Source organism: Canis aureus, chromosome 13, assembly GCF_053574225.1.
Source record: "Canis aureus isolate CA01 chromosome 13, VMU_Caureus_v.1.0, whole genome shotgun sequence".
Lineage (NCBI taxonomy): Eukaryota > Metazoa > Chordata > Mammalia > Carnivora > Canidae > Canis > Canis aureus.
The window spans coordinates 24,799,298-24,924,093 of NC_135623.1; the positions used below are offsets into that span (position 1 = coordinate 24,799,298).

The 124,796-nt window shown below is 41.1% G+C and overlaps 1 protein-coding gene and 1 long non-coding RNA gene across 14 annotated transcripts; one reads left to right on the forward strand and one right to left on the reverse strand.

The window, feature by feature from the left end:
* Positions 1-39,857: 39,857 nt before the first annotated feature.
* On the reverse strand, positions 39,858-98,554 carry HNRNPC (heterogeneous nuclear ribonucleoprotein C). 13 transcript variants are annotated; one of them, XM_077845501.1, is made up of 11 exons: positions 98,397-98,551; positions 97,685-97,731; positions 93,547-93,710; positions 93,191-93,216; positions 68,437-68,713; positions 62,038-62,152; positions 61,384-61,431; positions 41,342-41,502; positions 40,732-40,845; positions 40,330-40,490; positions 39,858-40,230 (listed from the first exon to the last, which is right to left on the reverse strand). In XM_077845501.1, the coding sequence occupies exons 5-11, from the start codon at positions 68,675-68,677 to the stop codon at positions 40,147-40,149; spliced, it is 924 nt and encodes a 307-aa protein (XP_077701627.1). In that variant the 5' UTR covers positions 68,678-68,713; positions 93,191-93,216; positions 93,547-93,710; positions 97,685-97,731; positions 98,397-98,551; the 3' UTR covers positions 39,858-40,146. The 13 variants fall into 13 exon arrangements, with proteins under 13 accessions (XP_077701627.1, XP_077701628.1, XP_077701626.1 ...); XM_077845502.1 differs by lacking the exon at positions 97,685-97,731 and having other exon boundaries at positions 98,397-98,553; XM_077845500.1 differs by lacking the exon at positions 93,547-93,710.
* On the forward strand, positions 97,831-99,664 carry LOC144282186 (uncharacterized). Its single transcript, XR_013350519.1, has 2 exons — positions 97,831-98,968; positions 99,293-99,664. It is a non-coding gene; the product is annotated as an uncharacterized LOC144282186 (long non-coding RNA).
* Positions 99,665-124,796: the final 25,132 nt, after the last annotated feature.

Sequence of the window (124,796 nt, forward strand, 5' to 3'; positions counted from 1 at the left end):
AATGGAACAAAATAGAATAAAAAATAGAACTCAGGGAGGCATGTCTGGCTGGCTTGGTTGAGCGTGAGATTCTTGATCTTAGTCTTGAGTTCAAGCCCCATTTTGGGTGTAGAATTTATGCTAAAAAAAAAAGTTTTTTGTTCTTAGATTTTATTTATTCATGAGAGACACAGAGACACAGGCAGGGGGAGAAGCAGGCTTCCTGCGGGGAGCCCGATGCGGGACTCGATCCCGGGACCCCAGGATCACGCCCTGAGCCAAAGGCAGACACTCAACCTCTGAGCCACCGAGGCATCTCTAAATTTTTTTTTTTTTTTTTTTTTTGAAGATAGGGCACCTAGGCAACTCAGTTGGTTAAGCATCTGCCTTTGTCTCAGGTCATGATCTCAGGGTCCTGGGATGGAGCCCTGTGTCAGGCTCCAGGCTCAGAGGGGTCTGCTTCTCCCTCCTTTCCCCCAACCTCTCCCCTCCATGTGCACACTTACTCTTTCTCTCAAATAAATAAATACATTAAAAAGAAAACAAATGAAAAGTTAAAGGAGGATGACAGAAAGTGACATATTGCTCAAAGATTGTTAGTATTAATATTGAAAAGAATAAAACATCAATAAAGATAAAACAGCCAATTTACCAATAAAGAAATTGAACTGGCCGATAAATCTATGAAAGATGATTTATATTTACAGTAATTAAATCAATGAGATTTAAAACGATAAGATACCGTTTTGTACCAATCACATTATTAACATCATTAAGCGCATAAAACCCAGTGTTGATAAATATGCAAAGAAATAGGCACTTTCCAACGCCTGGTAGGGCTGTTGATTGGTACTACTGGAACAGAAGGCAATTTAACACGTTTTATCTATATATTAAGAATTGCCGGGCAGCCCTGGTGGTGCAGCAGTTTAGTGCCGCCTGCAGCCCGGGGCATGATCCTGGAGACCCTGGATCGAGTCCCACATCAGGCTCCCTGCATGGAGCCTGCTTCTCCCCCTGCCTGTGTCTCTGCCTCTCATTCTCTCTCTGTGTCTCTATGAATAAATAAATAAAAATCTTTAAAAAAAAAAAAAAAAAAAGAATTGCCTACCCTTGGCCAAGCAATTCTGCTTCAGAGGTTTTCTCAGCCACACTCTTGGACACATGTAGGGAATTACCTATTGAAATGTTCACTACAGGGGATCCCGGTGGCTCAGCGCTGCCTTCAGCCCGGGGCGTGATCCTGGAGACCCGGTATTGAGTCCCACGTCGGGCTCCCTGCAGGGAGCCTGCTTCTCCCTCTGCCTGTGTCTCTGCCTCTCTCTGTGTCTCTCATGAATAAATAAATAAAATCTTTAAAAAAAAAAAAAAAAAGTACGTTGCATCCAATTACAAAATAGGCAAAAGACTTGGATAGACTTTTCTCCAGAGGATTTACAAGTGGCCAGTAAGCACATGAAAAGGATGTTGAGCACCAGTCATTAGGAAAATGCAATTCAAGCCCACAGTAGGATGCCACTTCACCACTTCCCACCTACCTATAAAACAATACACGGAAAGCAGCAAGTGTTGGCAAGGATATGAGGGAATTGGAACTCTAGAGTACTGCTGGTACGGATGGAGGGTGCCGCTGTGGAAAACAGCTTGGTGGTTTCTCACTACATTAAACATAGAAAATACCATATGACCCAGCAATTCCATGCAAACAGGCGTTCAAACGAAAAATTGCACATGAATGTTCTTAGCAGTACTATTCACAGTAGCCAAAAGGGGGAAACAGCTCAAGTGTCCATCAACTGATAAATGGATAAACAAAATGTGGTATGTATCTATATAATGGCATATTTTTTCTAGTAGGCTACAACGTGGATGAACCCAGAACATTTTATGCTCAGTGAAAGAACCAACACAAAAAGCCACATGTTGTATGAATCCATTTATCTGAAATATGTAGTAATAAGTAATATGTCCACAGAAACAGAAAGCACATTAATGGTTGCCAGGAGCTGGGGGGAGGAGAGAATAGGACTGACCCCATAATAGCTGTGGGGTTTCCTTTTGTAATGGTGAAAATGTCCTGGAACTAGATGGTGAGGATGGTTGCACAGCCTTGTAAAAGTACTAAATGCCACTGAATCAAACACTTTAAAATAGATAAAGTGATGAATTGTATTTTTTTAAGATTTTATTTATTTATTCATGAGAGACACACAGAGAGAGAGGCAGAAACAGAGGAAGAAGAAAAAACAAAAGAAAGAAACAGGAAGAGAGAGGAGAAGCAGGCTCCATGCAGGGAGCCCAATGCAGGACTCCATCCTGGGACTCCAGGATCACACCCTGAACCAAAGGCAGATGCTCAACCGCTGAGCCACACAGGCATCCCAATAAATTGTATGTTATGTGAATTTTACCACAAGAGACACAAGTACGTTACAAAATAAAAGGTATAGTTGATTTTATTTTTCTGGAAGTACAAGTATAGAGAAAAAGTATAGAAGGATAAATATCAAATTACTCTGGTTGTCCATTGATGGTCATTTAGAACTAATGTTCTAATTTTTCTACAGCAATCCTGGATTACTTGAGTCCTTTAAAAACATATTGTAGAATAATACATAATGAACTAGACGAGTGTTCATATGCTATCAAACCAAAATAATATATTTGAATGGTTCTAATTATTGTAAAAATACACTTCTTTCATGGAAAAAAAACCTATTGGAAATGCATATGCCAACATATCAATGGTTATATTTCGGTAGAGTGATTATAGGAGAATTTTATTTACTTTTTAAAAATACATTTTCAGAATTCCTCCAGTGAATATACATTACCTTCATAATCTGGGTTTTAAACGTATTTTTCAAAGTTTTCTTAATATTGAGCCAAAACAGGGATCCCTGGGTGGCGCAGCGGTTTGGTGCCTGCCTTTGGCCCAGGGCGCGATCCTGGAGACCCTGGATCGAATCCCACATTGGGCTCCCGGTGCATGGAGCCTGCTTCTCCCTCTGCCTATGTCTCTGCCTCTCTCTCTCTGTGTGTGACTATCATAAAATAAAAAAAAACTTAAAAAAAATATTGAGCCAAAACCTCTCCTTGCTTGTTAAATAAAACCTGTAGTTGGGGAAAAATTGAAAGATCAAGTTTTAAAGGGAAATAACACCAAAGAATCTGGAAACTATTAAAACAAAAAAGGAAAAGAATATTCAGAGACAAACACGTACTTAAAAAGAAAAAAAAAACCCTCTTGCATAGCTAACTGACTCAAAAGTGTTATTGTTGTAAGGGGGAAGTACCTTTTTCTAAAAGGGAAATGCAAGCTAAGAGAATGAGGATGCAACCAAATCATACTAAGCGACGCAGACTAGAAACTGCTTTTGCAACAGTATGCGACAAACAGCACAAGGGAATTTTTTTAAAGATTTTATTTATTTATTTGACAAAGAGAAAGGGCACAAGCAGGGGAAGCAGCAGGGAGAAGGAGGGAGAAGCAGGCTCCCGCTGAGCAGGGAGCCCAAGGGGCCTCCATCCCCGGACTCGATTATGACCTGAGCCGAAGGCAGACGCTTCAGGGGCTGAGCATCTGCCCCAGCCCCCGGGATTTTAAAAAGAAGTCAGAGAAGGAGTTAGGAAACTGTAGTCCAAACCCGTGGCATCTGACTACAGCTGGCCCCTGGGTTGCAGGGCGGGTGGGCTGCAAATGGGATTTGTGTCCACGAGAGAAGGCCTTTGGAAGAGGCCTGAAAACACAGCAGTTATAAGTAATCGTGTGGCATTTATAATACGATAACTATGACTGCTAATGATACCTGCATTTCTTTCTTTTTTTTTTTCTAATTTTTATTTATTCATGAGAGACACAGAGAGAGACAGAGACAGAGACACAGGCAGAGGGAGAAACAGGCTCCCTGCAGGGAGCCCGATGTGGGACTCGATCCTGGGACCCCGGGTCACGCCCTGAGCCAGAGGCAGGGGCTCAACCACTGAGCCACCCGGGCATCCCCGGTACCTTCATTTCTAATAATAATATTTATGTGTAGCTTTGTCCTGCTTACTGTGTGCTTGTTGCTGTATTAAGCACTTACGGGGTTTTAACTCACATAATTCCTACAACATCCCTAAGAAGCAGGCCCTGTTATCCCTGTTTCACAGATAAGGAGAAGGAACCCAGGGAAAGTCAAAGAGTGTCACACATTAGGGATCCCTGGGTGGCACAGTGGTTTAGCGCCTGCCTTTGGCCCAGGCCGCGATCCTGGAGACCCGGGATCGAGTCCCACGTCGGGCTCCCGGTGCATGGAGCCTGCTTCTCCCTCTGCCTGTGTCTCTGCCTCTCTCTCTCTGTGACTATCATAAAAAAAAAAAGAGTGTCACACATTAATGTCACACAGCTAGTAAGTGAAAGGGCCAATTCACATCCAGTCGTCTTTATGCTAGAGTTCAGGCACTTAACTGTGATGTTTTACCAGCATCATGGCCAAAACATCCCCTCCAGCGGCGGTTCACTAAGGGTAGTCCTTTCAGGAAGTCCGAGAGGTCAAAACTATTTCCATAATAACACTAAGTTTTTTTTTTTTCCTCATTCTATTACAGTTTTCCAGACGCTATAGGAAGTGTGATGACATCAACTTTAATGGCTAGGAAAAAATGTGGCGGGGAGGGGCCCTGGGTGACTCAGTTAGTTAAGTGGCTGCCTTTGGCTCCGGCCATGATCTCGGGGTCCTGGATCAAGCACTGCATTAGGCTCCCAGCTCAGCAGGGAGTCTGCTTCTCCCTCTAGCTCTCCTCTTCTCCCTCTCCCTTGCTCATGCTCTCTCTCTCTCAAATAAATAAATAAATCTTTTTTAAAAAATGTGTTTGTATAGCCTTGCATTCTCTAGGATTTTCTCAGGGAAGCATTTTGGGATCCTGAATTCAAGATGTTTGAGAACCATCGCCTGACATAAGGTAAAGGGAACATGGTTTCTGAAGAAATAATCAAGGCTACTTGCCACGGTTTATTCATTTGTTCATTCATTCATTCAATCATGGTTGAGTATTGCTTTGCAGGTATTGTGTCAGGTGTGGAGATTACAGTGGTAAGCAAGAGTAGCTTGGTCCCTTGACTCATGGAACTTACTGCAATGGTCCTAAAACATCAGGGTGCATGGGAACTCTTTGATAAATTAATTAAAAGTCCAAATCCTGGGGCTTTACTCAAAGAGATACCAATTCAATTTATAGAGCATAGGACTCAGGAATTTTCTTTTCTTTTTTCTTTTCTTTTCTTTTCTTTTTTTTTTTCTTTTCTTTTTTTTAAGATGTAAGGTCGATTCTGAAGCAAAAGACCCACTAACACATTGAAAAACACTGGTTTAGCGGTTGTTTAGCTTGAAAAGAAAACTTGCAGAAATGAAAGTGATCATCATATATAAAGACCTTTGTAGAAAGTAGAGTTAGATACCAGGAGGCCAAGGCTAACTTGAAGGCAGGTTTCCATCTCATATCAGGTAGGAATGGTCAACCAGGTGAGGCGGAATTGCCAGTCAACTGCAAGCTTGAGTTGGCTAGAGTGCCCTACTACCAACGTTGTCATAAGGATTCCCACATTGGCATGACTTTTTTTTTTTTTTTTTTTTTTGAGAGAGAGAGAGAGCATGCACGAGGTAGGGAGAGACAGGCAGAGAGAAAGGAAGAATTTCAAGCAGACTCCCCGCTGAGCATGGAGCCCAACACGGGGCTCGATTCCACGACCCAGAGATCACGACCTGAGCTGAAATCAAGAGTTGGCCGCTTCACTGACTGAGACCCCAGGATGCCCCCAGGATGATATTTTCTATATGACCTCTAAGCATGAGAGAATTGCACAGGAGCCGAAAGGGAGGGCTCATGGAAGGCATAACTGATTTAGTGCACTATTTCAGTCACTTATTTTCTCCAACAAACTACGTCAACTCAGATGATAATACAAATTCCAAAGTGACCACGTAAGCTAGGACAGACTACAAGGGTTGGCCAAAGTTCAAGGACTTGGAGGATGGGAGAATGAGGACTTTGAGAACGAGGACAAAGTGGACGCAGCTTCCCAGCCCTTCCCTTGTTTCTCATGGGGCTGCACCCAAAGTTCAGGGACCTCAGCCATAAGGCCGAGAACAGCAGCCCTTTCTTCCACTTTGAACCTTGAGAGAGAAGGTCGGGCAGGCCTCATCATCCCAGCTACCACCTGGGCTCTAGGTTCCTGTACTCCTTCTGCACCGTAGAAGCCTAACCCAGTCATGAAATCTACAGGCAGCACATCACATAACTTAGCTATGTCCAAGTATCATTTCTTGCTGTGTGCAAGTAGGTCTCCCAGAGATCGCGGTGCCGCAAATGGAGCAGTGGCCTGCATGCTGTACGTGATCTGCAGGCCTCCAAGTTAAGCCTGGGGAGCAAACACTATTACCCCATTTTACAGATAAACTGTAGTTAATTAACATGTAGTTAATTTCATGACTCACTTTATATTTCATTGAGAAAAATAGAAGAATCAAGTTGAAGATGATTTCCTCTTCCTCAACTACATCAGCTACCAAGCTACCTGTCTACCTTCTCTTCTTGTGACGGATGGATTCTCGCTACCATCGAACGCCAATCCCCTCATCCGTGTACTGGATCCGATCCCTTTTCCTTCCTCACACGCTTTGCTCCTCTAATTACACTTTCTCTCTTCAGCATCATCAATTTCTTCCTCTATATGATTATTCCCATCAGCCTACAAATATGTTATAGTGTCTCCCATCTTTAAACAAAAAACAGGGACACCCGAGTGGCTCAGTGGTTGAGCGTCTACCTTCAGCCCAGGGTGTGACCCCAGGGTCCTGGGATCGAGTTCTGCACTGGGCTCCCTGCGGGGAGCCTGCTTCTCCCTCTGCCTCTCTCTGTGTGTCATGAATAAATAAATAATCTTTTTAAAAAATGAAAAAAAAAAAACCTGTTTCTATCAGGACACTGCCTCTTTTCTTTACTCTTCTATGTCAGTGTGAATTAGTTTTAGTCCCATAAAACAGGAAACTCGAATTAGAGTCATACATATAAGAGAGGGCTGGTTTTCTTTTATGTGAAGGAAGCTCAGAGGTAAATATTATGGTTCCACGCTGTCACGAGGGACCCAGGTGCCCTTTGGCTTCCTGCGTTGCCGTCTTTGGCACAAAACTTCCATTCTCAAAGTCACCTCGTGACCCGAGACGGGCCAGGCTGGCTTCGGCCGCTCTAAGTTCCAGGCGGGAGGAGAGAACATCAGGGAAGGAACGAGGACGCCGAGGCCAGGCTTGTCCCCACACCGCTCCGCGAAGGCGCTGCTGTCAAGGTCACCAGTTACTTCTTGCTTTTCACATCTCACAATAAATTTCCCGTTCTCGGCTTCCTGGACTCCCAGCAGCCGTTGACATACTGATCTCTCCCGCCTTGCATCTGGGTGGGAGGCTCCTTGTTCTAGCACTTTCTCTGTATTTCCCGGGCTGCTGCTACTTCGTTTCCTTTACTGGATCTGAACATCTAATTACCAGTTGCCTGGGGCCTCATTCGTGGCCATCTGCTCTGTATGCAGTATACTGTTCCCCTGATGACCTCACCCGGTCCTAGGACTTTATATATATATATATATATATATATATCTTCTAAAAATTTATCTGGGGGGGGAGAGAGAGAGAGAGAGCGTGTGAGGGCATGAGTGGGAGAGGGGCAGAGGGAGAGAGGCTCAAGCAGACTCTGCTGAGAACAGAGCCCGACGTAGAACCCGATCTCGTGACCCTGTGATCATGACCTGAGCCGAAACCAAGAGTCAGATGCTTACCCCTTGAGCCACCCAGGGGCACCAGTCCTATGACTTTAATAAGCTCTGTATCTGCTCCTGAGCCCATAAGTCTGTAGCTCCAGACATGACTGCGTGTGGAGGCCCAGACTCCTCCATCGTCTCTTGGATGTCTAGCAGGAGTCTGCAGTGGAGCATGACCAAAGCAGAACTTCTCATTTCCACCCTTAAAAAAGCGTTCTCCCTCGGTCTTTCCCATTTCAATTACTGGCACTACCGGTCACACAATTGTGCTGTCCAAAAACCTAGCCATCATCCGTGACTCCTTTGTTTCCTTCCCCTTCCTTATCCAATCCTTTAGGAAGTTCTGTCTCCTTTATATCCAAAATATATCCCAAATCCAACAGCCTCTAATGCCTCCAACATTCTTACTCACATCGTCATCACCTCCCTCACCTGGTTTATCATAATAACCTCTTGACCCTTTCCTTTACTCCAAGCTGATTTCCACTAATGGTCACGGTTAATAGTTACGAACAGCAGAAACTAACTGGCTGATTTAAACAGAAAGAGGGGGGGCGCCTGAGTGGCTCAGTCAGTTAAATGACCGAGTAGTGATCTCAGTTCAGGTCTTGATCTCAGGGGTCAGGAGTTCAAGCCTCATGTTGGGTTCCATGTTGAGTGTGGAGCCTATTTTAAAAACAAATAAACAAACAGAAAAAAGAAATAATTTGTAGGGCTAGAATCATGGCAGGGAATTTGGAGACAAACAGGTGAGCAGCTTTGGTAGAGTGAGAATAAGGGAATATCCAATGAAATCACGGAGTAGGGATGCCTGGGGGCTCAGTGGTTGAGTGCCTGCCTTCAGCCCAGGGCGTGACCCCGGGGTCCTGGGATCGAGTCCCGCATCGGGTTCCCCGCATGGAGCCTGCTTCTCCCTCTGCCTGTGTCTCTGCCTCTCTCTGTATCTCTCATGAATAAATAAATAAAATCTTAAAAAAAAATACCCACGGGGTACTGTGCAGTTGTTAGCTCTAACCCGCGTAGACACCATCCCCAAGAGTCTAGGACACTACCAGTCATTTTACGGTGAAGGGGAAGGAATGACTGACCATTTCAAAGCAATCTGCAGAAAGACAAGAGCAGAGCTTTTTTTTTTTTTTTAAGCAAACAACGATTTTAAAATTTATTATTGAAGCATGGCCAACATGCAATGTCATATTAGTTGCAGGTGTACGACGTCGTGATCGGCCAAGTCTAGACATCCCTCAGTATTCACCATAAAACACTATTGCCTTATTGACTATGCTCCCTGTGCCGTCCTTCTCCTCTCTGTGACTTGTTTTAGATAGCTGGAAGTTTGTACGTGAGAGCAGAACTGTAGGAAGCTTTTCTCCTCCTACTCTCCCGCCGGTCCCCTCTTCCCGGAGTGCAGCCTGCTGACTCTCAGTTACTCTCCAACCACCCCCTTCCATCTCTTCCCACACAAGCCAGTTTAAGACAGACTCTGGTTTTCACAGGAGTTTCTCACAGAGGGAGTGGTTATGGTGGTTCATTCCTGGATTCTCTGCTTTCCTCTTACTCTATATTTTCTCCATGATTGATTTTCAAGGAAGGTGCCAGCAATCTGAGCTAATTTCCCCTTTGAGTAGTTGCTGGCATATTCTGGTTCTTCACAAGTTCCTGCAGTTATTGGAGGAGGTTACTGCATTGTTACTGAGAGGAGGAGTTGGCCTAGAGATATTTTTAACCTCCCCATATTGCACAACTTCTAGAAGGCTGATTTACTTCATTGGTGTAATAATTAGCATCCTGGGAAGGGATCTGGAATGCATTGTTGAATAAGACTCATCCTAATTAACAAATACTTGCATGGTTATAAGCCACGCATGGTGTTATGTGCTGGAAAGAAAAATGAAAAGAAATTGTTCCTACCTTCTAGTGGAGAAGGAAAGAAATTATTCTATTCTAATTATGATATTGCAAATTGATATAATGATATCTCTTAATAAAGATATGCCCAAGGTTATTGGGAATATAGGATCCTCGGCAAAAGGAGACTTCACAGAAGGGAGACATTGGAGCAGAGAACTTGAAGAATGTGTAGGATTTTCCCAAGAAAGCAGATGGAAGGAAAATGTTACAGGCAGAGTACAAGGGTGAGGCCGAGAGAGAAAGCTTAAGGAAGTGTGGTTTACTCTGAGACAGACAAATAGGTCAGGATTTCTAGAGCGTAAGCTGTGGATGGGAACAGGCACTCTAACTCAGTGCTGATCGGGATGCAAGTTGGTTCTTCAGCTTTTTAGGAAGGTCATTTGGAAATAAATATCATGGAATCAGAAAAGACCCCGAATAGCCAGGGGAATTTTAAAAAAGAAAACCATATCTGGGGGCATCACAATGCCAGATTTCAGGTTGTACTACAAAGCTGTGGTCATCAAGACAGTGTGGTACTGGCACAAAAACAGACACATAGATCAGTGGAACAGAATAGAGAATCCAGAAGTGGACCCTGAACTTTATGGGCAACTAATATTCGATAAAGGAGGAAAGACTATCCATTGGAAGAAAGACAGTCTCTTCAATAAATGGTGCTGGGAAAATTGGACATCCACATGCAGAAGAATGAAACTAGACCACTCTCTTTCACCATACACAAAGATAAACTCAAAATGGATGAAAGATCTAAATGTGAGACAAGATTCCATCAAAATCCTAGAGAAGAACACAGGCAACACCCTTTTTGAACTCGGCCATAGTAACTTCTTGCAAGATACATCCACAAAGGCAAAAGAAACAAAAGCAAAAATGAACTATTGGGACTTCATCAAGATAAGAAGCTTTTGCACAGCAAAGGATACAGTCAACAAAACTCAAAGACAACCTACAGAATGGGAGAAGATATTTGCAAATGACATATCAGATAAAGGGCTAGTTTCCAAGATCTATAAAGAACTTATTAAACTCAACACCAAAGAAACAAACAATCCAATCATGAAATGGGCAAAAGACATGAACAGAAATCTCACAGAGGAAGACATAGACATGGCCAACATGCATATGAGAAAATGCTCTGCATCACTTGCCATCAGGGAAATACAAATCAAAACTACAATGAGATACCACCTCACACCAGTGAGAATGGGGAAAATTAACAAGGCAGGAAACAACAAATGTTGGAGAGGATGCGGAGAAAAGGGAACCCTCTTACACTGTTGGTGGGAATGTGAACTGGTGCAGCCACTCTGGAAAACTGTGTGGAGGTTCCTCAAACAGTTAAAAATAGACCTGCCCTACGACCCAGCAATTGCACTGTTGGGGATTTACCCCAAAGATACAAATGCAATGAAACGCCGGGACACCTGCACCCCGATGTTTCTAGCAGCAATGGCCACTATAGCCAAACTGTGGAAGGAGCCTCGGTGTCCAACGAAAGATGAATGGATAAAGAAGATGTGGTTTATGTATACAATGGAATATTACTCAGCTATTAGAAATGACAAATACCCACCATTTGCTTCAACGTGGATGGAACTGGAGGGTATTATGCTGAGTGAAGTAAGTCAGTCGGAGAAGGACAAACATTATATGTTCTCATTCATTTGGGGAATATAAATAATAGTGAAAGGGAAAATAAGGGAAGGGAGAAGAAATGTGTGGGAAATATCAGAAAGGGAGACAGAACGTAAAGACTGCTAACTCTGGGAAACGAACTAGGGGTGGTAGAAGGGGAGGAGGGCGGGGGGTGGGAGTGAATGGGTGTCGGGCACTGGGTGTTATTCTGTATGTTAGTAAATTGAACACCAATAAAAAAAAATAAAAAAAATAAAAAAAAAAAGGAAATAAATATCAGAACTTAAAATGTATGTACTATTTGGTCAGGAATCGCAGCCTGCCTCCCAGCATTGCTGTTAATAGCTAAAGATCTGCAACAGCCTAAATATCCATGAAAGAGGGAGCTGGGAAAATAAATGATGGGATAGCCAAACAATGCAAGAGTGTGCAACCGTGAAAGAGAACAAGAGATCTATAACTACTAATATGGACTAGTATGTATGTATGTATGTATGTATGTATTTCTTTATTTATTTTTAAAGATTTTATCTACTTATTTGACACAGAGAGAAAGGGCACAAGCAGGGGGAGCAGCAGGCAGAGGCACAGGGAGAAGCAGGCTCCCCACTGAGCAAAGAGCAAGACCCCAACTCGGGTCTCGATCCCAGGACTCTGGGATCATGACCTGAGCCACCCAGGTACCCCTGGACTAGTTTTTAAAACATACATACCGTTAAATGAAAAAAATCTGGGTGCTGAGCACTGTGTATACGATATTATAATTTTTGAATGTGTATTGGGGGTGTGATTTCCCATAGATGCATAGAATATTTCTGGATGGATTTGCAAGGAACAGCTCAGACGAGCTGCCTCCCCCACTGGAAATAGGAACTGGGGACCTGGAGTAGGAGGCAGTGACAGGCAGATTCTAAAATGCTTTCCAGTCATCCCTGCTTCCTGCCATTCACACCATGTGTACTCCATTCCCTTGGAGTATGAGCAGGGCCTGAGACTTGTTTCTAGAAAATAGAATACAGCAGAAGTGATGGCTATCCTTTCTGTGATTATGTTAAATACAGTTGTAACTTCCATCTTTGCACAGACTCTACTGACCCTCACTTTTGTGAGAAGGATACACCTCAGAGCTAACATCATTGTTGTCAAAAGTCAGTTCCTTGTGCTCATGCGCTGCCAGCCAGAGGCCATTCTCAGTTTCTGGGCATGTGGGCCTCTTTGCAGGGCAGCTTACTTCATGAAATCCAACAAATTTTTTTATAGAACTTAAAAGGCAAATAAATAAATAAATAAATAAATAAATAAACAAGCAACCATGCAAGGGGTGCCTGGGTGGCTTAGTCAGTTAAGCATCCGACTCTTGATTTCGGCTCAGGTCAGGATCTCAGGGTCATGAGATGGAGCCCTTAGTTGGGCTCCCACTCAGTATGGAGTCTGCTTCAGATTCTCTCTGTTCCTCTGCACCTCGTCCTACCCACACCCATTCTCTCTCTCTCTCAAAATAAATTAAATTGTTAAAAAAAAAAAAAAAAAAGCAAAAGGCCAAGAATTACCAAGATACACCTAAAGAGAAAGATCTAGGCTAAAGGGTAGAGGGTAAATATGCCCCCACAAGATACAGATTTATGGTGAAGAAACTGTAATTAAGACAGTGCACCATCAGGGCAAAGAAATACAAATGGGCAAATGGAACAGAATAGAGAACCCAGAAAAGGACACACACTACGAGGAAACTTTATAATAGGGCTCGTTCTGCAGGTCAGTGGGGTATCAAGTGCCTGTGCAAGAGACAGTTTTGGGACAACTGGGTATCCATTTGGAAAAAAATTTTTTCTTAATCCCAACCTAACATCAAAACAAATGTAAAGGTAAAAACTTTTTGGTTTAATTCGGAAGGACAATGTAGACTATCTTTATGATCTTATAATTGAGAAGGATTCTTAAGAGATATGCTTTAAAAATTCAAACCAGAAAGGAAAGGATTGGTACATCTGTTGATACTAAAATTAAGATTTTCTGTTAATGAAGACATCATAAAGAAACTAAATGTAAATTACATCTTCAAAAGACAGACTAGGTGAAGGTATCTTCCCACATACTTAACTCCCAAAAGATCAGTTTTCAGCACCCAAAAATACTACAAATCAAAAAGAAAAAGACATGAATCATCAACAAGTATCCCTGGAAGATAAAGCAAGCGTGGCTCCTAGTAAATTGGCAATATTGTCTCTTTAGGTGGATTTTAGATAATTGCATTTTACGATTAACCATTGCAGGATAGATAGATGATAGATAGATTAGATAGATAGATAGATAGATAGATAGATAGATAGATAGATGACAGATAGATGGGTGTTAAAAATATTCTTTGGTAGGGGAGCTTGTGTGGCTCAGTTGGTTAAGCATCTGACTCTTGGCTTCGGCTCAGGTCTTGGGTCCTGGGATCAAGCTCCACATCGGGCTCTGCACTCAGCCCAGAGTCTGTTTGTCCTTCTCCCTTTGCTCCCCCTTACTTGCAAGCACACACGCTCTGTCTCTGGAATAAATACATAAGATCTTTAAAATATATATATTCTTTTGTAGATTTTCAGTACTTAATAACAACTTGACAAAAGAAAAACAATAAATAAGAAGAAAGCAGAAAGAAATAATCAATAAAGAAAAACCTGAAATCAATAAAATGGGAAACTGATATGTTCTAGAAATAGGAAGAAGGGCCACAAAACAGAGTTACTACACGCCAGACACTGTTTTAGGTATTATATCATTTACTTTCCAATAACAGTTACATATACCTGAAGGAGGTTTTATTGCTATCCCTGTTTCTCAGATGGAAAAACCGTAGCCCAGAAAGGTCAAAGAACCTCCTTAAGGTTATGTGACTAGAGAGTGACAGGGCTGGGACCAGAATCTAGGCAGTCTGGCACCTCAGTGTACGTGCTTAATCACTCCTCAACGTGGCCTTTCTTCAAATGTTCATCTCACTGAATGTCAGAGTCCAGAAGACTCTTACAGGCCACTTACTCCATTTCTCTCATTTTATAGAAGAGGATTTTTTTTCTACGTTGTCCCAACAATGAACAAACTATCTGGAGAGACCTAGGGAAGTCAGTGCCAATGCTGTTGAACTAGAGAACGAGTTCAAAAATTATAAGAGAATTTGATGTGCAACTCATGGCAATAAACTTGAAAAACTAGAGGAAGGAAATAATTTTTGAACAAAATAAAAATGATTAAACTGATTTAATAAGTAGAGGGAAAGACTAAAATGAAACCAACAATCATTGAAGAAATAAGAAAGGTAATTAATGGTCTACCTTTTAAAAAGGCACCAGTCTCAAATTTTTTTAAAGATTTTATTTACTTATTCATGAGAGACGCAGAGAGAGAGAGAGAGAGAGGCAGAGACACAGGCAGAGGGAGAAGCAGGCTCCATGCAGGGAGCCCGATGCGGGACTCGATCCCGGAACCCCGGGGTCACGCCCTGAGCCTAAAGCAGATGCTTAACGGTCCTTGCGCCACCCAGTCATCCCTCAAATGGTTTTATAGCTAAGTATGCAGCACTTTTATTTAACTTTTTTTTTTTAAGGAGGCCCCATGCCCAGCGTGAAGCCCAACATGGGGCTTGAACTCACAACCATGAGATCGAGACTTGAGCTGAAACCGTGAGTCGGACACCTAACCGAACCACCCAGGCACCACAAAGTATGCAGTATTTTTAAAGAACAGATATTCCTATTTTATTTAAATAATTCCACATTACAGGCAAAGAAGAACTTCGATACATTTTACAAGCCGAGTTTACGCTTAATACTAAGACATAATAAAGACAATATAAAAAGACAAAGACCAACTTTATCTTTGAATCCCAAGAGTCTAAATAAAACCCTTGCAAATCAAACTCAACCATCTATTAAAAGAAAATCATTTCACCACCAGGTGGAATTTTAGGCAAATAAAACAGTTTCACACCAGGAGATATGTGTCTCCGGTTCAGCACAGGAAGGAAACGAAGGAGGAAGATCACACGGTTTCATCCAGAGTCACCGAAAAGCGTTTGCAGAACCCAGATGTCGGGATCCCTGGGTGGCTCAGCGGTTTAGTGCCTGCCTTCAGCCCAGGGCATGATCCTGGAGTCCGGGGATCGAGTCCCACATGGGGCTCCCTGCATAGAGCCTGCTTCTCCCTCTGCCTGTGTCTCTGCCTCTCTCTCTCTCTCTGTGTATCTCTGATGAATGAATAAATAAAATCTTAAAAAAAAAAAAAAGAACCCAGATGTCGCAGCCACTTTCAGTAGCAGGAGCCCGCGTGTGAGCACTCGGCCGGTGTGGGCGCTGGGCTAGGTGCTTGCCATTAACCCACTGAATTCTAGCAACAGCTGAATCGCTTCAATTATTATGTTTCCTCCTTCACAAAAAAGAAAACCGAAACTCAGAGAGGCGACGTGATGTCACACATCCCGGACATGCTGACGCTGGGGTGTGAGCCCACGCAGGGTGACTCTGGGTCCGTCCTCGGCTGTGCTGCGCCGCTCCCGACACCCCTCTGGGTGCCACTGAAAGGAAGTCACTGGACTCCAGTGTGATCCAGGATGATTATCATGAAAGACCAACAGTAAGCTTCGCAGATCCAAGGCAAAGCTGCCCCTGAAATTCGGGACTAAGTTCAGCATCGGGATCTTTGTGAGGATGTGGGCACCACCCTCCCCCCTAATTCTGAACCATTTAGACGATGTAGGAAAAGGATGAAGTGTAAGCTAGGGGACTGCCCAGGCTGGATCAGGGCTGGGGGCTGCAGCCGTGGGAAATGGCCTTCGAGAAGCTCAGCGCCGGAGTCGGGCGGACTTCGGGGCCCAGTCGGCACCAGACGGACGTGCGGGGTCCAGGATGCACCAGGCCGGGCAGGTGTCCCAGGTAAGGGGACTAGCCGAGCACGCCTGGTGTGTTTTTTTCAAATTATCAATGAGTACAGACAGCCCAGGAACGTCGTGTTCCATTGAGCTCCCACCGAGTGGTTCTTCTTATTTTAAAAGGTTTAATTTGGGGGCGCCTGGGTGGCCAAGTCGGTTCAGTGACTGACTCCCTTTCTGCTCAGGTCATGATCTCAGGGTCCGGGAGTCGGGCCCAGGGTCAGGCTCTGCACTGGGCTAGGCGCCTGCTTGTCCCTCCACCATCCCCACCCCCTCACCCCCCACTCCTGCCCCTGGTCCCCTCTCCCCTCTCTTTCAAGTAACTAATGAAAAAGAAAGAAAGCAAGCAGCTTAGTTTAATTCAGTCACGACTTACTTACAAGTCACCAGGAGCGGAAAGCCAGCGGAGAGGAGAGGCGAGCCTGTGAGAACTGCGGCCGGCGGGCGCCTCTTAGTCTTCGAGGGCCTGTGGCCCTGTGGCCTGCTCGGGTGGGGCGGGGGAAGGACAGGAAGCATCCAGATATCCAGATGAATCCAGATGCCCCCCCCCCCCACCGGCCACCTGCAATAGCTCACTGAATCCTTAATTCAAAGCTCGCACCAGGTAAAGGGGAAAGGCCTGTGACTCAGGAAAGTTAAGTAAGTGGCCCAAGTTTATCCCGCCTGGAAGTGACCCCAGTGGCTGTTGGCTGGGGGTGGGGGTGGGGGGGGACAGAAACAATAAGACATCATGTGAACTTCTGAAGCAGTCTGGGTCTCACTCCCATGGTCAGACGGGGGGGGGGGGCCGTTTCTACAAGAGAAGACTGTACAGAGGGGAGGGGGGAGGGTTCCCCCAGCAAAGTCCTCCACTCGTAACCAAAGAACCTCCGAGGAGGGTTTAATGTGGCCTCCCCGGGCTGTCAGCACCAGGTGACTGCTCACGGCAGGTGGGCGCAGGGCCGGAGAAGCCTGGTGCCCAGGAGGGGGACACGCGGCGGGGCAGGGGGCGGGGGGACACAGGGACGGAGCAGGATGCGCAGCCAGGGGTCCCCACAGGCCAGGGGGCGCCACGAGACTGAGGGGGCATGGGAGCTCCACAGGCCCTCGGGCCGGACTCAGCAGGGTCGAGGCGACGGGGACATCCCGCACCGCAGGGCCTGGGGACCAGACACGGGGACATCCCACACTGCAGGGCCCAGGGGACCAGACACGGGGACATCCCGCACCTCAGGGCCTGGGGACCAGACACAGGGAGACCCCACACACAGGGCCTGCGGTCCCAGGAGGACACCTCTGCGGGGGATGGAGATGCACTGTGTGGGTAGGTCAGGGGCTTCAGGGGAGAGCGAGGGGAGAGAAACGGAGAGGAGAGAGAGGGGGAGAAGGGGATGAGAGGGAGGGGAGAGCGCCCGCACGTGGTGGTCCGAGGCCAGGGCGCACTGACGGCGCTCACTGCGGGCGAACCTGCCTAGGAGGACATCCGGGCCACGCAGCCCAAGTAGGCGGTCACCTGCTCTCAGCCCAGAAGGTCGCCACGGTGTGCCGGCGACTGCGGAGCGGAAGCCGAGGTCCAGGCAGGACAGGCCCCTCGGGAGGGAGGCCGGGCTGTGTGCAGAGCAGCGCCCTCGCTGGGTCAGGTGAGTGTGACCTGGTTCCCACGGACTGAGGATGCGCGTGCCCGGGTGCACCGGGAGCACCAAGAGCACTGGGAGCACCAGGGGCATGTGGAGTATCAGGAGCGCCGGGAGTATCGAGAGCACCAGGAGCATCGAGACCATCAAGAGCACCGGGAGCACCAGAAGCACTGGGAAGCGCAGCTCAGGAGCTGGGGCTCAAGCCGCTGGGCTGGTTTGGTTGGTGTAGGCATCGCTGCGCTGCGCTGCGGGTGAACACCCGGAAGGAGGTCGATGCGGTGTGTCCGCAATTTAGGAAGCCCGCGGGATGGAAGAGCCACGGGGGAAACACCTGTTGCGCCTCCGAGGGCCGAGCTCCCCTGCGGAGATGCCCGGGGCGGCCTTAGGGCGCGGGCTCCCCGGGCCTAGTCGGTGTGAAGCCGTGGGCTGGGGGGCTGCCCGGCTCCCAGCGGGGACCTGGCCCTGACTTGCCCTGTGCCCTCGGGCGCTGCTTCCCCTCCAGTTCAGCGGTGTCAGAAGCCGGCCCCGTGGGCCTATGTGCACAGCAGGTTCAGAGCGCCGCTGAGGACCCTCGCTGGGGATAGAGACCTAGTGCAGAACCGAGTATGTCCAAGTGAAACCATGACAGACGTTGGCAGGCAACCCAGACAACACTGACAGAGGCCCGGATCCTGAGCCGGGGCATGTGAACAGCGCTGGGGGATCCTGGTGTTCCGGGGGTGCAGGCTGCTCCACGGGCTCCGCGGTAAAGCTCCCCGTGGGCCAGGCCGCGGCTAAGCGCTCGGGTGCTCGGGTCCGGGCTGTGGCCAGACGGTGACCGGTGGGACCGAGAGGAGCCGGGGAGCCCCTGCTCTTGGGAGCATCCTTCGCGAAGCCTCGAGGCCTTCCCAGGGAGCAGGACCACCCCGGACTCGAGGCCCCGGGGCCAGGGCCAGGCAGGGCTCCGCCGCGGGGCCCGGCATGTCCCCGGCGGGAGGGAACAAGGCTGGGGGCCGCCGCCGAGCACCACACTCCTTTCCACTCCGCTGGCTGCTCTGCGCCCGGGCCCCCAGGTCACCCCGGGCTCTGGGGTCACGGAGCCCCCAGGCCTCCTCCCCAGGGTGGGGGGCGCTGAGGGAGACAGCGGCCAAAGGAAGCAGCCGGCGCCTCTCTTTGAGCAGCAGTGACCCCAGCGACAGTCCTCAAGCATGAAGTTGCCCCCAAGGTGGGCCCCAGAGCTTCTCACCTGCGCCGCCCCAGGTCCCAACCTCAGAGGGTCCGGCCCAGTGGGCCTGGCCCCAGGCCCCCACATCAGTGACTCTGGAACAGGGGGGCCGCCCTTGGAGAACCAGCGAGCCGGGCTCCCTGCAGCTGCACCCGGGCCTCCCCCACCACGTACCAATACCGGTTTCTAACCTGGTACAACTCTCCGCTCCTGGGAGAGCAGCCGGGGAGCAGGCGGTGCTCCCGGCCCTGCTCTTCTTCCCCGAGTGTCTACCCGAGTGTCTCCCGCGAGCTGACAATTTCCAGAGATCTGGACCCTACGTGATGGCAGTCGAACCGGAGAGCCTCCTCCTTCAAAGGCTGCCAGGCCTGCGCTGGGGCACGTCATCAGGCCCCAGGGTCGCCTGCGACTGGCGCCAAAGCTCCTGCTCCAGGCCTCGGCCGGGCCCCCAGCAGGACAGCACTAGCGACCAAGCCGCTGCGTGGGGCCCAAGGACCAGAGACCGCACTGACCTTGACCTCTGCGTGGGACGCGGTGTGTCCTGGGGCAGAGGGCACTCCCCTGCGCGGCCGCGGCTCGAGGGCCACATGTTCACCGCTCAGGGCTGAGCGGCCAAGGAAAGAGAATAATCAGCCCCAGGGAGACCCTTTAACTGCTGCCAGCCGAGCATCTCCAAGGGCCTCTATCCCGAGGACCAATAAGGTGACCGGCAAGCTGGGAATGGGGAGAACGGGTCCACACGAGGTCCCAGTCATCACTGGCCCCAAAGAACTGCCCCCCCTTCAACCGAAACTTAACTCTTACCTAATGACTATCTGTATTTCTGCTCCGCTGAAAAGCCAGGTTCTCGTAGCTCTTCTTCCCTGTGTGCCAGATAGCCCGCGTGCACCTAGGACCTCCTGCCCCAGACCAGAGCAAGATTAAAGCCATATACTTGGTTTCCAAATACGTGGGGATTTTCTAGGAATCTTTCTGTTGTTGATTTCTAATTTAATAGCTTGTGGTCGAAGAACATCCTTCATATGACTTGAATGCTTGTGAATTTATCGAGACTTGTTTTATGACCCAGATATGTTCCATCTTGGTGAATGCTCCATGTTCACTTAAAAAGAATGTATATTCTGCTCTCCTTGGGTAGAGTGTTCCAGAATCACCAGTTAGGTCACGTTGCTTGAGAGTGTTGTTCTCGTCTACTGTATTCTTTCTGATTTTCCACCTACTTGTCCCATCAAGCATTGAAGGGGGAGTATAACGAGTCTGTAACTGTAATTGTGAGTTTGTTTATTTCTCCTTACAGACGTTTACTTTTTGCTTCAGGTATTTCGAAGGTCCTTGATTAAGCAAATAAACTGGTGAGATTGTTATGTTCTCTTGATAAATGTACCCACTTCTCATTATAAAATTACTTTCTTTTTTAAAAAAAGATTTTATTTATTTATTTGACAGAGAGAGCGCACACACAAGTAGAGGGAAAGGCAGCGGAAGAGGGAGAAGCAGGCTCCATGTGGGGAGCCCGATGCGGGGCTCGATCCCAAGACCCTGGGATCATGACCCGAGCAGAAGGCAGAAGCTTAACCAACTGAGCCAGCCAGGTGCGCCTAGAATCATTTTCCTTTTGCCTGCTGACATCTTTTGCTCTGAAATCTTTTTCTGATAGCAATACTGTTGCCCCGGTTTTATTGATTACCACTAGCATGCTAGAGCCTTCTCCACCCCTTTACTCTTAACCTTTTATTTTCAACTTTTCTGTGCCATTATGTGTACAGAATTTCCCCAAAGAGACCTGAAACCTGGGTTTCTCTAGGATGATGATATGGCCGGAAAACTGATTTCAGATGTACCTTGTCACACACTGTAACACAATGTAAGCATTCAGGGATGCTCTGAGGCTTTATTAGAAAGACTGGTTCGGACTAGGCAAAAATCAAACAAACCCCATGAAAGGCAACTTTGTGAAGAGTGGGACAAGAGCCTCACCCTCATCAGATGCTATCAGAGGCAGCCGAATACCTTAGTGGAGACCTGAAGGCCGGGGATAATTGTCCCATTGATAGTGTGCTGCTGTGTCTTCTCTATGCAGGTATCATTATTCAGGTAATTTCTCATCTCCTTTATTGATGGTGAAGGAATCTGCGTCCTTATTTGTGTCTGTTAGCTTGTTACTCACTAAAATCTCATTTTGAGGACAAACACTATAAGTGTTAGGTGTGGCTTTTTGTAAACATCATATATTTGGAATTTTCTCTTTTAGCCAATCAGAGTATCTCCATTTTATGTTGGTGAGATTTTGGTTTTGGGGGGACGCTTGGGTGGCTCAGCAGTTGGGCATCTGCCTTCAGCTCAGGTCGTGATCTGGAGGCCCAGAATCGAGCCCCACATCAAGCTTCCTGCGTGGAGCCTGCTTCTCCCTCTGCCTATGTCTCTGCTTCTCTCTCTCTGTGTCGCTCATAAATAAATAAATAAAACCTTTTAAAAAATGATTTTGGCTTTTGGTGCTTTTTTTTTTTTTCCAATTTGGGGAGCTTTTTTGATACATACTGAATTTATTTTTACATCTCACTTTCATTTTTTCCATTTATCATACTTTTCCCGATTTGCTTCCATCTCCCATTCTCTGACCTTATTTCTATTTCCCTTTGGATTATATTTCCTTTGTTTTTCAATGTGCTTTTTTTCCCCTTCTACTGATTCTTGTATTTCTATTAGTAGCTATCTTTAAATATTTAACAATGATTTTTAAGTCTTTCAAATGTGCTTAAACCCATGAGTTCATAATGATATATATATATATATTCTTTAAGATTTTATTTATTTATTCATGAGAGACACAGGGAGAGAGAGGCAGAGACCCATGCAGAGGGAGAAGCAGGCTCCATCCAGGGAGCCTGATGTGGGATTTGATCCCGGGACCCCAGAATCATGCCCTGGGCTGAAGGCAGGCGCTTAAACACTGAGCCACCAAGGGATCCCCGTAATGATGTATTTTTTAAAAGACTTGTTAATTATTTGAGAGAGAGAGAGAGAGAGCGTGTGAGAGAGCACAAGCAGGGGGCAGAGGGAGAAGGAGAGAGAGAGTCTTAAGCAGACTCCAAGCTCAGTGTGGAATCCGACACAGGGCTTGATTTCATAGCCCTGAGATCATGACCTGAGTGGAAACCAAGAGTCAGACGCTTAACCTACTGAGCCACCCAGGGGCCCCATGTTCATAATGATATTTAAATAATTAATTAGTCACTGGATTAGTTCTCTACTGCCATACAATAAATCCTCCTACAAATAAATTTTATTTATTTTTTCATGAGAGATACAGAGAGAGAGGCAGAGACACAGGCAGAGGAAGAAATAGGCTCCCTGCAAGGAGCCCGATGTGGGACTCAATCCTAGATCCTGGGATCACACCCTGAGCTAAAGGCAGACACTCAACCACTGAACCACCCAGGCATCCCCAATTTAGTAATTTAAATCAATAAACATTTATTATCTTATACTCTTTTGAAGAGACATACTATAATTTCCACAATATCCTATTGGTTACACAAGTCAGCCCTATTCACTGTGGGAGTGGACTACAATAATTGTATCAAAACCAGGAGGCGAAAATCTTGGGTGCCATCTTGAAGACTGGCTATCACAGCCTGCCCTCTGGCCCTCAGTGATTCATGTCTACCTTACATGCAAAATATGCTCACACCCTGCCAATGCCCTCCACAGTCACATCCTGTTAGTATCAGCTCAAGTCCATGATCACATCACCTAAATCAGGTACAGGTATGGATAAAAATCATTAGGGATAATTACATAGCATTTCTCCAGTACAATTCCACTCAATTATTAGACTGATGAGCTAAACACACAAGTTGCATCTGGCTTCTGTGCTCACAACATACAATGGCAGGATAGGTATGGGACAACCACTATAGAATAAAAATGGGTGGATGGGGAAGGTAGGCACACAAAAGTCATTGAGCCATAGAAATTCTGAAACTAGTCAGGCACTTGTTGGCAATTCCTTGATTAGGATTCAAGTCCTGGAAATAATTCTCTGTGGCTCTTGGCCCCACCTCTGTGATCATGGTCCTGCCCACTGATCTCTTTATTTTATATGAAAGCTATGTTGTGTTTGTAGCTGAGTAGTTTTCCCAGTTTGCTTCCTGTCTAGAGAAGTCTGGGGATCAAAACTCTTCCTTTTATTTCTTACTGGCTAATCGTTAAAGCTGGTAGTGTTTCTGCCACTATAATTCTCTTAGAAACTTGAGAGTCTTCTCTGAATTTTCTAGGATTTGTCTGCTAGAAAAAAATCACATTAATACATGTCTTTGAGATAACTCTGTATCTTGAGCCTCTGTTGGGACTGCTGAGGGACAACAATACCCTTAAGCTTTCTAGAAGCCCTGTTGTTTGGCTGGACCACTCTCTGAGGTAGCACCTTGGATCTTTCTTTCTTTCTTTCTTTTTTTTTTCACCTTGGATCTTTGTAAAGTCTTAACAAAATTTGCTGTCATCCTCAACTTCATCTTGAAATAATATTTTCCTGAGAATGCCTTAAGTTTTATTTTTCCCATTTGCCATTTGTTAGTGTTAGCTCTAAGTTCTAAATATGTATGCACCAAACAATAGAGGTTCAAATACATAAAGCAAAAACTGATAGAACTGAAAGAAGTAGGGATCCCTGGGTGGCTCAGCTGTTTAGCACCTGCCTTTGGCCCAGGGCGTGATCCTGGAGACCCAGGATCAAGTCCCACATCAGGCTCCCTGTGTGGAGCCTGCTTCTCCCTCTGCCTATGTCTCTGCCCCTCTCTCTCCCTGTGTCTCTCATGAATAAATAAATTTAAAAATCTTAAAAAAAAAAAGAACTGAAAGAAGTAGATAAATCCACGATCATAGTTGGAAACTTCAATATGCCTCTCTAAACAATGTATGTAACTACTAGATTATAAACAAAGATATTGAGGGGCACCTGGCTGGCTCAGCTGGTAGAGCATGTGACTCTTGATCTCAGGGTCATGAGTTTAAGACCCAAGTTGGACCTGAGGCTACTTAAAAAAAAAAAAAAGATATGGAATATCTGTACAACACTGTCAACTAACAGGATCTTTTGAAATTTATACAGGACTCCAGTAAACAACACAGCAGAATACAGATACTTTTTAAGCATCCATGGGACATTCACCAAAATGGACCATATCCTAGGTCACAAAACAACTTCAGCAACTTTAAAATAATCGAGGGGCACCTGGGTTGTTCACTCAGTTAAATGGCTGCCTTCGGCTCAGGTCATGATCTCAGGGTCCTGTGATTTAGCCTTGAGTTGGGCTCCCTGTTCAGTGAGTAGCCTGCTTCTCCCTCTGCCCCTTCCTTCTGCTTGTCTTCTCTTTCTCTCAAAAAATAAATAAAATCTTAAAAATATATATAATCGGGGGCGCCTGGGTGGCTCAGTGGTTGAGCGTCTGCCTTTGGCTCAGGGTGTGGTCCCGGGATCCAGGATCGAGTCCCACATCGGGCTCCCCACAGGGAGCCTGCTTCTCCCTCTGCCTGTGTGTGTCTCTCTCTCTTTTGGTGTCTCTCATGAATAAATAAATACAAATCTTAAATATACATATAAATATATATATAAATATATATATATATATATATATATATATATATATATATATATATATATATAATCAAAATAAGGGAATCTCTGGGTGGCGCAGCAGTTTGGCGCCTGCCTTTGGCCCAGGGAGCGATCCTAGAGACCTGGGATTGAATCCCACGTCGGGCTCCCGGTGCATGGAGCCTGCTTCTCCCTCTGCCTGTGTCTCTGCCTCTCTCTCTCTCTCTGTGTGACTATCATAAATAAATTTTTAAAATTTTTTTTAAAAAGTTAAAAAAAAAGAAATAATACAGATTATGTCCTCTGATCATAATGGCAACAAACTAGAAATCAAAAACAGAATAGGAAGTAGGAAAATATGCAAACACTTGAATATTAAGCAATACAAATCTAAATAACTTATGGGAGAACAAGCAAGTTCCAAGGGGAATCTAAATTACATTAAACTGAATAAAAAATAAATTAAATTACAACATATCAAAATTTGTGAGATACAGCTGAAGCAGAGCAGAAAAATAAATTTATAGCTCTAAATGCTTATATCTTAAGAAACCACAAGAGGAAAAAAAGAAAAAGAAAACTACAAAAAGAGCAAAGCAAACCCAAAGCAAGCAGAAAGAGAATAAAAAAGATAAGAGCAGGAAAAAAATTAAATTGAAATTAGAAAAATAGAAAAAACTGAACAAAATGTGGCTCTTTGAATGGATCAACAATCTTGATAAACCTCCAGCAAGACTGACAAAGAAAAAATAGAGAAGTTACTAATATCAAGAATGAAACAGTAGATATCACTACAGAGCCCACAGGCATTAAAAGAATAATAAGAACATAGAAAAAAAAAGGATAATAAGAGCATAGGTCAAACAATTCTACCCACATAAATTCAACAACTTTGATAAGATGGATTAATTCCTAAAAAATCAAAACTACTAAAATCATTCAATACAAAATAGATAATAGGAACTGAGGTCTTAGTCTTAAAAATAATCTCTAGGTATAGATGGTTTCAGTGGATAGTTGCACCAAATGTTTAAAAAAGAATTACACCACCAGTGGTTTAGCGCCACCTTCGGCCCGGGGTGTGATACTGGAGACCCGGGATCGAGTCCCACGTCGGACTCCCTGCATGGCGCCTGCTTCTCCCTCTGCCTGTGTCTCTGCATTTCTCTTTCTCTCTGTGTCTGTCATGAATAAATAAATAAAATCTTAAAAAAAAAGAATTACACTAATTCTACATAATCTCTTCAAGAAAAGAAAAGGAAACCTTTCCAAATTATTTAATGGTACCAGTATTACCATGAAAAATCAAACCAAACCAAAAACCAGAACAAGAGCACACTAAAATGAAAAGAAAAACAAACAAAAAACCCATTCATGATTTTTTTTTTAAGATTTATTTATTTATTTATTCATGATAGATGTAGAGAGAGAAAGAGAGAGGCAGAGAGGCAGAGACACAGGAGGACGGAGAAGCAGGCTCCACACCAGGACCCCGACGCGGGACTCGATCCTGGGACTCAAGGATCGCGCCCTGGGCCAAAGGCAGGCACCAAAGCACTGATCCACCCAGGGATCCCCCCCCATTCATGAATTTAGACACTGAAGTCTGCAACCAAATATTAGCATATAGAGTCTAACTATGTATATGAAAAGAATTATGTGCCACGACTAAACAGGGTTGACTCTAAGGATGCAAGATTTGTTCAACATTTGGAAAGCAGTCCATAGAATCCACCATATTAAGAGGCCAAAGAAGAAAGTCACACAATAATACCAATTGATAAAAGCACTTGACAAAATTCAACACTCATTCATGGGGGAAAAAAAAACAAACAAACCTCTCAGAAAGTTAGGAATAGAAGAGAATTACCCTGACCTGAGGAAACCTGCAGCTAACATCATACTTATGGTAAAAGACTGCATACTTTTCCCTTTAAAAATGGGGAAAAAGCAAGGGTATCTGCTCTTACCACCCTTATACATCATTTTACTGGAAATCCTAACCAGTGCAAGAATGCAAGAAAAGAAAACAAAAAGCATACATATTGGAAAGGAAGATATATAACTATCCCTCTTTGCAGGTGACATGACTGTCTAGGCAGATGGATCTACAAAACTCCTTTCTCAGCTGAGCTACCAGCCAACCAAGCAACAAAACTCTTAGAGTTCAGTGAGGTTGCAAGATACAAGATCAAGATACAAAAGTAAAAGAATAAAGTAGAAGAAATCATTCTATCCAACTTTAAGACTATATTGCTACAGTTAACAAAAATATGGTGTGGACAGGTGGATAAATACATTGATCAATGGAACAAAATAGAGAACCCAAAATTGAACTCACACAAGTATGGCCAATTGACTTTGACAAAGGTATAAAAGCCATTCACTGGTAGGATAGCCTTTTCAACAAATGGTGCTGGAGCAATTGAGCAGCCATAGGTAAAAATAAATTTTATTTTATTATTATTATTTTTTTAATTTTAAAAACCATTCTAAGGACGCCCGGGTGGCTCAGCGGTTGAGCATCTGCCCTCGGCTCAGGGCGTGATCCCAGGATCCAGGATCGAGTCCCATGTCGGGCTCCCTGCAAGGAGCCTTCTTCTCCCTCTGCCTGTGTCTCTGCCTCTTTCCGTGTGTCTCTCGTGAATAAGTAAATAAATCTTAAAAAAAAAATCTAACCCTACATCTTATACAAAAAATAACTTAAAATGGATCATAGATTCAAATGTAAAAGATAAAACTATAAAACTCAGAGAAAATATAGGAGAAAATCATCAGGTGATGATTTTGATGATCAGAAAATCATCACCTAGTTCTTGGTAACGAGTTATTAGAAATGACACTAAAAACATGATCCGTAAAAGACAAAAATGGAGAGGGGATCCCTGGGTGGCTCAGTGGTTTGGTGCCTGCTTTTGGCTCAAGGTGCAGTTCTGGGGTCCCGGGATCCAGTGCCAGGTGGGGCTCCCTGCATGGAGCCTGCTTCTCCCTCTGCCTGTGTCTCTGCCTCTCTCTTCTCTCTCTCTCTCTCTCTGTACCTATCATAAATAAATACATACATACATACATCTTTAAAAAAATTAAAAGACAAAAATGGATAAATTGGACTTCATGAAAATTAAAAACATTTGTTCTACAAAAGATCTGTCAAGATGAAAGGACAAGCTACAGAAAGAGAGGAAATATTTGTAAGCTATTTGACAACAGATCTGTATTTAGAATATATAAAGAACTTTCAAACCTCAGCAGTGTTTTGTTTCGTTTTGTTTTGTTTTGAAGTAAGCTCTACACCCAACAAAGTGGATCCCCTCAAGATCCAGCAGTTTTAAAAAAAATCCAATTATAGGGGCAGCTGTCTGGCTCACTCAGTAGAGTGTTTGACTCTTGGTCTTGAGAATCTTGAGGTCATGAGTTCAAGTCCCATGTTGGGCAAAGAGCTTACTTTAAAAAAAACCCAATCATAACATGGACAAAGGCATGGACAGTTCACCAAGTGGCGGAAAGACCACGTGAAAAGATGATTAGTGTCACTAGCCATTAGGGAAACGCAAATAACGCAAACAAAACCTACAAAAAGGGGATCCCGTGGCTCAGCGGTTTAGCGCCCGCCTTTGGCCTAGGGCGTGACCCTGGAGACCCGGGATCGAGTTCCACGTCGGGCTCCCTGCAGGATCCTACTTCTCCCTCTGCCTGGGTCTCTGCCTCTCTCTAAATAAATCTTAAACACATACACACACACACACACACACACACACACACACACACAAAAGAAACGGATCCCCACTTTCATCCCTATTAAAAAAGTGAAAATAAAAACTCGTCACAATCCGAGTGCACGTGGCTGGCTCAGTCAGTGGAGCAGGACTCGAACTCAGGGCTACGGGTCTGAGCCCCGCATCAGGTGTAGAGATCACATTTAAGAAAACACACAACAGGGCAGCCCCGGTGGCACAGCGGTTTAGCGCCGCCTGCAGCCCAGGGTGTGATCCTGGAGACCCTTGGATGAGTCCCACGTCGGGCTCCCTGCATGGAGCCTGCTTCTCCCTCTGCCTGCATCTCTCTCTCTCTCTCTCTCTGTCATAAATACATAAAAATAAATCTTAAAAAAAAAAAAAAGAAAACACACAACAACTAGGGACGATAGCAAAGCTTGCCAAGAGTACAGAGAAGCTGGACCGCTTGTTCGTGCTGATGGGAATGTACAGTAACACGGCAGCTCTGGGAAATAGTGTGACAATTCCTCATAAAATCAAGCGTATCTTCGCAGGCCCGTCCCCCGTGGCCGCGCCTTCCCGGGCCCTTACCCCAGGGAAGCGACAGCGTCTGTCCTGCTGGCGCCCACGGGTTCACAGCAGCTGTACGGTAACGGCCCCAAGGGAGAGACCTCCCAGGTGTCCTTCGACGAGGCAGTGGGTGAACCACGGGGGCACCCACGGCGGGGGAAGGAGCACAGCACGGTCACCGTGACGGCCTGGGGGGCTCAGGGCGCCGGCTTCTCCCTCTGCAGAGGCCACGCACTGCGAGATGCCACTTGCAGGACCTCCTGAAAGCGCCAGACCACGTGCCAACGAGGCCATCGGCGGTTTCCGCGCGTGGGGCCGGTGGCAGGCGCGGGGGCGGGGACCGTGGCGGCCGAGGCCCCGGTGTGGCAAGACGGTGCAGAAACGCACGCGCACAGGCGTGAACGTGGAAAGTGACGAAATCCCGAGAAGGCCTGCAGTTTTTTGTTTTTGATTTTTTCCCATTTTTCTTTCTCTCTTTGTCAGAGAGAGAGCAAGAGCGGGGCGCTGGGGGCGCGGGCGGCCGAGCGGGGCCACGACCCGGGCCTGACCTGGTCAAGACCTGGGCCGGAGCAGCTGCCCAGGCGCCGTCTGGGCTTCGTGTCTGAGCGGGAGGGAGCCCGTGCCAGGGCGGCAGGCGGCGAGGGGCGCGGGCCGGGCGGAGGGCCAAGCGGGGCTCTGGTGTCAGGACGCGGGGGCGGGGCTCAGGGCGGGGGTCAGGACCCGGCGGGGCCAGGTCCGGGGGCGGGGCCAGGACCGGGGGCGGGGCTCAGGACCCAGGGGTCAGGACCGGGGGTTGGGCTCAGGACGGGGGGCAGGGCTCAGGGTGGGGGGAGGGTCTGGACGGGGACAGGGCTCAAGACGCGGGGGCGGGGCCAGGACCCGGGGGTGGGGCTCAGGGCGGGGCTCAGGACCCGGAGGTGCGGGGGTCAGGGCCGGGGGCGGGGCTCAGGACCCAGGGGCGGGGTGGTCAGTGCCGGGAGCGGGGCTAAGGGCGGGGCTCAGGGCCCGGGGGCGGGGCTCAGGACCCCGGGGGCGGGGCTCAGGGCCGGGGGCGGGGCTCAGGGAGGTGGGGCTCGGTACCGGGGGCGGGGGCCGGAGTCTCCAACCATGGCTGCCTCCTTAATCTCAACTAATGGGCCGCAGAAGCAGGCAGAACGCAAGGACAAGCAGCTGTACTTTACGGTTTCTTTTTTTTTTAATGATGGGCTTTGCATTTTTATTTATTCATTTTTTACCTAAATTCTAGTTAGTTCAGTGAAACATTGGTTTCAGGAGTAGAACTCGGTGATTCATCACTTACATACTTTCTGTGCTGTCTTTGCAGTTTTGTGAAAATCTCATGTTACTCCAACATTACAAGCTTACTTTTTAAAAAAGTTTTATTTATTTAGGTAATCTCTACATCCAACATGGAGATCGAACTCACAATCCTGAGATCAAGAGTCTTATGCTCTTCTGACTGAGCCAGCCAGGCTCCCCTAGAGGCTGATTTTTTAAAAAGGAAAGAAAAAACATTTTTTAAAAATATTTTATTTATTTGAGAGAGGGGGAGTGGAGAGAGAGAGCCTGAGCTGAGGAGGGGCCGACTCCGCGCTGGGCAGACAGCCCGATGCAGGGCTCCATCCTGGGACTCCGAGATCATGACCTGAGACAAAGGCAGACGCGTAATTGACTGAGCTGCCCAGGCACTCGGGGGAGGGGGGGGGAACTTTAAGAAAAATACAAATTTTTTAAAGATTTTATTTATTCATGTCATGCAAGACACAGAGAGGAGGAGAGCGGTAGAGACACAGGCAGAGGGAGAAGCAGGCTCCATGTAGGGAGCCCAATGCAGGGACTCAATCCTGGATCTCCAGGATCACACCCTGAGCCAAAGGCGGATGTTCAACCTCTGAGCCACCCAGACGTCCCATTAAGAAACTAATTCTCTAAAAAATATTTTTAAAGATCTATTGCTTTTACAGGGTAGAGAAAGCACAAGTCGGGGAGGGGTAGAGGGAGAGAATCTCAAGCAGATACCGCACTGAGCATGTTGCGCGTCGTGGGGCATGATCCCATGACCCTGAAATCATGACTTGAGCCAAAATCCAGAGTTGGACTCAACCAATTGAGCCACCCAGGCGCCCCTTAAGAAATGTTTATATGATACCAGTAAGATACCTACCAAAATGGCTAAAATTGGAAAATAGCACGTACACAAGGGCATAATATTCTTTATTCCAGGGATTTCATTCTTAGATTTATACCCAGGAGTGGACACATTTGCTCAAAAAAAAAGACATGCTCTAGAATGTTCATAGCAGCTTTATTCATAATAGCCAAAACTGAAAACAATCTAAATGCCTATTCACAGAATGAATAAATTGCAGTATATCTGTATAATGTAATACTCTACAACCATATGAATGACCAAACTACAACATGCAACAGTATTGATGAGCTGGAAAAGACATAATGTTGAATCAAAGAAGCTAGACATAAAAAACTACATATTATTTCACTTATTTGAAGTTCAAAACCAGGCAAAAATAATTTGTGTCAGGATAATAGATGTCCTTGGGATGGTGGTGTAAGTGGCTGAAAAGGGCATGCATGCGTGGGACTGCTGCAGTGCTGGTGATTTTCCAATTCTTAATTTCTTGCTAATTTTTGTGAGCATGTTCAGTGTGCGAAAAGTAACAGCTGTACACTTGACTCATGCACTTTTCTGTATGCAAATCATACAATAAAAATTTAAGGAAGAGCAAAAAAAATGAGACACAAACACTCTATAAAAAAAACTCAAATTATAAGAACTGACAATAACAAGTGCAGACAAGGATGTGGAGCAACTAAAAAGTTCATTTACAGCTACTGAAAATACAAATCAGTACAATCACTTTGGAGAGGCGTTTGGCAATATCAAAGCCGAATATACACATATCCTATGCCCCAACGACTCCACACGATTATATACACACCCAACAGAAATGTGCACATTTGTTGTCCGAAGACACGTACAAGACTGTTCATGGCAATATTATCTTAAATCAGAAACAATCCAATGTCCTTCAGTGCTGCCAGAGCTGATTAAGATCAGTTAAAGCCTGAAGTTGCAGGGAAGTGGACCTCTCTGTGGCATCCCTCCACCAGTGGGGAGCAGGAGCCAGTGGGTAAATATTCCAGCCTCCTGTTCCCCCATCCTTCACAATCTCCATAGCACACCTTTCTATCGGCTTTTTCTTAACTGCCTCACTCTTCCACTTCCTCAGGAGTCCTGAATCCTGGAATCATTGCCCCAGTAAGCTACGTCCAAGTGTTCCTCCCAAGGGGAGCCCGAACACCAATAGTACTTACTATTCCATCTACATACAGTTCACAAGCAGAGGACACCTATCTGTGATAGAAGTCAGAGTAGTGGTTACTCAGAGCCCATGTGGGGCTCGATCCCAGGACCCGAAGATCATGACCCGAGCTGAAGGCAGATGCTTAACTGACTGAGCCTCCCAGGTGCCCCCAAAGAGGTGAATTTCAACGAGCACATCCATCTTTTTTGGTTAATACACCATCTCTGTCATCCCTGGCAGTCAGAAATGGATTAGGGACTTGTTGGAGGCACTGGGAATGGATCGTGAAACATTACAGTGAAAGCAGGGGCACCGAAATTCCTGTGCAGGAGCGCATCCCCTTGGGACAGGCCGGAGGCATATCAGCGTGGCGCCAGGTGTGCTGTGCAGCGGTTCCGACTGCCTCCCAGGGGCCAACCCTGCCCTACTCCTTCCTTTCCCTTTCCCGCCAGTTCCTTCGACACTTGGGATGTATGGGTGAACAGTAGCAGATGGGGCTGCTGCTCTCAGTTCACTCTGGTAAGGGACCCTGCGAGCTGCTGAGTGTGGCTGCAAGCAGGGCTGCCGAGGAGCCCGCAGATCCCGGGAAGAGGGGAGCCTCGAGGAAGCAACACGTGGGCTGAACTCTTATGGGTGGACCTTGGGTCCACGAGGGCACCGAGGGGGCCAGGGTGGAGGGGCGGCCGAGGGGAGGGAGAGGCACCAGAGAAAAGTCGGGAAAGGACAGGGACGGGCCTCGTGGTAGCCGCTGGACGGAGGCAAGGACCCGCGGGAGGCCCACGTGCCGCGAGGAGAGGTTTTCTTGGCCTTAAGGCGGGTGCAGCCACAAGGGCTTCCAGGCGGGAAGGGCCAGGGTCTGTGTTCGGGAGTTGGCGAAGGTCCGCCCTGGAGAGGGGGCTGCGCGGGGCAGGCCGAGGGGGGAGTGAGAAAGATAGGGCGCCCAGGAGGCCACGGGCCCCCCCGGGCCGCTCTGGGTCCTGTGGAGCCACAGAACCGCGCGGACGCGGCGCTAGCTGCGGGGGCAAGGGCCGGCCTAGGCCTGGCTGCTTCACGGCGCTGCTAGGAAACCTGCGCGGGGCCGGGCGAGGCTGAAGCGTGCCCGGGACCCCCGGGAGAGGGTGCGGGACAGGCTGGTGGGCGGCGGCAGGCCGCGGGGCCACGGACCCCCAGGGCACCACCAGGCGGGCATCCCGCGGCGGGGGCCAAGCTCCAGCTCCTTGGACGCCCCCAGCCGGAGACCCCTCCCGCCAGGGTCCGACACGGAGGGAAGAGCGGGCTGCACCCGCGTGAAGGCCGCGGCCCGCGGCGGGAGGAACCCCGAGGGCGGGGGAAGCCACCTGGCCGTGCCCGGGTGGGACGGGGCAAGTCGGGGTGCCGATGCACTCCCGGGGGCGGGGCGGGGGGGAGAGATGCCCGAAGGGCCGCTCCTCGTGCGCGGGACAGGACACCTAGCGGGAAGCCGGGGTGGTGGGTCCGGTGAGGGAGCTCCGTGCACCCGGGAGCGCCCGGCGGCTGCTGCGGGGCAGCTTCGGTGGAGCCCACACACCGCCTGGGAAAGGACAGGTTTCCCTGGAGGACAAACCGGAGCACCAGGCGCTCCCATCAGGGGCTCCCCCGGGGGCTGGACGGGCACCTGGCAGCCCCAGAGGCCTTCCAGATCCCATTCACACCTCCCCCAAGTATCCCTTAGGGCAGGGACAGAACAGGCAAAAAACAGATCAGCCCTCAACTTCATGGCCCATAGATTTCTAAGTCTGGATGGGAACTAGTAAAGCTGTTAACCAAGGAGGAAACAGGAGTTCTCGTCACTGAACTTAACACAACTAAGATTCTCAGGCTCAAACTTTTTTGGTCACTTCTGTCCCACATTCACACCAGAAACTCATTATTGCAGTTTGTGTAAGCCTGCCAAGGTGACCTGTGTCACTGAACCCCTTTCCCATCAGGTGCTTCTAACGGACCATTATCCTGACAAATGATCTTTGCGAGGAATCTGGAAAGCTGATGTTGTCCGAGATAGAAGCAGTTTGTAAAACTGGCCCTGGATTCCTCGAAAATGGGGAGAGGTTACATTCTGCATCCTTGCTTCACTTCCCAAGCCCAACTATGCTGCAGGATACAGCATTTCTGGTCTTAGACGTTTTACAAGATGAGGTTTACAGCCATTAGGTTAATGAACCACTGTAATATGCAGTGTACAGAATCAGAGAGATGCTAGGATCCCAGTGTTTTTGTGTGCTTTGGAAACAGTTGTCATTTTCTGGGATTTAGGATGTAAGCTCAAAGATACCATTTCCTCTCCTGAGGTCCAAAATCCAGGATGAATCCAGACTGCAATGTTGGCTCTACCATTGAAGAACTACGGGGCTTTCAACAAGGTACTCCGTCTCTTTGAGACTTAGAATTCCTTCCAAACGTATGTAATAGGACTGTGTGAAAATCAACTAAGAGTACCTCAGTTACATGCTTGCCCAGCATCACTCTTGGATGCATATGTAAAGTCCTAGATAGGTAGACTCAGGTATGCCTATAGTTGTAGATGTCCTCCTACTACTCAAGTCTTCAATGTTAGGGTCTATACTCTAAGGACCGTCCATGTCCTAAGAGTCTTTGATGCTGGAATCTAGGGCCCAGAATACATATTTTCAATGAACTCAGGACATGCCACACCTAGGGAAGTCACATTTGTTCATCTAAATTACAGCTAATAGATCAGTATCTGTACTTTAGTAACTGCTCAGCATTTTGTAGCACTACACTAACCAGTAAGACAGCCACACTATCTGGTTCGGCAACCACAGTGCTAACAAAATTAGTCAACGCTTTCATCACAAAGTCCTACTGGACACTGCAACAGTTTAGTAAGAGTGGTGGGTGGATGAGGTGGGGCTTACTTTTAACAGGTCTTTAACCACAGAGAACAAACATTGTCTGTTCTCCCGCAACAGTAGCTTTTCTCCCCTTTTCTCTCTACCGGGGCACCTTCCCTTCAGATCTGTTCTTTGGCCAGATTTCAAGGGAGGTACATTCTTGCCCTTTCACAAGATGCTTTCATTTTAAATGTGTCACCACCATGTTTTTTCTTACTGTAAGGACTGGTCTTAACCCACTTAACATATGACACGAGCTTTCTTTGACTAACTTGCTTACTAGCCAGTCCTAGCCACAGACACTGCCTCTGAAAGCCTTAATACCCCCTTCCAAGGTACTTTTTGCCTCTTGGTGCAGGGGGCTCCCTGTGTTGCTAGCAAACTAAAAAACTATTGTGGCTTGAAAATTATGGATGTTAAAAGTCCCAACAGAGATTTAATTGGTATAAAATGCACACACCTGGGTGTCAGGATTTTAAGCTTCCTCAGTAATTCTAATGCACAAAGTTGAGATCCACTGGACAACTAATTTAACATACAAATAATTATTTTTAATCATTACCTTAGGTTTATGAAAGATTTTTAAGAGTCATTTTGCAAAAGCCCATTTTTGTCAAATCTGTAGAACATTTTATTTCCCTCAACTTCTCCTTTGTGTGACACCTAAAAATCTTGGGCTTCTACCCCCAGTTAGCTGCTTTGTCTTTTTGGCATTCACCCCATTACACTACCCCTCTTTTCTATCGTAGTCTGACTTAAGTGGTGGAGGGAAGAGGCCTGCCCCAGCTCACACTAGGGCTTAACTCCAACTCTCTACATAAGTTCTGCTATTTGTAATTGGGATACTAAGATTTTGGATTTGAAAGTTACTAATGCAACTGCATATTGTTTGGAGGCCTCATTTACTTTTTTAGGATTAATCTGATGAAAATCCAAACATGGAATTTTCCAACATTCCTATAATAGTCTCCCCTTTAAACTTCTGGAATTGTCATCCCAGCCAGGTATGTAACTAAATTCCAGCTTTTTCTGTACAATTTAGCTGGTCCAATTACTACTTTATCCCACCATCTTTCCAAATGCTAAAAACTCTCCAATATAGTGCTCCTTTTTCATCAAATAAACACCATAATAGGGTGTTTGAGTAGCTCAGTGGTTGAGCTCAGGCTCAGGTCATGATCCTGGGGTCCTGGGCTGAATCCCATATTAGGCTTCCTCACAGGGAGGAGTCTGCTTCCCCCTCTGCCTCTGCCTGTCTCTCATAAACAAATAAAATCTTAAACACACAAACACCACAGTATAAATACATGCTCTCTATGAGCTGTAACACTGATAAAGCAAGTGAAGTTCTTTACAGTTACTTACCAGTCCGTTACATACATATATGTTGCTCATTTACTGGGTACTCTCATGTCATATCTTACTATTATTAATTGGCTTCAAGTTATCACAGTACTCTTTGTCTTTAATCCATGTAAAACTCAACTGAAATGCATCTCCTTGGTCAATCTGACCTGAACTAGGGACCAGAAGCTCAAACACCACTTGACAGTGGTGCAGGTGAATTTCCCTCACATTAAATAAAAAGGTCAACTTCTATGGCTAAATCCTTCATTCTCCCAGGCCACAATCAATGATGATGCCTTGTGGTTCTCCTAAAAATAAAATAGTCCATGAATGGTCAGTCGGTGCTGTCACAGGTCAGCCACATTCTCTCATAACAGAATAGGGCTTTCAACTGATCTCATTAAATATATAGCTATTTTCTATGTCCCAATTACCTTCACAACACACCCTACCATTTCACATCTAGGTTACCTAAAACCACCAGTATTTGTGAAGTGCACAGTCCCTATCAGTTCTGTTTCTTTACTTTGCATATTATATGTGAGCTTTGCTTCTCCTAGCTTATTCTTCTGAATCAACATACTGCTAAGTCATCAGTAGATGCCTTTACTGATATTTTAGTTACAGTATAGCTGGAATGAAGCTTATTTTTGTTCTAGACCTTCCTTTCCTTCCATTACATACTCAATACTCATGACTTCCAGTTATTCCCTTCCAATTTACCATAATCCTGTTGTTCTTTGTTTGCATTTTCCCATTCTGTTACAACTAGTTCCCTCTGCAAGAGGCTTTAAAAAATATGTACTATCACTACTAATCTTGCAGGTTTTAGAGGTTGGAGTGACATCTGAACTGAAATCTATTGAGAACCTCTCTACACATTCCGAATTTGACATTCATTCCAATCCAATAGCTTTAAGTTAGCTCCTTTCACTGGTGAAATAGCAAATTAGAAAAGTACTTTTTGCCAGGGAACTCCATATACTTTTCCCCATTACAAATCATGTAGCATCAGAAATGCTCCAAAGGCCTTAAGCCATCTACTTTCTTCATCCAATCCTAGCTGGAAACTATATTCCTAAAAACGTCCAGGCTATTTTCTTACATTTCTTGGTGTATGGGTAAACCATCATTCTAAATTTTAAAGTACCCAACAAAATACATCACTGTATTTTACGGTTTTTAAATCTTAGTTCCACTGAATAGCTTAAGACCTGGTCTTTGAGCTTGTTTAGAGGGAATTCTGGGTAACTTGACAATTAGCTGACCCAAACTGTCAAGCTTTTCAACCTCACCCTTCACTGCCAACTAAACCCACTGCTTACTCTGTCTCTATTTCTCTTGAGCCTACTTCAATCTCCTTTCCTGGGGCTAATAATCTAAGAGTGACAATAGGCCTTCATTATATCAATGTTAAGACAATGGCTTTAAAAAAAAAAAAAGCTTGTAGTATCTGCATTTGATCAGATTGCAAAATACAGAACTATATGCTATTTCAATGCATGTTTACTTTTCTATAGTTTTGGCCTAGCAGCCTGAATTTCTAGGACTATACAAATCTATAGTATTCTTCTTCGTTTCATGAGGAAATTTAATTCCTAATAACTTGAAAGCTAGAGTGTGAAAGGACTCATCCCCATCAAGACAAACTACGATCTCTTGGCATTTTACCAATAACCTTATGTATATGTTTATATACTTGTTCTAAGACTATAGGACCATTTTTGTAAGCTTTCTAGTTTCTTTCAATACTTGGTTTCATAAGAAATCATAAAGGACACCTTCATACCTGGCCTACCTGGTCGTGTAGCTTTTAAGTACTAATAGCTAACATAATAATAACCTTAAATGGGTTTCATTAACATCTTAGAACCTCAGGCTCTTTCTAGGCATTCTTTTCTTTTTGGGATTAATGCTGAAAGAGAGTTTGTGTAACATGGAATCATGTAAGATCAGAAAATAAGGCAGATGGAAAAGTATTTTTGACCAAATTAACCCACAAAACCCACTTTCTATGGGAGGTCCAAGGGGTAGGGTAGTCTATAGTTCAGCCTCTTCCTTCTATTCTGCTTTGTCACTTGTTACATAAAAATGATTTATGAGATCCTAATAAATAGGACAGTATTTCTGCTCATAATAGTTTGGGTATATATGCCTTTGCTGCATGTTATGAAACAGCAACTTTCTGGGGAATCCAAGCTTTGTGTGAATGATGATTGATAGTCTATAAACTAACCAAGTTCTTGTCCTGCTCTGCTGGAAACAAATATAAAACAAATAAACGAGACCTTTCAAAACTAGGCAAGCATAACAATCTAGAAGCTTTTTAAATAAATCTATCCTTAGACGTCTGGGTGCTGATTAGCATCATGGTTAAAAATCACTGCAAGTAATCACATGGAGGAAGGGAACAAAGATCATTTATATGGATTAAAGTAATTTAAAATAAGTGTTCTCAAGTCACATGGGAAAGGTAAAAACTATAGAAGAACAGGGATGACAGGGCTTTCCCATTTTTAGAACATGGAGGTATAGACTCAGAACCCAGAAAGTAAATGGGACACTAAATTGTACTTAAAATGATAAAAGAAAGAAAACAGGTTTCATTCTCCGGTGGTTTCAATTTTCCTAAAAATCTTGACATGTTTGAACATCTTCTATTTAAGGACAAAACAATTTAGCACACAACAAAAAAGTGTCAAGAAGAGTGCCAAATGGACCACAAAACATTAATGAAAAAGCTTAATGTAGTTGCCAAACCTTTTCATTAGGACAGAAAAGCCATTCTGCACAAGAATCTCCACTCTATATCCAAGTTACCGTCTCCTTAACGCAATACCCACCCCAATGACACATCATTTGAGTAGTGTATGTTGGTATGAGTAATGACTATGATTCAAAGAAAAATATATCTAGTACATTCTAGGGTTTTTGTGGAGGCCGCTGCGAAACAAAGAATTTGAAGTAAACAATTATAAAATACAAAAATAAAAAACCAGGGTTTTTTTTTTCTCCAAATTCCTGGTTTAATAAGGACTTGTTTATTTGAGAAAAAAGGGTCCCAAACATCAGGCTGTTCACAAAAATAACCCACAGTATCAACTTTAGAAAACAAATCTTAAGACTATTACACTAATTATTTTTCTAGAGGATGCATTTGACATGCCAACTCTCATTCACAAAAATACATTGTTACATTTGTGTTGAACAGCCCCACATAGCATTCTTATGTGGGGTATAACACACATACCTCTAACTCAAAGCTGCTCTCAGGTGCTACTCAACTAATGCGATTGCCTTTGCAGTTAGGGAAGCAACTACTGAGCTCATGTATGAATGGAAAAAACTGTACTCCCTGCATAACAAGAGATTATTTTGGAGACAGTTGGTAAAAACCACACATCCTTTTTATTGTTAAGTCATAAAGAGGTATCAAAATTAAAAGCAAAAATTACAGGGTAAGACTTAACATAACTACTAGGAGCGTCAAAGGAAGTGAAAATGGGACTAGGCGCAGGGCAATATGAATTAATGAACATGGGAAGGATAAGGATGGGGAGAACAGTGAGCATGTGCTGAAGAAGATACTAGGGGAGAGGATCTGGTGAAAATTTTGATCTTAGACAAGCGCCTAGGTAAAGAAATAATGGGACAAGATTTCTAAACCCCACTATGTGCTTAAGAGTCATCCTCGCCATTGGCGCTGTCTCTGTCATCCTCTCCTTCCTCAGCCTCTTTTTCATCATCCTTGATCAACTCCAGCTGTGAGAAACAGACACAAATAGGATGGAGTTAGAGGCACTCCATGTGTCCCTGTTCCCCCCTCCACCACCTCTTTCTTTCCTTTCCCGTGGTTTTCACCTGGTCATCCCCCCGATCTTCATTATCATCATCATCCAGTAGGTCCCCCTCCTCAGCAGAGTCATCTGCACCCCCCTCAGACTCCATCTTCACATTAGTCTCATCTTTCTTCAGGGAGCTGCTGCTCTGCTCCTCTTCTGACTTATCATTCTTCATCTCTACTGGGGATGAGAAGGACAAGTCTGTCTAGGGGCAAGTAATGTCCACAGGATGTAGACAATCCCCACTAATGATCACAGAACTGCAGCACAAATCTAAATCCTCCCGCACAAATGCCCTTCCCAATTCAAATTCCCCAAGTTTCATATTCAGTTGCTTTATATCCCACTATTCCAACATATACCTTCAACTATCTTAGTAACTAACCCAACTTTACACCCAACAAGTGGCAAGACCATTTACCTCCTTGTTTGCTCTGTTCTTTCTCAATTTTTTCCAGGCTTTCCAGTAGAGAATCCACTTTTTGTTTTATCTGGGTCAACTCCTTCTTAATGGTTTGAAGGTCATCTCCTTTCACTTTAATACAAACAAACCTCTAGATTAGAATCAACTCTAGCAGAATCTACCAGAAGCCAAACACATTTCCAACTAAACCATATGTCAATAGCCAGTAGGAGACTGCTGGGGAGAAATGGAGCCAGGACCATATTGTCCCAGTCATGGGGCTCCTCATTTTCTCACTCGGTAGCTGAAAACTAAATTTAACGTGGCTACTCCCTTAGCAGCAGTATTCTTACTTTTTTCTGTAGGCCCACCACAGACCTCAATTATATTTGAAAGCATTTTTTGTACTGTTTCACTGACTTATACATTTCATAAATTTACAAGTGCCTAGCTTCCTAAAGTCTAATACTATAACTGGCCCCTTAATCACTACTACCTTCTCCTCTTCCATTATTTTGATTACACTAGGCCATTTGTATAAAACCTGAATGTTATTAACTAACTGCATTAATTTCCCTATTTCAACACCTAAGAAATAGCAGAATCACAAAGCTGCAATAATACATACACTTTCCAGACTTGGAAGAAGATCCTCGCTGTCCACTCTTAGAATTGAAGCCACTTTTGCCCCTTCGTGAGGTGTTTCCTGATACACGCTGACGTTTCGAGGGAACCACAGCGCGAGCAATTGGAGGAGGAGGGGGTACACGTGCTGGGTAACTGTACATCCTGTTGGATAAAAGAAAAACAGAATTCCTTCACAACTAAAATTTAGTCAGCAAGATCCAAAAATGACCTTATAAAATAATAAATGTTCATTATCTCTCAATTTGTATCTTTTTGCTAATGTCACTCAAAAGGCCAGGATAAATCTTACTTCTTTGCAGTTTTAAATACATCAGCTGGTTCAAGAAAATAACGCACGCGCACACACACCCACACGCCCAATGATGGTTGGCCTTAAGGGATGGACATAAAAGGTTCCTCAGTACTTCGGCAGTACTAATAAAGTATTGTACTTTTTACAATAAATAGCGTGCACACATTTTACCTTACTCTTTTAATATACATGCTACATTAATTCATAAATAAAAGAGAAAATATCCCAAATAAAGTACTCACAAAAAGGGATTGCAATTCAGAGTCTGCAACAGTGGTATTTATTGTGAGCTAAGTTCCTGATCATCTCATCCACAGAAAAATATAATAAATCATTACTACCAGTGATGTTCAATGCCACATAAAACTGCCAATATTAACCAGTTTTGGCCCATAAAACAAAGAGCCAGGGATGCCTGGGTGGCTCAGCGGCTGAGTGACTGCCCTCAGCTCAAGGTGTGATCCTGGAGTCTTGGGATTGAGTCCCGCGTAAGGCTCCATGTGTGTAGCCTGATTCTCCCTCCGTCTGTCTGCCCCGCCCCCGTCATGAATAAATAAAATCTTTAAAAATAATAATAAAATAAAACAAAGAGCCATTCACACGAGTTAGCTGTACATAAAAAGCCATGATCAATTCTAAGTATATTCAAGCAGAGGATACACTTATAGTTCCAATTCTACCAAGATGGAGAATATTGTCTGTTAAGTTTGCTATTCACTAGTGCCTAAATCCACTACCCAGCACACACTCAGCTCTCTGTCAAAACAAACAAACAAAACCACTGGTTACTCAATGCTGCTTCCACTGGAGAAGTATCCTAGTGAGTATGTTTAGTAAAACATACACTGGGTTTCTTCACTGTGTGAAGCGAAAACTTGGAGTTTACTCTCATGTTTGTAAAGAGAAAATTCAAAGTACAACAGAAACACTTTGACATACTACTAGGAAAAAAAGAACCTCGTAATTCCGTACTTTTTTAGTAACTAATTTAATTCCAAGCCCCAGGTTATTGTTCTATACAAACTACCCATAAATTGCTGCTCTGCAATAGTAAGTTTTAAGGAGCAAAAGTAATGCATGAAAAAGCCTTAAAATTTTCTAATTCATATATATGACTAGTCTCCCTTTAATACATCTTGTCAATGGCTAATCTCCTATGAATTTCTAAGTCTCCAATCCTCAAGGTAGTTGTAATTATCTTCTTCTCAACCCCATTTAATCTAAAACGTTTTCATACTATAACATAGTAGTATTTCTTTTTAATACTATACTTAGGAATAGCTATGACAGGAACATTTTCCTAGATTAAGAAAGAGCACACTTACACAGGCCAAACAAGAGGGTAAAATCTTCACTTAAGCACTTTTTAGCCAAGATCATGCAGTATGTTTTCTCTTGAAGCACAGTTTTTGTCAAGTACTAAAGAATCAACGATGTGGTAAAATTACTAAAACACTCGTGATTCTTGTTTTAAGCTCTATTAAGGAAAAGGAACACTTAAATTTGAGCCCCAGGAAGTAGGAGACTGTAGGACTCAAAAAGTAGGAAGGTATTAATTAGTATTAGTGCTTGTATAAAGGTTTCTTCTCAGTAGACAAATTTTAAATAAATGAGTAATTAAATTATCAGTTTTGGTTGATTATGGGAATTAATACAAACAAAAAAGATACTGAGTATAGTAACATTTTATTATCATCACCCCTTTCATACATAAAGCTTTTCTTCTTTTGGCCCAATAATTTCCCACAGTATAATTCAACAACTGTAAAATAGAAAAACTCAGAAACCACTATCCTTTGTGCAATATGATATTTTAAAAGCAATTTCTGGAGGTAAACGAAGGTGACTTATCTTTATCTCTGGACATGAAACATCTCATTCCCCAATCTTGGCAGATTTAAAGATCTAAATTACCCCTTCCCAACCAAGCCACTCCCTGGCACCACTCTGGAAACCAATGATCTTGTCATTCCAGATTTCCTATACTTGATGGCACTAGAATTTCCTTTTGAACCATATAATTTCACCTGTGGTAGGTAAAATTACCACAATGAAAATGAGGCAAAAGATGCAGTTTCTTTTGAATATATGTAATGGTCTCACAAATACAAATGAAAGTCAAATGCTCTAGTTTTCAGAAAAAAATTTTTCGAAGATTAACTGGTAATGCTCAAGGGCTATTAGTGCCATGAACTTAATTCCTGCTTAAGCAAAAAATGGGACTATTGAAAAACAAAGATTCCTCTAAGGAAGTTTAAGTAGACCTTCCTTGTAAAATGTCAAAGTGCATGATTATGGAAACATAAAGAGAAAATCATACCTACACTTCAATAACCCTCAAGGTCAAAGAGAGAGAAAATACAAAGCTCAGTACCACAGATTCAAGCAGTAGCTACAAATTAACCATTTTCCACCACAAGAAAGCCCTGCTAATCAAGACTAATACAATCCAAGTAATTAAAAAATCTTCATGAAAGCTTCACTATTATCAAAGGAATAAGAACGTAACTCTAATTTTAACTGCACCCTAATCAGAAATCTGGACATTATGTGTTGCCCAAATAAATAATACCATTTTAAAGAAATTAAAGCACTTTTGGACACACATTAGCTAGCTAATTATCTGAACAGATAAGACAAACTCTCTTAATCGCTAAGCAAAACCATAAGCATTTCAAGTCATTTATTAAAAATTAAAGTTTACAGAGGTGTCAGGCTAGCTCACTTAGTAGAGCATGACTCTTGATCTTGGGATTTTAAGTTCAAGCCCTATGTTGGATGTACAGATGAGAAAGGTAGGTTTACAAGGGAAGCTTAAGTGACTAGCTTTGGATCTCAAAAACCTTGATTCATGCTATTAAATTTTGATCGTTACCAAAATAGAAACAACTAGAACATATTTTCAAGAATCTGTATTCTCCTGAATTTATCTAGCATACCATACCTACTCTGGTCTTAAAAAATTTAGATTAAAAACTATAGGATTTGTCCTGATGTCTTCATTTGGGAAGCTATTTTAACACAAAATCAGACGTTTCCAGGAAAGACAACCTGAAAATCCACCTGAAAATTTTCTAAACAAAAAATAATCTGGGCAGCGCCACCTTCAGCCCATGGTGTGATCCTGGAAACCAGGGATTGAGTCCTGAGTCGGGCTCCCTGCATGGAGCCTGCTTCTCCCTCTGCCTGTGTATCTCTGCCTCTGTGTCTCTCATGAATAAATAAAATAATTAAAAAAAAAAAATCTTTGAGATTTAAAGAAATATGGACTTAAAATTACATAAAATGAACTTACAAAAATGTTGGGTTTTATTTAAGTATTTTCCACATGTTAAAAGGAAGTTTATACCATAATCTTTAATTATACATTTAAGGTAGTATCATGCTACCTTTACCACATGAAAACAAATGACAGGATTTTAAACTCTTGAGGGGTTTGTACTATCTATAGTCTAGTGAAGAAAGTTTTAGTAGTTTTAAAAGATAGTGGAAAATAACCCAATGTGTGGCATAGAATTTACTTAAAATGAAAAAAAAAAAAATGGGGTGGAGTGGGTGCCTGACTGGCTCAATCTATTAAATTCATGATCCTGAGGTCCTGGGATTGAGCACCACCATTGGGCTCCCGGCTGATCATGGAGTTCACATCTCCCTTTCTTTCCCTCTGCCTGCCACTCCCCTGCTTGCTCTCTCAAATAAAATCTTTAAAAAAAAATTTTTTTTAAATCACAAGTAAGCATTCTGTCTAGATTTGGTTTTGTTCTTGCATCAGTGATTTTTAACTTTATTGTGAATAGGTAGATTTATAGAATTTTAGCAGTTTCAAAGATTATCACTCACCGCCCACCCTAAAGTCCAAACAACATGGTATTCTATAAAATCAATCACTATAGGAAAATCAGAGATAAGCAGGGAGAAACATCGTCTTGAAATTCCATTATAAAATTTTAAATAATAGAAGATATACTTCCTAATCCTTGAATAAAATTAGAATGGGGTTGCATGTTTTATTTACTTATTAGAGAGATGAAATGAGATAGAGCATAGGCAGAGAGGAGAGTTGAGAAGCAGGCTCCTGAAGAGCAGGGAACTGACCTGGGGGCTCCAACCCAGGACCCTGGGATCATGACCTGGGCCAAAGGCAGATGTTTAACTGAGCCACCTCAGCCCCCTTGGGATTGAATTATTTAAACTCAATTTTGAAAAGTCAGTATTGTACGAGGAGGAAGTAATCTTACTAGATTGCTCATACCTATAAATTGTGTCATGCAGCTTTTACTTTTCCATTTTATGATTTATTTTAGAGAATTACTCAGGCGAGGAGCAGAGGGAGAGAGAAGTGCATTCTCCTTGCTTACTAGCACGGAGCTCACAAGCTGAGATCCTGACCTGAGTTGAAATGACGAGTCAGATGTTTAACTGACCAAGCCACTCAGGTGGCCCTGTGGTCTTTAAGATTTTGGGAGTCCTAGAATATCTGACAGTAGGTTTTCAGAATTATCTATTTGATAAGTATTATACCTAAACTTATTTTTATGTTACCGCTCAGATTATATTTTTTAAAGATTTTATTCATTTATTTATGACAGACACAGGCAGAGGAGAAGCAGGCTCCATGGAGAAAGCCCGACACGGGACTCGATCCCCAGTGCCAGGATCACACGATGGGCAAAAGGCAGGTGCTAAACTGCTAAGCCAACTGAGCTGCCTTAAATCTCAAAGACTTATGAGTAGGATACAGATACTGCTTTCTTTATAGAAGAATGGGGGGGGGGGGGCTTTAAAACATCTATGTAATGTTTAACTCAGGTTTCAATTTTTTTTCAGGTTTACATTTAAACGTAAATATGAAACTATGTCTTTTAAAAAAGGAATCCCAAAAAATCTACTTTTATGTTGCCAGAATGCTCTCTGTTGTGCTTAAAAATAAACAAACTACCTAAATTTTTACAATTTCTCTGCTTATTTCTAAAATAAGAGACAACTTCTAAACCTTATTTGCAGGTATTTTTCCACAAACATGCTGCCTTGGTGAGCCTTCTTGGGAGAAGCCAAACTGAATATAACTGCGAACTTAAACTTGTTTTGCTAATGCAACTTATGGATACAGTGCCAATCACCAATGAAGTTTGCATAGTTCACTTAATGTTCCTTAAGTCCACGTTTTTATCCAATGGTCCAAAGTATCTGTAGGACAATGAAAAACAGCAAGCCCTGTTCATCTTAAGGATAAAGATCTTAAGGATAAAGGATAAAGGATCATTCAAAACATAGTGGGATGCAAACTACTAAATTTTAAAGAAAAAAAAAATTATAAGTAAAGAAAAGACAAAAATTACCTACCAACGTTGTGGGTTTAAGAAAACTGGCCAAAGAACAATGATCAAAGCTTGGAACACCACATGCATCTCTGCTTACAAAAAGGAATTAACAGCCCTTATACATGTAGAACCAATGCTGTCAATGAATAAATGGTTCTACAATCTTCTTTCAAAAAAACAACGGTTTATAGAATTTAGGGGTTATTTTTGCAAATTCAAAGATACATTTGAAATTTTAATACATACAATTGAAAACTGCCTCACTGATTTATTTACAACTCTGCAAGAGAGGGGATAAAAATGAACTGTACCCACTCATTTTAAATGCATCCAATTTTATGTATTTTTTTTAAAAAGCTGCATCTAAAATTAAGAAAAAACAGGATTTGACCTGATGTATTCATTTGGGAAGCTATTTGAACATAAAATCAGATGTTTCCAAGAAAGACAACCTGAAAATTCACCTGAAAATTTTCTAAACAAAAAATAATCTGAGTGATAAGATGTGGGTTGCTTTGATCAATTCTTTCAGAAATATAACTGGTTCCAAGACTATGTTTAGAAAAAAAATTTTTTTTGAACCCCTCTCTTCACTTCTGCTTACCAAGCTTCACATTCAGGTGACAATCTAATACACAAAATTTCCTAAGAATAACAACTTTTCTCATTTGTCATAATGTTAAACCACATATACTCCCCAACGTCACTTTGAATCTTTTCCAATGATAGTGTCTTAAAAACTGTCAAGTGTGGTCTAATCTTTATTAATTATAAAGCCAAAACTAGAAAACAGTATTTATTATGAATATTGTTTATGAACCATATGTTAACACCATGTAAGCCCACTCATTCCTATATTCTCATTTTACCAAGCCAGGCCAGAAGAGTAAACTTATTTGCTTACAATAAAATTTCTTTTGATCTGTCTGAGAACACACTTTTATGGTTGCCAGGGGATAGGGTAGAGAGGATTAGAAAATCACATCATAGTGAATTTTTTGAGAAGTATGGAACTATCTCAATCTTGGTTACACTGTCTCAATCTTGGTTACACTGTCAGATACACGTTTTTTTTTTTTTAAGTTTTATTTATGTATGATAGATAGTCACACGGAGAGGGGGGGAGGGAGGGAGGGGGAGGGGGGGGAGAGGGAGAGAGAGAGAGAGAGAGAGAGAGAGGCAGAGACACAGGCAGAGGGAGAAGCAGGCTCCATGCACCGGTAGCCGGCCGTGGGATTCGATCCCGGGTCTCCAGGATCGCACCCTGGGCCAAAGACAGGCGCTAAACCGCTGCGCCACCCAGGGATCCCCTACACCTTGTTTTTATGATGTATGTTGAAACTGTACAAAGAGTAAATTCTGCTATATATAGGAAAGAATCCTATCTCCTATCTTTCCATTCTTTAATTTCCTTGTTAGTTTCTGCCCCCACCATCATCAAAACGAACACTGTTCGGTCAAAGTTACCAATGATCCTCACTTCTAATTCTATTTTTTTTTTTTTAAGATTTTTATCTACTTACTCATGAGAGAGAGAAAGAGAGAAAGAAAGAGAGAGAGAGAGAGAGAGAGAGAGGCAGAAGGAGAAGCAGGCTCCATGCAGGGACTCGATGCTGGGTCTCCAGAACCACACCCTGGGCTGATGGCAGCGCTAAAATGCTGAGCCACCTGGGCTGCCACTAAATCTTTCTTACTTAACATTTATATTTATCCCTCTAATCTTTTATTTTTTAAATATTTATTTATTCATTAATGACAGAGAGAGAAGCAGAGACACAGGCAGAGAGAGAAGCAGGCTCCATGCAGGGAGCCTGATGTGGGACTCAATCCCAGGACCCCGGAATCACGCTCTAAACCAAAGGCAGACGCTCAACCTCCTGAGCCACCCAGGCATCCCTATCCCTCTACTCTTTTTTTTTTTTTTTAAGATTTTATTTATTTACTCATGAAAGACAGAGAGAGAGGCAGACACAGGCAGAGGGAGAAAGCAGGCTCCATGCAGGGACCCAGACATGGGACTTGACACCAGGACTCCAGGATCAGGCCCTGGGCTGAAGGTGGCGCTAAACCACTGAGCCACCCAGGCTGCCCCCTCTACTCTTTTAATACACATTCACACACCTGGGATATTTCATGCTTTTATGGCCTTCTCATCTACCCAAACTGATTCCTATCTCCTCAGTCTTTCAAAATTGCAGTGTACCAGGGATCTCTACTTTCTATCTCCATTCATCTAGTATTTTGGTTTTAAGACCTACAAGCAGACATTACTGTGTCTCCATATAAGCAATCGCCTATTTAACATCTCTCAAAGTGAAAAAAGAAAAAAAAATCTCTCAAAGTGAATGTGTAATAAATACATCTAAAGGGCAATCTGTGACTATTCATTCCCCAACCTAGTTCCCAAGTTGTTCTCCTAACACAGATTTTTGCAAATTCCAAGTTTCTAGTTGTCCAGGCCAAAATTTTGGTGATATTTGATTCTTTTCTCTCAACCTTCACAGTGATCTATAAGCAAATGTGTCTGGATAAACTTTAAAATTCAACTACTCATCATTCCCGCTGCCACCTCTCTGGATCCTTCCCCAAATGACCGCTAGTCTAGGTAATTCTATCAGCCACTAATTATCTGTTTTCAGAATAATTCTGTTAAAACACAAGTAAGATTCTCTCATGCCTCAGCTCAAAAGTCTCTAACGGCTGGCTTCCCATTATCATTTTAGTAAAAGCTAAAGATACCTTAACTTCCTTCAATGTGTTCAACCAAGACATCTTTTCTGACATCGTTTATTTTCCACTAGTGTAGCACCCCTGGTACCTTTCCTAAGGGGCCTTTAGCAAAGAACTTGTCACAAGTCAAACTATCAAGAAACCAAACCTATCTTTATAATTGGAAGGCTAGGAGTACTGACTGGCTCTTTTCCCTAGCTTCATAAAAACTATGGGGGTTTCCCCCTAAGGAAACCAAACAAAAGTGAGTTGAATAACCTACCACAAACTTGCATCATTTTTGAAGCTATTACAAAATAAAAATCAGATCTTATTCCTGTAGAGGATGTGTCTAGACTATCATGTCATACTTTCTTTAAAGAAATCACAGAAATTTCCACTGGTTTCTCCTGCTATTATGTATTTTGTACCCTATTAATCTGCTTTCCTTGCTAAACTCCACTAATCTCACAGTTAACACATTTATTATTGTAAAGTAACAAAGGTTCTGGGAAAAAAGTTTACCTGCCTGAATTAGTCAAAGTCTATTTAGTGGATTTTTTAAAAAAGATTTTATTTATTCATGAGAGAAGCAGAGACACAGGCAGAGCAAGAAGGAGGCTGCCCATAGGGAGCCCAATGTGGGACTCCATCCCAGGACCCAGGACGCAGGATCACACCCTGAGCCAAGGGCAGATGCTCAACCACTGAGCCATGCAGACTTCCCTTGGTGGACTTTTTTATTTAGATTACAACTCCTAAGAGGATAGAATCAAAGTATCACCTTACCCAATTTATCAGAGTACCTTCTCAGGACACCTGGGTGACTCAAAATGAAGGCTCAGGGTCAGACTCTGGGGACCGTGAATTGAGTCCCTGAATTGAGTCCCGCATCAGGCTCCCTGCATGGAGCCTGCTTCTCCCTCTGCCTGTGTCTCTGCCTCTCTCTCTCCTCTCTCTCTCTCTCTCTCTCTCTCTCGGTCTCTCATGAATAAACAAAATCTTTAAAAAACCCCAAAACAAAGAATACATTATCTCTTTTTTCTTAAAGACGCTATTTATTTCAAAGAGAGGAGGAGCACAAACAAGGGAAGCAGCAGATAGAGGGAGAGAAGCAGGCTCCCCCACAGAGCAGGGAGCTTCACGTGGGGGCTTAACCTCTGCACCCTGAGATCATGACCTGAGCTGAAGGCAGATGCTTAATTGGCTAAGCCACAGAGATGCCTCCCTTCTCTTTCTTTTTTTTTTTTTTTTAAATTTTTATTTATTTATGATAGTCACATACAGAGAGAGAGAGAGAGCCACCGGGGCTGCCCCCTTCTCTTTATTTCCCTGAAAAATTAGTTTCTTTCATACTCCATCAATACTCCTTGTCAGCTTTCTGCTGAAACTGCAGTTTAAGTCCTCCAACTTCCTGCCTGGAGAGGAGTCCAGTCATTACAACCCTCATACTAAAGGATACTCAAAGTTCATTTGACCCAGTGAGACTTAACAACTTTGCAGCATTATAGACCTGCACTGTCCAAATGAATAATCATTAGCCATATGTGGCTATTTAAATTAAAATCTCAGGACAGGGGGATCCCTGGGTGGCGCAGCGGTTTGGCGCCTGCCTTTGGCCCAGGGCGCGATCCGGGAGACCCTGGATCGAATCCCACGTCGGGCTCCCGGTGCATGGAGCCTGCTTCTCCCTCTGTGTCTCTGCCTCCCTCTCTCTCTCTCTCTCTCTCTCTGTGTGTGTGACTATCATAAATAAATAAACATTTTAAAAAAATAAATAAAATTATTAAAAAAAAAAAAAATCTCAGGACAGGGATCCCTGGGTGGCTCAATGGTTTAGCACCTGCCTTCGGCCCAGGGCATGATCCTGGAGTCCCGGGATTGAGTCCCGCATCGGGCTCCCTGCATGAACCCTGCTTCTCTCTCTGCCTGTGTCTCTGTCTCTCGTGGATAAATAAATACATAAGAAAAAAATCTCGGGACGCCTGGATGGCTCAGTGGTTGAGCATCTGCCTTCATTCAGCTCAGGGTGTGGATCCTGGGATCCATGACAGAGTCTGGCATTGGGCTCCCTGCATGGAGCCTGCTTCTCCCTTTATGTCTCTGCGTTTCTCTCTCTCAATGTGTGTCTCTCATGAATAAATAAATCTTAAAAAAATATTAAAATCTCAGTTCCGGGATCCCTGGGTGGCGCAGTGGTTTGGCGCCTGCCTTTGGCCCAGAGCGTGATCCTGGAGACCCAGATCGAATCCCACGTCGGGCTCCCGGTGCATGGAGCCTGCTTCTCCCTTTGCCTGTCTCTGCCTCTCTCTATCATAAATAAAAATTTAAAAAAATAAAAAAATAAAAAATAAAATCTCAGTTCCTCAGTCACATTAACCACATTTCAAGTGCAGAACAACCATATATGACTAATGTCCACAACACTAACCACATAGATACAGAATATTTCTATCACCGAAGAAATTTCTAAGACTAACTGTTCTAGCTTGTTGCTTCCACAGGTGTTTACTGCCTACATGTAATTTCCAGATAGCTTAGAATTGTGTGATTTTTCAGTCTATAACAAAACCATAATCCTTATAAACTAGTAAATGTCCTTAATTATAAAGTGATAGTTAACCACATGTCCTGTGATCACAAGGGACAATAGTAAAACTATAAAAAAACTGGAAACAGAAATAAACCTCAAAAGTATACTACATGCAGAGACTTGTATCTACAATATACAAAGCATTACACTAAAAAAAAAACCAATATAAAAAATAAGCAAAAGATCTGAATACATTTCTCCAAAAATAAATATCCAACAAGCACATGCATACTCAACATCATTAGTTTTGGGGTTTTTTTTTTCCCCCCACCCAGTAATCTCTACATCCAACATGGGGCTTGAACTCACTCTAAGATGGTACTATTTGGACTGAGTCAGCTAGGTGCCCACTCCACATTACTAATTTTTAAGAAAATGCAAACCAAAACCACAATGGGATAACATTATTTACCTTTAATGAGCATAGTTAAATAACAAAGGCAGATAATTATAAAACAAGTATCGCCAAGGATGTGGAGAAACTAGAAAAGTCCTATGTGGCTGATAAGAATGTAAAATGCTGGGATCCCTGGGTGGCGCAGCTGTTTGCCGCCTGCCTTTGGCCCAGGGTGCAATCCTGGAGACCCGGGATTGAATCCCACATCGGGCTCCCGGTGCATGGAGCCTGCTTCTGCCTCTGCCTATGTCTCTGCCTCTCTCTCTCTCTCTGTGACTATCATAAAATAAAAAATAAATTAAAAAAAAAAAAAAAAAGAATGTAAAATGCTACAAATGCTTTGAAAGACAGTATAGCAGGGACACCTGAGTGGCTCAGTGGTTGGGCGTCTGCCATCCTAAAGTTCCAGGATCGAGTCCCACATTGGGCTCCTTGCAGGGAGCCTGCTTCTCCCTCTGCTTGTCTCTGTCTCTCATGAATAAATAAATAAAATCTTAAAAAAAAAAAAACAAAAAAACAGTATAGCAGTTCTTGAGGTTAAACACGGAAATGTCAGAACCAAAAATTCTTTATATATATCCATTTCTGAGATGAAAACATAGGATTATGCAAAAATGTGTATACAAATGTGCATAGTAGCATCATTCAAAATGTGAATGACATCTGCAATAACCGACCAACTAATGGATAAACCAAATGCGGTATCTTTCATATAATAGAATATAATTAAGCAATAAAAAACGAAGTGAACTGACTGGTGGTTCAGTCAGTTAAATGCCTGCCTTTGACTGAGGTCATGATCACAGGGTTCTGGGATGGATTCCCACACTGAGTTCCCTGCTTAGCAAGGAGTCTGCTGCTCTCTCTTCAACTCCTCCCTGGCTCATGCTCTCTCAAATAAAAAAAAATACTTAAAAAAAAAAATGAACATGGCGCTAACACATAGTACAACATGGATGTACCATTAAGTATTTAGTGGAAGAAATCAGTTATAAAAGACATGATCCTGGGGGTCCAGGGATCCCTGCTCAGTGGGGAACCTGCTTCTCCCTCTCTCTTTGCCTGCTGTTACCCCTGCCTGTGCTTTCTCCCAAATAAATAAAATCTTAAAGAAAAAAGAGGTAAACTTTATCTTAAAAGATTTGAGAAAGTGGGATCCCTGGGTGGCGCAGTGGTTTAGCGCCTGCCTTTGGCCCAGGGCGCGATACTGGAGACCCGGGATCGAATCCCACATCGGGCTCCCGGTGCATGGAGCCTGCTTCTCCCTCTGCCTATGTCTCTGCCTCTCTCTCTCTGTGACTATATCATAAATAAATAAAAATTAAAAAAAAAAAAGATTTGAGAAAGTGCTTGCAAGGTAAAAGAACAAGCAGGGGGAAGGGTAGAAGGGAGAGGAAGACTACTTCTCACTGGGCAGGTACTGAATCCCAGGATTCTGAGATCAGGACCTGAGCTGAAGAAAGATATTTAATGACTGAACCATACAGACGCCCAAATAAAGCTAAATTAAAAAAAAAAGAAAAAGAAAAAGGAAAAATTAAGATCAAGGAGAATGACAAAATCTAGCTGAATTAAGAGTATCATGAAGCAGAATCCTTTTTTGTTTTTTTAAGATTTTATTTATTCATTCATGAGAGAGGCAGAGACACAGGCAGAAGGAAAAGCAGGCTTCCTGCAGAGAGCCTGATGTGAGACTCGATCCTGGGACCATGGGATCACAACCTGACTCAAGGACTGAGCCACCCAGGTGCTCCCATGAAGTAGAATCCTAAAACAGCAGAGGCCATCTCTGGATTAGAGGTCATAACGAGAATGCACTTAATTCAGAGCCATAGGGATCCCTGGGTGGCGCAGCGGTTTAGCGCCTGCCTTTGGCCCAGGGCACGATCCTGGAGACCCGGGATCGAATCCCACGTCGGGCTCCCGGTGCATGGAGCCTGCTTCTCCCTCTGCCTGTGTCTCTGCCCCTCTCTCTCTCTGTGTGACTATCATAAATAAATAAAAAATAAAATTAAATAAAAAAAAAAAAATTCAGAGCCATATAGCAGATTCTCTGATGGAGGGTCAAATGCTTCACCAGCAAAGTATTTCCCACCTACTTAACAGTTCAGTACACAATAAAAATAAGCAAACACCCGAAAATGAAAGCTAAGTGAAATGAATATATTGTCAAAATTTAAGTTAATAATCCAAGTATATTTATACTAAACTATGCCTTCAACTAAAATCCTCCTGGCAGCTATCAGGTGCCATGCAAAAGATAAAACCAACAGAAGGCTTCAAAGCAAATATAAAATTTCACCTTATGCTTAAAATGACAGCTAGTGGGATGCCTGGGTAGCTCAGTGGTTTAATGTCTGCCTTCAGCCTAGGGCGGGATCCTGGAGTCCCAGGATCCAGTCCTGCATCAGGATCCCTGCATGCAGCCTGCTTCTCCCTCTGCCTCTGCCTCTTTCTCTTTCTGTGTCTCTCATGAATAAATAAATAAAATCTTAAAAAAAAAAAAAAAAGACATCTAATGAGATTCCCTCAGCTTTTCCAAGTAGTTAAAAAAAACTCTCTTGGACTCTGAATCATATGCCTTTTGAAAGAGACGGTCCCACCCAATTCTTCAAAACCTTTTCCTCCAGGTCCAGTGCTACTCAAGAATGTTTGAAAAACAGGAAAAAAGGAGGCAGGGAAGATGACAGCACCACTAATACCAGTAACATATGGGGCGGAGGGGAGGGCACAGCTTCAATCTATAGCCACTATTTCTCTAATTAATTAATCCAAAACCTAAAGCTTTCTGTGCCTAGAACAAATAAGCACTTAACTATTAGTTTAATGTCATGGTTAGCGTCTTTCACTTGGCTTGCATTTCAAATGGAGAGTCCTCCACCACTGTACTTCACCTCAAATCCTCACGTGTCTACAAGGACACCTTCCTAGAACAGACCTTTTATTTATTCTTTTTAAAGATTATTTATTTATTCATGATAGTCACAGAGAGAGGAGAGAGAGGCAGATACACAGGCAGAGAGGAGAAGCAGGCTCCATGCAGGGAGCCTGACTTGGGACCTGATCCCAGGATTCTGGGATGGCACCCTGGGCCAAAGGAGGCGCTAAACCGCTGAGCCACCCAGGGATCCCCAGAACAGAGCTTTTAGAGAATTATCAACAATAGTTTGCCAAAATTCAAAACCTCAAACCCTCTAAACCTCCCTTTCACATAACCTTTAAATAGTATAATCTTACTCATAAAACAATAAATTACGCTCAGACCAGTCCTCCTCAGAAATTCCTATACCTCTCTACTGCAACATTTACAATGTTAACTACTTAGTACATCTTTTTTCCCTTCAATTTCTTTGGCAGAAGCTTACAAATTTTACAACTTTCAACATCAAAAAACCACGTTTTGCACACAGGGGTGACTCATACAACTCCCATAGTTTTATACATAGATGCCCATGACTAGTCATCCTTAAACAGAAAACTACTTTTGAGGCTGTATCCTACCAAAGAAAATATTTTGGTTAATGAATCTTAGGGTAATTCAAAATATGTATGGCAGTTTATAGCATATCTGAAACAGATTTGGCAATGTGTCTCTGATTGTCAGATAAATACATCTATCTAAAATGGTAATTCCACATGTATCCACAATTTATATTAAATTCATCCCAAAACTTTGAACAGCTATAAAATTAAGAATGCCCTTAAGAACAAAAAGAACAAAAAAAAAAAAAAAAAAAAAAAAGAACAAAAAGAAAAGACAAGCTTAATTCAGGTAATCAATGAAAAAGATAATTTACGGAAAAAAACCTAGTAATAATCATTTCAATTTTTCATCATTAAAATGTTAAAATCTAATTGTAATAATGCTAAGATATTAGCAAACACATTTAGTTAACTTTGGAAGAAAGACATAGAAGGTATGTTATGCCATAATACATATCAACAGCAAAAACATGTATTAAGAATCCTTTAAGGGCAGCCCCGGTGGCTCAACGGTTTACCGAGGACCTCAGCCCACGGCGGGGTCCTGGAGACCCGGGATTGAGTCCCATGTCAGGCTCCCTGCATTACAGCCTGCTTTTCCCTTGGCCTGTGTCTCTGCCTCTCTCTCTCTCTCTGTGTCTCTCATGAATAAATAAATAGTTAAAAAAAACAAACTACAGTAATCTTTAATGACAGCAGGTAACAGTTTTAACTTTTCTATCCACACCCCAAATTAGAATCAAGGCCGGATTATAGCATAAAGCTACAGAACCGGATCCCGTTGTCTCTTCAGGAGACCATATACTAAAATATAAGTAACTTGGTTAAGTCTTAATATTTGATTACCCTCCAGTTTTAAAGGTAAAGTATTTATAACCCTTGGGGCTTAATCACAAATGCCCACTCATCTCCTAACAAAAACACAAGTTATTCTAATTCTCCTAAGAAAACATCGTTAATTACCTTCTTCCTGATAACTAAGTGTTTCTCCTTATGAAACACCCAATGCAGGCAAGCCCAGGTGGCTCAGCGGTTTAGCGCCACCTTCAACGCCACCTTCAACCGAGGGCCTGATCCTGGAGTCACGGGACTGAGTCACACATTGGGCACCCTGCATTGAGCCTGCTTCTCCCTCCCTCTGCCTGTGTCTCTGCCTCTCTCTCTCTCTCTCTCATGAATAATAAATAAAATCTTCAAAACAGATAAACACCCAATGCATCTCAAAACTCCAGTGCAAAGTCAAGCTACTGATGATTAAAGTACATAATGACTTTATGAAGTATTCTGGTCTACTTTCTCACATATCCTCATACTCCCTCATCCCTGGGGGGGGGAAGAACCTGAAATCTAATCAAGTTGCAAGTCTATCCAGCAGGTCAAAAAAACACAGGTGGCAGACAAACTTGCTATAAATATGTAAAAATAAAACCCACAAAACCAAACCTGTGGGAAAAGGATGAGATTAAGAAATGTTATTAAGTATAAATGGTACTGGGATTATGTCTATAAAAAAAGCAGTCTTTATCTTTTACTGTACACTACTAGTCTCTTTTTTGTTTTTAAAGAAAACTAGAGGAAGGGCAGAGGGAGAGAGAAAATCTTAAGCAAGCTCCAAGCCCAGCGTGAAGCCCAACGCAGGGCTTGATGTCACAACCCTGATATCATGACCTAAGCCAAAATCATGAGTCAGATGCTTACCTGACTGAGCTACCCACGTGCCCCCACACTGTTCTCTTTTACATATATGTAAATTGACATGTTCCAGAAAACAGAAAAAATAAAACAAAAACTTTAAAAAGGATGTCCAAAAAACAAAAACTAACCACTGTTCATTTCACTATGCATTAGTTGGTAAGACTGTTGTCACACAGAAGAATGAGTTATGCTATAGATACTAGATTTTTTGGGAAAATTGGTGGAATATCCACAATTCCCTTCATTTTGGTTATGTGCCAACAAAATATATGCCAGTGTTTAATAGGATTAATAAAATACTAATTCAGAAGCATAATTTTTAGCAAATTTAGTACATAAGAAATCTCAAGATCTTAATAAACAGGAATGATTCCTCATGCTCTAAAGACTGGGAATTCTTCAACTGATTAGTTATAAATAGTTACAATATTTGGGGGTCACTGCATTTATAATACAATTTCTTATGTTTCAGGTTTCCTTTAGTTTTCAAAGCCACTCCTATTAGTAAGCATCAGCTGCCTCTCTACCATAAGAAAAGTAGAACTCATAATCTCAGGAAGCTAGATAATAAAGAAATGACCTAGGGGTGTCTGAGTGGCTCAGGCAGTTAAGTGTCTCACTTTGGCTCAGGTAATGATCTTGGGGCCCTGCTATCAAGCACCATGCCAGGTTCCATGCTCAGCAGGGAGTTTGTTTCTCCCCCTTCGGTCCACCCCTGCTTGTGGCAAGCTCTCTAATAAATAAAATCTTAAAAAAAAGAAAGAAAGAAAGAAAGAAAGAAAATCTACTAAGGGAATGACAAATTTCGATCTTGAAGTATTTAAGTGAATTTTCTATTCTTAAGGATATCTGAAGGAACTGGATACAGATTTAACCCTGAGACTTGGAGCTTTCTTTTCCTCTCAGAGCCAATTATCCATTTCGAAAATGAACCCAACATAGTTGATTGAGGTTTACCATGTTAGTAACTAAGACAGTAACAAAAGTCTTATATTACCTTCAGAGTGACTTCTGAGTAAAACTAATGCATTTTTCCTATTTTTATTTTTGACTAAACAATGTTCATTTTCCCATCAAAGACCTCAGAACTATACTTGAATCTACTCTTTGCCCGCTATTTCTTGGTTGGTCCATTAGTCATCAAAAGTCTTTTTCTATTGGCTGAGATTAGAATGGAAAGACAAAGACATTTTTCACTGACCCTCTATAAATACATCAGACGTAAATAGGCTCTTGACTCTTGAAAAACTGAAGAGTAAGGCCATTAGTGGCATTGCCACCAACTTTTAGGATAAAATAGCAGTGGTAAAAAAAATATGAAAGTATTCCTGAAAACTTCGACATTTCTTTATTCACTATTCCTTGCTGTTTACATCTCTTTTTTAATTAACCCTTTCTAAGTCCTCACGAAAAAAATATTTTCTGAACTTCTAGTGGGATGATAGGGATGGTCAAAAGTTTTGCTGCCTCAACAAGACAACTAAAACTTTAAATGGCTATTCTCATGAAAAAGGGAATTTGTACATGTTAAATTCTCTATATGCTTAATTTAAAACAGGAGTTTGTGTGACAATCCATGATACATCCCAGATTATTTATATTACATATACATAATACAAATATATTAGTATTTTTCTCATTAGGGAGTCATGGACAAAGAAATAAGGTTAAGAATCAGAAATAAAACTATTTCCTCATCCTTTCTCATCAATGATTTGACTCTGACATTAGAATTTCAGAAACTTTAAAAAACTATATCAAACCTAAAAATCTACCTAGACCATCTGTACAAAAATCTCTATAGGTATACTTGGGCAGGTTTTTTTTTTTTTTTTTTTTTAGCAGAGTATAGAATGCAGCTGTTTCAGATAAACGGAGTAGAGGTTTCAACTCATTCAAGTCACTCCCCCAATGATCACATTTTCAGTAGCAAAGAGATGTTCAGATCTGTGCTTTCAATGTTTTGTATTTTAAAAGTATGAAAATCATAGTTTTCAAAATATGTGCTCAGACAAAAAAAAGTCTGAAGAAATCTCTAAGGACAAATGAAGTAACTATTTTGAAGCATGAAGAATTACTCAAATCACACAACCTTCATATGGCATTCAAAGACCTTAACAACGTAGGCCCAAACTATTTTTCTAGTCTTTTTTCACCTATTTTTTTTTTAATTTTTATTTATTTGTGATAGTCACAGAGAGAGATAGAGAATGAGGCAGAGACACAGGCAGAGGGAGAAGCAGGCTCCATGCACCGGGAGCCCGACATGGGATTCGATCCCGGGTCTCCAGGATCGCGCCCTGGGCCAAAGGCAGGCGCCAAACCGCTGCGCCACCCAGGGATCCCTTTTTTCACCTATTAATGACTACCTTGCTGTACTCCATTTATCTCAAATACAAAAAAGGTACATGTTCAGATCTTTATTCAGTGTTTACTGTCTGACTTGATTCTATTACCCAACTCCCTTGGCATGACTGATCAACTCAGTTCAAAAGTTTTTTTTTTCAGAACTTTTCTGTTGAGAAACATTCCCAAATCAAGAAAACTATTACTTTTATTTCCAAAGCAGAAATTGATCTAATTGAAATTCTTATATATATTAAAAAAATACTAATGATAGAAAACTAAAAATCTAAGATGAAAAACAGCAAAAGAACAATTCATACTAGATCAAGTCCAATGTAGGAGTATGCTCCATATATACTTTCATATAATTTAAAAAAGCGGGAAACCAAATAAACCTAGTATTTCCTTAACATTCATAAAGACTACCAGTTTAAAGATGTCACTAGGATACTAACATCTTTTGTGTATTATGTCATTGCCTAATAACTAATTCCTGTATCATCAGGTCTGAATCTATCATTCTTAACCATCCATAAACGAACGATCCCCCCATCCACACATCAAGTCTCTCCAACAAATACTAATGCTGTTCAAAAGGTACCTATACAAAAATCAACCATTGTGTCATCACCATTTAGAATTGGGTCATAACCACTATCCCCAATCTATAAGTCTTCAACTCTTATCTCCTACAGCCAATTTATATTGTTAACTCATTTATGTATGCTTACAGTATCCTATTTTCGATTAGATGGTTTGCTCAACAGAGACTTAGGGATCGTTTTTAAAGTAGTTTTGCTCTAATGCCCTACAATGCAATGTTAAGTGTCAAGTAGGGGACAGTGATTTAATGAAGAGAATCTGGAAATGGTAATTAAGTCCTACTTGTTCATATGTTAAATCAAGTAGTCCTTACTTTTTGTTGTCATACAAATTCAAACAAAATATTGGACACATTCCCAATTGCCCCATACATAAACTGATTCTTTGAAATTAACAGAAACGTAACCCTAGTCTACCTGACAATTTGTAGGAAGATATTTTTCGTTTTGTTTATGAAGGTGGGACTTTGACAATTTGTTTGTTGTTCGTTACTACAAGAACATTCATCACAAAATAGTAAAATAAATGATTCTTACTAAATGGCTTTTTACCAGAATAGACAAACAAAACACCTTTAACATACCTGTCATAATAATCTCGTTGAAAGTCATAGTCCAAATCAAAAGAGGAGCTGAAAAATAAATACCGAAGAAGATTAATTTGGAGCTGTTGATGTAAATTCACAACAGCAGATGGGAAAAACAAAAACAAAAAACCATGCAAAATCAACCATAACAAATAGATCAAGAAATTAGCATGGAATAATCCCCAATCATTCAAACAATAAATCACTAAAATTCCAATCATCTTAAAGGCCACTGGACATGCAGCAGCTAATTTGCAAATTTAGGCATAAAACTGTTATAATTTCAATAATACAACGAAATAGCTAATATAAGAATATTGAAAAATACAACCGTAAACCAAACATTCTTATGCTACCCTCCTTCCTTTTCATATTTCCCAGCTTCTAACAAACAGAACAATTTCTCTCAAAAGATTTCATTTTATGTTACAAATACCAAACTGCTCTTTAGAGTGAGTAAAAAAAATCTCAGGGAATTCTAATAATTCTCTGGGAAATGGGCGAAAAGGAGGCATATTAATATAAAATTAAAAAGCATCATTTTTACACAGATAAAACATATTACAGTTAACCCTCCCCACATCCAGAAAACAGATAGAGAAGATGCCCACTGATGGACACAATGCAGTTATAAATAATAAAGTTCCGGACCTGAGTAGAGGGGACGGAGAAGGGTGTTCTGGTACTGACCCGTACATCTCCGCTGCAGAACGTTTCACACCTGCTTTTCCTCGGTTCACTTTTGGCTCTGCAGCCAGATTAATATCTGAAAAAATAAAAACAAATACAAACACTTTAATGACAACTCTGTTGTGGCAGGGGTACGGTAGAATCTTAAATCACAACTTTTAAATTGTGTACGTAGTATTATATAGATCAATAAAGGCCTAACATTGTATCTCCTCTTACATAAGAAGGGCTCACGATTTTTAAAAGACTAGAACTCGTCTTTTAATCCTTTCTCCTCTTTTCTGTTAATAAAAGTATTCATTATATATATATTACATTTGTCTTTGATACCTTCTACCCTCAGGCTCCTACTAAAATGAAACTCTAACTATTCAGAGCACATTAGGTAGGAATGATCTCAGGGAAATAAAACCTGTATCAAGTCATGAATTAATGATTGGATTATGATACCCTCAAATTATCCTCAAAAGTGAATTTTCATTCTCTTTACAAATAGGATGAGCTGTAAAGTTGACGAAAAATAGTTAGGAAGGAGCAGCCTGGGTGGCTCAGCAGCTTAAGTTCCTGCCTTCATCCCAGGGCATGATCCTGGAATCAAGTCCCATGTCGGGCTCCCTACATGGGGCCTACTTCTCCCTCTGCCTGTCTCTGCCTCTCTCTCTTTCTGTGTGTCTATCATGAATAAATAAATAAAATCTTAAAAAAAAAAAAAAAAGGAAATACTATGCAGGGGATCCCTGGGTGGCTCAGTGGTTTATCGTCTGACTTCGGGTCCAGGGCGAAATCATGTGGTCCGGGGATTGAGTTCGGCATCGTGCTCCCTGCATGGAGCCTGCTTCTCCCTCTGCCTTGTCTCTCATGAACAAATAAATAAAATCTTAAAAAAAAAAAACAAAAAACTATGGAATGAATTGCTGAACAACCCTTAAATACGTATTTGTGTGTCCAAGTCTGCACATGCACACACATCAAGAAAAAGGAATTAGGGAATGGAAAAGTCCTAGTTTCCATATACGACATAATTTTAAAAACACCTAATCCAGCATGGTCAGCTATAAAGCTAACACCCACTGATACTCAACAAAAGAATCCATGCCTTCTCTTATTCTAACATTTATCAAAATCCAGCTCTCCAAAACTTAGTGCATCAAATGACTAATTGAAAAATTTAGTATACTATTTGCTTAACATTTATGAATAATGTTCAGAGTTCTTAATCACAAACTCAATTCCAATTTTTAACATCTAATCTTAAGAACAAGCTTGCCTTTAGTTGAATTTTTATTTTTTTATTTGAATTATTTTTATTTTATTTTTTTAGGGTCCAGGCACAGTGTGGAGCCTGCTTGGTATTCTCTCTCTAACCTCTCTTGTCCCCACTCCCACCTCACTGTCCCCCCTTTTGAAAGCAGATCTAAAAGAAAAATAATAGACCTAAACTATATATAAAATAGATCACACAACTTTTTTTTTAAACTTATAAGCTGCTCCTTTTTTGAAAAAAAAATTTTACTTATTTATTCATGACAGAAAGAGAGACACAGGCAGAAGTAGAAGCAGGCTCCATGCAGGGAGCCTGACATGGGACTCAATCCTGGGTCTCCATGATTACACACCAGGCTGAAGGCTGCGCTAAACTGTTGGGCCACCGGGGCTGCCCTGCACAACTTTTTTAAAAAAAAGATTCCACTTATTTTTCAAGAGAGTGCAAGAGAAGAGAATCAGGCAGGGGGTGGGGGACATGGACAGGACAGAGGAAGGCAGGCAGACTCATTGCTCAGCAGGGAGCTGGATGCAGGGCTGGATCCCAACTGGATCCCAAGACCCTGAGAATCAAGACCTGAGCCACTCGAACACCCCTGATTACACAATCTTATAAATGAATTATTTCATGGGATTCTAAACTATCAGTACTGCATTAATGTCCAGAATAAGATTTATATAATTAAAAGAACCTGAAATTTTAAAATGCATTTAGTAATGTTAATTTTAGTAAAAAAGAACAAAAAGATATGATTTTGAAACTGTGATACAAATTGTAGCACACGTAAAATTGTTTTTTCTTAAAATTAAAATGCTCCAGGGATCCCTGGGTGGCGCAGCGGTTTGGCGCCTGCCTTTGGCCCAGGGCGCGATCCTGGAGACCCAGGATCGAATCCCACATCGGGTTCCTGGTGCATGGAGCCTGCTTCTCCCTCTGCCTATGTCTCTGCCTCTGCCTCTCTCTCTATCATAAATAAATAAAAAAAATTAAAAAAATTTTTAAAAAAAGAAACTTTAAAAAAAAATGCTCCATATTCTGCCTAATGAAACTAGACAAACTATTAAAATTCAACAAGCACTCCTGGTATACAGTGACTTCGATGTAATTCTCATTGAAAGAAGCCAAGGCTCTTAGGAAAAAGTGGCAAATCAAGATTTAGGTCAAGAAACACATCAGATAGGGGGACACCTGGGGGGCTTAGCGGTTGAGCATCTGCCTTTGGCCCAGGGCATGACCCCCGGGTCCCGGGATCAAGTCCTGAATCAGGCTCCCCGCACAGCGCCTGCTTCTCCCTCTGCCTGTGTCTCTGCCTCTTTCTGTCTCTCATGAACAGATAAAATCTTGAGAAGAGAAGAGAAGAGAAGAGAAGAGAAGAGAAGAGAAGAGAAGAGAAGAGAAGAGAAGAGAAGAGACGAGACGAGAAGAGACGAGACATCAGATAGGGAGGTGAGGGGGGGGGGGATGAGGTGACCTGGTGACAGACACTTGACAGGAAGAGCACTGTGTGTTATATACTGCATGTTGGCAAATCGAACTTCAATTAAAAACAATTATATATATATATAAAGAAATACAACAGATGACCTGGAAGAGCTTGTGCCAGAAAGCAAAGGTGCAATGAAATTATGACAAGAGTACAGTCTCAAGCACCCAGAATACACTGGCCACAAATGAAATATTCCGAGCTCTGAAGAATGACGTGCGATGAATTAAAACACGTCAATTTAAAATATTAGTTTATGGGGGCACTTGGCCAGGTCACTTGGTACAGGATGCAATTCTTGATCTTGGGGTTGTGAGTTCAAGTCCCATGTTGGGTGGTGAGCTTGTAGAACTTACTTTAAAAGAAAAAAGCTGAAATTAAGGTTTTGAGAAATATTTACCTGGTTTTTCCAACATGAACGGTTTTTCAGAAAAAGCTATTATTATTGCTATTTTTTAAAGATTTTATTTATCTATTCATGAGAGACAGAGAAAGGCAGAGACCCATGCAGAGGGAGAAATCGACTCCACACAGGGAACCCGATGCATGACTCGATCCCAGGTCTCTAGGATCACGCCCTGGGCCAAAGACTGGCACTAAACCGCTGAGCCATGGAGGGGTCCCAGAAAAAGCAATTATTAATGAGGAGTTGTTCATTTCAGGAAAGTTATGCAGAAGAAATTAGAAAACCTACCTCTGCAAACTGCTAATGAAGAATCTAAGCAATGATCATCAACAGATGATCAAAAACTGATGGGCAAGTTTATCACAGATGTGTGATACTGGATTTCTATTCCTATTGGATAGCATTGCTCTAGATTTAATAGCATTACAAAAAATAAAGGTAGAGAATAACAAATTAAATGACACACAATGAATGAATCAGTACACAGGTTGCAAAACTATGTCTGCCTAATGTCTGCCTTCAGCTCAGGTCATGATCCCAACGTTCTAGGATCCAGCCCCTGCTGAGCAGGGAGCCTGTTGTCTCCCTCTCCCTGCCACATACCCCTGCTTGTGCTGTCAAATTTTAAAAAGTATAAAAAAAAAAGACATCTAAGTTGCAGTTAATGAAATGCATATATATATATAGACATGGACTGGATCTGGATTTAAATAAATCAAGTTATTATTAAAGTCTTGAGACAATATAAAAAACCTAAATATGGATCAAATATGTAATGGTATTAAGGAATTACTACGGAGTTATTTTTTATAGGTGATAAGGGCAGTGCGGCCTGCATTTTTTTAAAAGTTTTCATCTGCTGGATATATGCTGCAATCTTAAAAATCCTTAAAATTTAAGAGAAAAACAACCAAAACAATAGATGAAAACAATATTGGTCAAATATCAATTATCTGTTAAGCTAGGTAAGCTGTACTTCCACTCGTGTTCATTAAATTCTTCTACTTTTGTATTAGTAAATTTCCATGACAGTTAAAAAAAAAAAAAAGCCCCAAGTATCATAAGAAAGGACTGACTTCATTTAGGATGCAAAACTCCTTGTTCATTTCTGTCACAGCCATTTTACAGACACCAAAGTCTTATACATGTGTTTTCCTGTATTTTGGTATAGGAAAAATGGCTACGAAAATTCCCTATGTATTCTCAATTATAACTGTTCTATATATCTTCCTTGTCAAGGACCACAAGATTCTTTAACTTCAAATATTTTCCCTTCCCAATCCAGTATGGTTGGATTTTCTAAACAGCATTTGAGAAGACTTTATAATACAAATTACAAGGGACTTTTATTAGAATGAAAAGAGTTTTCAAGAAATAGCCACTAAGAAACCATAACCAAACATTCAAAATAGTCTAAAAAGTTGTTGAGGGACACCGGGGTGGCTTAGTTGGTTAAGCATTTGACTGTTGGTTTTGCCTTATGTAGTGAACTCAGGGTGGTGAGATCAACCCCTGCAGGGCACTGTACTCTGCACTCAAAGAGGAAATCAGCTGTGGATTCTCCACAACCCCCGCCCCTGCCAGCAGGTTCACTCTAAAATAAAATCTTAATAAAACAGCTGCTCTGGCTATTAAACATAAATGCTCTTTGCTCCAAGAACGGAGCTGTCAGTTACTTAAAAACAAAAAGTGTTGAAGCTTTACAATAAATCATGTTATGTATGAAGTATTAATTATTACAAACATTCTGAAATGCTAAAGTTTTGTGTAGTATTTACTATAGGTAAACACCAACATGGAAACACTTATGGTGAAAAAAATCCACTCCACACTGAAGAGAAAATGCCAAGTAGGACATAAAATATTTAAGTTGTAATTAAGCTTGCTGAACTCATATATTTAAAACAATTGAATACAAACTCCTGAAAATAAAATGAAAATTTAAATAAGCCACTTTTTAGAAAACTAAAATGTCAATTATGAACTGCTATTAAGTTTATAAATCTTGGGATCCCTGGGTGGCTCAGCAGCTTGGCGCCTGCCTTTGGCCCAGGGCGTGATCCTGGAGTTCCGGGATCGAGTCCTGCATCGGGCTCCTGGCATGGAGCCTGCTTCTCCCTCCTCCTGTGTTCTGCCTCTCTCTCTCTCTCTCATGAATAAATAAATAAATCTTTAAAAAAAAAGTTTATAAATCTTACGTAATTTGGCTAAATTGCTGAACAATATATTACCAACAATGAAACTAACCATTCTGTGGCACTGAAGATGTGTGTGCTTATTCCCTTTTATTTATAAGCAAAAAGACTTGTGTCTTACAAACCCTTCACCATCCCTAATATTCATACCCAAGAAAATATAAACTATATCAAATTAACTATGATTCTGGGATCCCTGGGTGGTGCAGCGGTTTAGCGCCTGCCTTTGGCCCAGGGCGCGATCCTGGAGACCCGGGATCGAATCCCACATCGGGCTCCCAGTGCATGGAGCCTGCTTCTCCCTCTGCCTGTGTCTCTGCCTCTCTCTCTCTCTGTGTGACTATCATAAATAAATAAAAATTAAAAAAAAAAAAAAAAAAAACTATGATTCTGACAGTAAATCTCAGCAACTGGTAGTTACAAAACTATTCATGGAGGTGAAATTTTACAATCATCAGGAACGTATTTATGTGCTCTAAATGAGATCTTCTCAATTTTAAAATATATTGAGCAGAGCTCAGATCTCATTTCTCCAAACTATTACCAGTGCTTAGAACAGGTAAGAGACTGAGGTACTATACCTCCATTTTAACAGGTGAGAAGGCTCACAGCCAAGTTATGTAGACTGCTCAACACACATAATTGTGCCAAGCTACCTGACTCCATAGCCCTTGAGTGACTAAGCTATATATGGTCCTTGCCCAATCTACTGTGAGTGGAAGGACACAGCTATTTCGGCAACAACTGTACCTTTTTTTAATGTTATTCCCACCCTCCTGACTTTACTCAAGACCACCAAGTGAAGGTTATCCTGTCTTTGCTACACAAAATGGAATAAAATCCTTATTTAGCACATTGTATCTATAAACCTAATATATTTTAGATTTAGCTTAATGGAGAGGGAGTAAAAAAACAAGCATGAATAGAAAAACTCATATCTAAATTAATCAATCAACAAATAAATTAAAAAAAAAAAAAAAAAAAAAACAAATAAATTCAACCCAGGTCTTACCTAAAACCTGGCCGGCAATCATTCTGCCATCCTCTCCTGCCACAGCAGCCCGGGCATTTCTCTCATTAACATACTGAACGAAGGCAAAGCCTTTATGAACAGAGCAACCCACGATTTTGCCGTATTTTGAGAAGATTGCCTCCACATCAGATTTCTTGACCACAAGAGTATTGAGATTCCCAATGAATACACGGGAGTTCATGGAGCGAGGATCTGTCTTGTTGGTAACATTGCTGGCCATTGTCTTTGATGGTAAGGTTCCTCTCAAAGCCGAAAACTGGAAGGGAAAAAAAAAATGCATTCAGGTGGGGAGAAAAAAAGGTAAAACTAAAATAGTCCTCGATAAAACTTTCTGTTTACTTTGAACCTCTTTGACTAACTAGAATACCACTCTACTTAAAGGGATCTCACAGCACCAAGTATATTACTATTTTAGAGAAGAGAGCTCCTGAATAGATGTATCCTTACAGAAATTTAGGCTCCCTCTTCCCTAGTTCACTCCTGCAGTGCTAGACTATTATTTCCAAGATGGTGGGGGTGGGCCTCTAGACTACTAGCAACCCAATTAAGGACATTATCCATGTGAAGTGAGCTCTCTCTGTTCCAAAGTCCTCAAGCAAACTAAAACCCCTTAAGCTCTCAACTACCAACTTCTCATCATATTTTACCTCTCCCTGTCATACTAACCTAACCATTCCCCACCACCTATCAAGACTTCCACCCTCTTTTTGCCCATTGCTATTATTCTGCCCACAAGCCATTCTTTAGCTAGCCAAATGTGGACAACACTCTCCCCTTCAAGCATAATTAACCTTATTAAACTAAGGCAGTATATAGACCCAATGCATCTAGTCTGGAAATCTTTATTTCCAGGTACTTTTGTTGATTTATAATATGCCAGAGATCTCTTAAGTAACAATACAACCATTTTATAAAATGCAATGACTCTTGACCTACTTTTTATGTGATAACCTACAAAATATAGCTGGAATATTTTAATACTAGATGGTGATGATGATAAAACTAGCAAGTAGAACACTGCATGAATCAAAGGAGGAGAACTAAGAAGACAATACAACTTTCCTCAGGCTGTTTCAAAGAAAAATTATCTTTATGTATATGAAAGTCCAATCATACCGTAATTATTTGGAGATTGATGATGCTATATCATCGTAAGTCTTTCTCAAATGAAAATGTTTTGACATTCTTTTAGTTTCTGTATCTGCTGCCCCTTCCCCCTCCAACTACCAAACTCAAACAGGATTTAAGATGGATCCATCCGCATTAGATTTTGAGTACCATTCTTAAGATTTATTTCCATTTATCCTTTTGAAACTCCAGATAACAGTGTCTAGTATTTTATCTTTCCAATCCAAGAGAATGACAAACTAGTTCTCGTAGATTATGTAAAAACATCTTCCATATACATATAGCAAATCAGCATAACATTGCTTATTCAGACCACTAATATTCTGATCCTTTAAATATCTACTTATTTCACAAATAGTACTGATTTTAAAGCTGTAACAACCGCTTATTCCTCCTAGTCTTTAAAATCCAAGAAACTAAAAAATAAATAAATAAATAAAATTCAAGAAACTGCCTTTACTTGATTTTGATTCCTAAATCAAAGTTTTACAAGCAGTAGTTTCTTAATTTTAACTAAGTAATTAATAAATTTTACCAAACAATAGCACCAAGTCATGAACACTTTCAATTTAAAGTAGGACTTCCAGAAAGCCTTAAAACACTGAAAACAACTCCTACTGAAAGGTCTAAATGGTTTGAGATGTTACTGTTGGTTTTCAAATTTTGCCATTATTTTAAGTGAGGAGAATTCAAGCCAGCTTTTTGCATATGTTTGCACAAACACACACATATTCTACATATTGTAGAATTCCCAATGAATACACGGGAGTTCATGGAGCGAGGATCTAAATACAGGAAAAATCTTCTGGGTCTTAATTAGCAATTACCTGTGAGGGGAAAAAGGATGGTCTTACATGCCACTGGCATGCTGAACAAGACGGAAAAACACCAAATAAACCTTAATGTTCCCTTAAAATATATTCCTTGGAACCACAGAACAGAAATGGACTTAAATGACGATTTTCTCAATTTTCAAAGAGGGTGCAAAGCTAGTACCAATCTAGAAATAGAGAACTCATTAAGAATTCGTCCTTTCAAGGATCTCCATTTGAAAAAGACTAGTAAAGAAACATCCATATACACAAATAAAAAGGTGCTAACAATGGTTGCCACCTTTGAATTTAACAATATAATTTTATCTATTTTCCCCAATTATACATGGTTTCTAAATTTGCTACAAGAATCGTGAACTGGGGGGATCCCTGGGTGGCGCAGCGGTTTGGCGCCTGCCTTTGGCCCAGGGCGCGATCCTGCAGACCCGGGATCGAGTCCCACGTCGGGCTCCCGGTGCATGGAGCCTGCTTCTCCCTCTGCCTGTGTCTCTGCCTCTCTCTGTCTCTCTCTCTGTGTGACTATCATAAATAAATAAAAATTAAAAAAAAAAAAAAAAAAAAGAATCGTGAACTGGGGGACCCCTGGGTGGCTCAGTGGTTTAACGCCTGCCTTTGGCCCAGGGCCCGATCCTGGTGTGCCAGGACTGAGTCCCACCCATGTCAGGCTCCCTGAATGGAGCCTGCCTCTGTCTCTCTGTGTCTCTCATGAATAAATAAAATCTTATAAAAAAAAAAAAAAAAAAAAGAGCCCTGAACTGTTGGGCAGCACAGGTGGCTGGCTCAGCAGTCTGGCGCCTGCCTTCAGCCCAGGGCCTGATCCTGGAGACCGGGGATTGAGTCCCACCTCCGGCTCCCTGCATGGAGCCAGCTTCTCCCTCTGCCTGTGTCTTTGCCCCTCTCTGTGGGTCTCTCATGAATAAATAAAATCTTTTAAAAGACTAAAAAAATTATGAACTATTAATGGAAAAATGACTTCAAGCTCAACAACACTGGCTAATGCCATTGTGATAGATTTCAATGCCCATACTTACTCTAAGGAGTTAAAACATAGAAACAACAGTAAAGACAGGTGAACCCACAAAGGCCCGTTAATCCTGCTCCAAAGAACACTTCTTAAAGAATAAAAGTTACTACAAATTAATACATGTTTTCACTGAACCTTTTTTGAGTATCTAAAAAGTATTAGGTACACCAAGGCTGCTTTCAGAGGAAAATAACAGAACAGATAAGATTACTCAGACGATAATGTTCTTTTAAAATTGTATTTTAGAGAAAACATATTTCTAAAATTTTACAAATAACCAAATGAGCTCAGGTCATATTTGACCCAAACTCTTTTATTAAGGTAACTCACCCATGAAAGTGGTAAGGAGAGAAATGGTCAATATCTTACACGCAAAGAACTACTGGGGGAAAAAACAAAATCAAAACCCCTGGGTTTCCAAGAAGAAAAACAACAGCAGAGCAGTTTTTTAACATTTCTGAATCCCCATATAAAAGCAACTAGATAAAAAAAAAGAAAAGAAAAAAAAGCAACTAGATAGACCACAAATAAGCTTAGGTATCCAAGGATTGCATCAAAACTGTTGCATGCAAGCTGTTAAGGGGACGCCAACAAGCCCTTGTATGCATGGTCATCACTGTGGGAGAAACAAAAGACTTAAAAATTGAAGAATCCCCAAATATCCATTTATTGGAAAACCAATGGAACTATTTTAAGAAAAGCAGTTCAAACAGGAAGGGTTTTCCCTGCTCCAAGTTTGGGGTGAGTACAAGGTACTGTTATAAAAATGTCAATGTGCCAGACAGCCTTAAAGTCTCTATAAAAATCTCAAAACTCACTCATACTGCACCATTAACGTCTTATCCCTTTCCAACCCCCGAAAGTAGTTATTATTCTAACTTTAATCATTTTGTTGGAAGAAATATATTTTTTAAAGATTTTATGTATTTATTCATGAGAGAAACAGTGAGAGGCGCAGAGACAAAGAGGGAGAAGAAGGCTCTATGCAGGGATCTCGAGGTAGGAATCCATCCCAGGACTTGGGGATTACACCCTGAGCCAAAGGCAGCTTGAGGCTGTGCCATCCAGGGGTCCTCTTTGAAAAAAATACTTTGAGTGTGTGAGAGAGCTCATGAGTAGGGGACCAGAGCAGCAACACACTCCATCTCTGCTGAGCAGGACCTGAGATTATAACCTGAGCCAAAGGAAGATGCTTAACAGACTGAGCTACCCAGGTGCCCCTATAGTAATCACTTTTTATTTTTTTAAACATTTTATTTATTCATGAAAGAAACAGAGAGAGGCAGAGACACAGGCAGAGGGAGAAGCAGGCTCCATTCAGGAAGCCTGACATGGGACTGGATTCTGGGTCTCCAGGATCACACCCTGGGCTGAAGGCAGCACTAAACTGCTGAGCCACCTGGGCTGCCCAGTAATCACTTTTTTAAAAACAATTCTAGGGATCCCTGGGTGGCGCAGCGGTTTGGCGCCTGCCTTTGGCCCAGGGCGCGATCCTGGAGACCCGGGATCGAATCCCACGTCGGGCTCCCTGCATGAAGCCTGCTTCTCCCTCTGCCTGTGTCTCTGCCTCTCTGTGTGTGACTATCATAAAAAAAAAAAAAGTAAAAACAATTCTATCATCTCATCATGTATCCCTAAACAATAGTCTTACCATTAAAGCAAATTAAATCTTTTATGGCTCTTTGAAGAGAAGTTCCCTTTCATCTTTAACTTAAAATTTATTCTTTGAAGAATGCAGACAGGATATTTGACTGTTAAGTTTCCCAGTCTGGATTTTCCACAATTTCATACTCTTATGACAATTCCACATATTCTTATTTTTCTTAAAATTGGAAGCTGGGATCAAAGGCTTGATCCGATACACGTGTAAATCCTTGGAAGACTCTCTCTCTATATATATATATGACATTGTCTTTTCTGGTTATTTATGCTTAAATTCTACTATGTCTTTTTTTTTTTTTAAATGATAGGCACACAGTGAGAGAGAGAGAGAGGCAGAGACATAGACAGAGGGAGAAGCAGGCTCCATGCACCGGGAGCCCGACGTGGGATTCGATCCCGGGTCTCCAGGATCACACCCTGGGCCAAAGGCAGGAGCTAAACCACTGCGCCACCCAGGGATCCCAAATTCTACTATGTCTTAAGTAATACAGGATCTCCAGTTTATCTCTTTAACTTAGAACTTAGGAGAATTATTTCCCTTGCATGTTAGTAAGTTTGCCCGTGCCCTCTATAGATGTCAGTTTTGCTGGGTATAAAATCTTAGCATTGCATTTACTTTCTTTGAATTTGTTATTCTTATTTTCGAACTATCACAAAATCATTCCAAAGTTTGGACCTTGCTGGCAAAGTTGTTTTTATTGACTTTAGTAGTTACAGGGTTTTTGCTTCCTTGTATGTAATTAAGTTTTTAAAAATAAATCAAGGTCTAGTATAAGCAGATTTTTTTTTAAGATTTACTTATTCATGAGAGACACAGAGTGTGGCAGAGAGACACAGGCAGAAGGAGAAGCAGAGTCCATGCAGGGAGCCCGAAGTGGGACCTGATCCCAGGACTGCAGGATCACACCCTGGGCTGAAGGGAGGTGCTAAACCACAAAGCCACCCAGGGATCCCCGAAACAGAACACATAGAAACAAATGTATTTAAAGCTGCATCATGGGTAATAAATTACCTCAATTTACCTTATATGACAGATCAATTTCTCCTAGGTTTTTAAAACTAAGTGCTACACAGGTAACTTAAGTAGAACTTCTCTAACTAGTTTAAAAATGGACCAAAATGGTATAGTCTTAAAGACACACACCTCAGATTTCAAGTATAAAAGCAAGCTGCAGAAGAAATGATTTAACTTTTTGTTTTTTACCTTACAATAGATACATATTACATCCTACATGCACTTTTTTACAACAGATCTTTAGTTAACAGCTTAGTATTCTGAGTCCCTGGGGGGCTCAGTGGCTTAAATATCAGCCTTTGGCTCAGGTACTGATTCCATGCTCCTGGAACAGAATTCTGCATCAGGCTCTCTGCTTAGTCGGGAGTCTGATTCTCCCTCTTCCCTCCACTGGCCCTTGAGTGTTGTGTCCAAACTCTCTCAATAAATCTTAAAAAAAAAAAAAAAAAAAAAAAGCAACAACACAACTATGTATTTTAATTACCAACAACTGCAGTCTTTAGAATAATCTACAAATCACTTTAAGGACACCTGGCTGGCTCAGTCAAAATGTAACTCTTGATCTCAGGGTTTTAAGTCTGAACCCCATGTTGGGTATAGAGACCACTTAAACAAAAAAATCCTTGCAAATCACTTTCAATTGGGAATTATGACTAAATGTTTAAGTCAAAGGGTGTCTGGGTGGTTGAGCATCTGACTCTTGGGTTTCAGCTTAGGATAAAATCTTGGGGTTGTGGGATCAAACCTCTTGGGCTCTGCACTTGGCAGGGAGTCTGCTTGGGATTCTATCTCCCCTCCGCCCACCCTGGTCATATACACGCACTCTCTAAAAGAGATGAATCTTATAAAATATAAATCTTTTAAATAAATAAAAGCTTAAGTTAAAAAACAGTATTACAGTTATACTGTGACAGGAGGCATATATAAACTATCCATCCACAGGGACGCCAAGGTGGCTCAGCAGTTAAGCGTCTGCCTTCAGCCCAAGGTGTGATCCCGGAGACCCAGGATCAAGTCCCGCATCAGGCTCCCTGCATGGAGCCTGCTTCTCCCTCTGCCTCTGGCTCTGTGTCTCTCACATGAATAATAAAATTATAAAAAAAATAAACTGTCCACATAAAATTTAGACACTTAGGAAAAATAGAGCAGAAAGTTTAAAATATTCTGTGGGAAAAAAATAAAATAAAATATTCTGTGGGTACTCTGCTTTTGGTTAATCCTGATGTCCCTCATTGTCCAGTTCCTCAAACTGTAGTTTATAAATTCCACAACTTCTTCCATTTTTTGATGACCAGAAGTATCTGGCACATTCTAAATACTAGATAATTCCTCACAGATTACTCACATCTTTTTTCCTTAGAAAATATTTTTTGAAGTTTGTTAATTCTAGTTAACATATAATGTTTTAGGTCTTATTAGAAAAGTAATTTTTTAAAAAAGTTTATATATTTATATATGTAAGTAATCTCTAAACCCAAGATTAGGTCCAAACTCAAGAGACCCAGATATCAAGAGTTATCCATTCTTTCAACTGAGCCAGACACTCTATAAAAATAAATAAATAAATTTTAAGTCAAAATCATTCCACATAAGCATGCAAGTAAAGAGAAGTAGATAGAATAATAATTCTTTTTTTTTCCTAAAATTGGTTTCAAAGAGTAAAACCGGGACTGTTAGGTGGCTCAGCAGTTGAGTGTCTGCCTCTGGCTCAGGAAATTATCTTGGAGTCCCAGGATCAAGTCCTAAATCGGGCTCCCTGCATAGAGCCTACTTCTCCCTCTGCCTCATAAATAAATATTTAAAAAAAATGGTGGGATCCCTGGGTGGCGCAGCGGTTTGGCGCCTGCCTTTGGCCCAGGGCGCGATCCTGGAGACCCAGGATCGAATCCCATGTTGGGCTCCCTGCATGGAGCTTGCTTCTCCCTGCCTGTGTCTCTGCCTCTCTCTCTCTCTCTCTCTCTCTCTCCGTGCGACTATCATGAATAAACAAATAAAATCTTAAAAAAAAAAAAAAAATTAAAAAAAAAAAAGGTAAAATCAAGAGGATAGATTTCTAGGGCACCTGGATGGCTCAGCTGGTTAAGCATTTGACTCTGGATTTCAGCTCAGGTTATGATATCACAGTCCTGGGATCCAGCCCCAGGTCGGGCTCCACACTGTATATTGGGCCTGCTTCTTTCTCTCTTTTTCCTCCATTGCCCTTCCCCCACTTGTTTTCCGTCTCTCCAAAAAACCAAAACTAAGCATTAAAAATCTTATTAAAAAAACAGAGGGCAGACTTCTTAAATGACTATGTTCCATGGATACTCTGCATCCCGTTTAGTTCACTGCTGACGATTAAGCAGATCTGCTTTCCAGAAAAGCAGAATTTGAACACAGTAAAATACAACAGTAGGAAAAGAGCATCTTCCTAAAGGTTATTTGGTTGGTAGCACTCAAAACTCTAGTCCACGGATGTGTGTGGACACTACACGTTTGTGTACTATATTACTTATATTCATATAGACACACATTTTCTATGCATGGGGCTTGAACTCTTGACTGATCCACCCAGGAGCCTCTCATCTCACTATTTTTCTCATCAAAGGATCACTAAGTTGGGTCTTATCTGCTAAGTAAATAAAAACTGGGGATACTCCGTTATCTTTATTGCCTTATTACACTAAAAGATCTGTGTCTAATCACAGGCTTTATGTTGAACCAATAAAATCAAGAGATTTTACGGACAGTGTCAATGCTTAAGATTTGTGTATATAGAAAGGTTTCTCTTTTTAAATTTTATTTATTTATTTATTCATGAGAGACACACAGAGAGGCAGAGACACAGGCAGAGGGAGAAGCAGGCTCCATGCGGAGAACCTGATGTGGGACTCCATCCTGGGTTGAAGGCAGGCACTAAGCCACTGAGCTACCCAGGCATCCCTATAGAAATGTTTCTATTTCCACTCCTGGCATTCTAAATTAAAACCAATCAATCGAAAAAATCTACATCTGGTCGGAATGCAAGCAAAATATCAAAATTTTATTTTCAACTATTCACTCTCAAACTCATGCTACCCTGATTCTTTGCCTTCTTGAAACAAACCTATCTTGGATTGTCAGTCTTCCTAAATGTTTGGGATATGTTCGTACCAACTACTTCATTTCTCTTAACTTAGCATTAAATCTTAAGTAAATTCTGCTGGGAAGTGGTACAGAAAGGTGGGAAAGGCACCAGATTATGAGAGGTACAGAGTTCAAATGGTCCAAAAACAATTTATAACTGGAATCAATTCTTTAGTTTCCTTGCCTTTCTTTTATGTCTGGGGCAGAACTCCACCTTTATTCAAAAGGGACTGGAAAGACAACTTGACAAAACAGTCTAACTCATTCAGTGTTCAATATCATATTTAGCTATATTAACTACAAACAAAAAACCTATCGGAGGAAATGAGCCACAAAATATGTTTCTACTGAGATTTGATCCAATCCTCTACCTATTTACCCTGTTCACTAAGCTAATCACATTTATACTTACTCATATCACATGATCTATTAGTCCAGGAAAAAAAGAAATCAAAGTATCTATATGGCTTGAGATGTCAAAATATACTAACTAGAGAACAAGGGAAATAACTTGCCTCAGACAAGAAAATTCAGAACCTTGCCATACAATTGGTTTTACTACACCCCCCCAACTAGCCTGGCCTATAATTCAATTCACATCAGAGACAACTACCATAGACTATTTCCCATCTTTCTTTGAAGAAAATAAAAAGCAAAGCACTAGATGGCAGCAACGAGTTGGCAATTTTTTAAAAAGATGACTAAATCTTTTGAGTCCAAAGATTTTCTAGGTCACACTGGCTTTCACAACTGGTCAATGTTTCTCAATACCTTTTCAATACTATAAATTTCCTTGCCTAAGGAGAGATCATTATCTGCACCAAATTGTTTTCCTTTAACAAACTTAAGTTCTATTTTGCCCGTTTAGGCACTTCTCACCTAACTATCTGGCCCTCCCTCTTTGTTCTCTATGTATCTTTATTGCATTCATCAATTATTTCCCTCTTGCCAACAATGAACTGTCATTTGTCTGCAAAAAGAACAGTATATTTTAATTTGCTCCATCCCCAAAACTTTTTTATTCATCAAAACACAAGTATGATCAAGATAAAGACTACTAGCACGAGAAAATAGCATATGGTGATATTTTGAGGACACAAAAATCTAAGATGGCCATTTTTACTCATTCATTTATTTTTCTAAGTAAGATAAAGAGTCCAAAAAAAAAAAAAAATCAAGAGTCAGACACTTAGCCTCCTGAGCCACCCAGGAGGTCTAAAGCTGGCCATTTTTTGATAAGCTATTCAACTGCTAGGTCTAAGAATTAAAACGAAGATAATACTCAAGATATAAATTAGAGGGAAGTAGATAATTCAATAAATGGCTGCACACAGCAATAAAAAAACCACCAAAAAACCTTCAAAAAACATTAACTCAGTACAACCAAAACAGATTATAAATGGATCGGTAAAAATTACATATGCAATGGTCAAAACCTAAACACAAAAAATGCAAGTCCCAAAAAGTATGAAGAGAAAAAAAAAACGTAAAACAAATCATAAACATGAAAAAAATTAAAGAAAAACATACTGAAATTAAAGTTCTAAGATACTACTTTTTAAAATTTAGATTGAAGATTACACCAAAATAAAACTTGATTCAGACAACTGTTGATGTATCCTAAAATCCCTGGAGAAAAGCTTGGTGGGCAGAAACAGGATTTACATGATCTCAGAATATTCTCGAAAATACTGATTGTTAAGGGCAAAAAAACGCACCTTTACAGTGGAAACATGTGTCACCACTTAAACTGATTTGACATTACATGCCTCCTGATGTGACAAAATAACACACCCACATACCCTATGCAAAATTCTTGGTAACATATTTAACTTCTACATAGGGAAACGAACTATTTCAAGTTTCCAGATATTATACAATATAGGAAAGCCCCGCCGCCCGGTGGTTTACGGTTTAGCACCACCTTCAGCCCGGGGCGTGATCCTGGGGTCCTGAGATAAGAGTCCCAACATCAGGCTCCCTGCAGGGAGCCTGCTTTCTCCCTCTGCCCGTGTCTCTCGTGAAGAAATAAATAAAATCTTTTTCTTTTTTTTTTTTTCTTCACGAGAGACACAGATAGACAGAGGCAGAGACACAGGCAGAGAGAGAAGCACGCCCCATGCAGGGAGCCCGACATGGGACTCGATCCCGGGTCTCCAGGATCATGCCCTGGGCTGAAGGCAGCACTAAACCGGTGAGCCACCAAGACTGCCCAAATAAGATCTTTAAAAAGTAAAAATAAAAACTGGGACTCCTCAATACATACAAAGTAGGAGCTTTCTCTAGATTAAGAGCAATGTGTGAATCTTGATTGGATACTAGATTCTGCCCTCTGCTATGCCCGGGAGGCCTGACCTGCCCCTTCCTCCATCAGAGCCTGGAGACAGAACCTGGATATTTTTGTATTTACCTGGTGGTGCCCAGTCTCTGCCTCAGACACCTTGGAGCTGGAGGGGGTGGCCGGAAGAATTTTCCCTTGGGGCACTGTACATAATGCTTATTTAAATCCTATTTTTTCCTCTCTCCATCTCTCCAGAGACATCTCTAAAGGTTCATATTTTGTATCCAAAAAAAAAAAGGGAAAAAAAAAGAGAGCAATGTGTGAATCTTGATCGGATACTAGATTCTGTCCTCTGCTAGGATTCGGATCCCAAGGTCTTGGGATCAACCCCGCATTGGGCTCCCTGCTCAGTGAGGAGCCGTCTGCTGCTTCTCCCTCTCCAACTCTCCCTGCTTGTGGTCTCTGTCAAATAAATAAAGCATTTAAAAATCATTCTGAAAGGGAAAAACAAAAGAAAAAATTACATATAAGAGCAAACCTAACAATCCACACAGTAGCTACCAGAACAAGAAAGCTGGAACAGAGATGGTGTATTTCACATATGTACTGTTACCTGTTCCAAAGTTGTTTTTTCTATTCCAAATGTTTTTTCTATCTATTATAGTAAATGGAAAAATGAGGATTTACCAGGTCACATGCTTTAGCAAGTTCCATAAAATTACATTTGTCAGATTTCCTAATATAAGAATGGGGTGGGGATCCCTGGGTGGCGCAGCGGTTTAGTGCCTGCCTTTGGCCCAGGGCGCGATCCTGGAGACCCGGGATCGAATCCCATATCAGGCTCCCGGTGCATGGAGCCTGTTTCTCCCTCTGCCTATGTCTCTGCCTCTCTCTCTCTCTGTGACTATAATAAATAAATAATTAATAAATAAATAAATAAATAAAAAGAATGGGGTGAAAGAGACGTGGCATTCCCATGGCTGTAACTAAGTAAATCAGTACATGTTTTTGTATGTTCCTTTGAAAATTTTAAACAGTGCCAAGCAACGGGCAGGCCTATATACTTGCATCAAAACAACTGGCACCCCCTCAAAAAAAAAACAAAACAAAAAACTGGCAAACATCAACTAAATTTCAGGTCATCCTATGTTTGGAATTCAAAAAGAAAACTTTGACCATCCATAAATCCTATAAATCCCCATAAGAAAGAAACATTACAGAACCACTTAAAAACACGTTGTATAAGACTAAGTGAAAAATGTTTAGAATATAGAGGTTCTAAAACTACATATGGTAATGATTACATATTGCTAAAATCGTATTATAAATATATAAAATGTATAGGTACACCTACATCTAGAAGACAGAGATGAACCCAAATATTTAATAGCAATTAAAAAATATACAAATACTGGCTATCTTTGAGTGTTGATGCTCCAAGTATTTTCTTTTACGTACCTATTTCAAGCTTTCCTTATAATAGAAGACTGTTCCTGTCAAAGCATAAATGGGTAATGTACTAGGACAAAAAAACTTTAAAATAAAGATCTTTAAGAATATATTCCCAGAAAAAAAAATGTATTACCAGAATTCCAAGATGGAAAAAACTAAATCATAGACAATTCTTTCTTCAGAAGACGTTAAAATCCAGTTAGGACACCTTGCTCACTATAATGTAACTTCTTGAGAATTGCCACCAAAGTCAAGGAAATCACATGATACTCAATTCTAAAACTTTAATTTCTTCCTTTAATGTCTACTCATTAGCATTGAAATTAATTTTTTAACGTAATAATCTTATTCAAACTGTTCCTTATCCTTACCATCTTCAATGAAAATAAAAAATGGGGGGCACCTGGATGGCTCAGTAGTTGAGCATCAGCCTTTGGCTCAGGTCATGATCCCAGAGTCCTGGGATTGAGTTCGACATCAAGCTTCCCATGGGGAGGAGCCTGCTTTTCCTTCTGCCTATGTCTCTGCCTGTTGTCTTTCATGAATCAATCAATAAAATCTTAAAAAAATAAAATGGGGGATTCCCTGGATGGCTCAGCGGTTCAGTGCCTGCCTTTGGCCCAGGGCGTTATCCATGATTTCCAGGACCCAGTCCCACATCGGGCTCCCTGTGTTGAGCCTGCTTCTCCCTCTATGTATGTCTCTTGTGAATGAATGAATGAATGAATGAATGAATAAAATGGTGCCTTGTAAAAAATACAATTTAATCTGCCAATGTCTCTTTGAACACAGTAACAGTGAACACATTCCGGATGCTATCCAGATGGTATTGTTTCTGTTAAGTTTTCCATTGTCAACACAGGCAGAATCCACAAAATAAACCCCTAATTCTTATTCATTTATTAATACAATGCTAACTTCCTGTATTGGGACAATTACTTTCTTCTTTACGTGTAGCAGAGCTTTACATTTCAAATACCACCTCATCCTCATCTCTAGTTCACTGTCCCTAGTTTCAGCCTTTAGAAAAGTTTCAAATTCTGATTTTGTTAATAAAGTATTAACAATCTCTTCCAATTCTATATATCCTTCATGAATTTGTTCATCATAACCCGTGGAAATCTTGCCCTTATCAATGTAAGAAGTTAAATAGTTGGGCTCCTGGGTGGCTCAGTGGTTGAGCATCTGCCATTGGCTCAGGTCGAGCCCCACATCCCCCCTCTGCCTATGTCTCTGCCTCTCTGTGTGTCTCTCATGAATATAATGTTTAAAGAAACAAAACTTTCAATAGTGAAACTTTTTTTGTCATGTTATATACTAGTTTTAAAAGACAACCAGCAAAGTCAACTCCAACCAAATGTAAAGTCATTTTGCTTATTTTCTGTATACTGAAAAGCCCTAACTTCATTTAGTTTTTGAGCAGGATCTGGGTCAGTAACTTAAAAAAAAAAAAAAAAAATTGCAACAGAAGTTTAGGTAAAGCCTATTTAAAAAATTTTTTTTATTTTAAAATTTTATTTATTTACTCACAAGAGACACACAGAGAGAGACAGGCAAAGACACAGGCAGAGGGAGAAGCAGGCTCCATGCAGGGAGCCCTATGTGGGACTTGATCCCAGGACTCCAGGATCACACCCTGGGCTGAAGGCAGGCGCCAAACCCACTTAGCCATCCAGGCAGCCCATAAAAATAAATAGATAGATAGATAGATAGATAGATAGATAGATAGATAAATTTAAACTAAAAAGGAATATAGAAAAATAACTATCCCCACAAATTCAAACCGTAACTACCATGATCAAAAGTCCCCTAAAAAAATAGAGAACTTCCTAAATAGGCATAAAAATTCAAAACATCTCCACACTAAAATACAAAAAAAAACAAAAAACAGAAATGGGTCTGCAATATACCTTTGTTCACTGTTCAAGTTCTCAGGACCATATACAAAAATGCATGAAAATAAGAATACAACCTTATGATTAACAATTTTGAAAAAAAAAAACAAAACAATTCGGAAACTCGGATCAGACAGACCGGTTTCATTTTTAAGCTCAACTCTGAGCAGCGTACATTACCCTTTGAGAAGCCAATCCTTTCAAAATCCAGATTCTTCAACTGCAAAATACCAATGGCAGTATTTGTCTCGTAGGCGAAGTATGAGGCATAAATGCAGTACAGAGAACATCTGACATGGTGCCTGACACATAGGAAGTGTTGCTGCTGCAGCTGCTGCCATTACTACATCATTTACTATCATTGGTAAATACCAACAAAAAAATGGGCCAATGAGGCAAACTTGTTATTAACAAATAATAAAGGTCCATGGAGAGACTTTTAAAAGAATTCAACATCACTATAACAGAAATACAAACTAAACCAATTATCATACTTCACTTACCAAACATGCAAAAATATTTTTAAAATAGTCATTTTATTTTTTTTTTTAAAGATTCTATCTATTCATGAGAGACAGAGATAGAGAGGGAGACAGAGAGAGGCAGAGACACAGGCAGAGGGAAAAGCAGGCTCCATGCAGGGAGCCTGATGTGCGACTGGATCCTGGGTCTCCAGGATCACACTCTGGGCTGAAGGCGGCGCTAAACTGCTGAGCCACTGGGGCTGCCCCTAAAATAGTCATTTTCATATATATTATTTCTGACTATGAATTGGTACCCTATTTTCACAAGCCAATTGGACTTTTATCAAAAGCCTTAAACCTATGAATATTCTTTGACTCAATAATCTGACTTTTGACAGTTCATTTTAGGAAAACAAGGATGTCAACTTATGAAAAGTGAAAAATTAGAAAGTGCATGACAATATGGGCTAAATGAACTTCAGTACATCATTCCAACTGAATAGAAATAGCAACACCTATTTAAAAATGACCATGTATTGCTTCTCGGCCTTTTGGGTAAGATCAAGTGTAACAATGACCATGTATTGTCAGTGAGAAATGTTCAAGATATTAAGTATACACACTACAGAGTCGATCCTTGAACAGCACAGGGGTGCAGGGGCACCAAATTCCCCACTGTGGAGTCAAAAATAAATCCACATGTAACCTGACTCCCCAGAAACCGGACTGGAAGCCTTACCAACAGTTGATTAACACATATTTTATATTTATTTATGTACTACACTCTCATAATAAAGTTATTAAAATAAAGAAACGTATGGTACTGTAGTCCTATTTTTTAAAACTCACGGAAGTGGACTCATGCATTTCTAACTCGTACTGTTAAAGGGTCAACTGTACAAGTTATCTAAATTAATAGCTGTTAGACATCTCAGGATGATAGTACTGTTATGTTTTTAAGTAATTTTTCCTCAATTTTTCTTTAACAACCATACTGTTTCATATTTTTTTAATTTTGCAAAGATAACTTAATGGTACCTTGGAATTTAAGGATTAAGATACACAGCTCGGCCTAGAATCAGGAAAGATTTCTATAACCCTGTAAACTGAAGTTGGAAAGGTTAAGTGCTCCCCCTTCCACAAGAGGAATTCAAAACTAGTATCAAGAAAATGGGCACCTCCAGACCAAATTTTTCACTGGACATCGTTTCATAAATTTGGGGTCTCTCACTCGCAGTCTCAACAAATACAGATACTTCTCTCTACGGCCTCAACCTTCATAATCAACTGTGCCATTGTTAAACGATTATTTGTCTGTTTCAAAGTGTCCTATCAGATTTAAAAAGGGTGATGGGAGGGACGGCCTGGCTGGTTGCGTTGATAGAGCATGACTCTTGGTTTCAAGATTGTAGGATCAAGCCCCACATTTTTTAAGTGTGATTACTTAAAAAAAAATAAAAGAAAAGGAAAGGGACCTCCCCCCCAACATTTTAGAATCCTATCATATTCTTAATTGGAGCTGCTTCTACATAGCAAAACTCCTCTTCAACAAACATCTATTTACCTTGGGAACATTAAGCCATTTGAAAACGAGGTTCCCCAATCTACAAGTATCAAGCAAGCATTAGAAACATGTAAAATTAAAAAAATAAAATTTAAAAACATGTAAAATGACACTTCAAAAAAAAAAAAACACTTCACAGGAAAAGAATGAAGACCAACATTTCAGAATTACTTCAGTAGGGTCAATAAATCTCCACTAGGAACTAAAACATCAAAAGCATATGCAATATATAAAAGTAAGTCAAAAATACAGTAAGTACTTACATTTCTAGTATAACTAAAAACCTATATGAATGAGAATTCTGAGTTTAATGTGTATTAACCCCTGGTCATAAACAATATTTTTATACTTAAGATTCATGCTTTAAATTTTAGGGGTCTGTCTTAAATTACAAATTTCCTTTAAATGGTTTAGCAAATAACATTAAAAAAAATGGAACCATGTCTATCTATCTAGGTGGACGGTATACAGAAATTCATTATATTGTTATTTGTATTTTGGTATATTTTCTCTAAAAAGCTGATGAAAAAGAAAAATTGTTCACAAGTATTATAATCACGGATCTACGGTGACCTGCAAAATTATGTTTTTAAAATATTATTCTCTTTAGCTATCACTAAGGAAATAGAATGTTCACATTATGTCAGATACATGACTTGCCTAAAACCTCCAATAATTCTAAAAACATCTATTTCAGGATGGCATTTATTCCTGATTACTAGCTAAAGTGGTATCAACATTTTCCCAGCCTGCCTATTTGAAATTACTGGCTTCTTAATCCTTTGTGGTTTGGGAAGAGTCATTAGAGTTCCAGTTTTACACATAAAATGGTTATTTTTTACATCCTATTATTTCAGATTTACATAAAATGGGGCCACACCACAATCAAGTTTCCCACTAAACACCAAAACTCTTGCAAGAAAGCCCACCACAAATTTCTAAATCACAAACTAGCAATAAAAAGGAGTGCAAGTGGTCTAGATCGGTGCTTCTCACTAATGTACCGATCACAGTTCTAGAATTAGGTATGAAATTTTGTATTTTATGGAGCTTCCAGATGATGATGATGATGATGATGCTGCTGCTGCTGCTGCTGGAGCACAGATCATATACTGAATTGCAAGGGTCAACAATACTAATTAACAAAAAATTTTATTTCTTTATTATCTTGCATTGAGTTCCAACTAAATATGCTTTTTAAAGTCTATCATGAAAAAAATAAAATAAAATATAAAAAAATATAAAAAAATAAAGTCTATCATGAAGACATGTGTTGGGAAAATCAGGGATTTTCCTTAATTTACCTTAAATTTTCCTTAATTTTCCTTAATGCTGTGCTTTACTGTGTTATACACCCCAGTGGGATCTAGGGAAGCACTCAACTGTCAAGTCAAATATGTTAAAATATATTAGTATTTCTGCAGTTATACGTAATACTCAATATAACATATTATCATCAAGTCAATTGAAGTCAGGCTTTTGTCACCAATAAGTATCAAGCCAGAGAAAAAAAAATTGTCATACATTTTTAAATTTCTGAATTGTAAACAAAAGATCTCTACCAGCATAGGAAAATAATTTTTTATAAGGACATTTGACTTAAAAGTTACAACACGCAGACCTAAGCAGCTGGAACATACCTAGATTTGAGTATTAACAGTAAAATGTATATATAGAGGAATCTCATCGTTTGTTACCCTGAACTCAATTTTACCACCAATGAGAACATGCCAAGATTCTCTCAAAACAAAACATATGTCTAACAAAAGAGCTTCTCCAAGTCCAGAAAGGACTAAGCAAAAAAACATGTAAGCAAAAATCAGTCATCCTTACACCCCACAGAAGTCTTTTAAAGTCTTAACTGTTTTTATTCTTTAAAAGATTTTATTTATATTAGATACAGAGAGAGAAAGGTAGAGAGACACAGGTAGAGGGCTGTTATCAGGCTGCATGCAGGGAGCCAGCCCTATGTGGGACTCATCCCGGGACCCCTGGGGTTATGCCCTGGGCCAAAGCCTCTGCTAAACCACTGAGCCACCCAGGCTGCCGTCTTCACTGTTTTTTGTGCAACAATAATTGCAGTTTTTCCAAAAATACATACTGAAATATCTACAGATGACATATAAAGGATTTACTTCAAAATAACATGAAGCAAAGAGGGTAGATGCAGGTATAGATGAAACAAGATTACCCAAGGACGGTTAAAGCTGGACAAGTTCATGGAGATTGATTATACTCCTCTCTCGTATGTTTGGGAATTTTTCAGAATTAAATGAAAATAAGCACCAAATATATGCATACACAGATCTAAAAATAAAGTAAGGGTACTTATAAAATTTTGTCATGCTTTTCAATTATGTATAAAAGGGAAAAATGAGAAGAACCTAAAGGCTCAAGAATTCTATTTAAGTAAAATATTGTACAAGTATGTTCACATGAAGTAAAATTTTTTCTTCGACTTCAATATGCTGACTTTTTGAAGCGTATATGCATTCTCACCAGAGAATAACTTATAAAGAAAAAAAGTTTTCAAATTTTGTCTACAGCCATGTCAGAGGAAACACAACAGCCTATGACGTCAAATGTCAACTTGATTCATTCCACCACAGCCAAAGTTATTTTAAAGCTATTTTTTTTAACTTCTCAAACTCCTTACTAAACCCCTACACCACATAGGCTGTAGCCATTTACACCCAATCACAAGACTGGAAGCATGTCTACATAATGAGTTTCAAACTTTAAAAAATTTGAATAATGTGTTGCTCATTATACTACTCAGTCTTCAAGCACAGTTTCCTTCCAAGCCTAAAATGCTGTTTTACATCTTTCAAGATACTTCCCTATACCTTTACAAAGATGATAAAGTTCTATAATACTTGGTGTTCGCAAAAAGTGCTAGAATCTAGTGGGGAAGAAGCTTGAATGGCTAAGGAAGAGAAAACATCAGTGAGGCAACGACTTCTGAGTTAGCAATCAAAATGAAGTGAAGAACCTCATCTTAGGTGGAAAAAAAAATTCCAAAGGCTAAGGAAGAGAAAACATCAGTGAGGCAACGACTTCTGAGTTAGCAATCAAAATGAAGTGAAGAACCTCATCTAAGGTGGAAAAAAAAATTCCAAAGGCTAAGGAAGAGAAAACATCAGTGAGGCAACGACTTCTGAGTTAGCAATCAAAATGAAGTGAAGAACCTCATCTTAGGTGGAAAAAAAATTCCAAGGAAAGGCTCTGAGAGAGGGACTGACTAGTGTTCAGGACCCAGTAAGGGCATAATGTGGCTAGAGCAGAGTATACTCTATATAAATATACTATTAGTGAGGAGGAGCCAACACATCACGTAGGCTATTTGGTTAGATCACCGTGAATATTTAATCTTAACGTTGAAAATAGGGAGGATTGAGTTTTAAGCAGGAACCTCTCCAAGCAATATATTTTTCAAAAGATCACAATCAAGTAAAAACAATCTAGCTACTACACGGTGGTGAATAGCAAAAGAAACCTGAATCTATTCCAATAAAGCACAAGAGTCCATTTCAGCTTGAAACTGGACCAAGCTATGGTAGTGTGGTCAATTCTTTTATTTTAAAGTAAGAGCTGACAGGGTACTCCACAAAACCAAAGGTGAGGTCTAAGAAAAAGACAAGGATGGCTGACCAATGTCTGACCTAAATGACATAAAAACTGGAGTTTCATTTATTAACTGAAACAGGTAGCACTGGTTTTGAGAGATCAGTTTTTGACTTTTAAGTTGATGTAGTTAACATCCCAGGGAGTAGTCAGGTAGGTAACTAGAGGGATTGGCATGATATTCAAAATAAATCCACACTGGTGATGCAAGTGTAGGAATCATTAGCTTATCAATGGCATAAAAAAATGAGTGAACGAAAGGACCCAGGAGTGAGGAAAAAAAGAGAAATAGAAGGAATGAACACAGAAGCATTCCAACAGAATGGAAAAAAAGCCAGAAACAGAACAAAAACCTAGAAGCTTTATAAAAAATGTTTCAAAGAGAAAAGTGGCTCCATCCGTTAAATCATACCAACCAAACAAGTGTGAGATAAGGATCGGAGAGACTGCTAGATCTGGCAATACATCACTCTGGGACTGTTTTTAAAACCATACATACGATTATTTATTTCTTCAACTAACATTCACTTTTAAAATGTTTACTTCCCTAGAATATATTCACATCCAAAGATTTTATAAAATTATACCACAAAGCTACATCTACTTAATTCATTACCTTGGACTCTATCAATGTCATTTAAAGTGATAGAATTAAAATATATAATGATGATATTTAGCTGGAAATTCTTTAAAAAAATAGAAGCCCAAAGCAATTTCTTTTTTGGGGGGATGAGATTGGGGTAATTCTAACACAATTAAGGATTTGTTTTTCAGAAATACTTCATTATGTCAAGTAAGGAAACGTAGTGTAATCAAGTTAAAATCCGTAGGTTCAACTATCTGGGTTGAATCCCCATGTTACCATTTATTAGGTATGTCAAACTTTGGGCCAGTCTTTACTGTTTTAATAGTCTCATCTCCAAAATACAAAAGATAATTACACAAAGGTAATGATGAGTAAGAAAGTTACAAGAACTTTAACACTGACATACAGTTGGTAAGATGTCCAAATTATTACTTCCAGAAGAAAAAATTCTGGAATTCAAAAATGAATTTGAATTCCCTTCATTTTTCCTTTCAAATAGGGGAGTGATCATATCACGTCTGACTCGATGGGGTTTTTAGATAAGCAATCAGGAGATTCCTAGAGTCCAAACAACAAACTACTGTCCTCTTCAAACTACTTACATTTGCTCATTAATACGAAGAAAACTCTTGAAAAACATGGGCAAGAATCCCCAGGCCTAAGATTACTACCTTTTTTCAAGAGAGTAAAAGATAGTGCCCTACTATGATAGGTCTTCTAGTTTATTGTCCTCCTTGAACTTTGTCCTCATTACTAACATTCCCCAGACAATAGCCAGAAGTAAATTCCAAAGTAGGACCTCAGCATTCTCCAAGGTCCTTCAAAAGATTCCTTTTGTTCCAAGATAACCTAAATATTAGGTAAGGACCTGGATACCATGCCTGGTACCTGCTTATCTTCCCAATTTTATCTCTTATTCCATGCATTCCTGTTGATTTTCTCCAGCAATAGTTCTTGCTCTCAAGACAAGGATTCCCCCTCATTATCTGTGCTTTCAGGTAGGATAATCCACTTCTTGATCTTAATTTCAACATCAATTAAAGGTCTCTTCACTGGCAGCAGCATCCCACCCCAAACTCTAAACTTGGTTCCCCTTATCATCTCTCTTCCTTCTAAAGTGCTCTGCCACTCTATTTCTCCCCTTAATGATTTATAATACCCAAGAGGACAAGGGACAATATGTTTTGTTCATCTCTGTATGTCCCAGCCTAAAGGTGATTTTCAGAGAAAGAATTCAAACGTCTAATGCATAAACGTCTCTACGTCAATGTTCCACAAGCACCTCAAAAACCAATGTTTAAATTGCCTTCTCCTACTCTTAACCCTAATCTGCTCCCTTTGTTTACCCAACATCTATCCTGGGAGTTATGCCAAATCCCTTGCTCCTCACAGCAGCCATCAAATCCCCCTAAATTTATCAGCTCCTCTCTAATCCCAATACCATTGCTTTAAAAGTGGGCCAGGGGATCCCTGGGTGGCGCAGCGGTTTGGCGCCTGCCTTTGGCCCAGGGCGCGATCCTGGACACCCGGGATCGAATCCCACATCGGGCTTCCGGTGCATGGAGCCTGCTTCTCCCTCTGCCTGTGTCTCTGCCTCTCTCTCTTTCTCTCTCTGTGACTATCATAAATAAATAAACATTTAAAAAAAAAAAAAAAGTGGGCCAGTTAATTATTTTTATGTATATTTTAACTACCTTCCTCATTACCTACTTCCAATCTCATTCTTCTCTAAGTCATTTCCACACGACCAGAATGACTTTTACAAAATGAAAATCTGATCTCCCTGCATTAGAACCTTTCAATAGCTCACCAATGGTTTCTGGATACAAAACCATGGCATTAAAATTGTTATCACCTAAGGGGCAGCTGGGTGGCTAAGCAGCTGAGCCTCTGTCATTGACTCAGCGTGATCCCTGGGTCCTGGGATGATCCCCAGGTCCTGGGATAGAGTCCCACATCGGGTTCCCTGCAGGGAGCCTGCTTCTCCCACTGCCTGTCTGCCTGTCATGAATAAATAAAATCTTAAGAAAAAATTTTTTATAAGCTGGCCTTAATTCTAAGGTCCAGTTCCTTTTCCCTTAGAAGCATTTCCTTAGAAGACCTTTTACATGCTTCTCTAGGTTCTATGTTTACCTCTAATCAGTGACATCATCTCATTCATCTGCCTCCCTCGCAAGGTTTTAAGTCCCTGAATAACTACCATACCTTTTTTATCTCCCCAAACCAGAATACAACCCACAATAATTTGTAGAATTAAAGGACCTATAGTGAACAGTACCCACACAATGACAGAGTAACAAATAAAAATGGCTTTCATGTAACAGAGGGCATCAATACTTGGACCTAAAGAAAAATTTCCACTCCTCTTCCATATAACCCCAGACATTTAACTTTCTCCCATTCTGTTTCCCTTTGAGGATGTCTTTAGTGTTCACTTTAACTGGACTTTATTCTTTTAGTACAAATAAGGAAGTAGTATATGATTTACTCTATTATCACACAGCATTGCACATGCCTTTAAAATCATTTTACTTTCCCCCTCAGCTCAAAATCTACTACAGCAACTCCTAAGTGAGTTATCACAATATTCTATGGTTGTCAGTAAAATACTACAGATTGAGGGGCACCTGAGTGGCACAGTTGGTTGGGCACGGTTTGGTTTCAGCTCACGGCACGGGATAGAGCTCCGCACTCAGTGCAAAGTCTGCTTAGGACTCTCCCTCTGCCTCATCCCCTCTAAAATGCAAGAACAAATTCTTTAAGTTAACTCATTCCATCCTATTACTCCTGGGAACAGATACCCAACATTTAACTAGGCCACAAGTCATCACTCAGAGATCAACCCTACATCTATCATTGGGGTACATGTTAAAGAGATTTCATGCTTTTTGGGATTAAAAAGCCTACCTATCCTCTAAAAAACAAAAACCTCCAGTGAGATAGCATTTTAGTATTGTTTGTTGCAGTTTGATTCATGTTAAATTTTAGTAAGAATAGTCAAAATAGAATACAATCAAAAACTACTGTCACAAACACAAGGAAGATAAATTCAAACAGGAAGTGTTTAATTTGGAATAATCTAAAAAAAATCTAATAGGTCCTTTTCTCTTGCTAATTGCAAGTCAATTTCATTCTGAAGTTTACATAAACTTCAGCTGCTCTTTCCAGTTTTATCAAAAATTCTCAGTCAGCCCAAGTTAATTACAACCTTGTAAGTCCATTAGTTTACAAAAAAAAAAAACTGAGCTGGCATCACTTGGGAAACATCTGGAGATATACAAATATCTTAACCCAAACATTTCCAGAAGCAATCCCCTACACTGTATCAACTAGACTTAAGTGGGTGTATTTCCTAGTGCTTGCAATGAAACCAAGTGGACCTCACACCTCTTACCATCACCCAGGAAGGGTGTGCATCTGTTCCGAAGGCCCCCCTGGCTCCAGGTCATCCTGGCTGCTGCTGTTCCAGGCTGGGCATCCGTGTTGCTGCAGCTTGTGGTTTGTGAGGGGTAGTAGTGTACAGGAAAAGCAGGATGGGATTTCAAGGGAAACAGGAGGAAAATGGCTTTCTGGGAAAATGCCATCACCATCATAGGTGTTAAGTAGTACCACACACATTTTATTGCAGCACAGCTTAAAAATTTAACAAATGAAAGATTAAAAATAAAAAAAACAAAAATAAAAAATTAAAAATACAGACGTCCAGAGATGCTCTAAAACAGTTAAGTTAAAGATCAGGAAAAATAAGGTCACAGACTTAACAGCCAGTAAAATTCTTTCGAGCGTGGGGAAGGGGATGAGGGCAAGGGTGGGGTTGGGAGAGAAAAGGTTTATGTGATCAATCCACTTAAAAATGCTAATGCCTTCACTTTCTCTCCCAAGATGCAAAACTCCAAAGTCAATCAGGAGGCCGGAGAAATTCTTATGAACATTCAGAAAAACTCGATTTTAATCCGGTTAAAAATTATCAGTGTCATTATCATCATCATCATCACCATCATAAGTATAATAATAAATAATAATAGTAACTAGTAACAACAATAAAAAGGAAATCAGCGGAAAGTCAGGAAAAATGTAAAAAAAAAATTGGAATAACTTACTGTAGCTGAAGATCAAAAAAATCTCACTGTAAAAAAACAAAAATAAAAATAGCCCAGATTAGAAAAACGGGAGGTGCAAAAATGTCAAGTCAGTAAAGTTCATTTCTTTTCTTTTTCCAAAAGCAGTTTCCACAAAAACCGCAAGGGTAAAGTTCTCAGTAGCAGACAAGCAAAGCCCTTTCCACATCATCAATCAATCTTAAAAATACACGAGGAAGTAGAGAGGTCAGTTTATGAGAGGCTAAAAGGCTCCTCCTCCTCTAACCCAACTGCTGCAGAAAAAATAGAAATAGAAATTTTAAAAATTACATCTTAAATCCAAGTCTCGTTTTTGGAAACAATTAAAAAAAAAACACCTGTAAATTTGCCGTAGTGCACACCAAGTTGCATCATTATGTTTAAAATGTCTTTATAAAATCAGTTTTGGAATGGGAATGTGTGTGTTCTGGAAGGGTGGGGAAGGGAGGTTAAAAATCAAAGCTGAGCTCCAGTGAGTAGGGATGGGGTTCGCCTTGCTGCCCTGTGAAAGGAGAAGGGACAGATTGAGTCAGAGTTCCTCAGAAATGTTGTGCCCTAAACCCCCAAGACAGAAACATCTGTCCATTGCATCTAACACATTCTGGTAAAGCATAACATTACACTGGGATGGGAGAGCCTCTATAGAATCATCACTTCTACCAGTGACTGTCTTCACAATTCTTCAATTATCAGTGGCAAAAATTTACTAATGCGTATGTTCCCACAAGGGTCTTAAAAACAAAAATCTGCGAACATTTATCTTGATCATCAGCAGTTTGGACAAAGAAATTATAGAAAAACCAGGCCAACAGAGATGAAGAAGTGAACAAATGTCAAATATCAAGATTATGAAGGAGAATGTTCCATCATGAAGATACATACTAGAGATGACATCTATTCTCAAAACCTGTAAGTGCTCAAACTACAAGACTCGATGGGTTCTACAGTAAAGGGGGAAGAAGTTTAAGGAGCTCATCATTCCACTCACTGACAGAATGAAAAACCACAAATAAAGGAGAAAAGATTACTAGTTACTGAATATTTAATGTCAAAGTAAGTGAAAATTACGGTCCTTAAGGAATTTGATTCTGTGGTCTCACTTTGTAACTTAGCATACTTAACTGATTTCAAGATACGAATTCTAAGAATTTGATACACAAAACCACTAAAAAATAACAACATGCATGACAGATCAGCTGTTTCACCAGCTAAAAGATTTGTAATCAGATTGTAGGTCTTTTGAGGAAAAAAAGGAAATCACTGCCCTCACATTTCAACATTCAGCCAAAATGTTTTACTCTCCTTTACAAATGTCAGTAAACTAGGGGCACCTGGCCAGCTCAGTCGGTAGAGTACATGACTCTTGATCTCAGGGTCATGAGTTCAAGCCAGTTGGGTGTAGAGCTTACTTCAAAAAGCAGGAGGAAAAAAAGTCAGGGGTGCCTGGGTGGCTCAAATGGTTAAGCATCTGACTCGATATCTGCTCAGGTCATAGACTTGAGAGTTTGAGCTCTGCCTTAGCCATGGAGCCTGCTTAAGATTCTCTCCTACTCCATCTGCCTCTCCCCCTCTTTAAAAAAAAAAAAAAAAGAAAAGAAAAAAAAAAAGCACATGAGAACTGAGAACTTAATAAAAAGTGCTCCTTAAGTCAACTATGTGTGAAAGAATACAGCAATAGAATAGGTACTAAACCTCTAAAATCTCACGGTGAATTTTTTCCAAGTAGCAGATCAGTTTAGGTATGACCTGTAAGTTACTTTTATATTTGGACTGATGGTGTTAAACTGTACAAACTACAGGGACACCTGCCTAACTCGGTGGAGCATACAACTCTTAATCTCAGGTTTTGTGGGTTCAAACCCCACATTGGGGTAGGGATTACTTAAAATCTTAAAAAAAAAAAAAAACTGTACGAACTACATATATTTTTTAAAAAAAGGTAGAAAACATACACTCCTTTCAATGTTCTCTCTATGCCAGTGTTTGTGGTGTCCATTTATGGTTTAACTTTCAATTTTCTTAACCAAAAGCTTAAACCTGGATATTTGTCAAGTTCTAGGCTATGTTAAGTACCTTTGTAGCTCATCTACAAATAAATCCTTTGCACACTTGTCACAAAACAAACACAATGAATATTAAAAGCATTTACATTTCTCAAAGTCATAAAGCCAAAACATTATGTTAAATTGATGAGCTATCAACTCATAAAAAAGACCGAACAACTTTTAGTGCGAACAACTTTTAGTGCGTAATTCTTTGCAATTAACAGTATACCTAGATTATACTTTGTCTAACCTCTTCAGAGGTTTGGATCCCTTGTTCTACAGGGTTATTTTTTTTTTCTACAGGGTTATTCTCAAAGGGAGGGTTGCCAACTGGTACCAAGTGGCATTTATTAGAAATGCAAATTTCCAAGGCCCGCACCAGACTTAATTAGAAAGGCTGGTTTTCTGGTGGAGCCCAGCAATCTCTTTTTAACTATTCCCCTTACCAATTCTAATGTCGGTTCACTTTTAAGAACCCTATGAGAGTTTAAACGGGGAACCTCTATCTCATAGTTAACAGTGGTATAATATAAATCCAAGAGCATGACCTATCATGGTAAATACACCAAGAATTTAAAAACCCTATTGTAGTCTCTCTTCCCCTTTATAAACCCCCAAATTTCTAATTATCTAACACATGTCTTTATACTACACCTAACAGTGCTGGCTCTCACCAATTCTCTAATTTGTATAAAACCATCGTCTTCTCTAACCCCAATGAGAATAAATATACATATGAAATATACATATAAATATACATATTAAATATGAGCAAATAATGCCCTTCAAAGACAATTATAAAGTTACTTCAAGATTAAATGTGCTAACATATTTGTTATGTAACTATAAAAACTGCTTTTAATAAAACTTTCCATATACTTTTCAGCCTTCTGGTAATACTGGAGTAGAAATCAGAAAATAGGTTAAGATGTCTAAGCCCCCTTATAAAACTGTTATTGATAACACTTATTTGCCTGATGAAACTAATAACAGGGGTGAGGGAAATGGGGATACAGTTCTCTCAACTCTTCAGCAAGATTCTTTCAGCTGCTACTCTCCAGGTAACATCTGGGATAATGATGACTTAACTATAATTTTAAATATTAGAGTATTTTGGATTTATTCCTTGCTTGTTCTTACAGCAATTCCACCTTAAAGTTGCATGCTAAGTGAAACTCACTAAAACCCTAACCACAAACAGAAGAAATGTTTAATTTCTCTACAGAAGGAATGGCAACCACCACCAAGCATTCATTCCAGTATAACGAGCATGGGAAACACAAAAGGTCACAGATTACAATTTAGTCATCCTAAAATCCATCCTCTTCAGCCAGATGAAAATGCTACTAAAGCCTACCTACCTGAAAACATCTCTAAAATTGTTTAATTCTGCGGTCAAATCTTTCCAGATGGATATTAACCCAAAGGAATGGTTTCCTTGGTACATGGTGATCTCAAGAAACCCATGATTTCTAACAAGTCAAGGCAAGAGAAGTTCCCTTCATTTCAATTGTTGTCAATTGTTATTATTCCTTACGTTTCTCATTTCCCAACATTATTAGGTTTCTGACCTAATCTAACTAATCACTGCCCTTACCTCATTCCTAGCAGCTTTGCAATGATAAACTTTGGTGCTAAGCTCACGTAATGTGTTTACATTCTTTCTAAAAAGTAATGCTTTTAATCCCTATTATAGTTTCTACATGGTGAGGGAACTGACAGGTGCCTCAACTATTCTGGTTTAAAGACCTTTTACCTTCTATCGGTTTCCCAAGGGATGAATTTATCCTGCAGTATCGGTTTAAACTTTAACGTTTCCTGTGAGAACACATTAAAATTAAATATCTATCTTCCACCAAATATTAAAAAAAACGGCGATTTCTTAAATGAATGGGATATTACTTTCAAACCTATGTAATTCATGTAAATTCAGCCAACGTTTTTACTAAGTTTCAGGGCTTCGCCAACAGGTACAAGATTTTAATTAAAAAAAAAAAATACGTAGCCCAGAAAATGTAGACCTACGTACTTTTTAGGTATTTTGGAGAAAAAAAATCAATGGCAGAATATCCCGAAAATCGAATTTTAAGGTCAGATCAGAATGTCAAATTAATAAGAACTGCCAATTCTCATAATTAAATATTTTTCCCAAAGGGCAATTTGGAAAATTTTCCAGTTCCCGCTAGTGACTACGGTTTAATTCGGTTCTCGGCAAGATTCAAATTCGGTACCGTCGGTACCTCCTATTCCAACAGCTATCGGTATTTAAAAAAAAAAAAAAAAAGAATAAGAAGAAAAAAAATCACTCGGAGAATGACCCACAGGTCAAACTGCCCTAGCAGCCCCGCTACCCATAGGATACGTTAAGGAGCCTGGCAACCGACACCCTGGGGCCTCTCGGTTTCTGTCTGAGGAAGATCCGAGTACCTACCTCAAAGCAAAGCTCCACTAACTTATATATCTCAAGAGATTTGTAACCTGCAGATAAAAAGTAAGCCAGCTTTAATTATCACGGTTAATATGTAAATGAGATCACAATTATTAAAAGAAAGCAAGCGAAGCAGAAGAGCGTGGGAAAGGGCCGCCGCGAGGCCCGCCGCCGCTCGGAGAGGCGCCCAGGAGGAAGTCCTCGGGAGACGTCAGGCCTATTGTTGTAACGCTCCCGCTCACGCCCCGCGGGGCGCCCCGGAACCCCGGCGCTCGCGGGGCCGTCTCCCCGGAGGAGGGGGGCCCTTCCCCTCCCCCCCCGCCCAATTTTTAAATTTCTCAGACGGCGTCAGCGCTACGTGAACTTCGACTGTACTCGCGAGCGTCTCGATCTTCCCTTTCTCATCTCGGAGGCCTCGTGGTCGGAGAAAATGAAAGGAAGCAGCCGTTAACATACCAAAAAAAAAAAAAAAAAAAAAACGAAAAACGAGAAAGACGTTTCCTGAGGCGATCGCGGGCCCTGAGGACAGCGGGGGGGAACCTGCGCCAGAGCCGAGGCCCTCGAGACGCTCGCTCTCAGGAAACCCAAACCCGGCGCAAGAAGAATAAACGGAGGCCTGCTCGCCCCGAGGGCAGTTCCCCTCGTCTCCGCTCCCACACCCCCTCGCGCTCGCCGAGGAGCCCACGCCTGCCCTGCTTCTGCCCCCTCCACTTACCAGGAGGGGGGAGGGAGAAGGGATTCGATTCTGAATCTCCCACTCCCGGGTTCTACGTGGAGAAGCCAAGTGCTGCTCGAGGGCGACGACGCGGCCCCGACCGCTCAGCCTTCGTCTCTTCACAAAATGGCCCCCGAGTCTCCTCGGCCGCCGAGGCGAAGGCCTAGCCCCGCCCCCCGCTCCCTAGAGCCCTGCTATTGGCTGCGACTTTTCTCGCTCCCGCTGCTGATTCGACATTGCTACCGCTCTTCACAGCTCTGCCCAATCACCACGCGGAGTAGGCTAGACTACGCAGGAGAATTTCCACATGCGTGAGAGGGGCTGGCTTGTGAATGGCTACGTTTCCTGTCACTTATCACCCGAGACGTGCTCATTGGCCACTGTCCCTGACGGAGCGCTGGGTGGAAACGCGCCTTTGTATCGCGCACCGCTTCACATCCGGGTCTCCGGGAGGCCTGATTGGCGGCCGTAGCGTCCTATCGCGGCTCCCGAACGCGCCCAGTGGAAGGCCCGCCCCTACCTCGGAATTCCCGCGGCGCGGGGGCGGGGATGGCTGCCCGGATTCCCGTTAGGTAGCGGCCTGGAAGGGCGGGCGCCGCCCGGGCCGCGAGGGAGGCGGACGCGCCCGCCGAGTCTTTCCCCCAGCGAGGGTGAAGGGGGGCCTTTCCTTGGGAAGGAAAGGGAGCCGCGAAGGCCGGGCGGCCGCTTCCCTGACCCCGCATCCCTCTCAGGTGTAGACGGCTGCGCGGCCAGCCCGCCCAGCCCGTCGCCCCCGCCGTCCCGGGAGGCTGCGGAAGCACGCGGCGGGCCCCGCGGCCGCACCGCCTTGTGTGCCCCCGCCCCGCCGGCTCTGCGGCAGCAGCGCGGTGCAAGTGCGCCCGCCTCCGCCTCCGCAGGCACCGGACGGCGGGGCTGCACGTGTGCGTTGCAGGGGCGAACGTGGAGGTGGACGCGGGAGGAGCCACGGCACAGCCCTCCGTCCCCCGTGAAACGGCAGGACGCGGTGGTGGCTGGCCTGACGCCCGTCCTCGGAGCCTGGAGCCGCGCTCTGCAACCACACGCGGCCCCGGGCGGCTGGGCTGGGCCCCGGGCCGGGCCTGACCTAGGAGGGTCAAGGACGAAAGCTGAGCTGGGGCGGGATCCGCTGTGGGCCCCGGGCGTGACCCCGAGGGCGGGCTCCCTGCGTGGAGCCTGCTGCTCTCTGCCTGGGTCTCTGCCTCTCTCTCTGTTTCTCATGAATAAATAAATAAAATATTTTTTAAAATGGACCAAGGGTGGCTCAGCAGTTGAGCATCTTCTTTAGGCCCAGGGTGTGACCCTGGAAACCCCAGATCGAGCCCCACATCCGGCTCCCTGCATGGAGGAGCCTGCTTCTCCCTCTGCCTGTGTCTCTGCCTCTGTGTGTGTCTCTCATGAATAAATAAATAAAATCTTAAAAAAAAACAAAAAAAAAACAAAAAAACGTTGGGAGCCCAGCACCGACTGGGCTTTCAGGCCTTGGCTGACAGCATATACACCCTTTCTGGTGAAGCAGAGTCTACAGGCCCGAACCCTGGTGACGAGGACCCCGTCCTGTACCTGGACGCTTGTTTCAACAGATCTCTGGGGAGCTGGACCTTTTACCTTTTTCAGTGGTATGCTTTTTTATACTGCTTGAATTTTTTTTTCCCGTATGAATGTATTGCTTTGAAGCTAACCTGTAAAGCAAAAACAAAAGCATGTAAAAAAAAGAAAAAAAAAGATATATACCAAAATAGAAATAGCGGTTCCCTCTTTGTGGAAGGATCACAGGATTTTGGGGGGATTTTATTTTTATTTTTTATTTTTTGTTGTTTTCTTGTGATTCTCTGTATTTTCCAAATTGTCACCTTTGAACAAGTCCTCAGAGGCAAAACATCCTCCCAGAGCTTAGAGCTTAATGCCTCACAGCTCAATAGCCACACTACATTGGAAACTCACAGCTCTATGGTTAATTTTACACTCACCTCTCCTCCTGGGTGGTAAGGCTTTAAAAAAATAAAATTATTACTGAAGTGTAGTTAACAGCGTTATATTAGTTTCAAATGCACAACCTAGTGATTCAATAGCTCAGTACATTAGACTATGCTCGCCACCCACGATAAGTGTAGTTACTGTACAACGTTATTATAATTATAGGCTGTATTCACTGTTATGCTTTTCAAATCTGTACCTTATTTCTTTTATAACTGGAAGTTTGTACTTCTTAATCCCTTTCACCATTTCCCCTATTCGGCCCACACCTCCCTCTCCAGCAACCACTGGTTCTCTGTCTTTATGAGTCTGTTTATTGTTTTATTTTTTAGATTCCACATATAAGTGAAATCATATGGTATTTGCCTTCTCTGATATATTTCACTTAGCATTATACTGTCTAGGCCCATCAGTGTTCTCATAAATGGCAAGATCTCATCATTTTTAATGGTTTAGAAATATTTCATTGTGTGTATATATACATACATATCATCTTTATTTATTAACGCTTAGGTTGCTTCCATTTTTTAGCCATTATAAATAATGCTGCAATAAACATAGGTGTGCATACATCTTTTCCAGTTACCATTCTCCTTTTCTCGCTTAAATACCCAGTCATTCAATCACTGGATCACACTGTTTTTCTATTTTTAATTTTTTAAGCTTCACACATACTGTTTTCTACAGTGATTGCCCCAAAAATTTACATTCCCCGCCCCCCCAACTTACATTCGTCCCCCATCAGTGCACAAGGGTTCCTTTCACTTCAAATTTCCACCAGCATTTCCTGATTTCTTGTATTTTTTCATTTTAGCCATTCTGACAGAAGTCAGGTGATATCTCATTGTGATTTTGATTTGTATGTCCCTGATGATTAGTGATGTTGGGCATCTTTTCATGTCTGTTGGCCATCTGTATGTCTTCGGAAAAATGTCTATTTAGGCCCTCTGCCCATTTCTAATTGGATTCTTTGTTTTTTTGGTGTTGAGCAATATTAAGTGTGTTCTTTTTTAAAGATTTGTATTTGTTTATTTGACGGAGAGAGCGAGAGGAATAAGAGCCCAAGTAGGCGGAGAGGCAGGCAGAGGAGAGGGAGGAACAGACTCCCCGCTGGGCGGGCTCCTCACACGGATCCTGGGTTCACACCCAGCCGGAAGGTAGCCACTTAACCAACTGAGCCACCCAGGCGCCCCAGGTTGCTGTTTCCTTTTGTTTATGGTTTCCTTTGCTGTGCAAAAGGTTTGTTGTTGTTGTTTTTTTTTTTCTTTTGGTGTAGTTCCAATAGTTTATTTTTGCTTTTATTTCCCTTGTCTGAGGAGACATTATCCATAACTATGTTGCTCAGGCTGATGTCCAAGAGATTACTGCCTGTATTTTCTTTTAGGAGTTTTATGGTTTAGGTCTCACATTTAGGTCATTAATCCAGTTTAATTTATTTTTAAGTAGAGCATACATAAGTGGTTCAGCTTCATTCTTTTGCATGTTTCTCCAATACCATTTACTGAAGAGACCGTCTTTTCTCCATTGTATATTCTTGCCTCCTTTGTCATAAATCAATCGACCATGTAAGTGTGGCATTATTGCTGGATTTTCTATTCTGTTCCATTTATCTATGCGTCTGTACCATATGTTTTCAATTGCTATAGCTTTGTAGTGTATCTTGAAATCTGAGATAATGATACCTCTAGTTTTGTTCTTCCTTTTTTTTTTTAAGATTTTATTTATTTATTCATGAGAGACAGAGAGAGGCAGAGACACAGGCAGAGGGAGAAGCAGGCTCCATGCAGGGAGCCCAACGTGGGACCTGATCCCGGGACCCCAGGATCACGCCCTGGGCCAAAGGCAGGCACCAAACCGTCAAGCCACCCAGGGATCCCCAATAGTTGACATTCTTATCTTGTTCCTAATCTTAGAGGAAAAAGTTTTTCAGCATCGTTGATGTTAACTGCAGTTTTGTCAGTTAAATAGTATTATTTTCAGGTGTGCTCCCTCTAAATCGACATTGTTGAGAGTTTTATCATGTATGGATGTTTGTTGAATTTTCCAAATACTTTTTGGGCATTTTTTTGAGATGACATACTGTTTTTGTTCTTCACTTTGTTATTGTGATGTATCATCACGTTGATTGATTTGTGATTTTTTTTAAAGATGTATTTATTTATTTTAGAGAATGAAAGGGAGCACATTCACACACATGTACATAGTGGGGAAGGGACAGAGGCAGAGGGAGAGAGAAACTTAAACACATTCTAGATCTCATCACCCTGAAATCCAAAGTCAGACACTTAACTGAGTGTGCCACCCAGGGACCCTCGATTTGTGGATATTGAACTTCCTTGTGTCCTGGAGTAAATCCCACTTGATTGTGGTGAATAGTTTTTTTAAATGTATTGTTGAATTTGGTTTGCTAATATTTTGTGGATAACTTTGCGTCTGTGTTCATCAGGGATATTGACCTGTAATTTTTTTCTTTTGTGGCATCTTTCTCTGGTTTTGGTTTCAGGCTAATGCTGACCTCATAGAACGAATTTAGATGTTTTCCTTTCCTTTTCTTTTCTTTTCTTTCTTTCTTTCTTTTTTTTTTTTTTTTTTGAAAAGTTTTAGAAGAATAGTCATTAACTCTTCTTTAAATGTTTGGTAGAGGGCAGCCCAGGTGACTCAGCAGTTTGGCGCAGCCTGAGGCCTGAGGCCTGATCCTGGAGACCCCACTGTCAGGCTCCCTGCGTGGAGCCTGCTTCTCCCTCTACCTGTGTCTCTGCCTCTCTGTGTGTCTCTCATGAATAAATAAATAAAATCTTTTCAAAATCTTAAAAATAAATGTTTGGAAGGGTTTACCTGTTGACACCATCTGGTCCTGGACTTTTGTTTTTGGGGAGGGTTTTGACTACTGATTCAGTTTCATTACTTGATAATCAGTGTGTTCAGATTTTCTATTTTTTCCTGATTTAGTTTTGCAAAATTATATGTTTCAAGAAATTTATCCATTTCTTCTAGGTTGTGTAGTTTTTCACATACTAGTTTTTGTAGTAGTTGCTTGTAATCCTTTGTAGTTCTGTGGTGTCAGTTGTTGCTTCTATTTCATTTTTGATTTTATTTGAGTCCTCCTTTTTTTTCTTGATGAGTCCGGCTAAGTGTTCATCAATTTTGCTTATCTTTTCAAAGAACCAGCTATTGGTTTCATGGATTTTTTTTTTTCAATCTCTAGTTTATTTATTTCCACCTTGATCTTACTATTTCCTTCCTTTTACTAACTCTGGGCTTTATTTGGTTTTGAATGGTAAGTTTTTTGATTGCAGAGTTTAATTCTTATTGCTCTCCATATTCCCTTTGCTTATGGATATCCCAGGGCCTTACACAGACAGTACTAATCAGTAACTTTTTTTTTTTTTAATAATTTTATTTTAAATTGAGTAGTAATGATAGGCACGCAGCGTGAGAGAGAGAGAGGCAGAGACACAGGCAGAGGGAGAAGCAGGCTCCATGCACCGGGAGCCCGACGTGGGATTCGATCCCGGGTCTCCAGGATCGCGCCCTGGTCCAAAGGCAGGCGCCAAACCGCTGCACCACCCAGGGATCCCCTAATCAGTAACTTTTATTTATCAGGAGAAATTGGTATTTTTCTCAGGACACATAAGTAGACTGCCCTTACTTTCTTGTATATTTTATACAGCACTTAGTCAGAGGGACCAGAGACTGTGAAGCTTGGTTGACCTGTAATTCATGTAACTACTGATTTAAGTAAACAGAAATAATCACTATTTAAAAAGAGTCAACAGGACTCAAATGGAATCATCTGTGCGGAGCCCGCACTACCAAACTGAAACTTAATACTTAACCTAATTGCAGTTTCATTCTCCCCCAGGAGTGTAATCTTAACCAGTCAGTCTGAAATTTCCTGATGAGCACCAGTGAGGTAATCCGCCTAATAGACCCTTCCTCTAAAGGAAGGTGACCTTGCCTGAAATAATCCTCCCCCCTCCCATGTATGTCTTCTTTATCTCCTCTGCCTTTAAAAATCTTTCCTTCCTATAACTCTTGGAGTTCCTTTCTATTTGCTAGACAGGATGTTGCCTGATTCATGAATCACTGAATGAAGGCAATTACATCTTGAAATTTACTCAATTGAATTTTGTTTTTTAACAACACTAACATGTTTTATTACTCATTTTTCTCATAGAATAAAAAAATCTATAAACTGTTAATGAAACCTACTTCTTTTCTTTCTTTTTTTTTTAAGTTTTTATTTACTTATTCATGAGAGAGAGACCCAGGCAGAGGGAGAAGCAGCAGGCTCCCTGCGGGGAGCCCCATGTGGGACTCGATCCCAGATCCCAGGGTCACATCCTGGGCTGAACGCAGGTGCTCCACTGCTGAGCCACCCGGGCGTCCCCTACTTATTTTCATTTTACCAGAAATCTGTTTCGCTACATGATCTTTGTCATGACCTACTTATTAACCAGAGCTGTATTCGATGCAGGAGAAGTACTTAGGAGACTATTTATGTTTTCAGGGAGTTCATACCTTAGCTGGGTGGGGTGGAAGTGAAAGACACGGGAAGAATTAACAAGTCCCTCTGTCAAATAATTTAGAATTTACTAAGAATGGGAAAACAAGTAAAAAAAAAAAAATAGCATACTTCAAGGCAGAATGCTAAGCACCATATTGGTGACAAATATTTGAGATTCTGGTTTTAAGGCTTTGTAAGCCTCTGTGGGGGAGATGGAAAGTAGGAAGTGCCCTAGATCTCTTCTGCTTACTCTAAACACCTTACAGTTCTAAAGTTGAACGCTTCTCCTGAGTGCTTGTATAGGATAGAAGGCGGCTGAGTACCTGCCTTTGGCTCAGAGCCAGATCCCAGGTTCAGGAGGGAGACCTGCATGGGGTCCCCACGGGGAGCCTGCTTCCCCCTCTGCCTGTGTCCCTGCCTCTCTCTCTGTGTCTCTCATGAATAAATAAATAAATAAATAAATAAATAAATAAATAAATAAATAAAATCTTTTTTAAAAAGATAGAGAAACAGAACAAAACTGAACTTTTGTTTTTAATTCAAGACGTAATTCTCTAGGGGTGCCAGGGTGGCTCAATCAGTTAAGCATCTGCCTTTGGCTCAGGTCATGATCCAGGATTCTGGGATTGAGCCCCATGCTGGGCTTCCTGCTCAGCAGGGAGCCTGCTTTTTCCTCTCTCTGACCCTCCCCTCTGCTCATGGCCTCTCTCTCTCTTTCTCAAATAAATAAATAAATCTCTTCTTTTTAATGAGATTATACTAGTCAATTGTCATTGCCTCTCTTCCTCTGTATCATCCCATTGTCCAGGGATGTCCTACTGGAGAGTGAAGAGGTGGTCTCTGATGAATCCAGACAAAGCACTTAATTTAATCTTCACAGAGCTCTCTGATTTACCCAACAGTACTTTATAATTTTTTTTTTTAAGATTTTGTTTATTTATTCATGAGACACACACACACACACACACACACACACACAGGCAGAGAGAGAAGCAGGCTCCTTGCAGGGTGCCCGACGTGGGAGTCCATCCCAGGACCCCGGGATCACGCCCTCAGCCCAAGGCAGACGCTCAACCACTGAGCCACCCAGGCATCCCTTTATGATTTTTTACAGTAATTTTCCAAATGTTTGCAATCTATCTTACTTTTTTTTTTTTTAAGATTATTTATTTGAGAGAGAGTAGAGAGCGAGAGCTCAAATGCCCACAAGCCAGGGGAGGGGCAGAGGGAGACAGAGAAGCAGACTCCTTGCTGAGCGGGGAGCCCAACTGAGCCCTGGCTCAATCCCAGGCCTCCAGGACCCTGAACTGAGCCCGAGGCCGACGCCTAACTAGTAGAGCCATCCAAGCGCCCTGCAGTCTTTCACAGGCAATTTTATTCTGTCTGAAAAACAACATGACAAAGATATTGCACATCATTTTCAAGACCCTTCCTCTTTACTGCATTCTGTTTCTCCCACACTGAGTCTGTCCCCCAAGCTGATTCTGCAAATTACTGCCATGGTAATCATCTGAAAGTATTCACTTTTTTTGTATAACTCCCACACTAAAATCCTATAATAGTTCTCTATTGCAGCCCTGCATTTTCATTGTTTCATTCACAGCTCGTCGGTGACTTGCCTCGCCTTACCTATCAATATTGTCCCCTCCACAAAACCCTGCCTAGGCAAACCTGCCATCCTTGGGCTGCAACAGGCTACATTGCCATTCTCTTTCCCCACAGTCCAACTATTCTTTAAAACCCAACTCAAGTCCCAGTTAATGCTTCTAAAGAATATAGATGATTCATTCAACTGCTTATTCAATCAACCAATACTCCATGTGTTTTTTTTAAGTGTTTTCTAGGGGATCCCTGGGTGGCTCAGTTAGTGCTTGGCTTTGGCCCAGGGTGTGATCCTGGAGGCCCAGGATCGAGCCCCGCATCGGGCTCCCTGCATGGAGCCTGCTTCTCCCTCTCTCTCTCTCTCTCTCCCCCTCTCAACTCTCTGTGTCTCATGAATAAATAAATAAATAAAATTTTTAAGAAAATGTTTTCTATATTCAAGGTATTGGCCTAAGCACTACAAAACTAGATAAAACATAGTTCCAGTCCGCAAGTGTTGTACCTCTTCTCACTCTCATTTCATAGTTATTATTTACCCTATCATGATATTATTTACCCTATCACGAGGTAACACTGTTTTGTTCTATAATCCTTTTATTTACAGACCTGTTTTGTACTTGATGTATGTGTGTGAAACACAAAATTTAATAGGTTGATAGTTTGACTCACTACCTGACATGGCATTTCGTTATACCTATTTGTGTTTTCATTCCAAAAGACTCTGGCAATGGGTAAAATCATACTAGGGAAATTTGGAATATAGACTTCAGTAAATAGATTATTGATGACCTGACTTCTAGAGTACAGATTCTACAAAAAAGACTTTATACACTGCTAGTAAAATTATTGGTCCCTTTGGTTGGATACATACCTTCTTAAGCTTCCAGTATTTTCCCCCCTCATTATTTTAAAGCTTTCGATATGGAAATAAGCTGACTTCCTTTTTCTAATAATATGTGATTTTTGTAAAAATTTTAAATACAGAGAAAGTGGAAGTTTCTAGGTGTCCTTTAAATCTTTTTAAAAATATTTTATTATTTGAGGGCAGCCTGGGTGGCTCAGCGGTTTAGCGCCGCCTTCAGCCCAGTGCCTGATCCTGGAGACCCGGGATCGAGTCCCACGTGGGGCTTCCTGCATGGAGCCTGCTTCTCCCTCTACCTGTGTCTCTGCCTCTCTCTCTCTGCGTCTCTCGTGAATAAATAAATAAAATCTTTTAAAAAAATTATTATTTGAGAAAGAGAGAGAGAGAGCCCACATGAGCGGGTAGAGGGACAAAGGGAGAAGCAGACTCCCCACTGAAGAGAAGCTCCCAGGACCCAGGATCATGACCTGAGCCAAAGGCAGATGCCTAACCACCCCAGCCACCCAGATGCCCCTCATCTCTTTTTCTTGAAAATCAAAACCCCAAGCTTAAAATTTAAAAAATAATCACAATATGTTTATCCATAAAGCTTGAAAAAGTTAGAGATTAAGGAAATTATGACATCTACTTAGTGGTTTTGAAATTGACTAGTATTTTACTTATTAATATTACTGGCCACTTTCAGATTAAAAAAATAAAAATAATAGATAATTTTTGTTGAGCAGTTACCTTGTGCCAAGCACTTTTCTAAGTGTTTTACACAAATTAGTTCATTTGGTGATTTTTATTATCCCCATTTTAAAGATGAGGAAACTAAGCCACAGAGAGCTTAGGTAATTTGCCTAAAGTGACACAAGTTTTCTTGTTTTGTTTTGTTTTTTAGATTTTGTTTATTTATTCATGAAAGATATGGAGAGAGAGAGGCAGAGACACAGGCAGAGGGAGAAGCAGGCTCCATTCAGGAAGCCCCACGTGGGACTCGATCCCGGGTCTCCAGGATCACGCCCTGGGCTGAAAGTAGCCACTTAACCACTGAGCCACCCAGGGGTCCCATTGATGGAGCTAAGATTCTTTTTTATTTTTTTAAGATTGTATTTATTTATTTATTTATTTGAGCGGGAGAGAGAGAGAGAAAGGGCACACAGTGGGAGAGTCAGGGGGAGAAACAGACTCCCTGCTGAGCAGAGAGCCCTATGTGGGGCTCGACCCCAGGGCCCTTAGATCATGACATGAGCCTAAGGCAGATGCTCAACCAGCAGCCACCCAGGCGCCCTCATGGAGCTAAGATTCTGATGCTAGAAAGTGTGATTCTAGAGCATGTGCATATAACCATTGTACAGTTATTAATAGTTTGCCGAGATGGAAGATCTGATCCATTTATTCAACACGTTTATGAATTACATGCTACGTAATAAACACTGTGCCAAGTATTACGTCAGGTCGTAAACACAGGAGTAAACAAATAGTTGTGGTCCCTGACCGTCAGAATAGTCAAGTATTAAATGAATAATTAAGTAGAGTAAATTATATTAAGTGCTACTAAAGATAAGTATGGGATGCTACAGTACCTATATAATATACACCCTTGGGGATCCCTGGGTGGCGCAGCGGTTTAACGCCTGCCTTGGCCCAGGGCGCGATCCTGGAGACCTGGGATCGAATCCCACGTCGGGCTCCCGGTGCATGGAGCCTGCTTCTCCCTCTGCCTGTGTCTCTGCCTCTCTCTCTCTCTCACTGTGTGCCTATCATAAATAAATAAAAATTTAAAAAATAATATACACCCTTAAGCCCCTTCAAGTATATTGTGAAAATAAATGACTTAATTTTTAAGAATTCAGGAAAGAAAGCTTTCTGTTTCTTATTTCTTCAGTTTCTTTTCCCTCTTTCCTACTAAATGTTTCTCCATCTTTTCCTTTGTCTTCTTTGCTCCTCTTCCAATTTTCATCCCATCAATGACCTAAATCTGGTGTCTTCTAGGTTAAGCCTTCTTTAACACACTTGCCATCTGTTCTCCTTCTGGCTCTGAAGCACAAGATTTTATCCTCTGGTAATTTTTCATTAGGCTAATCTTTATACAGCTTACAGAGTGCTTTCAGTTGATAAGGCTTACATTTCATCATTAGTATTTATTTTACTATTATGGTAGAAATTGCCCTTTTAAGCACACATCTAAATGTTATGAAAATACTATGTGAACTGGCCCAGATTGTTTCAAATATGAAATTATGTTTTTACGTAGTAATTATCTTTCATATGACTGACCACTATAAAGTTTATCCAGGGATTTTTTTTTAAGATGTTATTTATTTATTCATGAGAGACACAGAGAGAGGTAGAGACACAGGCAGAGGGAGAAGCAGGCTCCATGTAGGGAGCCGGATGCGGTACTTGATCCCAGGACCCCGGGGTCACACCCTGGGCTGAAGGCAGGTGCTAAACCACTGAGCCACTCAAGCGTCCTTAAGGATTTTTTTTAAAAACACAATTTGAGAGACCTCTCTTCACGTCTGAGGAACATTTCCGATAGAATGATTTTTATCTTTTATTACCACCTATTCTACAACTCCACTCCCAGAATACTGCCTTTTTGTCATTTCAATTTATATCCAGATACTGAAAATTCAGAGCATACTCCCCTGCTCACTTCATTGCTAAAGAACCCTGACTACTGTTCCCTTCTTTTTTTTTTTTTTTAAGATTTTTTAAAAAGTTTATTTATTTATTTGACACAGAGAGCATGTGCAAAAGTAGGGGAAGCAGTCTTCTTGCTGAGCAGGGCGCCTAATGTGGGGGCTCAGTCCTAGGACCCTGGGATTGTGACCTGAGCAGAAGGCAGACACTTAACCAACTGAGCTACACAGGCACCCCACTACTGTTCCCTTTTAAGTAGTGGTGAAAATAGAATAGGAGGAGTTTAAAAATGGTAGATTTGGGGACTGAAAAGAAATGCTGAATTGGAGATAATATCACAAAGAAAGGTAGCATGCATTTGAATTGGCCAATTTTGAGCAATGGAGGACAGATCATTTAAATTCCTTTCCTTTTTAAAAAGAATTTTATTTATTTTAATTCTAGTGTAGCTAACATACAGTGTTATATTAGTTTCAGATGTGCAACTAGTGATTCAACTGTTCCACATCTTAGTGCTCATCAAGATAAATATACACTTAATCCCCATCACCTATTTCATCCATCCCCTCATCCATCTCCCCTCTGGTAACCATCCATTTGTTCTCTATAGTTAAGAGTCTGTTTTTTGGTTTGTCTTTTTTTCCCCCCTTTGTTTGCTGTTTTGTTTCTTAAATCCCACATATGAGAGAAATCATATGGTATTTGTCTTTCTAAAATACTTTTTTAGCTAGAGAGAGACCCAGAGACACAGGCTCCATGCAGGGAGCCTGACGTAGAACTCGATCCTGGGTCTCCAGGATCACACCCTGGGCTGAAGGCGGCGCTAAGCCGCTAAGCCACCAGGGCTGCCCCGTCTTTCTAAAATACTTAAGAATAAACTTAACCAAAGAGGTGAAATAACCTGTACTCTGAAAGCTATAAAACACTGACGAAAGAAATTGAAGACAACACAAAGAAATGGAAAGACATTCCATGCTCATGGATTAGAAGAACAAATATTGTTAAAATGTATACAACTCAAAGCAATGTACAGATTTAAAGCAACCTCTACTAAAATACCACCAGAATTATTCACAGAACTAGATTTTAGATCCTAAAATTTGTATGGAACCACAAAAGACCCCAAATAGGAATAATGGTCTTGAAAAAAAACAACAAATCTGGTGATATCACAATTTTAGACTTCAAGTTTATTACAAAGCTGTAGTATTCAAAACAGTATGGTACTGGCACAAAATTAGACACATAGAACAATGGAACAGAACAGCCCAGAATTAAACCCACAATTATATGGCCAATCAATTTTTGACAAAGGAGGCAAGAATATACAATAGGAAAAGACAGTCTCGTCAACATATGTGTTGGGAAAACTGAACAGCTACATGCAAAAGAATGAAACTGGACCGCTTTCTTACACTATACACAAAAATAAACTCAAAATGGATGAAAGACCTAAATGTGACACCTAAAATCATAAAAATCCTAGAGGAGGGATCCCTGGGTGGCACAGCGGATTGGCGCCTGCCTTTGGCCCAGGGCACGATCCTGGAGACCCGGGATCGAATCCCACGTCGGGCTCCCGGTGCATGGAGCCTGCTTCTCCCTCTGCCTATGTCTCTGCCTCTCTCTCTCTCTCTCTCTCTCTCTGTGTGTGACTATCATAAATAAATAAAAATTTTTAAAAAATCCTAGAGGAAAACACAGGCAGCAATCTCTTTGATATTGGCCCTAGCAACTTCTTTCTAGATATGTCTCGTGGGACAAGGGAAACAAAAGCAAAAATAAACCATTGAGACTACATTAGAATATAACTGAAGGCCTAGATTTCTCTAATGACCAATGGCACAAAGTCGGCCTTTTGGCCAGTCTTCTCTGTTGGAGGCATTGAAAAGTCCACAGGATCCTTCCCAGTCTGTGCTCTAAATTTCATCTCTCTTCTGGAAAGAAGAAGGACATCATTGCAAGAGGAGGAAACCAAACAATGCCTATACCTGGCATTCTGTGTCACCCATGTGGCCAGAGATTACACACGCAGGAAGAAGGCAATCAAGGCATGGAATAAGGAAAAAAAAAAAAAAGACATGGAATAAGGGGGCAGCCCGGGTGGCTCAACGGTTTAGTGCCGCCTTCAGTCCAGGGCATGATCTTGGAGACTGGGATCGAGTCCCACCTGGGGCTCCCTGCATGGAACCTGCTTCTCCCTCTGCCTGTGTCTCTGCCTCTCTCTCTCTCTCTGTCTCTCTCTCTCTCTCATGAATAAATAAATAAAATATTTTTTAAAAAAAGGACATGGAATAAGGGAATCTGAGAGAGAAGCACATGTCAAAATCCAAGGCCTGAAAAATCATTTTATAATTAAAGAAAAATAACACTGTGAAAAAAAAAAAAAAAAACACAAGCAAAGGAAACAAGCAACAACTCTAAAAGGCAACTGACAGAATGGGAGAAAATATTTGCAAATGACATATCCAGTACAGGGTTAGTATCCAAAATGTAGAAACAACACATACAACTCCACACCAAAAAAACCAATCTTATTTATTTATTTATTTATTTATTTAAATTTATTTATTTATGAGCAACATAGAAAGAGAGAGAGGCAGAGGGAGAAGCAGGCTCCATGTAGGGTGCCTGATGTGAGACCTGATGCTCTTGGCCAATGACACTCAACTGCTGAGCCATCTAGGCCTCCAAGTTTCCAAATTTAAATTTAAAGTTCATTTGTTTGTTAAAGTAATCTCTATAACTAATGTGGGGCTTGAACTCAAGATCCCAAGATCAAGAGTCGCACGCTCTTCTGACTGAGTCAGCTAGACACCCCTCAAATTTAGATTTAAAGTAAATGAACCTAAAACAGATTTATGGTGATGTCTGCATTAGCTAGTGAAGTTACTTAAAAAGAAAAAATTATTTTACACCTGAAATGGCCATGTGTAAAATATACTCAATAAAACTGTTTTTTGAAACTGGAAGGAAAAAAAGGAAATAACATTAAAAATTTAGTCACATTATGGGCAGCCTGCCTCTCTCTGTGTGTGTGTTTCTCATGAATAAATAAATACAATCTTAAAAAAAAATTTTAGTCACATTATCTGCATTTCAGGTACCATAAACACCCGTGGCTAGTGAGTACCATTTTGAACAGCATAGGTCTAGTTCATAAATTTTTTCCATGCTGTTATAAAATAATTTCTTAAATCTGTTTCAAAATACTTACAACAGATATATATATAACATATATCATATATGTTATATATATATATATATATATATATATATTAGCCAAAGTAGAAAGCACGCAAAAATTTAGTATCTTAACATATCATAGACTCTTAAAAGAAATATATAATGGAGGAATAGGAGAAATAAGCTTCCAGTTATTTATTTTTTTAATTTTTATTTACTTATGATAGTCACAGAGAGAGAGAGAGAGAGAGGCAGAGACACAGGCAGAGGGAGAAGCAGGCTCCATGCACCGGGAGCCCGACGTGGGATTCGATCCCGGGTCTCCAGGATCGCGCCCTGGGCCAAAGGCAGGCGCTAAACCACTGCGCCACCCAGGGATCCCTGGCTTCCAGTTATGGAATGAATAAGTCACAGGAATAGAAGGTACAGCGTAGGGAATGTAGTCAATGGTAGTGTAATGACCTTGCATGATGACAGATGAGAGCTATAATTGTGAACATAGCATAAGGTATAGAGATGTTAAATCACTATTGTACACATGAAACTAATGTAATATTGTATGTCTCTAGACTCAAAAATATCTTTGAAAAGGAAATATATACAGTGATAATATTTTTTAAAGTTCAAGTTAAAGGGCAGAGAAATGCAGACTAAAAGCAGTGAATTCATATTTTCACTTATGAAGCAGATTTTTTTTTTAAAAAGATGTTTCTAATATTAAGAGAAGAAATGGGGCAGCCCAGGTGGCTCAGCGGTTTAGTGCCGCCTTCAGCCCAGGGCCTGATCCTGGAGACCCGGAATCAAGTCCCACTTCGGGCTCCCTGCCTGGAGCCTGCTCCTCCCTCTGCCTGTGTCTCTGCCTCTCTCTGTGTCTCTCATGAATAAATAAATAAAATCTTTAAAAAAAAAAAAAAGAGAGAGAAGAAATGGATCCTACTGATAAGCATGTAAACTGGTATGATCTTCCTGAAAGTTGGCTGGACAATTTGAAAATAAGTACCAAATACATTAAAAGGGACGCCTGGGTGGCTCAGTGGTTGAGCACCTGCCTTTGGCTCAGGGCGTGATCCTGGGGTCCTGGGATCAAGTCCCACATCGTGCTCCCTGTGGGGAGCCTACTTTTCCCTCTGCCTCTCTCTCTGTGTCTCTGATGAATAAATAAATAAAATCTTTTTTTTAAGACCTTAAAAATAGGCATTCTCTTTAACTTAATTCTAATTTTATCAGTTCATCATAGAAAAATAACTATGGATTATGCAAGGTTTTATCTGTGGGAATTTTTAATGCAATCTGGTTATAATGACAAAAAATAAAAATGATTAAATAAGTTATGTATTTATAGAAATATTAAGCAGCCTTTTACAATTATGTAGTAGAATACTTAATACTTATAAAGGTCTATTACTCTTTACATATTGGTATGGAGAAATAATGACTTTTTAAAAATAAAAGGTGATAAATTATCTAGAATAGTCAAACCTAAAGAGACAAAGTAGAGGCGTGGTTGCCAAGGACTGGGGGGAGAGGGAAATGGGGAATTGTTTAATGGGTAATGAGGTTCAGTTTTGCAAGATGGAAAAGTTCTGGAGATTGGGTTACAACAGTGTAAATATACTGTTAAAGCAGGCCCATAATGGAGCCACTTATGATTAGCACCATGTCACTAAACTTGAGATTTGACTTAATTACAGTTTTGGCTTTCCCAGAAATGGAATCTTTTTTTTTTTTTTAATCCATGAGAGACACACAAAGAGAAGCAGAGACACAGGCAGAGGGAGAAGCAGGTTCTATGCAGGGAGCCCAATGCAGGACTCGATCCCAGGATCCTGGGGTCACACCCTGAGCCAAAGGCAGACACTCAACCACGAAGCCACCCAGGTGCTCCTCAGAAATGGAATCGTAAACCAATCAGGAATCCTCTAATTAGCACTAGTTAGTTAATTGGCCTAGTAGATCCCTGCCGTCCCTGGTAGGAAAGTGACCTTAAAATAACCAACCACCTTTTTTTGTCTAGAATAACTTCCTCATTCCTGCTTTCTCCTGCCTATAATAAGTCTTTCGTTTTGTACAGTTTCTTGGAACTCCTTTCTGTCCTTGAGATGGGATGCAGCTTTGGGTGCCTGGGTGGTTCAATCAGTTACGTGTCTGACTCCTGATCCCAGCTCAGGTCTTGAACTCAGGGTCATGAATTCAAGCCCCACGTTGGGCTCTATGCTGGGCATGGATGCCACTTAAAACAACAACAACAACAACAAAAACAAGCAAAAAGATTGGATGTGGCCTGATTAGTGACTTGTTGAAAAAAGCCAATCAGGTCTTGATAAGTTACTCAGTTGAGTTTTGTGGTTTTTTTTTTTTTTTTTGAGTTTTGTGTTTTAACAATACTTAATGTTACTGAACTGTATACCTAAAAATGGTTAAGATAATAAATTTTATGTTATGTGTATTTTACTACAATTAGAACTTTTAATATTAAAAAGTGAAATAAATGATCCTATTTTTATTTTAAATTTTATATATACTTCTATGCATACACAAACCAAAATGATAGCATTACAGCTATCTCTGTGTGATAGGATTACTAGTATATTTCATCTTATTTTTCTGTTCATGTCTACCATGAACATGTATTATTCTTGTAATCAGAAAAATGCTATTATATTTCCCAATTCCTTTGTGATCACTGAGATTCCTTTAACATGGAACAAGGCCTTACATTCCACATTTAAAAGTACGTTAAGCCAGGGTGCTTGGGTGGCTCAGCCATTAAGCATCTAACTTTGGCTCAGGTCATGATCTCAGGGTCCTGGGATGGAGCCCAGGGTCAGGCTCCCCACTCAGCAGGGAGTCTGCTTGTCTCTCTGCCCCTCCTCTCTCACCCCCCTCCCAAATAAATAAAATCCTAAAAGAAAAAAAAAAGTACATTAAGCCTAGTGAAAAGAATATCAAATGGTTTAAATTCAACCTAAGATGTAATGAGGATATCAAGGGGCAGGAAGAAACGTTTAAAAAATTAACAAAAATCAGAGATACAGAAAAGAGAGAGCAAGATCACCAAACACAAACTTGATCTACTTCAAAATTTTGCCCAGCACTATCTCCGGTTAGATCCATCCAAAAAAAGGAGAGAAGACCTAAGATTTCTTGTGAAATAGCTTGAGCAAGAAGTGATCTTAGGTGCAGAAAAGGCCTCTGTCACTTAAACCTGGGAAAACATTGTGTTGATTTTCTTATACTGGAAAATTTATGTGTTCTAGGTCATTTCTATACTTCCTATTTGTCTCCCTCATTTTAATTTAATTTAATTTTATTAATTATTTCATAGGATATAGGGGAAGTCACATGAAGCCTATTAAACATGTGGTCACCCTCTTGGGAATCCCTGCACTTCATGACAGTAATCAGAATGGAATTTCCCAATGCACACCCTGAGTATGCATTAAAGGGACAATTTCATATGACAGTTGAGACCATCTGCCACTTTATAGATGGCATGAATGCAGTGAACACCCATGCAGAATTTTTAAGAACATCTAATTTTCAAATATCAAGTTCTGCTGTTGCATAATTATAGCCCAGTATTTGGTTTGGAAACTGTGGTCACAGTGAATTGGGAGATATACATTCTTTTACTTTCTGACATGTGGATTGCCTCCTCAATTCTACCAGTGAAACAGGGTCTGTGTCTTCAAAGAGATCTTATGGCTCAAATCTCCCACTGTTGCCCCTCAAGAAGAGATTTAAGGATCATTCTCCCAATACCAACAAATTTCTATTAATCTCAAATCAAATAAATGTTTTCAGCTTTGATTTTAGTTGAGAAACTGGTATATTAAGGAATCTTTTGCTGCACTTTCTTCAACTGCAACATGCATGGAAGAAAAGCACAGCCTTCAGGGTCTGATCTACAAAGAGTTAATATCTTAAGAGCTAAACAGAACTGTATTAATTCCTCTTTTAACGAGCCAGGAGGACAAGAGGATTCTACAGGACCAGAGGACACCAGAACAGTCAGGAAAGAATTAGAGTGAGCTCTCTGGAGGAAACAAGAACTGTAAGTTTATATGTGACACACATAGTCCCCCACTTCTTTCCCTGTTTTGAGAAGAGTGAAATAAGTTTATTAATTTTGTATTGTGTTGCCTGTCTCCCTGGCATCCAGGCAACACATCCCTAGGTCATCTTTGATACTGTCACTCTCTTGACTCCATTCCATTTTTAACTAGTTGCCAAGGCTTTTCATTCTTCTTCCCCAGTGTCTTTGTGATCCATTCAGCTCTTCCATTTTTCATCCTTCCTCATTCAAGGCCACTTGCCTGAACCACAGCAATATCCTTACATTCCTCCTGTCAGTCTCTCTCACTCACTAACGTCAGATAAATCTTCCTGAAGCTCTTCCTTAGCTCTAACTCTAAAGCTCTTGTGCTCAAAATATGTCATCGCTGCCAATTATCTGCAGAATGAATAAGACTCTTCTGACTTACATGCAAGGTCTTTAAAAATATGCCTCCTTTCACTTAAATTCCTACAACTCTCTTTCTCAAACTCAGCATGCCTGCCTGCTACTGTCCAGGACCACCCTGCCCTTCGCACACCCCTGACTACATCCAACCGGGCCTCTCTGTGGAATACTCTGTCTCCACCTGCCAATATCCCTGCCAGGCTTCAACAGTTGCCCCTCCATTAAGCTTTATCTGGTCTTTCAATTGAATGTGAATCTCAGTCTTCCTTTACACTCTTATTTTGCTTTGTTTTTCTCTGACTTTTTTTACCTTACAGTTAAGAATGTGTTTTTCTCGTTTCCTTTCTTAATTATTCACCTCCTAAGAGCAATTTTTTTTCATCCTGTAGCAACTGCACAAAATGGGCACACAGTAATACTTGTTAAATTAGGTTCAATCCAAATTCCAGGATTCCTGTCAGCTTTTCTAAACGTTCATACAACTCATGCTACAATTACAGAGCCTGCACTCTTCTCCACAGCCTCTCTTTCTCTCTATTCCAAGTTTCTCAATACTATGTCTCTCATTTGCTTCTATCCTCTTACATAAGGTCAGCTCCTCCTGGTTCTCTTGCTTACTATAAGAATATTTTTTTAAAGGTCTGTTCATAATTTGTCCCTTCCTGCCCCCAGGCCTTCAACTCAAAGTAGCCCACTGTAGCTCCCCTCTCAGGAACTTGACTCTTTTGGGGGCCTTCAAAAAATTTCTTGTACAGTGGGAAGACTTAAATTCCCAATCCATATTCATTTTGAAATAGCTAAAACCCTATTTCTATATTTTGTCATGCAGGCCCACTTAATCCATTAATTTTTAATTGAGGGAAATATTTTTGCAGCATCATTTCCTGTGCACTACTGATATGCTACTGGCATTCCTTTGAACAGATTTTTCACCTGATTTTTGGATTTTTTTAATTCCTCCTCTCTCCTACTCAAATCAGTGACACCCCTATGGCTTTTGTGTTCTTGGATATAGAGGAAAACTAAAAAAAACTTTGTAAAATCATTAAAAGCAATTCCAAAAAATGAAAATACTTTCTGCTACAATCCAACGTCATAATAATGCATCGGCTAAAAATTATTATACATTTGCAGGTACCAGGCACTGTGTTAAGCAGTCTATATACAAAGATATCCTCAAAAGAGCTTATGGACCAAAAAAAAAAAAAAAAAAAAGAGCTTATGGACTAGTGAGGAGACACGTGATATGTGAGTATTATAGAGAACTGACTCATATATTTTTTCAAAGATTTATTTATTTGTTCATTAGGACACACACACACACACACAGAGGCAGAGACACAGGCAGAGGGAGAAGCAGGCTCCTTATTGGAGCCTAACGCGGGACTTGATCCCCGATCCAGGGATCTCAACCTGAGCCGAAGGCAGCTGCCCAACCACTGAGCCACCCAGGCATCCCGAGAACTGACTCATATTAACCCAACACACAAGAAAATCATGTATGGCATAATTTAAATCAATAACTTATACAGATAAATACAGTGTAAACTTATCAACCAGCCAGAGACTAGTTCAGTGGACACAACAAAAACAACTTGCATTTACCTAACTTGGAACCTGTACTAAATATCAACCATTATGTTGAACTTTTTATAGGCATTATCTTTTTTTTTTTTTTTAATTTTTTTTTTTAATTTTTTTATTATTTATTTATGATAGTCATACAGAGAGAGAGAGAGAGGCAGAGACACAGGCAGAGGGAGAAGCAGGCTCCATGCACCGGGAGCCCGACGTGGGATTTGATCCGGGGTCTCCAGGATCACGCCCTGGGCCAAAGGCAGGCGCCAAACCGCTGCGCCACCCAAAAATATTTCCCTCAATTAAAAATAAGATAATAGGCATTATCTTAATTGATCCTCATCATAACCATATGAGGTTAGTATTTCATCCCTGTTTCATAGATAAAAAAGCTAAGAAAGTGGTTAAGTAACTTGTCTGTGGTCACACATGACAGAAAGATGGGAATCCATGTCTTTCTTATTCTTAGGTTCTTGATTATAGTCACAATTTACAGTTCATTCTCTCTAAATCAGAGGGGAGTATAAAATCAGAGATAGAGGAGCTGGCTGTATAATTATTATTACTGGGGTCATCAAGCTGGCTTCATGCATCCATCACTCTTAAAGGGTTATTCTTTGTTCTCCCTCACTCTACGTTTGCCCCAGTGCCCTAAATTCCAAAGATTACTTCAAGGGAATTCTTTTAGTTTTTCATTCCATTGAGTTAAAAATAATTGATAAACCCTCCTTACTTACATCTACTCTCCAATCCTTTTTCCCTGGGAGATTAAATCTGGCCACTTCTTTGGATTTAGATGTTCCTTTAATCATGCTTTCACTGACTTTCTTTTTTCTTTTTCTTTTTTTTTTTTTTTTTTTAAGATTTTATTTACTTATTCATGAGAAGCACACAGAGACACAGGCAGAGGGAGAAGCAGGCTCCATGCAGGGAGCCTGATGTGGGACTTGATCCTGGGACTCCAGGATCACGCCCTGAACCAAAGGCAGGTGCTAAACCACTGAGCCACCCAGGATCCCCTTTCACTGACTTTCTTTCTGGGGTTTTCTTTTCTGGAATTCTGAGAACCTCCATGTCTTTACTGGAGCTCCTTTGACTTCAGTTTTAGTACTTTTCGGTCACTCCATGATGCTATACAGCTTTAGTGGTGTATTTTGGAATGGTCAAAAATGAGGACAATCTTCTGTGGCCTTAGATAGTAAAAGAACTACAGCATCTCTTCTGCTATAGTTCTGTTTTTGCAAATGGCTTGAGGTCCAGAGGACCGGCCTGTAACACTGTCATCTCTCCTTTTCCTTCATGTTACTTCTCCACAATAGGAGGCTGGGAAGATGGGATAATTTAGCAAACTTGCAAAAGCTACCTTAAATGTGAGATTTACTTTAAAACAAAATGGTCAGGGCACCTGGGTGGCTCAGTCAGTTAAGTGTATGTGTTGTGATCTCAGGATCCTAGGATGAGCCCCATGTCAGGCTTTCTGCTCCAGGGGGGACCTGCTTCTTCCTCTCTTCCCCACTCATGTTCTCTCTATCTCTGTTGTCATCTTTGTATCTCACAAATAAATAAATAAAATCTTTAAAAAAAATGATTTCCATGATTGCTTCCATTCTGTTCTAATCTTAGGACTATTATTTAACATGAAAAGACATCCTCTTCGGGGTGACTGTTTAGTTTCTTTAAAATAGGCATGTGATAGGGATGCCTGGTTGGCTCAGCAGTTGAGTGTCTGCCTTCGGCTCATCCTGGATCTAGTCCCACATCAGGCTCCCTGTGGGGACCCGGCTTCTCCCTCTGCCTGTGTCTCTGCCTCTCTGTGTCTCTCATGAATAGATAAATAAAATCTTTAAAAAAATAGACATGCTATAAATTCTGTATAGATCCACTTAAAATTATATCATTAGAAAGATGTCCTCCACTTATTATGGTTTTAAAAAATGAAACATTACAGAAGGAAATATGAAGGATCTAATTCAAGTTAAATTATCTGGAAAGTAGATCAACAGATATTAATATCCTCTCCCAGTGATAGGATGTCTATTATATTTCTCTATTTGTTCAAAGTAAGCTTGTAAACAAGCCTCTTCAGGAGCTAGCTCCTGCAGAAATGGGATATTTGTTATACAGGACATAGGATTCTCCTATAGAACCCAAGAGCAGGAACAGAGACAGTCCTTGGAAAAGACTAGAATCAAGAACAGAAAGCTTCCAGGACTTTTTAACTCATCTCAGTCATTCAATGTCATTTCTCTCTCTTGATTTGTTTACTTGTTCATCTATTTATTTATTCAACGTATGTTTAGTAGAACCTTCTATGTTCTAAGATCTGGGAAATAGAGGTAAACAAAATTAACCAATTTTCTGCCTTCAAAGTCCTTTTATTTTAGTGAGAGAAGATAATAAACAAATATAATACAAAGTTTTGAGTATGTTAGTTGTATTACAAGGGAAATAAACAGGGCAACATACAGAGTAAACTGAGGAAGTGCTCACTTTAGTTATGAAGGTCAGAGAAAGTCCTCTTGGCAAGTGAAAAGACGCTGAGAGACTGAAGGATGAGATTGAAACTGCCATGTAAAGAGCAGGGGAAAGAGTATTCCCATAAAGTACCAGGACTTAGGGCAAGGAACTTGATGGTTGGGGGAGCAAAGAGGAGGCCAGTGTCCAGGAGTGTTGTTTGCTGGGGGAGAGGTGTTCAAGGTATGGATCTGAGAAATACGAAGAAGGTCAGATCATGGAGGGCTTTGTCAGCCATGGTAAGGCGTTTAGATTTGATTTGATTTAACTGATTGATTGATTGATTGATTTAGGGAACACATGAGCAGGGGGGTGGGGCAGAGGGCGAGTGGGAGAGAGAATCTTAGGCAGGCTTCATGCTGGGCATGGAGCCTAACACAGGCCTCTATCTCACGACCCTGAGATCATAATCTGAGCCAAAATAAAGAGTCAGATGTTTTACTGCCTGAGCCACCCAGGGTCCCCAGATTTTATTTTATTTTATTTTTATTTTTATCTTTATTTTTTTAAAGATTTTATTTATTTATTCATGAGAGACAGAGAGAGAGGCAGAGACGCAGGCAGCGGGAGAAGCAGGCTCCATGCAGGGAGCCCGATGTAGGACTCGATCCCAGGACCCCGGGGTCACGCCCTGAGCTGAAGGCAGAGGCTCATCAGCTGAGTCACCCAGGTGCCCCGTCATTAGAAACTTTGGATACTAATCCTTCATCAGGTATATCATTTACAAATATCTTCTCCCATTCTATAGGCTGACTTTTAGTTTTGTTGATTATTTCCTTTGCTGCACAGAAGCTGTCTATCTTGAAGTCCCAGTAGTTCATTTTTGCTTTTGTTTCCCTTGCCCCGGGCAACTTGTCTAACAAGAAGTTGTTACGGCCAAGGTCAAAGAGGTTGCTGCCTGTGTTCTCTAGGATTTTGATGGTTTCCCGTCTCACGTTAAGGTCTTTCATCCACTTTGAGCTTATTTTTGTGTGTGGTGTAAGAAAGCAGTCCAGTTCCAGTCTTCTGCATGTTGCTGTTCAGTTTTCCCAACACATTTGTTGAGGAGACTGTCTTTTCCTATTGCATATTCTTTCCTGTTTTGTCAAAGATTAGTTGGCCATGAAGCAACAGTATTTCAAGCCAAAGACTGGATACTAAAATCCAGGAAAAGAGTGTTAAGCAAGGTGTGAGGCAACTCTACAGATAGAATATCAGTCTACAGAGCAGATCATGGCCATACCAGAACTTCCAAGTTTATAGAATAGTTCTAGCTCTCCAAAGAGGTTAATTTAACTCTCTCAGTCTCATTTCCAACCATCTGAAAAAGAGAATGTGATTGGCCCAGCTTGGGTCAGTTGTCTATTCCTGGTCTTTTTTTTTTTTTTTTAAGATTTTACCCATTTATTCTTGAGAGACACAGAGAGAGAAGCAGACAGGCAGAGAGAGAAGGAGGCTCCCTGCAGGGAGCCCGATGTGGGACTCAATCCTGAAACTCTGGGACCACGCCCTGAGCCAAAGGCAGTGGCTCAAACACTGAGCCACCCAGGCGTCTCCGTCTATTCCTGGTCCAATGAATAATGACTGTGGGTCCTGGATCACAAACTATAAATTGGTTACTGGAGGGTCAGTCTCTGTAAATGGAGTGGGGAGGTAGGGGTCAAAAGCTTCTTTCTTAAAGAAAGGGATGGTCACTGGCTTCCAGGATGAGCAGACACTTAAAAAATGACCCCAAATGATATGCATAAATTCTATAATCAGAAAAATTGATTTTTTAAAATTTTTATTTATTTATGATAGTCACACAGAGAGAGAGAGAGAGAGAGAGGCAGAGACACAGGCAGAGGGAGAAGCAGGTTCCATGCACCGGGAACCCGACGTGGGATTCAATCCTGGGTCTCCAGGATTGCGGCCTGGACCAAAGGCAGGCGCCAAACCGCTGCGCCACCCAGGGATCCCAGAAAAATTAATTTCATTTAAAATAAGTAAGGTCCTTATTCCTGAATGCCTAGTCTTTTTTTTTTTTTTTTTTTTTTAAGTAAGCTCCACAACCAGCATGGGGCTTGAACTCAGAACCCTGAGATCAACAGTCACATGCTCTATGAGCTGAGCCAGCCAAGCACCCCAAAGTATTTCATTTTTCATTTTAAGTAATCCATTCCTCAGTGTGGGGCTTGTACTCACAACTCCGAGATCAAGGGCCACATGCTCTACTGACTGAGCAAGCCAGGCACAATTTAGTCTTTTTTTTTTTTTTTTTTTGGCACCACTTAGTCTTAAAAGAGTGGTCAATACCACCACAAAAAAATGCTGGTGTGTCATGTCCCATCAAGAAAGTGTTGATAAATTCCCCCTACAACTAAGTGCGGCCTGCAGAAGATATCCTAAAGTTGGATATAATTGACTGGATTTTTCCTTTATTTCAGTGCCCTCTGGGATCTCCTATAGCTTGGGAACTGATATGACATCACATCTCCTGCGTACAGCGCATCAAAGGACCTATTAGAGACATAGACTGATACCTGTGATGGTACCAGTGTCGAAAGGTAAATTGTGTCTGAAGGTGGATGTCTTTTAAAATCAAAACAATATTCATGGATCCCTGGGTGGCGCAGCGGTTTGGCGCCTGCCTTTGGCCCAGGGCGCGATCCTGGAGACCCAGGATCGAATCCCACGTCGGGCTCCCGGTGCATGGAGCCTGCTTCTCCCTCTGCCTGTGTCTCTGCCTCTCTCTCTCTCTGTGTGACTATCATAAATAAAAAAAAAAAAAAAAAAAAAAAAAAACAATATTCAGTCTGTCATTGTGGGGCATCTTGCCGGCCTCCACAGTGACTGCTTTGCTCTCAGCTCTCTTCCTCAATCTCCTCAACATTTTATTCCTAAATTCTTATAACACAAGTTTTACTATGTGAATTTAGGAGGTAAAGCTAAACACCACCACGACAAAAGTGGAGAACAAGTGAGTGGTCTCGTTCCTCTATCCATGTGATTAGCCCCTCACTCTCACTAAGTAGGGTGGGCAATCTAAAATGAAAGAGCACAACCCCACAAGACCTTCTTCCACACTTACCTTAAGATATTTTTGTA

What these genes read in the sequence shown, in the direction of transcription:
- HNRNPC (XM_077845497.1), bottom strand. An exon ending in TTCTTCCAAGTCTGGAAAGT is followed by an intron (nt 40,846 to 41,341) that starts GTATGTATTATT and finishes TTTGTATTAAAG; the next exon opens with TGAAAGGAGATGACCTTCAA. An exon ending in AGAACAGAGCAAACAAGGAG is followed by an intron (nt 40,491 to 40,731) that starts GTAAATGGTCTT and finishes TCTCATCCCCAG; the next exon opens with TAGAGATGAAGAATGATAAG.